Source organism: Camelus dromedarius, chromosome 27 (genome assembly GCF_036321535.1).
Source record: "Camelus dromedarius isolate mCamDro1 chromosome 27, mCamDro1.pat, whole genome shotgun sequence".
Lineage (NCBI taxonomy): Eukaryota > Metazoa > Chordata > Mammalia > Artiodactyla > Camelidae > Camelus > Camelus dromedarius.
In genome coordinates, this window is record NC_087462.1 from 4,770,677 (window position 1) to 4,908,258 (window position 137,582).

General features: G+C 54.1%; 6 protein-coding genes and 1 non-coding gene across 20 annotated transcripts in view; 5 read left to right on the forward strand and 2 right to left on the reverse strand.

The window, feature by feature from the left end:
• The first annotated feature begins 614 nt into the window (after positions 1-614).
• ARHGEF18 (Rho/Rac guanine nucleotide exchange factor 18) lies at positions 615-80,256 on the forward strand. Of its 3 annotated transcripts, XM_064479820.1 has the most exons (29): positions 617-1,017; positions 14,086-14,207; positions 18,638-18,897; positions 19,673-19,823; positions 20,485-20,599; positions 21,255-21,312; positions 21,655-21,699; positions 22,250-22,327; positions 23,260-23,362; positions 23,503-23,644; positions 61,000-61,138; positions 62,539-62,651; positions 62,808-62,948; positions 64,299-64,549; positions 65,209-65,334; positions 66,766-66,883; positions 67,773-68,021; positions 69,003-69,079; positions 70,520-70,698; positions 71,456-71,547; positions 73,569-73,751; positions 74,442-74,579; positions 74,841-74,965; positions 75,652-75,708; positions 75,801-75,848; positions 75,969-76,439; positions 76,789-77,122; positions 77,898-78,014; positions 78,103-80,256. In XM_064479820.1, the coding sequence occupies exons 2-29, from the start codon at positions 14,193-14,195 to the stop codon at positions 78,252-78,254; spliced, it is 4,077 nt and encodes a 1,358-aa protein (XP_064335890.1). In that variant the 5' UTR covers positions 617-1,017; positions 14,086-14,192; the 3' UTR covers positions 78,255-80,256. The 3 variants fall into 3 exon arrangements, with proteins under 3 accessions (XP_064335888.1, XP_064335890.1, XP_064335889.1); XM_064479818.1 differs by lacking the exons at positions 77,898-78,014; positions 78,103-80,256 and adding an exon at positions 77,253-77,890 and having other exon boundaries at positions 615-1,017; XM_064479819.1 differs by lacking the exons at positions 617-1,017; positions 77,898-78,014; positions 78,103-80,256 and adding an exon at positions 77,253-77,890 and having other exon boundaries at positions 14,108-14,256.
• TRNAS-AGA (transfer RNA serine (anticodon AGA)) lies at positions 59,889-59,965 on the reverse strand. The gene has a single exon. It is a non-coding gene; the product is annotated as a tRNA-Ser (tRNA).
• A 1,874-nt stretch (positions 80,257-82,130) lies between the features above and the next one.
• On the reverse strand, positions 82,131-89,104 carry PEX11G (peroxisomal biogenesis factor 11 gamma). The gene is made up of 5 exons (XM_010978238.3): positions 89,004-89,104; positions 87,495-87,680; positions 86,013-86,191; positions 83,329-83,391; positions 82,131-82,707 (listed from the first exon to the last, which is right to left on the reverse strand). Exons 1-5 carry the CDS (start codon positions 89,061-89,063, stop codon positions 82,476-82,478), a joined length of 720 nt encoding a protein of 239 aa, XP_010976540.1. The 5' UTR covers positions 89,064-89,104; the 3' UTR covers positions 82,131-82,475.
• Positions 89,105-95,642: 6,538 nt separating this feature from the next.
• SAXO5 (stabilizer of axonemal microtubules 5) lies at positions 95,643-100,089 on the forward strand. Its single transcript, XM_031438192.2, has 8 exons — positions 95,643-96,195; positions 97,312-97,418; positions 97,511-97,611; positions 97,854-97,966; positions 98,048-98,157; positions 98,504-98,705; positions 99,268-99,353; positions 99,862-100,089. Exons 1-8 carry the CDS (start codon positions 95,643-95,645, stop codon positions 100,087-100,089), a joined length of 1,500 nt encoding a protein of 499 aa, XP_031294052.1.
• A 4,773-nt stretch (positions 100,090-104,862) lies between these two features.
• On the forward strand, positions 104,863-109,336 carry ZNF358 (zinc finger protein 358). 5 transcript variants are annotated; one of them, XM_064479821.1, is made up of 3 exons: positions 104,863-105,216; positions 107,176-107,281; positions 107,519-109,336. In XM_064479821.1, the coding sequence occupies exons 2-3, from the start codon at positions 107,209-107,211 to the stop codon at positions 109,258-109,260; spliced, it is 1,815 nt and encodes a 604-aa protein (XP_064335891.1). In that variant the 5' UTR covers positions 104,863-105,216; positions 107,176-107,208; the 3' UTR covers positions 109,261-109,336. The 5 variants fall into 5 exon arrangements, with proteins under 5 accessions (XP_064335891.1, XP_031292947.1, XP_031292944.1 ...); XM_031437084.2 differs by lacking the exon at positions 104,863-105,216 and adding an exon at positions 105,404-105,469; XM_064479822.1 differs by lacking the exon at positions 104,863-105,216 and adding an exon at positions 105,714-105,731.
• Positions 109,337-111,083: 1,747 nt separating this feature from the next.
• Positions 111,084-118,908, forward strand: MCOLN1 (mucolipin TRP cation channel 1). The gene is made up of 14 exons (XM_064479828.1): positions 111,084-111,278; positions 112,603-112,808; positions 113,551-113,718; positions 113,807-113,972; positions 114,364-114,472; positions 114,717-114,813; positions 115,018-115,117; positions 115,275-115,381; positions 115,486-115,635; positions 115,786-115,887; positions 116,274-116,396; positions 116,732-116,947; positions 118,454-118,584; positions 118,683-118,908. The coding sequence occupies exons 1-14, from the start codon at positions 111,248-111,250 to the stop codon at positions 118,717-118,719; spliced, it is 1,743 nt and encodes a 580-aa protein (XP_064335898.1). The 5' UTR covers positions 111,084-111,247; the 3' UTR covers positions 118,720-118,908.
• Positions 118,909-119,050: 142 nt separating this feature from the next.
• The window catches only part of PNPLA6 (patatin like phospholipase domain containing 6), a 22,518-nt gene continuing 3,986 nt past the window's right edge, over positions 119,051-137,582 (forward strand). Inside the window, exons 1-29 of one of the 8 annotated variants that reach the window (XM_064479827.1) lie at positions 119,051-119,126; positions 120,356-120,424; positions 120,760-120,847; positions 120,981-121,063; positions 121,246-121,343; positions 123,212-123,352; positions 123,440-123,599; positions 123,922-124,002; positions 124,192-124,320; positions 124,685-124,765; positions 124,841-125,021; positions 125,377-125,460; positions 125,768-125,877; positions 125,996-126,163; positions 126,246-126,323; positions 131,176-131,381; positions 131,597-131,728; positions 131,808-131,931; positions 132,370-132,483; positions 132,756-132,831; positions 134,528-134,671; positions 134,901-134,964; positions 135,270-135,438; positions 135,607-135,789; positions 135,915-136,033; positions 136,216-136,372; positions 136,656-136,772; positions 136,856-136,925; positions 137,372-137,488. In XM_064479827.1, the coding sequence (XP_064335897.1) occupies positions 120,398-120,424; positions 120,760-120,847; positions 120,981-121,063; positions 121,246-121,343; positions 123,212-123,352; positions 123,440-123,599; positions 123,922-124,002; positions 124,192-124,320; positions 124,685-124,765; positions 124,841-125,021; positions 125,377-125,460; positions 125,768-125,877; positions 125,996-126,163; positions 126,246-126,323; positions 131,176-131,381; positions 131,597-131,728; positions 131,808-131,931; positions 132,370-132,483; positions 132,756-132,831; positions 134,528-134,671; positions 134,901-134,964; positions 135,270-135,438; positions 135,607-135,789; positions 135,915-136,033; positions 136,216-136,372; positions 136,656-136,772; positions 136,856-136,925; positions 137,372-137,488 (3,301 nt within the window). In that variant the 5' untranslated portion in view covers positions 119,051-119,126; positions 120,356-120,397. Of the gene's footprint in view, positions 119,127-120,355; positions 120,425-120,489; positions 120,848-120,980; positions 121,064-121,245; positions 121,344-123,211; positions 123,353-123,439; positions 123,600-123,921; positions 124,003-124,191; positions 124,321-124,684; positions 124,766-124,840; positions 125,022-125,376; positions 125,461-125,767; positions 125,878-125,995; positions 126,164-126,245; positions 126,324-131,175; positions 131,382-131,596; positions 131,729-131,807; positions 131,932-132,369; positions 132,484-132,755; positions 132,832-134,527; positions 134,672-134,900; positions 134,965-135,269; positions 135,439-135,606; positions 135,790-135,914; positions 136,034-136,215; positions 136,373-136,655; positions 136,773-136,855; positions 136,926-137,168; positions 137,286-137,371; positions 137,489-137,582 lie in introns of those variants that run through there. The other 7 variants (XM_031437094.2, XM_031437092.2, XM_064479824.1 and 4 more) reach the window with 7 other exon arrangements.

The window sequence follows — 137,582 nt, forward strand, 5'->3', positions numbered from 1 at the left end:
TAGGTGTGCCTTGCACACACGCAGACGTGTCCGCGGGGCAGACCGCCCTGTCCTCACACCCCTGTGTCTTCTGGACCCACAGGTATCTCGGCACCTGCAGGCTAGGGAGCCCGTGTCTCTCTGCAGGGACCCACGTGCCCGAGTCCCCCCTGCAGCGGCCCTGCTGGAGCCAAGCCTGAGCACTTCTTCCTGACCCCACCCTGACCGACTTCAGGTCAGCAGTTGCAATCAGCCGTGATGGGAGTATTTCCATCACAGCAATCAGCAAATACTCCACATCTGGGGTTTCTGGGGTTTTTTCGGTCACTAGAGGTGGTTGTTGGGGGGAGGGTGGAGCTCAGGGGTGGGCATGTGCTCAGCAAGCACGAGGTCCTGCGTTCCATCCCCAGGACGGCCACTGTTTTCAAAAAGTTAAATATAACTAATTACCTCCCCCGCAAAAAAATTTAAATGTAATTAAAAAAAAAAAAAAAAAGAAGAAGTGCCTGTTACACCTTTAGCAGCTCAGCACGCGGCCCCGGGCGTGTGAGCGCCCGTGTGCTGCGGGCGCACGTGACGGCGTCTCCGCGCAGCTGTGCGTACCGTGTGCTCGGGTGAGGCCCTAGCGCCCGGTTCCTCCTCGGCAGTTGGTTCCACAGGAAGCTGCCGGGGTGGGGGGTGGGTGCTGAGGCTCCCCCACCCCTGCGCCCGGTGCCCTGCCCCGCCTCCTCAAGACACCCACACGGCCCCGGCGCCGGGCCGAGGGGGCGGGCTCCCCCCCTCTAAAGCCGGTCCTGCGGGGGGGCGCAGGCCCCTGCCTCCGCCGCAGCCTGGGGGTGCAGGCGCCAGCCAGGCGGGCACGCAGCTGAGGAAGAGGAAGCCGGGGCAGAGTTGGGTCATCCTGCGGTTACCCCGGGCCCTGGCCCACAGATGCTCCCCAGCCCTGGGCGGGTCAAAGCCCTGACCCTGGGTCGTGGGGGCTACAGGAGCCCGTAGCCGGGCTGGGAACCCACAGCAGCGAGGACAAGGCTCCGTCTGGTGAGTGACCATCGCCGGGGAGTGGGGGACAGGTGCACCAACAGAGACAGGGCGGCAGTGGAGCCTGGGGGACAGCAGACAGGCCATCCAGAAGGTTCTTCTCCACCTTCTTCTGGTCGGCCTGCTTCCCAAGTGAGGGGGGGAGGCTCTTTGACCAGCGTGTTTGTTCTGCAAAGGTCTGTGGTCGTAAGAGGTCCTCCCAGGGGGGTGGGGTCCATGATGGACGACAAAGCAAGACAGGAGGATGGAGTCCCTTGCGGCCAGCGTTTGCATGGGGGACAAGAGCCAGGGATGGATGCGGAGGGCGAGGGGATGAGGCTCCTGGTGGCAGAGTCGCCAGGAATGCTTTGCTTCTTAAACCAGAGATTTGGGGTGAAGAGAAAGGCCACGGCCCTCCCTGAAGCCAAATCCGAAAAGTGGGGCCAGGGAGTCTGACCTTCAAAGCAAACTCCCCTCCAGGCTGATGTCTGAGAGCCAGTCCTGAGCAGGGCTCCACCCAGGTCTTCCGAGGTCATCTGAGGAGGAGGACCCTCTGCCCAGGCAGCCCTCCAGATGGGAGTCTTCCCCGAGGGGAGGCGCCCCCGGGGGCTGCCGTAGCCTCACACAGCCGGCTGCTGCGGTGGGGCGAGGTCGGGGAGGAAGGCTGTGGTTTCTGCAGGGCACACCCAGGCCTGCTGCTTCTGCCCAGCCCCTGGTGCCAGCGCGGCCACCAGGTGGGTTTCAGGCACCCTGGGGCCTGGGAAAGGGGTCCGGAGCAGCCAGGAGGGGGTGGATTTGGAGTGCACAGCTGGGGCCAGAGAGGATGGAGCTGGTGAGTTAGGCTGGGGGTATGTCGGGGGAGGCCTTGAATGCTGCCCTCAGAAGCCTGACTCTCCACGGAGAGCTCCGCTGGCCTGGCCGCCTGTGGTTTGTGGGGAAGGGCCTGACAACCAGTGGCGGCCGAGGAAGCGCTGCCCCTGCTCTCAGCCACCTCTGAGCTAGCTGAGCCCCACCGTGCGTGAGTCCCTCTGGGGGGCTTCCTGGCAGAGGCAGGCTTTTCGCTGGACCTCGAAGCGCCGGTGGAATGTCAACTGCAGACCCATCAGAGTGTCTGGTCTGGGCCATTTCCCACATGCCCCCCGGGCCCCCCACCCCTGCCCAGGGCTAGACACCTGCCAGTACTCCGTGCTGTTACTGTGACGACAGGATGTCTGTCGGCCAGTCATGGGCTCACACCCCGGCTCCCCTGCCTCTGTGTGGCTGTAGGCAAGTGACCTCACCACTGGCTTTTTGCTTGCTCCTCCGTAGAAGGGTTGTCGGAGACCTTGCATGTGAAATCATGACCCGGTGCCCAGCGTGCAGTGGGCGCTTCGAAAACATGGTCAGCTGTGCTCATTCTCTCGTATTCTGTCCCTGTCCCGAAGGCTGGCTTCCCTGAGCAGCCCCTCTCCAGGCCACATGTGTGCATCCTTGGAGACTTTCTGTGGCACCCCAAGGAAGAGGGGTGAATGGTGGGTCTCAGCCTCTATCCAGCATGCGGGGTGGGGCTTTGGAAGAGTGCCAAACAGAGATGGCCACCACCTCCTTGGACTCTGCTTGAGGTTGGCTCTTCCTCAAGAGGGGTGGGGTTTCAGCATCCACAGGAGGGTGGGAACACAGCAATGGGGTTCACTTTGGAAGATCCCTTGGGACCCCCCATGGAGAAGCAGCTGGATTGAAGGGGAGAGACTGGGGACTGGGAGACTGTCTCAGGAGGAGGTGGTGGCCAGACCAGGTCAGGGCAAGGAGGGCACAGACTGAGGGGAGGACCGGGGACAGGACCTGGGGACTCTGGTGGCTCTAGAGAGGGTCTGGGTCGTTAGGGAGTCCAGGACAAGGTGCTGATTCCTACTTGAATGATGGGCTAGAGATGGGGGCTGATTGGTTGATTTCAGAAGAGGCTGTGTTTGAGATGATGGTTATTTAACTGCCTTGTGTCTCAGTTTCCTCATCTGGACTATGGGGGTGAGGGAAGCGCCACTACCGTCATCCTGCTGCGGCTGTGAAGGCTGAATGAGCTACTGCTGTAAAACCTTTGGACCAGTGCCCGGCGCACTCGGAGGCTCTGGTCAGATGTGAGCTTGTGTTGCTATTACTTCATCCCTGGGCTTCAGGCTGGCATGACCCCACCCCTGGCCTCCTAGTTGGCATCCCTCCCAATGCCTATCTTCTTACCTGTTCCCACACCTGCCCACCTGGACTCCAGGCTCACACAGTCTTCCAGGATCCTGCCTCTCCCCACCAAGAGGCGGGTCAGGGTGGAGCCCCTTCTGCCTGGACCTGGGCTGCTTCCACCTGGATCTCTCTCTCCTTCTCTCTTTCTCTCTCTCTTTCTCTCTCTCTCTCTCCCTCTCTCTTGACATGCACCTTGGGAGCCCTGAGCCTCTAGGAGAGGATTCCTTGAGGATGACATACAGGGGAGACAATAACAAAAGACCACATAGAGACCTATAAAGAGAAAACTGAGGAACCCCAGTTGTTGGAGCCTTCCCAACCATGTGAGCAAAGATGCCTTGTAGATGGCCCAGCCCCGACCCATGCCTGGCTAGGATCTCATGAGCAGTCCTATGCCAGAACCACCCAGTCAGGCCATTTGCAAATTCCTGTCCCATGGAAACCTTGAGAAGTAATGAAAGATGGCTGCTGTTTTAATCCACTAGGTGTTGGGGTGATTTGCGATACAGCAGTAGACAACCAAAACACCCTGCACTGCACCCCAAAACGTAGTCGCCTAAAGCCACAGCCACACATTTAGCTCACGGTTTTTCTCCTTCCAGGTTTATTGAGATACAACTAACGTGTGGCACCGCGTAAGTTTAAGGTGTGCAGCGTAACGATCCGTCCTGCGTACAGCACGAAATGATCCTCACACTGTTTCGTGAACATTCATCATTTCATAACAGATACAAAGTTAAAGGAATAGAAAAAAATTTTGTGCGTGGTGAGAACTCTTAGAATTTACTCTTTTAACAAGAGTAAGGTGAGGAATGCAGGAGGTGAGGAATGCAAACTTAGAGCACAACAGAGGAGGTGATATTTTTAAACCTCCCTGAGCTGTTCTCTGGATTTCTGCATATGCGTCTGGCTGTTTGTATATAACTGCCTGTTTGCGCATGTGTGCGTGTGAACGTATGTCCATCTGTTTGCGTGTTTGTGTCTGCCATTGTCTCCACGCACTGGAGAGTGTGTTTGGTGGATGTTGGTTGAATCGAGTGTGTGTCTTTCTGTGAGTGAAAGGTTTGGGGTCACCTACTCATAATAAGATAGCGGAGGTGGTAAAGGGGGAGCAGATGGGATCCCTAGGGCTACTGGAGAGAGCATGGAGTGGCCGAGGACAGAGCCCTGGGGACACAGAGTTTAAAGGTCACGCAGAGAAAGGAAGAGGAGCCAAGTCAGGAAAGGAGACTGAGAAGGAGCGGACAGAGGAAGAAGCAGTGTGGGAGAAATAGATTTCAAGAGAGTGTCCAGTAAGGGTGAGACTGAAAAATGCCCATTAGATTTAGCCCCGGCGAGAGCTAGAAGACTTGAGGAGATGGAAATAAGACTTCAGTGAGTGGTGGAGTCGAGTAGGTGTGTGCAGGTGAAGACAGAAGTGTGGGTAACTCTTTGAGAAGGGAGGGTGGAGGCTGAGAATTCCCTGAGGAGAGAAGGGACAGTCAGGAATCTTTCAGACACTAATGGAAATGCAAGAAAGGAGGCTTCCACCACCAGGGGGCAGCACTTGTATGGACAGGCGCTGGCTGGCAGGCACACAGAGACACAGACGTAAAGACAGAAACACGCAGACACAAAGAAACCCAGGCAGACACCAAAACCTCCTCACAGATACCAGAAGCAGGTCTCCCCAAGTCGCAGATGGGTGTGTAGATCCAGCCCCCCAGAGACTGTACACACACACACACACACACACACACACACACACAGAGGATCACAGAGATTTTTAAAACCACTGAAATCGTATCATTCAGCCATTTAAAAAAGGAAAGCTTGCCATTTGCCACAACATGGATGGACTTAGAAGGCATTATGCTAAGTGAAATAAGTCAGACAGAGAAAGTCAAATTCTATGTGATCTCATTTATCTGTGGAATCTTAAAAAATAGCAACAACTAGACTCATAGAAAAAGAGACCAGATATGCGGTTACCAGAGGCAGAAAGGTGGGGCCGGGGGCACTGGATGCAGGTGGCCAGAAGGGGCAAACCTCCGGTTTATAAGATGAGTAAGTCCTGTAGGTAACACCTGCTGTGTCGTGTGTTTGAAAGTTGCTAAGAGAGTAAATCCTAAGAGTTCTCACAAGAACAACAAGAAACCTTTTCGTCTTTTTTCTTTTTTCATATCTATACGAGATGATGGATGCTGACCAAACTCACTGGGCTGGTCATTTCACAGTACCTGTCAGTCTGGTCATTATGCTGCACGCTTTAAAGTGATACAGGGCTGAATGTCAATGATGGCTCAATACACTGGAGAAGAAACACTTAAATGCTTATTTATAGCCCCCCTCCATAGACAAGTTGACACTCAAGACTTGAAAACACACACTTGTGCTGGCACACAAATGCACGCCCAAGCATAGAGACAATGACACACACACACACACAAGCACTCAGACACTCACGCGTACCCGGGCCCACCTAGGATTCAGTCTATGCTTGTTTTCTGAGGACCCCTCACACTGTGCCCTTCGGCTCCTCCTGGGAATGTCTTGTCCAGCCGGGGTGAGAGCCCCGGAGGGCCAGGGAGGTGGGGATAGTGCTAAGGGCTTGGCCCCCCCCCAAAGCTGGAGTCCCCGGGGCCCCTCTGCCCCGGCCCCAAGTTCCCGTCAGCTGATGCAGCTGGCAGGCCCTGCCAGCAATCTCCGCCCCTCTTGCTGGCAGCCTGGCCTGGCAGGGATTCCCAGCCGATTGCCTTCTTCATCCCGCTGTTCACTCACTCACACTCTCACACACTCGGCCCCCATGGCTAGCTCGGCACTCAACCACTCCTGGCCAGCCCTCTCCAAGCTCTGGCTGAAGCGATGGGCCTTCAAGAGAGGTAAGGGGGCAGGCAGTGAGCCGCGGGCACCAGCCACCCGGGTAGGGCTCCCTGGACAGCCTGCCCACCGTCCCATCTCGCGCCTTCCCTAAACCTCGGGCACAGGCTCTGCCTGAGCCAGCCCCAAATCCCATGATCTCTGGCTCCTCAGGGCCCCCACAGAACATCACGGACTTGTGGGGTTCCTCTTATCTCAAGGAAACATCTCTCCAGGCTCAGCCAGGAACTGGTCTCAGGAGGTAAATTTGCTGCCCTGGGGCAGCCTGGTGGCCTCCTGCGGGGCTCCCACTGCTGTTCGCTCCCGGATGGCTGCCGGACAGAGGCGCAGGGAGGCAGCAAGAGGAAGGGGTTCTAGCAGACAACTCTCTTGAACACACACACGTCGGCTAGTAGCCCTCCTGCGTCCTGGGGCCTCAGTTTACCTCTGTGGGGGCTGGAGAGGCCCTTTTATTATATCCCCCAAGGCCTGGGTGAATTGCTTTCAGTAAAAGATACTTCTTAAATCTCAGCAGGAGTCTTTGAAGACAACAAGATGGTGCCCAAGGCTACAGGGCATGGGGGATAGTGTGATAAGAGCCCCTAGTACCCCCTGCAGAAGCTGAGTATGTGTCCATGAGTGAGTTTCCACGCAGGAGGGGAGCCGATGAGAAGATTCATTCGCTTGTTCATTACACACACTCTGGCTGAGACCCTACTGTGTGCCAGGCACCGTGCTAGAGGAGACAGGAATACAGGGGACCTGGAGGCTGGGGCTGGGGAGACAGAGGGCGACCTGGGGGTTGGGATGCAATGGAAGAGCGGTCATAATGGTGAAAGTTGCTGCCAGTTGCTAAGCCCTTGGGAAGCTGGGCTCAGAGAGGATGCATGATGAGCTCAAGGTCACACAGCAAGCACACACTGAAGGATGCGGGATTTGAAACCGGCTCTGTTCCAAGGTCACCTTTGTGGTGTGTTCTAACCAGAACAAAGCTGCCAGGGTGGGCAGCTGGAGGGCTTAGGGAGGCTTTTTGACCCACCAGTGGATGGCAATGCTAGAGAATTAGTGCATCGACCTTGGATAACCAAGGTGCCCACCTGGGACCCAGGTCCTTAGGAAGGTCTGCGCACTCCTGCCTGCCCAGCCCACCCCGCCTCCCTGCCCAGGCAGGTTGAGGCTTTGATTTATAGACTGGCAGGTAGGGAGAGTGAGTTGTGGGAACCAGTGGTGACTCTTAAACCCTTTTATGGCTGGTGCTGCGGGGGCTGCTGGTGGAAGAGGCTGCCTGGAACCTGAATGCAGGCTGATAGGCGGCTCCTTAGAGAGAAGCAATGAGGTGGGGAGCAGAGAGTGACTTCATAACAGCGTCCTTACAATCTTGAGCACTGGGGGAAGAAGGGCCTTTTTGTGCCCCTTTTAAGCAACTGTCTCCTGGGCTCCTGATGGGACCTCCTGGGGAAAAGAATGGAGTGGCTCTGGGGAGGCAGACAAGGCTGGGGAAGAGGGACTGGGACCTGCAGTGAAGTCCCTGGTCAGGGCCCCACTGCCCCTTCCCCTCAGTTATTCCAACTACCATTCTGGCTATACTTTTTCACTCATTCCCTAGGATGTAACAAGTGTGTGTATACTGAGTGCCTTCTGTGTCTCAACTTGGTTTCCTTCTTGTCTGGCTTCTCTGCCACAATTCTGTCTCCTTTCATCTACATTTCTCCCCTCCTCATTTCCTCAGAATGCCATCTCCCAAATGTAATGGCTCACTGCCACTAGGTCACTGCCACTCCACTTATCCCAACTACCCATCCATTCATCCATCCATGCATCTCCATATCCATCCATCCATTCATCCATCCAACCAGCCAGCCAGCCAACTATCCATCCATGTATCCATGTATCCATGTATCTATGCAGGCATGCATCCATCCATCCATCCACCCATCTAACCATCCACCCATCTAACCATCCAACTATTCATCCATCTAAACATCTACTTGTCCACCCATCTAACTAGCTGGTCAGCCAACTATCCTGGGAATTCATTGCAGGTCCCAATCCCCCTTCCCCGGCCTTGTCTGCCTCCCAAATCCACTCCATTGTTTTCCCATAGATCAATGCATTTGTGTATCCATCCATGCAGCTATGTATCCATCCATGCATCTAACCATCCATCCATCCATTCATTTAACTATCTACCCATCTAAACATCCATCCATCCAATCATCCACCCATTTATCCATCCAACCAGTCAACCAGACAACTCTCCCTTCAGCTAGCCAGCCAGCTAACCAACTATCCAACCACCTATCCATCTACCCAACAATCCATGCATTCATCCATCCAACCATCCACCCTTCTATCCAACCGTGTATTTACCCATCTACCCCTTCATCAGCTCATCACAGGGTAGCTTTGTGGTTATGAGTCCTTGCTTTGGAGTAAGAAACACCTGGGTTCACATCCCAACTCTGCCTCTTGCCAGTCTGCTGCGACCTTGGGCAAGACAGTACGTCTCTCTGAGCCTCAGTTCCCCTTCCATAATGTGGGAACTCAGAAGGATAGAGTACGCGAAGTGCTTGACAGGTTTAGCACGAGGCAAGGCATACTGGAATTGATCAACACACGTAAGATTTTACCACTTGGAACCTGGGATGTAAAAGTGGGTTGGATACAGTACCTGCCTTCGTGGACCTCATAGTCTGGAGCGGCGGTCAGGAAACTTTTTCTGTAAAGGGCCAGAGAGTAAATATCTTCAACTTTTCAGGTCATTTGATCTCTGATGCAACTACTGAACTCTGCTACTGGAGCACGGGTAACCGCCGTAGACAAGACGCACACGCGTGGGCATGGCTGTGTGTTACTAAAACTTTATTTACAAAATCAGGTGTTAAGCCAGACTGGCCTGTGAAATCCCAGTCTGTAAGTGAACAAGTAAGCCAGTGGAAGTACAGCAGGCAGTAGGAAGTGGTTGCAGATCAGCCCAGTGTCCTCTGGTTGAGACTGTCTGCAGAGGATCAGAGCCTTTGGGAAAGGATGGTGGGAACAGCCAGAGGCACGCAGGAGAATGGTGAGCTGGGGCTCATGTGTGAGGGGGCTTTGAGAGGGTAGACTGAAAAGGGTTCAGCATGTTGTTCTAAGGGAACTGGGGTCTACGGGGTGGGGAGCAGAGGAAGGGGAGTGACTCTCTGAGATGTTGTGCCAGGAGGACACACCAACCACTGGGGCAGAAGATGGCAACTGGGGAGCACTGATGCTTGTGGTCGGCAATTCTGCAGGAAAACCTCAACAAGAGCTGCCATTGTGTAGAGAGAGCAATAATGGAGGCTGACATTAAGACGGTGGCAGAGGCCAAAAGAAGAGAGGATGGAATAGAGAAATTTCATGGGGGTGAAGTTGACAGGGCTTGGTGTCCTGAGGGGCGGTGAGGAAGTGAGGCTCGTCTCCAGGTTTCTAGTGGGGTCACTGGGAAGACAGTATGGCCACACTGATGTGGGGGCACAGAAGGAGGATGGAAAACAATGAGTTTGTTCTTAGCAGCTTGAAGTTGGCGTATGGGTGGGAATATCAGGCAGGGATGACCAGAGGCCACTGGAGACAAAGTCTCGAGCTTTGGAGAGAGAATCTGTCACCAGAATCAGAGCTCAGTGTGCAACAGCAGAGTCAGGGCCTGGGGTCAGGGTTCAGTGCATGACCAGGGTTGGGGTTCAGCTTGTGGCACTAGGATGGATCCATGTCACCAGGATCAGGGCTCAGTCAATGACACCAGGATCAGGGCTCAGTCTATGACACCAGGATCAGGGCTCAATCTGTGACACCAGAATCAAGCTTCAGCCTATGACCCTGGGATACGGCCTCAGTCTGTGACACAAAGATTGGGCCTCAACATGGGACACGGGGATCAGGTTTGAGTGTGTCATCAGAGTCACACTCAGCCTGTTCCTGGGTCAGGAGCTTCCAGGTAAAGAATAAACTCAGCCCTGGTCTTCCACCTTTAGCCTTTCTATTCCAGACCTGCAGGGTGGCAGGTGTAAGGCATGAGGTTCTGCCTTTGGCCTCTACAGGCTGTGGGAGGCCTCAGGCCTCCATACAACCCCTGCCTAGGAAAGCAGGGAGACCCTGCAGCCTCTCCTGAGGCCCCCTGGGGACTTGGCTGAGGGATGGGACTGTCTATCCAGGTGGCTTCCCCTCCCCTTCCCAGCTCCCATCAGCCTCCAGGACCCACCCCCACGTCTGGTTTTTCTCCTCCTTCACAGCCTGCTTGTTTTGCTCCTACATTTCCCTGAGTCATAGATGCTGCCTTGGCTTCCGGGTGGGGAAGACGGGAGATGCGAGGCTTAGTGAGGGCAGCAGAACAGGGTCACTCAACCAGCCTGTGAAAGCAGTGATGGTGGAAACCACGGCACTGTCATGCACTGTGGCAGGCCAAGGGTGTTAAGGCTCACTTAGCTTTTTTTTTCTTAATCGAACTATAGTTGGTTTACAATATTGTGTTAGTTTCAGGTGTACAGCAAAATGATTCAGTTAGATACATATTCTTTTTCATTATAGGTTATTACAAGATATTGAATATAATTCCCTGTGCTGTACAGTAAGTCCTTGTTGTTCATCTATTTTATATACAGTGGTGTGTATCTGCTAATTCTATACGCTTTTTTTTTAATTGAAGGGTAGACGGTTTACAATGCTGTGTTAATTTCTGGTGTACAGCATAGCGATTCAGTTATACATATATGTATATATATATATTCCTTTTTCGTATTCTTTTCCATTATAGGCTATTACAAGGTACTGAATATATCTCCCTGTGCTGTACAGTAGGACCATGTTGTTCATCTATTTTATATGTAGTAGTCAGTACCTGCAGATCCCAAACTCCCAATTTATCCTTCCACCCCTCTCTTTCCCTTCTGGCAACCGTAAGTTTGTTTTCTATGTCTGTGAGTCTGTTTCTGTTTTGTAAATAAGTTCATTTGTGTTCTTTTTTTAGATTCCACATGTAAGTGATATCCTAGAATAGTTGTCTTTCTCTCTCTGACTCAGTCCACTTAGTATGATGCTCTCTTGGCCCATCCACGTTGCTGCAAATGGCATTGTTTCATTCTTTTTTAAGGAACCTCCAAACTGTTTTCCATAGAAGGCTCACTTATCTTGAAGTAAATGGAGCTGAAGCCTCATGTGCATCTGCCCCATCAAAGCTCAGTAAGGGGCCCCAGCATACAATTCACACATCAGACAATTCAGCCATTCAAAGTATCCAGTTCAATGGTTTTTAGAATATTTGCAGCCTTGTGCAACCATCACCATAATCAATTTTAGAACATTGTCATCACTCACAAGAGAAATCTGTGTGACTGGATAAAGAAGTTGTGGTATATTTATACCACAAAAAAAGAATAAAATAATACCATTTGCAGTAACATGGATGGACCTGGAGGTCATCACTCTGAATGAAGTAATCCAGAAAGAGAAAGAAAAATACCAAAAGATATCACTCATATGTGGAACCTAAAAAGGAAAAAGAGGACAATAATGAACTCATCTACAAAATAGAAACAGACTTACAGACATAGTAAACAATCTTATGGTTACCAGGGGAAAGGGTTAGGATAAATCTGGGAGTTTGAGATTTACAGATGTTAACCACCATATAAAAAATAGACAAAAAACAAATCTCTTCTGTTTAGCACAGGGGACTGTATTTGGTATCTTGTAATAACCTTTAATGAAAAAGAATATGAAAATGAATATATGGATGTATGACTGGGGCGTGATGCTGCACACCAGAAATTGACATGTTGTAACTGACTATACTTCAATTAAAAAAAATAGAAATCTGTATCCTTCAGTTACCATCCCATAATTCCCCATTTCTCCCCAGCCATAGACCATCACTCACCTACTTTCTGCCTCTAGAGATTCATCTACTCTGGACATTTCTTATAGATGGAATCACATAACATGTGGTCTTTTGTGACCGACTTCTCCTACGTAATGTCTTCAAGATTCATTCATGTTGTAGCGGGTGTCAAAACTCCATTCCTTATTGTGATCGGATGATACTCTATTGTTGTACATTTTGCGTATACATTTATCCATTTATGGAAACCTGGGCTGTTTCCACTTTTAGGCTATTAAAAATAATGCTGCCAAAAACACTCACGTGTAAGTTTTCAGGTGGACCTAAGCTTTCCATTCTCTTGGGCAAAGACCTGGGAGTGGAACGGCTGGGTGGTGTGCCAACTTTTTAACTTTTTAAGGAAGTTCCAGAATGTTTTCCAATCTCCTTGTGTGTTTTATGCATGCACGCATGTGCACATGTAACATCTTTCCATTTGTCTACTTATCAAACGTGTTTATTTCTGCTTGGGCTATCTTCTGCTTGTTCTCGTGACTTCCCAAAGACACAATTTTCCATTCAGAATTTTGTATTCTTTTTCTTAAAGAAGGCCCCTAAATTATACAGGTGTCAGAATTGGGGGCAGGGTGTGTACATTCACGGCTGGGACGAGAGGGAACGTGAGTGGGTACAGACAGCTCGCCTGCCATAGGGATAAAAAGGGACATCATTAACACTTCTGTCCGCCAGCAGCAATGGTGACAGGCAGGGCGGCCACAAAAATGTGTCACCCCATCCACATTTTTTGGAGGGTGAAGGGTGCTGGGTGGGTACGGTTAATCGTTACTTGTCTCAGTAGCATAAACCAGGACTGTCCCCAGCATACCGGGACATGGGGTCACCCAGCCATAGGGGATTCAAGCTAAGGAGTGAATGAGGACCTACTGGCACTTTGTCCAAAGGCATCACTCTCCCGTCCCCACCCCAACCTCGGCCCCTCCTGGAGCTGCTATGGCTCTTACTGCGAACGTGCTGCTCAGTCTCTCCGTGTATCTCCCCACCAGTCTCCTCGCCTCCACCTTCAACCACCTCCTCTAGCCTCTCTCCTCACCCCCTGGTTTCAGCAGAGCCCAGGATGTCCTTGGAGGGGGCCGTGGTGTGAAGGAGTCTAGCTGTCAAGGCAATGCAACACGATGCGCACGATAGAGGCACCGAAAGTGGAGGGTGGGCGGAGATTTGTGGAGCCAATAGGATGAGTCTTCGGGGAGGCGGTCCTAGAACACAAATGGGGGCTCTTAGGCAGTGGGTCCTGCAGGAGCAAGGACAAGGTACAGAAGGAAGATCCTGCTGGACGTCAGTGGCTGGACCAAGACATTCGACCTTCTTCCTGCAGGCGGTGGGGAGTCTCCGAGGGGACTGGAATAGGCAGGGGTGACGTGCTCCAGCTGCAGTGTAAGGGGCAGAGGATGGGGCACTTGTTTCTCCCACAGGAAAGGGCTTAGCCCAAGACCTGAGGTCAAGCCAGGGCACCCTCCTGACCTGGATGGCAGGGAAGGTGGCCAGGTCTGGCCAAGCATCCCAGGATTGAGCGCCATACACCCTGGGTCCTGAAAGGTGGGCTCCATCATATCCACCTTCCAGGTGAGGAAACTGAGGCTCCGAGAGGTGCCTCCCCGAAGGTGTGCAGCCATTAGTGGCAGGTCCAGGCCAGGACACGGTCTGATTGACCCCAAAGCCCTTGTTTTCTCCTCTATGCTGTGCCACCCCGAGGTCCCTGGAACTCAAAGTACAATGTAGGGGCAGAGGCACCATCAGAGACCCTCTACAGGTGGACACTGGGTCCTTGCATTCGGCCTTAGGGGCCCATTCTGTCAAAGGAGGGCTTTTTACTACAGCAGACATGGCAAATCGATTTCAACTCCTGAGCCAACTGGGATCAGCAGGAGATAGCTGCCCGGAAATAGTGTGCTGGGGAGAACTCCGGCAGGAAAGAGCCTTGCGATTAAACAGAAAATTTGCTGCGGGCTCCGGATGAGCGGTGGGAAGTGGTGGCATGTATGTTGGCTTAGAGATCATTGAAACCATCCTCCTCCACCACCCCATTTTAGAGATGAGAAAACTGAGGCCAGGGGGAACAGTGGCAGATGCAGAATCAGGCCTCCCAGCTGAGCCCTGACATCTTGTCCCTCCTTCTCTCCCACCCGCAGGCTCCGAGCCCAAGCCATGTGTCCAGCCCTTTGACTCTGAAGCTGCGGACTCGGCCACTAAGAGCAGCAGGGGAGCCTGGAGGCCTGAGCACCCAGACTTCTCCGCCATGGGGGATGAGCAGGCAGGTGTCTGACTGCTGAGACGGGCAAGAGCTGATGTCGCCAATGGCAGCAAGTACACTTTATTTAGCACTTGCATTTTACCAGGCACTTTGTGTGCATTATTTCGGGGAACCCTCATTAAAACCTGGCGGAGCAGGTTACTATCTCATTTTACATTTGAGGAAATGAATCCTTCCTGGAACAAAAGAGGGAGGGTGGGATGAGTGGGGGAAGAGTTGGTGGATGGATGGAAGGAAGGACTGACAGAAGGGATGGATGGATGGATGGGTGAGTGGATGTAAGGAAGAAACAGTGAAGGGAAGGAAGTGAGGAATGGATGGATAGAAGGGTGGTTAAATGGGTGCATGGGTGGGTAGATGGATGAATGAAAAGGGAAGAAAAAGCTCTCATGGGGAGCTCTGAGCTAGAACAGCCCTGCGGGGTGGTCCCAGACCAGGCTGAGGTGGCCAGGTCATTACTTCCCCACATCAATCAGTTGTGGCCCATGGGCTGCCCAGGAAGGGATGTGACTTCCCAGAAGGGGGCTGACAGCTGACAGCCATCTGCTGACAGCCCTCCCAGCCTCTGGGACAGCATGTCCTCACTCATTTTACCTGCACAGCAATCCTACAAGAAGGCAGCATTACACCCATTTTAGAGATGAGAAAACTGAGGCTCAGGGTTAGGAACTTGCCTGGGGTCACAGTAAGCTGATAAAAGCTATGCAGAGACACAAACCTTAATTAAGGCCTTTCTATCATTCAAGCCAAACCATCTGCCCCCCGTTATTTATTTGCTGTTTTATTTGAAACCAATTCCCTTTTTACATGATGAAGTGGAATCAATATGCTTGAAGTTGCTTTGGTGTGCTGTTTTTTTCCCAATATACAATGAGATAAATAGCTATTTAGATTTTTTTTTTAATGTTTATCCCTGTACTATCTAAATCTGCACGTGGTAAGCCTTTCTGCAGAGTGGAAATTCCTGGGGCGTCTCGCCTCTGGGTCTGCCAGGTGGGGGTTGGGGGGAAACCCATCCCCTAGGTTTCCCCAGGGTCCAGGCAGCAGGATTCTGGATTCATTGCATACTCTCTGGGGTGTCGGGGCCAGCGTAAGATGTTTAGTCAGATGCCTGGAAAGGCCCCCAATGGGCAGGCTCCCATTTCTCACCCAGGAGCTGTTGGAGGAAAGGGACGAGCTCGCCAGCAAAGGATGAAGCCACGGCCCCACCCCCTCCCCGTGCCTGCTGCAGGGAGCTGGGACAGCCTGTACCGCAGCTGCCCACCACCCCTCCGCTCAAAGCCCTGGCCGGGTTCCCACTTCTGCCTCCTGTGAGGGAGGCCAGATACGGGAGAAGGGGGTGGGGACGGCCAGCCCAGGCCAAGAGGCTGTCCTGACGTGTTTATATTTACAGGCAGATAAAAACCAGAGACACGAGGGAACCTTTGGGGCCGTGGCAGAGGAGACAGGAGTCGGTAGAGGTTGTCCAGGCACCAGTGATGGGTTGGAGTGATGTGGGGGAGGCTGCCACTGAAGTCACAGGAGGGCCAGGGGAACCGGGGCCAGAGGTGTGGGTATTTGGACAGAGACTGAAGAAGAGAGATCCTTGTATATGAAAGACACAGGACGCAGCAGCAGGCAGAGAGGGAGCAGCCAGGGACCTGGGAGGGAAACAAGATTAGAGGATGCAAAGGTGGGATGCAAGAAGGGGGCAGTGGAAAACAGTGGGCAGAGGCTCCAAAACTCAATCAGAGAATTGCAGTAAGATCCAGCAACCCAGCTGCTGGGGATCTACCCAAAAGAGGTGAAGGCAGGGACTCAGACATACGTCTTTCCGTGTTCACAGCAGCATTCTCCATGAGAGCCAAAAGGTGAAGGCAGCTCAAGTGTCCATCAGAGAGTGAATGGATAAACAAAATGTGGTTTTGTTTATAGCCATGCCATGTGGTCCATCCATACGATGGAATGTTACCCAGCCTTCAAAAGGAAGGCAGTTCTGACACCTGCTAGAATTCGGATGAACTTGAAAACATTATGCTAAGCGAAATAAACTAGACACAAAAGGACAAATGTGGTACAATTCCACTTACATGGGGTCCCTAGAACAGGCACATTCAGTGAGACAGTAGATTTGAGGGTACCAGGAGCTGGCAGAGGAGAGAACGGAGTGTGTGGGTAAGGACCTTCTTTGGGGGATGATAAAAAAAAAAAGTTCTGGAGATGGATGGTGGTGATGTTTGCATCACAGTGTGAATGTCCTTAATGCCACTGGATTGTACACTTAAGAATGGTTAAAATGGTGGATTTTGTGTTAGGTATATTTTACTATAATAAAAAACGCAGGAGTCAAAACTATGGAGAACTCCAAGGCGGAGACCCTGCATAGCCCTTATAACGCCCCTCCTCACCAAGCCTTAGCAGGGACCTCCCTCCCCTTAGAAAGACTGGCCATGACCAGCCAAATGGTCCCGGGGGACGCTTGCAAAATTGAGCAAATAAAATTCCAGGACACACAGTCAGACTTGAATGTCAAATATTGCAATGTTTGGAATATGCTTATACTAGACAAAAAATATTAGTTGTTTACCTGAAACTCAAATTTAACTTGGAATCCTGCATTTTCTCTGGCAACGGTATCCTGGAGCAGGAAGGTGGGGGTCTTTTGTAGAGTTTATGAAAGGGGTCAGGTCCGTTTCATGGGCCCTTCAGGCCACCAATTGGGACAGTCCATCAAAGGCTGCCTGAGAGCACATAGATGCATGGGGCCACATCTCAGGGTTGGTTTTGCATGGACCAGTAGGAGAGGCCCAGACACCTACCGACCGAACCCTATCTGAGGACACTGCTAACAAAGACCAGGAAAGGGACAGTCCCTGTCCTGCAGATCCTGACAGCCCAAAGTAGGGACACCTTATCTAGACTGAAGGAGTCAGGAAGGCAGCTTGGAGGGCACACCCAAGCTGGGTTTTGAAGGATGAATAGGAGTTCACCAGGCCACCTCTGGGTGGCCAGGGAGAAGAAGTTCTCCAAGGAGAGGAAGAGGCAGGTGGAGGGGGGGGAAGAGACAAATAGAATGGGAGGGAGAGAGAAGGGAAAGGTGAAGGAAGCAGAGGGAAAAGAAACAGAGGAGGAAGAGAGTGAAAAAGAGCATAAAGCTGGGAACCAGACAGATCTGAGCTTGAGGCTGGCTGCCTGTGTGGCCTAGACAGGTCCTTTTTCTTCCCTGAGCCTCAGTCTCCTGATCTGGAAAGTGGGATAACAACGCCCCCTGGTGGAGCTGCCGTGCAATTAGGGATACCGCCCGTGTGGTCCTGGGTGGCGATTTGCCGATGCGCTCTGGCATCGGATGCTGCATCATGGACCGCCTCTGTGTATCCCGCGTGTCTGACAGCGCCTGGCACGTGGCTGCCCCGCGGGTGGGTGGGAGCAGGAGACCGCAGGGGGCCAGAAGCAGGAGGCGGCCGGCCCTGGGGCCCTCTGGGCTGTGCTGACAAGCTGCGGCTTCTGTTGCCGGGGAGGGGAAGGTACTGGAGGGGATTTAGGAGCTCAGAGGTTCCAGGCTACATCGGATAGGACTGAGCCGGGGTAGGTGAGCAAGGTTCAGGGTCCAATGCTGTTGGGTCTTACCTAACATTTTGATAATTTGTTTCATGGTGAATCTCCTTGCATTACTTTGAGATTTTCTTTTCTTTTCTTTTCTTTTTTGATATTGCATTAAAGTATGATTTTCTTGATTCCTGAGTTTAGGGACAACCCCTTCAATTTTGTGCCTGGGACACTCACCTCCCCTCCCCTAGTCCCGGGCTGGGAGGGAGACTTAGGGTCCAGAAGTCCCGTGAGGAGACACCCCCAGCAGCCCAGGGGAAAGACCGGAGGCCCTGGCATTGCCTGAAATTCCACCAGGAACGTCAAGGATTGCCTCGCTCCGCGGAGCGTTTTCACCTACTGCTTCACAGATAACGATTTTTTCTTTAATTATTATTATTATTTATTTATTTTGCACGGGGAGGTAGTTAAGTTTATTTTTATTTTTATTTTTTTTTTTGGACGGAGGTACTGGGGATTGAACCCAGGACCTTGTGCGTGCTACGCATGCTCCCTGCCCCGAGCTAATGCTACCTCCGCCCCCCCACCCCACACACAGATACGACATTAAGTGAGCCTTAAAACAAGGTGCGCGAGCCGCCAGGACAGGCTATCGTGGCCGTTTCATAAGATGATCAGACAGAAAATCAGCGAGGGAGGTGGAAGCCCAGATTTCCGGTCCCTGTTTGGGGGTGAGGCCTTGAAGGCCTAGGTTAGGCCCTGCGTTGAGGGGACGACCCCCCATTCTCCCCCGCCTGTCGGGAGATGGGCTCTGAGCCCAGGCTGGACGGGAGGGGGTGGGCAGGGTCTGAGTGCGGAGGGCCTCTGCTGCCCGCGTCAGTGCCTTCTCCCCCGCCTGCCTGCAGGAGGCGGCTGCTCCGGGGCTGCTCGGCGAGAGCGCGGAGGACCTCAGCCTGGACCTGGGAGCCCTTCAGGGCAGCGAGTATCTCCAGGACCTGGGCCTCGGGGTCCTTCCACTCAGCCAGCCTGGGGAGGCCAAGGCCAGTGGCCCCCCCAGCAAAGAAGCCAGAGGAGACTCGCCCTTGTCCAGCTCGGCAGGGTCCCACAGCCTGTCTCGGAGACGCAGCTGGGAGAGGCCGCGGAGCTGCTCAGAGAGCTGGCGGAGGTCAGCCCCCAGCGCGGCCGCCTTCAGCGCACCTTCCCTCGCGCCCCCAACGCCAGGGCCCCAGGCCATGCCGCCCCCCCGCCTCTGTGTCATCTAGCTTAAGGACACCAAGGCCGAGTGCTTTATCTGAGGCAACCCAAAAGGCCTTCTCCCGAGACACACGCACATCCGCACACAGAGCCCGTGTGAACATACGGATCCGGGTGCACGGATGAGCGCGCACACGCTGAATGAGCTTGCACCCCCCCAAACTGAAGACTCTGCGAGCATCCCGCAGGCACACTCGAACACGGATGTGCACACTGGGTGTACACGCGCATGCTGCGCCCGCAGGCATGCACCCTGCCCTGTGCAAATCCACACGGAGAAGTCTAAGCATGTGACTTGCACGTGTGCATGAAGCCCCAGATGAACTTGCGATCAAAACGCAGCTGCAAGCTAGGCACCACACACCCTCCAGTGGCCACCCCAAACAGGGGAGCAGGGTGCTTTAACTGCACCTCCCCATCACTCCCTCCACCCCTCCCAGTCTCCCCAAACAGAAATCCAGTCTAGGTAAAAATAGTGGGAGTGCCATCCACCTGGAACTTCCACAGCGGATCCCCCAACCGGGGTCCCCACGGACCCCTCTGAGACTGGGAGATCTGGACCCCTGTCTGTGCCCCACCCCCAGAGGGCCACCTGCGGGTTAACCCCAGCCCCCGGGCCGGTCACACCAGAGCTGGGGCGCCCCGACCAGGCGGAAGAGACTTGACCTCCTCCCTTCCACCACCAGGCTCAGCCTTGATGCCTCAGCTGTGAATGAGGGGCCCTGTCTCCCCCGGACGCTGGCCAGCCTTGCGCTGAACCTGCCAGGAGGGGGCCTGCAGGCCTGGACCCAAGAATGTCTGTCTGGGGGTGGAACCCCCACAGAGCAGCCAAGCAAGGTGGGTGCAACCCACAGCCACCCAGGACGATAAGACACCTCTGGGCCCAGGGCCCTGCGTGCAGGTGGGAAGGCGTGCCTCACCCACACCTGGTGGGGCTGACGCATCACAGCAGGGTTGTCCATGGCGGAGCCCATGACTGAGGGGTCACTGATTCCTGAGATTCCAGCCTAGGCCTGGGGGTCCTTCGCTGGGGTAAGGTCTGCAGGAAGGGACCGTTGGCCACCAGTGCAACCCCTGGGCTGTGGAGCAAGGGGATGTCTCTGCATCTTGGCAGCTGGAAGGAAGCCCTGTCTGAGTCTGGAGTTTGCAACTGGGGACAGCTTATTTCAGGTCTGGGATTCTAGCCCATAGCTGGGGACTGTGGCCCATGCCTGGGGCTCCTCTGCCCATGACCATGACTTGAGGGGAAATTCCTAGCCATGGCTGGAATTTGTGGCTCAGAATTCCAAAACTCTGGTCCACAGCTGGGGGTGGTCCTTGGCAGGACTGCAGCCCAGGGCTGGGGCGGGCATGGCTCTAGCCCTCAGCTGCTATGAGGACTATGCCCCGTAGGTGGGGGCAGCTCCCGTCTGCAGCTGGAGGCTGGGGACCCTCGATCTGCAGAGCCTGCCTGCAGCCCCAGCTGCCTCTGGCCTAGCGAGATGCTTATTCTCTGCAGGAATGTGACAGCCCCGAGAAAAGAGTGAGGTCACGGTCGGTTCCCTCGTCCTTTGATGAGATCAGCTCCCTGGAAATCTTTCCGGCTTTGGAAGTGCCCACTCCAGCTGTTCAAGGTAGCTCAACCTGGGGATTTCTTTCATTCAAACCAAGGAGGGTAGGAGGTTTCTGCTGCAGGGCCCCCTGGATGGGGCTGGTGGAGGGGGCTTAGGGCAGGAATGGACAGACTATGGGCAGGGGAGTCGGGGGCGGTCCTCCAGCACCTGCCCCTCCCCCTCCCCCAAGGCCTAGAGCCAGGGTGGACATACCACTGCAATGACCCCCCCAGGGCTCTCTCTTCTCTCTCTCATTCTCTTTCTTTATCTCCTTCTTTGTCTCCGAATCTCTGTCTTAAGAGCTTGTGTCCCTCGGCCGTCAGACAGACCTACATGCCAAACCGGAATCTACCACTTTCTAGCAAGTCTCTGAGCCTCCCCAGCTTTCTCCATAAGAATGGGACCCTGTCTCCTTAGGGTCATTTGCAGGGTTCACTGAGTGCACACACGTGTAGAGTGCGTAGCACATCTTAAGCGCTCATGAGATGCTGGGGGCACTTCCATCCCTGGCTCTCCGGCCTCTTCACACCTCTCTTCCCCCAGAGTAACAAGCCCCACCCAGACAGTCTCCAGTTCTGCAGGGGTGGGGTGGGGTCAGGGTGGGGCACCATGCAGGGCTGGTCCTGCCTCAGGGTCCCCTCACACCTGTGCCTCTTGGGGTGGGCGCCGCTTCCAGGCTTGGATCCACCGGTGCTGGAATGCATGGAAAAGGACCACGTGGAGCCAGATCATGTGTGAGTGTCTGCCGCTTGGTTAGGGAGGGACCCCAGTGGATAGCTGAGGTGTCAAGGCTGAGGGAGGAGGGGCACAGGTTGGAGCATTGCTGATGTAAGTGACCAGGGCCCGCCATGGTCCCTCTAGGTCCCCCTCTAACCTAGATCTCTCCCACACCCTCCTTCTCCCAGGGGAGGGACCCAAGACCCTCAGAAAGGTTCTCTACAGCATCAGGAGAGGGGTTGGAGCCCCTGGTTAGGAGCTGCATCGGGACCTGGGGCCCGATGGGGCAATCGCAGCCCGTCTTGGGGAATGTCTGTAACCTGGGGCAACTGTGGGCTGTTTTTGTTCCCCAACCCCAGGTTGATTGTCCAGCAGGTCCTTCAAGAACTTCGACAGTACCATGGGTAAGTAGGGGAGGAGGATGGGTGTGAGGGAACAGGTGTGGGAGGACAGATGAGGAAGACAGGTAGAGGTGGGCAGGTATAGGAGTGGACAGGTATGGGGGACACGTGGGGAACAGATATGGGAAGACAGGTGGGGGACAGGTATGGAGAAGCTGGGGAGAAATGGGAGGAAAACGGTGACAGGAGAGGTGGGAGGAGGCATAGGTGCGGGAAAGGACAGGGTCCCTGAGTTGGGGAGCAGCGTGTCGCCACCAGTCCGTGTGGTACCTTTGTACAAATGGGGAAATTTGCTTCTTTCCCAAAATACTGCCATGTTAGAAAATCTCCCTGACATGCTGATTTTATTCGACCAAGGTGTGTTACCACCCTCTGCTGGAAAACCCACCACAGGGACCATGTACACAAGCCCAGGTGTGGAGGGATGTTCAGATGAGGCACGGGGTGCACACCTATCAGTGGAAGCCGCAGTGGCGGGAAGGCAGGAGAAGAGGCAGCTGGGGGAGGGAGGAAGGGCTGCTGACCCAGGTATTGGGCCCCTCTGATCCTGCAGGGCCCGGCAGAGGGCTCGCTTGTCAGTCAGCCCTGGAGGAGCCCATTCGAACCTCACCTGGTTTGAGTTCCTGTCTGAGTGAGTATGCAGAGCTGCAGGTGGGGAGCTCTGTGTGGGCTCTGATCTGGGGGTGGGAGCTGGGACCCCCATCCTCTCAATGGAACCACCAGGGCAATGGTGGAGGCGGCAGCTGGCTGGGGGTTCCCCATACACCATGGGAGGGCAGAGGAAGACTTCTTGGAGGAGGTGATGACTTGAGGTGGGTTCCAGTGGAGGAGTAGGAGTTCACCGACACAGGGAGATGAGGCTGAGGGAAGGAAATAGGTGCCTTTAGGGGAAGGCTATCAGGCTGAGGCTGGGAGGGGCCAAGAGAGGGAAGTCAGCAGACGCCACATCATCCCTGGGAAGCTGAGGAACACAGCTCTTTGGGGACTGATGGAGAGCGCTGTCAGGCTGGGGTGCAGAGTGGAGGTGCAGAATCTCCCTCCAGGGAACAGATTCTGCAGGGACTGGGTTTGTTTGTCAATGACTTAGTATGTATGTATTAAATGAGGCTGTGCCAGTCACCCAGGAGAGGAAGGACACTGACCTGGGGCTGGAGAATCTTCTGGGAAGAGGGGAGCAGGATTTGAGAGCCCACAGGATCCACAGGGAAGATGGACAGAATTTCTAGGCTGATTAGACATGGAGGGGGCATGAGTCAGAGAAAAGAGGCAGGGACAGACAAGGCCCATCTAAGGAGCTCAAACTCGAGACCATGTCACATTCCCCTCTGTAAACCCAGTCCCCAAGGTTCCCAGAGCTTTGTCAACATCAGTGAATGTTTGTTGAGTGAATAAGTGAGTGAGAGAAGGAGGGAGCAGTTAGGGACCACAGCAGGGATGAAACAGAACAAGGCGGGACCCCAGGGAGACAGATTCCACGTGGATCCCAGGAGAGACCCACAGGACTAGCTCAGAACAGCCCTCTGGGCCTGCTGCACCCTCCTCACTGAACTTTCCTCCCCGTAGGAGCGAGGACAGCACGAGCAAGATAGAGAGGTGTGACAGGAGCGCCAGGGTGAAACGCAGACTGAGCTCCCTCCGCAGTCGAGTCACCAGACAGAAGGAGAAGGTCAGGGGGCCGGGCCAGGGCTGGGGGGACGCCTCTCTGCCTTCTTCAGCTTGTCAAAGTGGCCCTGGCCCCAGAGCCCTGTGACTCGAGGTGGGACTGGATGCTCAGGGCATTCTAAAGCCCACTTCTGTCCCCAACAGGGGAAGAGCCCAGTACCTTTGAAGGACAAGGGTCAGGATGCTCGAGAAAGGAAGGAGTGTGTCAACGGGCACCAGCTGGCTCGGGGAACCTTCTCTGGCCACTCCAGCTGCCCCCTGTGTGGCAAACCCTTTCTGAGCTCTGGTAAGTCTGGTGGCCCAGCCTGTCCCTCTGGATGGCAGCCACTTTCTCTGCTTTACTTCCCATAAATCACCTTCATTGCCTCCTTCACTCTGTATCCTCATCCCATTTCACCCTCTCTAAGCTCTGGCTGACCCTGGCTACCTGGACAGCACCAGGGATCCAACCCTCAGAGGTGGGACCATTTGGTTAGCTCAAGGGTCCCCCAAATTCCCTTTAAGTCTCCACTTTTGTCCTTGCAAAGGTCCCTTTGCAAAATCCAGACTTGGGCAGTGTATTAGTTAGCTAGGGCTGCATAACAAAGTATCACCATCTGTTGGGCTTAAACCATGGAAAGGCGTTGTCTCACGGTTCTGGAGAAGTCTGAGATCAAGGTGTCGGCAAAGCTAGACTCCCTCTGAAGGTGCTAGGGAAGGGTCCATTCCAGGCATCTTTCCTGGCTTCTGGCAGTCTGGTGGCTTGTGGCAGCAGAACTGAAGTCTTCACGTGGCATCCTCCAAGTGTGTGTATCTATGTCTCAAATTCCCCTTTTCATAAGGATACCAGTCAAATCACATTAGGGCCCTTCCCTACTGCAGGATGCCCTCATTCTACTAAATACATCAGCAAAGACTCTGTTTCCAAATGAGGCCACCTTCTGATATACTGAGGGGGGTTAGGAATGCAACATACGAATGTGGGGTGCGGGGCTGGGGGCACAATTCAGCCCATAACAGGCGATTTCCTGCCTCCCAGTGCTCTCTTGGGAGGTAACAGTCCCTACTTGGGTAAGCACACTGGGTTCCAGAGTCCCTAGAGGGAGGTAACCCCAGTCTTTTCTGAGACTGAGAACTTTGCCTTTCTGAAAACCAGTGCCACTTTGTATGGGGTGGAGAGGAGGCGCTGGCAACGGCGTGTCGGAAGGATGCATGTGCAGTTTGCAGGCAGAATTCAGCAGTAGGCTGCGGCCAGCAAATTCAGGCAAGTGCAGGGTTCCTTGACCTTGACACTGTTGATATTTGAGGCTGGGTATTTCTTTGTTGTGGGGGTCGGTAGGGGGTTAGGTTTCCATGCATTGGAGGATGTTGAGCAGTGTTCGTGGCCTCTGCCCATTAGATGCAATTAACACCCCTCCCATGTGTCATGACAACCAAAAATGTCTCCGGATGTGGCCAGATGTCCCCCAGGGAGCCAGGATTGCCCCAGCGAGAATCAGTGGGCTACTGCGATAGAGAACTGGCCTCCAGGGCGGGCAGAGCATGGAGGGCTGCACCTCCCCCCACAGGGCAGGTGCCTCCAGGTGACCTGAGCTACAGGTTTAGCAATTCTTCCTTTCCTGGCCCCACACTTACGTGGGCATTTCCTTCTTCCTCATTCCTCCCTCTTTCCGGAGCACTGTTTTGCTGGGTGTCCTGCTGGTGGTTGCTGTTGGCAGGGGTGTCCCGTTTTTCTTCCATCGGCAGATCTCCAGCCAGCTTGCTGACACGTGAGCTGTCTTTCACCAAGGCTGATGCAGGCTTGGCAAAGTCCTCAGTGCACTGGCTTCAGCGTCTTGAAGTCCTTTTAAGCAGCAGGTGACTTCCTGTTTCTTTCTCTCTTCTTCTTTGGGACAGGGCTGAGATCTGCTGGCTACGGGGACCTTCCTGGAGAACCAGGATCAAGCCCCCAGAGCCTTATCTCAGGCATCAAATTCAAGGGGCAACTGGGAGGTTGGCAGAAGGAAGGAAAGATCCAGAACTGAGCCATGGACAGTGTGTAAATGAGTGGCTACATCCACATGACAGTGGCAGGGTTGAGAATGTTGTAGCATGACCGCAAAGCTGAAAATACTTACCCTGTGGCTCTTTATGGCCAACGTTTGCCCATCCCTGCGCTAGCTTTTCCAGCAGCAAGGAAGACCCGGGGAAGTGACTTACAGTAGCTGGCAGAGAAATAAGCCCCCTACACATCTGACCTTGAAGAACGAGGGTTCCCATAGGCACGAATTTCCTGAACACCACTTTACAATCACAGAAGACTTTGCACAAATAATGAGAGCCATGGGTAACATTACTGTACTAAGCACGTACAGTAACCCAAACCACCAAGTTCTTTAAGTGGATTTCCTCATTAGCACTCACGCCCACACTGTAAGGCAGACATTAGTGCCTCTGCTTTCTACAGATGAGGAAACCGAGGCCCAGAGGAGTTAAGTTCTGGCCCACAGGCACACAGTCAGGATTGGAACTCAAGCCTGAGCCTTTGGTGACTGATCCATCGCCACATCACACCATTTGATTTCTTTTAATAATATAAACTAATTGTTTTTAGTTGTACCAAAGGCAATATTTTATATCTTAAAAGAAAATTAAGTTACAGACAAATGGAGAGCAAAAGTTTCACATACCCAAGACACTTTGTTGTTTGATGCACTTTATATCACTATTTGGGACAATTTTTAAGGCCACCAAAAAAGATAATGATAGCTCTGTACAATAGTATTTAAAATAACAGAGTAGAGGGAGGGTATAGCTCAATGGTAGAGCACATGCTTAGCATGCATGAGGTCCTGGGTTCAATCCCCAGTACCTCCATTAAAAACATAAATAAATAAACTGAATTACCCCCCCCCAACAAAATTAAAATAACAAGAAGATGAAAACACTTTTATTTTGCATTTCTGCAAACTATTCTAAAGACAGCAAATACGTGCTCAGCTGTTTATTCCTTTGCTTCAAAATAAGCTACCAGTAATTCTAAACCAGGCAAAAATGTGTTGTTCCCAGATGAAATATAATTGGTCATACTTGTAAAAATGTTTTGCAGTGAGTCCTTGGCTTCTATGAAAACCCAAAAATAGCAAAGGAAAGACTAGAGTTTATTTTCAAATTCTATGACTAGTTTCCAATAATCTCTTATCAGTAGACTTCCAGGCAAAATACCAGATACTAAGGATCAGATTTAATTCTTGAGGATAAGTATGAAACTTGTGGATTGCTTTCTGTGGCTAGCATAAACCGATGAAAAACCAAATGTAGAATGCCACACAAGGCAGGCAGGAGCAATAACTTAATGTTTTGTTTTATTATATGAAAAGTCAATGCTAATACTCTAGAGAAATTAACACCTACCTAGGGAATTTTTTTTTAACTTAAGTATAGTCAGTTACAATGTGTCAATTTCTGGTGTACAGCATCATGTCCCAGTCATACAGATACATCCACATATTCATTTTCATATTCTTTTTCATTAAAGATTATGACAAGATACCCTGTGCTATACAGAAGAAATTCAGTTTTTTATCTATTTTTGTATCTAGTAGTTAATATTTGCACATCTTAAACTCTCAAATATATCCCTTCCCACCCTCTTTCACCCGGTAACCATAAGATGGTTTCTTATGTCTGTAAATCTGTTTCTGTTTTGTAGATGAGTTCATTTAGTGTCTTCTTTTTTCTTTTTTTAGATTCCACATATGAGTGATAGCGTATGGTATTTTTCTCTCTCTTTCTGGCTTACTTCACTTAGAATGATGATCTCCAGGTCCATCCATGTTGCTGCAAATGGCATTATTTTATTCCTTTTTATGGCTGAGTAGTATTCCATTGTATAAATATACCACAAGTTCTTTTTCCAGTCATCTGTCGATGGACATTTAGGTTGTTTCCATGCCTTGGCTATTGTACATAGTGCTGCTATGAACATTAGGGTGCTGGTGTCTTTTCAAATTTGAGTTCCCTCCAGACATATGCCCAGGCATAGGATTGCTGGATCATATGGTATGTCTACCTTTAGTTTTCTGAGGAATCTCCATACTGTTTTCCATAATGGTTGCACCAAACTACATTCCCACCAACAGTGTAGGAGGGTTCTACTTAGGGCATTTTAACATTGTAGCAAACCAAAAGATCAAACTTCAAAATGACCAGACCTGTAACTTGGAACTGAAATATTCTGCTGCATTTTGGCATCACACCCTAACTTAGAGTGTAGAACGATCTAAGGAATCTCAGCACCACCTTGGCACGATAGAATAGCTCCTCTTACCTCTCCAGTGGTGGGGAGACTCCTTTTCTCCCTGAAGCTTTTCATATTAGATTTACAAAAGTGCAAAAAAAGCAGAGAGAGCCCCCTCGTACTGTTTGCCTAGCTTCCCCTCCTGGTAACATCTTATATGACCACAATACATTTGTCACAACTTAGAAACCAACATTGGTTCAATACTATTAACCAAACTCCAGATTTTATTCCAATTTCACCTGTTTTTTTTTTTTCCATCAGTGTTCTTCTGTTACAGGATCCAATTCAGATACTACATTATCTTCAATTATCCTGTCTCCCCAGTCCCTCTGGTTTGTGAGGGTTTCTCAAAACTCTTCTTACTGTCCATGATCATGACAGTCTTGAAAGAAGTATTAGCCAGGCGTCTTGTGCAATGTCCCTTAATCTGGGTTTATCTGTTTTTCTATAATTAGAAAGGGGTTATGGGTTTGGTGAACCTTCTTGTCCCATCATATCAGGGGTAGGGGGTTAGTGCTATCAATATGACATCCCTGAGGATGTTAGCCTTTATCACCTGGTTAAGGTAAGGTCTGCCAGGTTACTAATTTTCCCCTTTCCTACTCGTCTTGGGAAGTGAGTCACTCAATCCAGCCTACTCTCAGGGTGGTAGGAATTAAGTTCCACCTCCTGGAGACACCATTTGACTTTCGGGACAGCCCTTTGAGATCAAGCAAGATTTGACTTTCTGTAAAAGAAATGATGTGGGTAGCACTCACCATGGTGCCTGGTACACGTGGGCAGTGGTAGCATCTGTCATCATCATCATCATCATCATCATCATCATTTCTTGCTATTGAGGCAAAGCCAGCATCTAAGTCACAGACCCCAACCCTGGGCTTTGACCACATCCCCCACACCTGTCTAAGAAAGCATGTGAGGCCAGAATGACTGGGTCTCACTCCCAGTGGCTAAGAGCAGGCACTGCCCAGGTGTAACTCATCACAAGCCTACTACCATTGAAAGTATTCAAAGCCAGATGTCACTGCCTGTCCCCTTAAAGAAACAGCCCCACAGTAACTTAAACAGAACAGGGAATGAGTCATGCTCCAGGTAATTGTGGAAGGTGGGTCTCCAGGGTAAAGCTGAGATGCTTTCCCTGAGACCAGCCCCACTGATGGAGCACCATTCCAGACAGTCTTGCTCCTGGCCTTGACCTCTGAGGCCCCTCCAAGGTCTGACCTTGCCTACCCCTCCACCCTTCTCTCCCACTACTCAGCCACCAGGCTCCATGACCCAGCCACCCCGAAGTCTCGTGGTTGTCCGTGCACATCACTGTGCCTTGCTCATTCAGGACTGTTCCTGGAACTGCCTCTGCCAGCTAATTCTTACTCACCCTTTAAGACAAAGCACAGGGCCACCTCCCCCAGGAAGCCTGCATTAGGTGACTATATATGTAAGTTCTGAGTGTCTCTAAGGCCAGTTGCTGTCAGTCAAGGGCCATTTTGCACCCCAAGGAATATTTGGCAATGTCTGGAGACACTTTTGGTTGTCAGGTTGGAGGCAGGTGCTATTGGCATCTAATGGGTAGACACCAGGAATGCTGTTCAACATCTTCCGATGCACAGGAGACCCGGAGACAGAGAATTATCCAGCCCCAACCGTCCATAGTGCCAAGATTGAGAAACACTGCTGTGGATGTGAGTTCCTTTGTCTCCTTAGCCTTTGGCAGAGTCCCTAGTCCACAGTAAGGACTCAGTAAATGCAGAATGATTGCATGGATAAAAGACAAGACATACCTCTCCTTTGTTAACAGGCCCCTTGGAAAAAAAATGGTTTCTACCTTTAGGGGAGAACTATGTCAACCTGAAGAGTTCTCTAACCAAGGTGGCTATAAAAATAAGGATCATGTCACTCCTCCTGCTTAAAATCTTCAATGGCTCCCCATTGCCTTGAGAATAAAGTCCAAAAGTCACAACAATTCAGAGAGTGAACATTTACAGATCCACTGAGACCTCAAAAGTACCTATGTCAGGGCTTCTGACCTCAGCTGGGGTGGGGTGTCTGATGAAGTATGTCCTTGCACTTCCGGAACCTCCAGTTCTCGGGACATGCTCCCTCTCCTCATCATGAAGACTGGACTTAAGCTGAAGGCAGGTCACCTAGGGACTCTGCCACCCCAGTTTCTGAACTGAGAGCTCTCAACCATAGATTGTGTGCGTTTTGAAGTGAGTTTCATTTGGGGCGCTTTTGGCCTGGTTGACCAACCAGCTTGGACCTAAGGTGAAAGGCTCCTCTCCTGGTTCCTGCCCACTCCCTCCACCTATGGGGAGCCTGGATCAGACAAGAAGCCTCAGGACTGGGATGTCTGATGGCACCTGTGTGGGAGTGTCTGGCGTATGTTTCAGACTCTGAACACCTGTTTGGGGGTATCTGAAAGCATCTGTGTTGGAAGTATGTGGTATGTGTTTTGGAGGTATCTGAGAGTTTCCATGTGGGATCTCTGCTACCTATCTGGGTGTCTGAAAGCCTGTTTAGGGGTAACTGATGGCTCCTGGATGAAGGCATCGGGTACTTTGGGGATATTTAGCATGTTTTTCAGATTCTGAATAGTCTGGGGTATTTAACAGACCTACGTGGGGTGTCTGACCTATTTTCGAGTACCTGAAACATGTTTTGAGTACCTGAAGGCATCTGCCTGGGGGTCTGGTATGTGTTTGGAGCATCTGGGGATGCCTATGTTGGGATGTCTATGATTCACTTTTCCCAGACTTGTACTCTGCACTCCTGTAACATACGCTGCCACTTCTTCGCAAGTGACAGACCTGTTCTCTCCATTTCTAGTACCTTCCCCTTTCAAACTTCTTGCTCCCGGATTCATCCCTTTTAGAAGCCTTCAGGCTCCCCGCTACTTGCCCGCCACCGCCTCCAGGCACCCCTAGTTCCCCAGGTCGCCCCTAGCCCCGCCAATCCTCCTTGGGTCCCCTCTAGGCGCCCCCCAGTCCCGCTGACACGCCCCTCAAGGATGGCCCTCAGCCTCCTCGCAAGCACCCTCCGACTTCAGTCTCCACGCCCCGCCTAAGGCCAAGCGAACAGCCCCAGGTTCGGCCTGAACCAGTCCTTGGTTCCCGGGACCCACGGATCCTCGAGGCCCCGCCCCCTTCCGGGCCTTCACTCTCGGATCCGCCCTCGGGGGCGGGGCGCGCGTGCGCAAATCGCCGGCGCGGCTTCCCGCTTCCGGCTCGCGCTGAGGGCGGCTGTGGATCCCGGGAGCCCGGGCAGCCCCGGCGGCGGAGGCACTAGCGGAGCTGCGGGCGGCGAGCATCCTGCGGGGTACCGAGGTGAGGGCGGCGGGGCGGGCCCGAGGAGGACGGGGCTCGGGAGAAGGCCTCAGGCCCGGGAAGGTGCCGTCGGGCCCCAGGGGCGGCCTGGGGCGCGGGACCCCCGGGCGGCCTCGGCCTTGGACCCAGCCCCCGGCCGTCTCCCCCAAGCTGGCGGGCGGGACCTGCAGGGTAGGCTGCCCCTTCGGTGCATGTGGGCTCCGTTTAGCTGATGCAGAGTGCAGACGATGCCCGCCGGCCCCGTCCCAGTCCCAGCCCTTGGGTGGTGCAACCTCCTTCGTTCAGAGGGAAAAGGGCACCGGTTCCAGGTTCTGGAGCGTCCGGGGCAGGACCGGGGATGCGGTGATAACCATAACAATACCCAACACCGGGGTACTTGAAGCCTTGGAGTGGCACTCACTCCACGGGGCAGACGTCCTCTTTGTCAGTTGAGCGTCAGAGCAACAAAGCCAGACGAAGTGTGTGCGCTTTGGGTCTTCCTTACTCCTCGCTCCGGTTTCTTGTGGAAGAATTTAGATGGTGCGCTGCAGCTCTCATTGGGGGCAGGACTGAGAGACCGTTGGTTCTTGCACGGTTTGTTGTAGCTGTCTTACCCTTGTCTGTTCTACCTGGTGCTCTGTTGTGATGGAAGCAGTAGAAGAGAGCGCTGGCCCAGGGGGGGTGAAAAGTATTCTAAAGTTTTACCTCGAAAATGAAGAACACTTTTCCCCCTTTGCCTCGTTCGGGGAGAGGGGAACTCCAGCCAGGAGCGTTGAAGGGCCGGTCTCTTGTTGACTAGAGAGAGTTCAGGACAGGTGAACAGCCTTATGGCCAAGGGCGATCTGGGGATGATTTTACAGGTATCCGGGTGAATGATTAATTCCGGAGCCGTATGGAGAAGTGTCAAGGCGCGGGCTTCAGTGTCGTATCAAACCTGGGTTCTGGTCCCAGCTTTCACCCCTAAGCCCCTGCCTCGCCACCTTTAAAACGGGAATAAGGTCTGGTTCGGGGTTTGATGAAATCAGATTGTGAGGTGCATAGTGGAGTGCCTGGCACATGGTGAATGCTTCCTCCGGAAATGTTATATATTATATGCGTATGCGTATATCTGCCCCCTCCCCCGCCTGTATTTTTAAGTTGATGTTCCAAGTAATAAGGACACTGGAAAATCTTGAGTATCTCGGTTGTTGTTTGGCCTGAGTCAGAGTTTACACCTTATCAATAGTTTGCTATCTACGGGTTAAGCCCTGTTGAGGGGGGAAAAAAGTTGTTCTAAAGTGAGTAAGAGCCTATAGCCGGTCAGCATAGCAAGTTTAATTCTTGTAAATATAACTTGTTTGGTTTTGTATAGCTTATTTCACTTTTTTTTAATTGAAGTACAGTTACAATGTGTCAAGTTCTAGTGTACAGAATCATGTCCCAGTCATGCATATATATACATATATTTGCTTGTTTCAGTTTTAAACTGCATACATGAGAGAAAGGGAGAAATGATTCTTTGATTGTTTTCTTTCGCTTTTTTTCCTTAAGTTGACTCGAGGATGCCCCCACTTTGAAAGTTGTAGCGGCGCGTACGTTGTTTCTGGCAGAAACTGTGGTGTGATTTTCCTTCTTGTCACACAGTAGTGATTTCAGCAGGGCCAGTTGCCCTTGTCACCAGCCTCTGGGACTAAGGCTGTGGCCACCAGCTGTGCCTCCCTGGGTGTTTACGTTCCACGTTTTTAGCATATTTTTGATCCTTGGGTCAAGGTCTCCTTCATTCTTCGTCTCTTATCCTGGGTCCTGTGTCCATTTCCTTCAAATTCCGCTGATGACTTTTGAAACATTTTCATCTCGGGCTCTCTGAAGTCATTTAAAGCCCGGAGACCTTTGTCACACCCAGCCAATCATCGTTTCTTTGTTACTTGTTAGTTAAACTTTACTTTCCCCCTGAAAGTGGCGAAGAGCTGCTGTGTTTTGAAAACTTCTCCAGGTGCAAAGCAATTCCAGTCAGCTCCTGGAGCTGCCTGTAGGAGTTTGTTGGAGGAGGAATGCGGCCAACCCGTAGGGGGAGAGGGGTGGGGGGGGTGCCAGCGACACTGATTAAAATAATGTTCTCTGGGAGGTCTCAGTGAGAGGACCCCTGCAGCCTGGCTCATTTTCCGTAGTTAAAACTGCCTGGATGTAAACTAAATTCTCCCTGCTTGCTTCTCTGCTTTTGTTCTTAGAGTCATAGTTTTCAGGGAGGAGAGAGTTGCAGGAGGTTATGTCCAAAGTAGCAAATGCAAGCTGACTTACCATCATGTCTTGAAATAAATACTCTAAAGGTTTAGCTAAGAGTATATACATTTAACACATTGTGGGCGGTTACATTTTAAACGCATGTAACTTTTTTTTTAAAAAATGTAACAGCTTTAGTAAGGTATAATTCATGTACCATAAAATCCACCCGTTTAAAGAGTTCCTTTATGAGGGTTTTAGTACATTCACAGGCTTAGGCAACTGTGACGACTATCTAAGGCCAGAGCATTTTATCAGCTGGTCATCCCTATGCATGGGTTTCTGGAGGCAAGAAAGGCAAAAGAGGGAGGTAATCTAAGCAGGTGCCCCCTCCAATGCAGTGTGGGACAGAGGGAGGGAAGGACCATGTCAAATTACTTGGCGGGAATCCAGCGTGATCCTGCCCACAAGGACAGTTACACACTGTTTATGGATAACTCTAATTTGCTGAGGTTAATTTTCAGAAGGAAATTGAATTGAGAAAGAAGACTAAATTGGGAAGTCACCCACAGAAGGGTTAGCATACTCACTAGTTCCCTCACAAGCGTGGAATGGGTACCAGACACAATGGAGAGCATCCCTGAGTATCAAAGTGCTAAAGGAGCAGCCTTGGGGAGCTCCCAGTGCCAGGATGTGGGGATTGATGGTGAGTCCTTGTGACCCTTGGCAGTGTCCACGTGGGGGCTCCTAATCAAGGACTTGATTGAAAGATGGGAAGATGACCAAGTGGAGACCCTCAGACACAGCAGGTGGGACTGTGGACTGGGGCCACCACTTTAGAAGACAGTCTGGTGATTCCTCAAAAAGTTGGATGCAGATTTCCCATAGGATCCAGCGATTCCACAACTAGGTATGCGCCAAAGGGAAATGAAAGCTGAGGTCTGCACAGAAACTGGCACAAAAATGTTCCTAGGTGCATTGTTCGCAGTAGCCAGAAAAGTGGAAACAATCCAAATGTCCATCAGCCAATGAATGGGCAAAGAAAATGTGGGCCATCCACACTGTGGAATATTATTCAGCCATAAAAAGGAGCAAGGCACTGACACATACCACAACAGGGGTGAGCCTTGAAAACATGATGCCGAGTGAAAGAAGCCAGTCCCAAAACACCACAGAGTGTATGGTTCCATTTATGTGAAATGTCTAGAACAGGCAAATCCATAGAGACAAAAAGTTGGTTAATGGTTGCCTTGGGTGGAGGGAGGGGGAAGTGGAGAGTGGCAGCTAAGTGGTGCAGATTTTCTTTTGGGGTGATGCAAAACGTCCTGAAATTGTTTGTGGCGATGGAGGTACCACTCTGAATAGACTAAAAGCCATCGGATTGTACACTTGGGTGAATCACATAGGATGTGAATTTCATCTCAAGAAAGCTGTTAAGGGCTGGGGTGGGGGTGGCAGAGAGAGGCTGCATGAGAGTGGAAATGGCGTGGGGATGGGACAGAATTGTTAGAGGTGGTTTGAGACTAGGTAGCTGGAAGGCTGAGGGGTAAAGATAAGAGAACCCTAAAGAAAAGGGGAACCACTCAGCAAGACATAACAGGAGGCTGGATTACTGACCCTTAACAGATTCTCTTTCTCCTGAAGTTGATTATTGACTTGGGTCCCTGCCATGCGGGAGATGGTTGCAAATACTCTGTTCCATCCATTGTGGCAGACGTTGAGGCAGAGATGTGGGGCTGGAATGTCACCACAGATGTATCTCAAGGATGGGCGGGAGAGCCCTCCATCTCCTGTAGGAGTGGTTGCGCTGAGCGTCTGCAGCAACTGGCAGAGAGGGAACAGCATGTACGAAGGCTCAGAGTCAGGAAGCAATGTGCTGTTGATCAGGTAGAGCTGAAATGGACATTTTATAGGCTGGGGTGTTACCATAGAGGACTCTATGGCCATTTGCATCCGTAGGTGGAGGATGGCTTGGAAGAGGCGGCAGCTGGAGACAGGGAGGCTGGCTGGGGGATGATTTGGGCCCAAACAAGGACAGCTTGGAAAGAGGATAGACTTCAGAGTCTAGTCAAAGGTAGATGTGTCTGGACTTAGTTGATAGTGTGGTGGGGGAGTGTGACGCAGGTGACGTAGGTGACTGTGCAGATGATCGGCCCTGAAGTCATCAGCTGGTAGAACTCTCCCTTACCTGGGCACCTGCAGCAAGCCAATGGCAACACTCATCAGCGTGACTAGTTTGGATCCCTCTGGAAATTCATCTTGCATTGGAGAGATGGAAAGCTGTGTTCCCTGCCCTCAGATCAAGGGTCTCTTCCTCCCACCTTCACCCGACCCCGAGATCTTTTGGGGCTCAGAAACAATGAAAGGGACCTGGAGGTTGTAGCTCTTTGGGATGGAGTGAGAGCAGGGCAGAAGGACAGCAGTTTATTGAGAAAGCAGTCATCACCAACCCTGGCTTGTGGTAGAGGAAGGAAGGAAGGAGAGATGCAGAGAACCCAGCAGCTAAGTGATGCAAAACCCATCAGCAATGAAATCTGACAGTAGAACGGCCATCTGGTTGATGCGCTTATGTAGTCACAAGTGGGAGCCTGGGGAGTTTGACTGCCATCAGCCCAGTGGCTTCCACTTCCGGGGCTTTTCTGGCCATTCCCAGCAGCATCAGCCCCCACCCCACCCCCTCCGTGTGTTAAGTACGGAGAGTTGTAGCTTCAGAGACTGGAGGGACATCTGTGTCTCTCCTCTGTTCTGTGATCTGTAGCTGGCCTCTCCCACCACACTGATCTTGTGAAAACATCACCCAAAGAGGCCCACACCCTAACCCCCCAGAACTTCAAATATGTGCCCTTCCCATGACAACAAGGGACTTCGTGGGTGTGATGAAGTTAAGGCTCTGGCGCTGGGGAGGTGATGGTGGATTCTCCAGGTGGACCCCGTGTCATCGTGAGGGTCCCTATGTGAGGGAGGCAGGAGGGTCTGGGTTAGAGAAGGAGACGTGATGATGGAAGCAGAGGTCAGAGAGAGGTTAGAAGATGCTGGCTTTGAAGACGGAGGAAGGGGCCACTAGCCAAGGAGTGCAGGCAGCTGCTAGAAACTGAAAAGAGCCAGGAAACATTCTCCCCAAGAGTCTCCAGAAGAATCATAGCCCTGCCGACCCATTTTAGACTTCAGAACCAAAAGAGAAGAAACGTGTGTTGTTCCCAGCCACCGTTTGTGCGAATTTGTTACAGAAACGATAGGACACTTGTCCACCCAGTTTTTTAAAAATTAGACTTACTTATTTATTTTTAATTAGGTTTATTAATTTTATTTTCTTAAAGGAGGTACTGGAGATTGAACCCAGGACCTCGTGCATACTAAGCACACACTTTACCACTGAGCTCTACCCTCCCTCTTTGTCCATTCAGTTTTTGTCTCGTTTGCTTGGAAGCTCAGCCTTCCCATTTGAGTTGGGAGTGCCCCCCAACACGCACACACACACCGGCCCCACCTCACCGCCCTTTCCAGCCCTTCCTTCAACCACGGACTCTTCTAACACTCCAGGCTTTTCTCAGGATTCCAGCTGCCTCAAGCAGGCCCTTATCACCCACCTTCGCTGACCTGCCCCGCGGGCCCTTCTCCACACACACCCGGGAGCACCGGGAACCGAAGGGTGGTGGCAGGGAGCGCAGGTCTGCTTTTGTGGTGTTGGAGATGATACTTAAATACTCAAATCCTCAGTTCCCTGTCTGTCAAATTAGAAACATAATAACACTCCTTATTTCATAGGGTTGGAGTGTTTTTCTTTCTAATTGAAGTATAGTTGATTTACAGTGTTGTGTTAGTTTCTGGTGTACAGCATAGCGAGTCAGTTATACATATGTATGTATCATTGCAGGTTACTACAAGCTATTGAATATAGTTCCTTGGGCTCTACACTATGATCTTGTTCATATAGGGTTGTTGTTGCTTGTGGCATGGGCAGCAGTGTTTGGGTGTGTTCATTCATTCATTCATTCGTTCAGCAGATTATTCCTCGGCACCTGCTGTGAACCGGGTTGCAGCAGTAAACACAACTTTGCTCTTTTTAAAAAATTTATTTTAAAAAATAACTTCTTTCACAATGAAAATATATATATAAACAAGTATAATTTTTTTTTTAAATGAAGGGCAGCCACAGTGGTCTGCTTAGAAATTTGAGGAGCAATTGCAAGTCACATCCGGCAAGTCAGCACTTTTAAATTTGTCACTTGCCCCAACCGATTTATTAGCAGGAAGCTCAAACCTGCCTTGCGGTGTTTCCCCATCTTCTAGAATGTTCCAGAAGCTCCAATCAAAGGGGGGGGCCCCCGGTTCCCCCACTGGCGGGGGAGAGCTCTGCGCCTCAGAGGGTCGGCCACTCTGCCCCTGATTTTTTAAGTTGAGATGTTATAATTTCCTATGCCATAGCGTTCACCCTTTTAAAGTGACTCTGTGGTTTTCAATATATTCAGAGTTGTGCAGCCATCACCACTGTCTAATTCTAGAACATTCTCATCACCCCAAAAGGAAATTTCATTCCCAATAGCAGTCACTCCCTGTTTCCCCATCCCCAAGCCTTCGGCGACCACAAATCCACTTCCTGTCTCTATGTATTTGCCTATTGTGGACATTTCCTATAAATGAATTCCTACAAGGCATGGCCTTTTGCATCTGGCTTCTTTTATTTAGCATAGTATTTTCAAGGTTCAGCCATGTCGTAGCCCGAATCTAGCTATCTTTAATGTGTAATGACATAAGCCTTAAAGGAACAGTGACGTGGGCCATGCCTGACGTGTGTGCAGGCTGCCCCTGGGACAGCATCCCGTTTCACTCAGTTGACCTGACAGAGTGTCATCTCCTGGGTGTTGATTAGTTTCCTGTCCTGTCTGCAGAGAGGGGGTCGGTCCTCACTTGAGGGGCCCCTCAGCCGCTGCCTCTGCATCTGGGTCCTTGCCATGCTGGCCCATAAGTACCTAGTGAGCTGAGCAACTGGTCTACTGTCCAAATACACAGAAGCAGTTAAGGTGAAACCTGAAGGCTTCCTCGATGGTAAAGCTAAACACTATCCCTGGAGATTATAAAAACCAAAGTTGCTTTCCATTGGTCTGGAAGGTTCACTTCATAGATGAGCCTGAAGACAGGGGCTTCTGGGATTCTATTGTGTGTTTGGTTTTGACTGTGACCATTTTACACAGTGACCCCGTAAGCATGCATAAACATACACACACACACTCTCTCTCTCTCTCTCTGGATTCCAAAGTTTTACTCTGTTCTTTGTGTCTTTTACATTGAAGCATAGTTGATTTACAATATTGTGTTAGTTTCAGGTGTACAGCAAAGTAATTCGGTTCTACGTATCTATATGTATGTATGTCTTTTAAAAGTTCTTTTCCATTATAATTTATTACAAGATATTGAATATAGTTCCTTGTGCAACTCTGATGTTATTTATTCTATTTTATTATAAACTGTTTTCCCAACTCACAAATGGGCCATGGTCACAGGGTCAGAACCTCGGGACCCCAGTGCACCAGACAACAGGGAAATCTTTAGAAAAGAGTGAAACACTCGGCAGCACAGTTAATAGCTTTGACTTTTGAGGAACTACATTAGCTTCCTAAGGCCACTGTAACAAATTCCTACAAACCGGATGGCTTAAACTAACAGACATGCATTCTCTCGTGGTTCTGGAGGCCAGAAGTCTGAAATCGAGGTGTCTGCAGGGCCACCCCCCCTTGGAAGGCTCTCGGGGAGGACCTTCCTTGACTGTCGTCCAGCTTCTAGAAGGCGGCCCTAGGCTTGCCTTGGCCTTGGCTGTATGCCTCCTTTCCCTGCAGCAATATTCACTTGGTCTTTTCTTCTGTAGGTCTCTCTGTCTCTGTCTCTGTGTATCTCTGAGTCCAAATCTCCCCCTTCTTTCCCTTATAAAGACACCGTCACTTGGGCCGAGGGCCCACCCTAAATCCAGGATGATCTCATCTTGAGATCCCTCAGTTGATTACATAGGCAGAGACCCTGTTTCCAAATAAGGCCACGTTCTGAGTTGCTGGGTGGATGTGAATTGGGTGGGGGGACCCTATTCACCCCATCTCAGGACCGTTCTCGTTCCAGTGGCTTGCAAAGGAAAGCAAGTTTACAGTAGTTATTAGTACTCAATTCTTACATTCTTTAGAACGCATAGTAATTTTCAGATATTTTAAAGTTAAGATAAGTGTTGAACTTCTGGCTCACTCTTGGGAACCCAGTAAGTGAGGAGAGGAAATCTTAAGAACTAGTTTGTTTCTTAAAAATCTTCTAAATCTGAATCCTCTGTGACTATAGTTTACTACAAAGTATAAACAAACAGGTACCTAATATATTCCGATGGACCCAATGCTTGGCTGTTTGCCTGTACTCTATATAATCTATTCTTTCTTCATGCATTCAGATACCACCCTCATCAAATGCAAGTCTTGTCACTTTCAAGAGGAAAGCAGTGTTCCCTCTGCCTAGTCCTGCACCTCGCTTACATGAGTACACCGAAGTGTTTTCTTCCTGACCTTGAGACATGAGGTATATTAAAATATATTCATGCTCACACCATTGCAGTACTAAGAAGGAATACTGATGAAGGTCTTTGCAAGGTCCTGGAATTTTCCTAAAATAGAAGCTGGTTGCTGACTTACATGCATAGTTATAGCTGGCATTCTTAGGATCGTGGGGATCTTGGGAGGCTCCAAGACCCACCTCCTACCTGCTTGCTCCCAGCATGGGCTGTTTCAGGGCTCTGGAATTCAGTAATGACTCCACGCAGTTAATCCACTTCACTGCTCACCTTATTCTGTTCCCCTGTATGTGTCAGGGATTAAAAATGGGAGCTTCCCATGCCCCATGAGACCTGCTGCATGCATTTTGCTTGTTGGGGCTGGGCCCTACTTTTCAAAACAAACCAATTAGATACGGTAGACCAGGGAATGGCAGACTTTTCCTGTAAGGAGCCGGATAGTAAACGTTATAGACTTCCCAGGCCTCGCAGCCTCGGTCACAGCTACTCACAAAGCAGCCCCAGACAACAGGGAAGCACATGGCGGGGCTGTGTTCCAATAAAACTTTATTGACAAAAACCGGGTGGCCAGCCGAGGGCCAGAGTTTGCCAACCCCTACAATAGACTCCTGGTTTTCACTGTTCTCTTTCTAGGGCGGTGACTCCGATCTTGTAAATTTGGTGATAGACACAGGTCTGGGGCAGGAATTCCTCGCCTGATGAGAGCTTGCACTGGGAACTCCCTGCCAAGGGTCTTTCCAAGCCCCACTCACCCCTGCCAGCACTTCCATTGTCTTTTTACAGAAATGCAGTGCCCTGGAATAATTTCCCCACCCTCTGCAAGCAAACAGGTTGTTTTTTTTTTTCCTGGCATGTTTCTTTCGTGCGTTTTTCTTTCCTGCCTTCTGCCTTTAACAGAATGCATTTTTATCTGCTGAAAGAGAAACCCATTGGCCTCTGTCAAGTGTTTGATTTCCTCTGCCCTCCTTACAGCCACCTCCGCTAACATTTGCTCTTTATTTCCCGCATTCAAAGTTTCTTTAAAATAATAACAACAACAACAACAATAATAGTAATGCCCATTGGGGTTTTCTGGAAGATTTCAGATGTGTAGTGGCTACACCTGAATTAATCTTTTCAAAATCACTTGTTTTCATTGAAATGTTTTGTAGTCGCGTCATTTTGATTTCTGTGCAGTCATTAGAATTAACACAGTTGTTTAAAACAGGCCCGTGGAGAAGGTGGGGAAGGCGGGCTGCCCTTCCTGGTGAGGCCTGGGGCGGGGCGGGGGGTAGAATTGTTTCGCTGGGGCCCCTGCAGTCCGCATCTGGCCTCGAGCCCAGAGCAGGGAGAGGTACTTGTTCATAAGGCATGTGCTCGCTCATTGGTTTGTTTTGGAAAGGAGGGCCTAGCCCCAGCAACTACCCCTGGATGCTGCTGCAGGTGCCTCTTCCTGACCCCAGGATGGGGTGTGACATGGGGCAGAGGGAGCGGGTAAGCTCTGGGACAAGCCTGGACAGTGCAGGGCGTCTCTTCTCACGTTCTTTCCCAGCCGTGTTAATATCGCAGTGTCGAGGTCACACCTCAGGCCTCCTGGCCAGGTTTGCCTGTTTGCAATCTCACGTCGAAAGGCCGCCTCTCCTGGTGACCAATGACATCCTTCAGGGGTGACTTACTAGTTCACTCTTGGCAAAAAGTTCCGGGAACACCCCCACCTGGCCCCCATGCAGCAGTTAAACTTGTTCATTAGAATGACTCAAAACACCAAACAGAGTGGTTTTGTTCCATTACCCATCTTTGTCGAAGGCTTAGGGGATCTGAAGAGTTAGTGCTTAAGGGTGGGGGAGGGACCTTGCAGGCCACTTGTAGAGCCCCCCTGGGGTTCCCTGTGTGTTGTAATCAATCTCTTGATGAAGCTCTTGGGGTCCCGTCCGCAGGACAGCTGTCAGGGGCAAAAGCAAAAAGAGGTTCTTAAGCGCTGTCTGTGTCTGTCTTCTGACACAGGGGTGTCAGGTTCGTGGCAGAAAGTCTGAATCCGCGATTGTCAAAGGGCAGCTGCTCGGAAGGTCGAGTCTCCCACAGCACTAGTTGTGCCTTCCCTTAGAAAACATTTTAACCATTTTGAAGTATACATTGATGATACTGTGTATCCATCCCCGCCATCCATCTCCTGGGCTTTCTCCCCAGACAAATCTGTCCCCATGAAACACTCACTCCCCCTCCCCTGGCGCCTGCCATTCTACTTTCTACCTCCAAGAATCTGACTACACTAGGTCCCTTATATATGTAAAGTCGGGCAGTATTTGGCCTTTTGTGACTGGCTTATGTCACAGAGCATGGTGTCCTCAAGGTTCCTCCAGGTTGTAGCATGTGAATTTCCTCCCTTTTTAAGGCTGGGTGACATTCCATTTTACTGCCCTATGACATTTTGTTTATCCATTCAGCTGTCAATGGACACTTGGGTTGCTTCCACCCTTTGGCTGTTGGGAATCACGCTGCTGTGAACACAGGTGTGCAAATACCTGTCTGAGTCCCTGCATTCAATTCTTTGGGGTACACACCCAGAAGTGGAGTTGCTGGGTCCTGTGGAGCTCCACGTTTGACTTTTTGAGGAACCGCCAAACTTCTCCACAGCAGCTGTACCATTTTCCACCCCCTCAGCCATTTATGAGGATTCCAGTTTCTCCACATCCTCACCAATACTTGTTATTCTCCACTTTTAAAATGTGTACCATCCCCGTCGATGTGAAGAGGCATCTCATTGTGGTTTTGATTTGCATTTTCCTAAAATAGTGAAGTTGAGCATCTTGTCATGTGCTTATTAGCCATTTCTCTGTCTTCCTTGGAGACATGTCTACTCAAGTCCTTTGCCCATTTTTGAATGGGACTGTTGGTTTTTCAATCGTTGAGTCATAACTCCTCTACACTAGTGTCTGACGCTGTGGGGTGGCAAGAACTTAAAAGCAAGCCTCAGCTACCCGTGACCTTTGACGTCTCCAGGCATCCCACCAGAAAGCTGGGGGCTGATAAGTGTGACCCCCCAGCCTGGGAAGGAAGCGGAAGAATTGGCCCGGTGCAGCCTCCCAGCCAGAGACCAGCCAACCTGCAGTCACCCCCTGTCACCCAGAATCACCCCGGAGAGTGGGCTATGACAGAGCAGCTGCAGTCAGGAGCCTTGAAACCGGCGTGAATCATTAGGGAGAAATAGTGTCACATCAGCCTGACTTCCTCTCCTGGCAGATGGCTGTCGAGTCCAGCAGACCAGGAAAACGAGGTGGAACGTGGGGAGGTGGCAGGTGTCTGAATCGGATCCTGGACAGCATTCTTGGGGGCAGGATGAGAAGCACACCCAGATGGTAGGATAATCCTGAGCCAATCACCCTGTGGCCGTGTGTATAACTAGTGGAGGAAAGTTCCCAAAGGGCGCCACTTCGTGGGTGCACCAGTGTCAACGCAGCGGGAGCCTGCCCTCAGCTGCCAGCCTCTGCTCTGTCCTGACTGGTCATTTGCCACGGTATTTAGAAAGAGAAAGACGTGGAAAGTTTGCTAAGCAAAAGCTGGAGGGGTGGCCTTCATCTCTGTGTCAGCACATCAGGGTCCCAAAATCTCAGCGACTGAAACAGTTGGCTAAACCAGCCAGGTGGACTTCGGAGAGAGGAAGGCTGAAGTTCCCAAGCCGGGGTCTGAACCAGCCCTTCCTGGCCCGGGCGCCACGGACGTTTGGGGCCAGGTGATTGTCTGCGGTGGTAGGATGCCAGGCCACATCCTTGGTGGTGACCCGCTTGATGTCAGGAGCACCCCTCCCCCAGTGGTCATGATCAGAAATGTTCCCAGAGCTGCTGTATGTCCCCTGGGGGACAGAATCACTGCCACATAAGAACCACTGGTCTAATAAGCAACTGCTTAGGATGGGGACATAGGACCAGATAACAGCCTGTGAGAAAACAGCTTAGCGATTTCAGTTAATAATAACAGGTTAGCCCAGCGGTTGTGATCTGAGCTGCTCCTTTCCCACCCCCACCCCCACCCCCACAAACAGAAGGCTTTTCGGGTCCTGCTTGCAACAAAGCAGGGATTCTGTGGGTAGCTGGTTGCGAGTCTTGTCCCATTCAGTCCCCAGGCAACTCTGCAGAGCTGTCTCCCCAGCCCTGGAATCTCGTACACTCCTTGGCTTCAGGCACCGTCCTCTGCCCAAATTTCCATCCTTCGTCTAGTCCCCTCTCCTGAGCGCCACACTCCCGGGTAGCTGCTGCCTCCATCGCCTCAGGTCCTGAGTCCTGACTCCCACCCGCAGTCAGTCGCAGTCAGCCTCGCCACCTCTCCCCTCTCCTGGCCGCAAGCCTGCCCCTCCCTCTGCCTTCCCCTGTCAGGCCCTGGCACCCTGCACCCTCGGCCCCTTCCAGCCTACTCCCGGGTCGCATCCACTGCTCCCAGAGGCAAAGCTGATTTTGTAGCCTCCTGCATAAACCTTTCTGTGGTTTCCGTTTCCGGGATAAAGTGTTATCCCCAAGGCCCACGTCGGAACCTTCACACACAAAGGCGGCCCTCCACCCACTTCATTTATCCTCTGCCCACCCAGACCAGGTGCCTCCCAACCTCCCTGCCTCCCTCTCTCCCTCCCTTCAGCAAACACGTTTTGAGCATCCACCCTGCGCCAGGCCCCGTGCCAACAACTGACGACACAGAGCTCCCCGCCGCATGGTCTCCTCTCTAAGTAAAGGTGCAGATGCAGTTCACGCCTCGCTGCTTGTGGGTTCCGGGTTCATGTTTCCACCCACGAGTGAAAATTGATCTGTCACCCCCAGGTCAGCGCTCACAGCGTCTTCTCGGCCATTCCATGGCTCGCACAGAGCGGCAGGACGTTTGAGTTCTCAGCCAGGGTTGGGCCAGGCACACTCTGCCTTCTTGTCTCAGCTTGTTCTGTAAACAGGCATCCTTTTTGCAGTGTATCCAGTGCTGCGTTTTTCGCATTCTCATGCTTTCTGTTCCCGGTTCCAAGTGCTGCCTCATGTCCTCCGCGTGTCAGACCACTCTGTTGAGTGAGGCGAGAGTTACAGAGCTGTTGGCCACAAGTTTAATGTTAATGCATTGACAGTATTTATTAACTAAGGCACCTTTCAGCAGAAACACACATCACACAAGGTTGTGTATTAATGCTTCGACGAAGATAATGGCCCGAGGCTCTTGGAGCCTAACTCCAGATTTGCCCTAGAAGTCAGCGTTCACCGCAGCCTTGTGGACGTCACCACTGCCAAGCGGGTGGGGAGACCTCCCAGACTGGGCCTCCTGCCCCCTCCCCATCACTCCTGCGTTGCAGGTGTGTCTTCTCTCCAACCACATTTGTCCCCTGCGCCCCCGACACACCTGCAGCCCCTTCAGTGCAGCGCGGGGAGCCCCAGCCACTGTAAAGGGAACTCCTCATCCCTAGCCTGTCTTGGGAGCATGTCCTTACCCTTAATTGGAGGCCTGCCACCCTCCCGTGCCTGCTGCAGGGCAGGCATCCTGTCTCCCTGTCTGACTGATCCTCCTTCTCCTCCAGACCCCCTCTCTCTTGGGATTCATCATCCCAAGGAGTCACCCCAGTTTGTAACCACATCGCACGCAGTGCCTGCCCCTGGGGCATTCTGCCACATGCTCTGGGCCAGCCAGCTCGAGGACAGATAGGGTGTGAGTGAGTCACAGGAGAAATCCGGACAGAGTCCGCCCAGGCGACCCTTGCCTTTTCAGTCTTTATTTTCTGAACTCCACGCGCTGCACAGTTGGTGGCTGCCCACAGAAGGGCTGAGCCCAGGCTGAGGCCCCACCTCCAAGATGGTCAACTCATCAGAAAAGGGCCACAATTATTTCTAAAAGTCATATGCCTTAAATACTTTATTTAGCTTAAAGCAGATAAATGTACTTGGAGTGGCCAGTCTTTTGGTACCACCAGCCCCTCCTTTAATGGAAATGCTTCGTCTTTCTTGCTTTAAACTGACCCGTGATACAGACTCTGCTCTCTAATTTCCATTTAGTCAAAATTTCAAGAAACCTCAAGCCGTCCAAATGCTGCATCCTTTGAAATAATTTTGGATTTATGAAGAATTAAAGATTGCCTAGAGAGTTCCCATATACCCTGCACCCAGCTCCCTGCTAATGTTAACTTATTTTTTTAACTATAAAAGTCAACCACCATTGCGGACAATTTAGAAAATAGAAAAATGGAGGGAAACACCCATAGTCCCTTGCAGCTACACACAGTCATTTTGTTGGATGACCTCCCAGGGTTTTCTTTCTTTACACCCGTTTCCCCGCAAGGTTGGACCTGTTACTACAGTCCTTTAAGAGGCAGTTTGGTGATGTCCATCTAACATAGTAAAGCATTTCCAACTTTGCCTCCGCAATTCTGTCCCTTCACGACTCTGTGGAGACTATGTGATCGGAATGCATTCCCCGACAGCTGGGAAGTGATTGCAACAAGACTTGCAAGACCACAGCAGCATGAAAAAATGTGAAACGCTGGTATATTCGCTGTGCTGACAACCGTCACCACACACAGCCAGGCAAATACAGAGGGGGACACAGAGACATTGTAAATGACAGGAAGGTTACTGGTTGATTTTGATTTTAATTTTTCCTTCGAAAAAATTTTTACGTTCACTCTCATACTGCGAAGTGAGGGATCAAATTCAGGTTAACAGTGACATAGGTGACATTTTTTTCATGCATCCTTATCAGTGCTTCAAGAGGGCTGTTTCTTATCAGCCAGGAATCTTTGTAGGTGAAGAGTTTGTACCAGATTTGTTCTTCAGGACCATAACATGTGACTGGCTGGGTTTATGCCCAAGAATGTTTTGCTTTGTTCTTTTTTTTTTTTTTTCCTTTCCCCCTACGATGACTCGCCTATAGCAGTTTGCCTTAGTTAGTTCTTATCTTTATTGAAGAAGAATAATTTGGAGAAATGCCATCTAGCATTAGACTGATTTAGAGATATGCCTTATTTATCAGTGGAATAATTAAACCAGTGCCCCTCCCCCCAAAAAGCCTTTGAAGTTAAGTTTTATTAAGAATGACAAGAATTTACTCCTAGTCAGTGTACCAGCTACTTAATCGACAGCTAGTGATTTGGGCACTAAAATCTAGCTCTCTGTCTGATGGTCCCACCTCAACTTCGTTTTCCCCTTTATACAAAATCTGAGTAATATTTTTCTACACATCACGTTGCTGAAATGCCGCCACACTGCTTGGAGGAAGCATCGGGATGGACTGGCTGCTTCTGCCGGGATAAAGGTCTCACATTAGTGTTTCCAGTGAGCAGCATGTGCGTTTTATGCCATGAAACTTTCCTGACTCTTAGACATCCCCAAAGGCAAAGCCGCTTCCAGTGGTTGTCGTGGAGACTGGCTTCTCATCACGCTCCGAGTTTTTCCTCCGTGTGATCAGAACGTTTTGATCATGGGTCACCTCGCAGTGTTGAAGGATTCTGAAGAGCCTCCTGAATCTCTCAGAACTCTGGAGCTGGAGGAGCCTGGGGGAGATCGAGTCCTGGTCTTGGGGGTTAGAGATGAGTGCGCCAGTGGCCCTTCCCTCATTCATCCCCTGACGACTAGAGGTGGCATGACCTGTAACCCCGACTCCAGACAAGTCACGGGGTTCCGTCTGGCCTGCTGGCAGACACAGGACCTTAAAACCTGCCAGGAAAGCCCACCCCCTGGGGCCAAGGGCAGGCATGTCCACCCAGCTCCCAAGGGTGGGGAAGGCTGTGGGTACCATAGAGAGGAGGGGGCTGTCCTCATGAATAGGCCAGGGTAGCAGTCACAGCACAGAGACCCAAGGGGAAGAGTGGGCTTGGGCAAGGCGGGGGGTGGGGTCAGCTTCCAGGGCACACAGGACGGGGTGGGTCCTGTCGGTGCGGGAGCTGGGTCAGTAGGCAGCCTGTCTGGGATGAAGAAGGGCATAAAGTTCTGGGGGCGGGGAGTATCTTAAGACACAAGCTATGAGGGTTGGGAGACCCTCACCGTCATTTTCTGACCACATCCTTCCCCACCTTCAAGCAGAGCCCAGTCTGTTACATGGAGTTGTTTTTTGTTTTGTCTTTTTTTCTGTAAACAGAAAGGTGGCAAGTTACTATTTTTTAACTTTTTAACGGAGGTACTGGGGATTGAACCGAGGACCTCATACATGCTAAGCACACGCTCTACCACTGAGCTGTACCTACCCCTGGCAAATTGTCTTAAAGGTAAATCGCCAAGAACGGGCTGGCTCTCGGCCCCTGCAGGCCTCGCCTCCGAGTATTTGGCCTCGTCCTTCCTGGCAGGGCCGCGGTCTATCTGTGTCCCCATGTTGCAAGCTCAGAGAAGGACAGTGAAACCAGCACCCAGAATGGGTGACACCTGACCCTTGCCCTCAAGGAGGTGAGGGTTCCACGAGGGCAGAGGCGGTGCGATGGAAGCTGAGTGCACCGGGGTCAGGGAAGTGCACAGGAAGACCTCGGCCTCGAGGGTGGGGATCAGGGCGGGACAACCCAGAGGGACTCTGGCCTGGCCCCAAAGCTGGAGAGGCACCCAGGGGCTCCGAGTCTCCCCAGTGCTGCATGACTTGGGATACAGGCTGCAAATGGTGGCGAGAGGTGAGGCGGGGAGGGGCCCATGCCTCAGAGAGCCTGGCACAGCCAGGCCAGAGAGGTAGGACTTTACACCGAAGCCATGGGGATGCTAATCAGGTGCCTGGGGCGCCGATCAGGCAGCAGGTAGGACAGAGGGCCAGGGGTGGCAAGTCTGGGCAGGCAGCCACCCGAAGAAATCACAGCCTTGGCTAATGGCCAGGGCTCTGTCTTGCTCACCCAGGGGGAGGGCCCTACACAGATAAGAGGAGGTCCCAGTGACAATGGGGGAGAGAATGAGTGTGTGCGGAGGGGAGGCTGCCTCTCCCGGGAAGTGTGTTGAGTCCAGGTTTCTGGGTTGGGGGAGGCCATGTGGTCCCAACTCATCACAGTGCTCAGTGGAGATCTTCTGAGCGGACCTAAGACATCTGAGAATTCAGACCCTCGACCCTGCTTGCAGAGTGCAACCCAGTAAGCCCCCCAGCAGCTGAGGGTGCAGTGCTTGACCAGCCACCGGCCTGTTCTCAGGAAGCCTCTGGCCGGTGTGGGGGGAGGACTTGGCCAGCCTGAGCTGTGGTGGGGGGCAGTTGGACCACATGGGGCAGGGGACCCAGCTACTAATAGGAATTTCTCCCAAGAGAGTGAGTATCCACTGCGGACGAAGTACGCTACGCGGATGTCCATCCCGATTTAATTTATAACTTCGTGAGACACAGGAAGTACCCACGGAACACAAGGAGTGTTCGTGTTTAATAAGTGATTTGACAGCCGTTGCAAAAGAAAGAAATGGTAAGCACTTTCCGCAACATGTCTTAACAGTCCGTTTATGACACATCTTAAGCAGAAAGGCAGGATGTAAAATTGCAAGTTCAGTGGGCGCTCACCCATGTGTTAGGCCAGACCGTGCGGAGGGGTCGTTTTTGTTGGTCAGAAGTGGTGGGCGACCAGCAACAGTGTGAGCTCACTGCAGTGAACAGAAATAAGAGTGGAAAGGAATGTGCTAAACAAGGAGTCGTGGTTCCTTCTGGGTTTTGAAATACCGGGCGGTTGCCGTTTAATAGTTACTAGTAAAACCAGAACTTCCTCAGTTCCGGGAACGTCACCCCTGGCGTGGTAGATCCTCCCCGCTCCCCCGGGAGAGACCACGTCCAGGCCTGCGGGGGCCGGCCCTCCGTGGGGACCGCGCTGGCCTTCCTTTCTCCAAGCGTCATCCCCAGCCTTTAGCCCTTCTTCCCGAGTCCTGGCCAGGACCCCTCGGTGGTTCTGTCAGCTCTCTGGGCGTGCCCCACTCAGCCAGCCCAAGTTGGCCCTTGTTCTGGGATTCTGGGTCCCCTTGTATCCAACCCCCCACGGTACTTGTTAGAACACAGCTCTCTGGGTGCCACTCCGAGCCAGTGAACTCACTGAGCTTGGCCCAGGCCTGAGATAAACTCCTGGGCAGGCTCGGCCAGCCAGCAGCCTGGCCCTCCTGACTCTGGCTATCACACCGATGTTGACGAGACCTAAGATGACCCAGCCCTGCGTGTGCCAGGCCGTTGACTTCCTGAGGCCGCCAGCTTGGTCTTTCCCCTCCGTGCCGCTGCTGCGGGTGGGGGTCCACGACCCCGCCCGCCTCTGCTGAATGTCTTCGCACTTCCGTCACTGTAGCCCATCAAGACAGCTCTGTGTTGGTCCACCTCTCTGTCTGTCTTTCCAAACGTAATTCGAGGCAGCTCCTCTGTTCCACATCACTCGTGAATTTGGTAAGCAAGCCTCCTACGATCTCCTCTCAGGCGAGGCTGCGGACAGAGCCCTTCAGCCCTCCGATAGAGACCCTCCTTCCGTTACCGAGCTTAAGTGTGGATGCTCAGCCAGTTTTAAAGTCGCCCAACCTGCACTCATCAGTTCTCAATTCCCCATTAAATTTACAAGGGTGTCATGAAGGATTCAGCCAGCACCTTGCTGATACCCCAAGGGCCCGTATCTACCACCCCCCTGCTCTGCCCAGAGCCACCCAGGATCGGTGACCCATTCGCTGCAATGGCTGTAAACGCCTCCTGTCTGTCCGCTCCACTCCAGGGCTGCAAAGCACAGCTTTCAGAGCCTAGTCTTGGTTTGTTCAAGGAAACGAGGAAACCCAGGATTCATCGCCTGTTTCCCAGGCTCACAGCTCACAAGCCACTTTTTGCCACAGATTAACATCGAGTTTGTAAGATTAACTTCCTTCCTCCTTTCTCAAATCAGAATTGCTTCGCCCTTCTGTCGTCCTCCCCTCCCCGGCTCCCCAGAGTTGCCCCACATGGGTTCAGCCAGTCTCCCTGCCAGCTGTCTCCGTGTCTGAGGTGCGCGTCACCTGATCTGGCGACTTTAATTGGTGCAGCAGGTGTCCCGCGGCTGCCACGTGCTGGGCACTGAGAAGCCAAGGTTACCTGCATGTCCCTCATCCTGCCTGGAGCTTCAAGGCCCTTCCAAGGGCATTTTCTCCATTCCTTCCCAGTCAAAGTGCCATCTCACCATGAGGGGAGACAGAAGTAAACCACAGAGAGTCTCAGTTCTTCTCCATCAGATGGTATTATGTGGACACACTCTGGGTCCCTAAGTGCTTTTCTTTTTTTTCCTGTTTAAAGTGGTAAAATACACATAAAATTTACCATCTTAACCATTTTAAATGCACAGCTCAGTGGCATTCAGCACGTTCACACTGTTGGGCAGCCCTCCCCACCTCCATCTCCAGAGCTTTCTCATCTTCCCAAACTGAAACTCTGTCCCCGTGAAACACTGACTCCCCAGCCCCTGGCCCCACTATCTACTTCCTGTCTCCAGAGGAATCTGACTCCTCTGGGGACCTCCTATGAGTGGAATCAGACAGTATTTGTCCTGTGACTGAATTATTTCACTGAGCATCATGTCCTCAAGTTTCATCCATGTCGTAGCAGGTGTCAGAATTTCCTTTTTAGAGCTGAATAATATTCCATTGTGTGGCTGGACCCCATTTAGTTTATCCATTCATCCATCAGTGGTCACTTGGGTTACTTCTACCTGTTGGCTCTTGTGAATCACACTGCTGTTAACATGGGTGTCCCTAAATATTTTCGATTATCACCCCCTCCCTCTCCCCCCATAGGGGCCTGGCCCATTCTTGTTCTTTCTAAACATGACTTGGAGCACCCCACATGCACACAGACCTCTTAAAAAATTCTTCTTCTGTTTTTAACAGGGCTCAGTTCAGCCTAAACTTAACTTAAAAAAAATGAGCCTTTTGTTTGGGAATAGTTTTCAATTTATAAAAAAAGTTACAAAGTCAGTACAGAGTTTCCATATGTCCCACACTCAGTTTCCCCTGATGCTTACACTACTGTTGACTAAGTGCCACCCTTCATTCAGACTTCACTGGGTTTTCTGTTCCAGGATCCAGCCCAGGATCCCATGTGGCACTTAGTGGGTTTAACTTTTGAGATACTTCCCGCCATTACCATCATTTCAGTTACACATTGTCTGGTTCTAATAACCAGCCTTGGACAATCTGAACTTAGTGATCTCCCTGTGGCAGGCAGCCCGTCACCCTCATCCTTCACATCCTGCCCCCTTTTCTTACTCGTCATGATTCTCCTTGAAACATTTTCCAGATTTTTAAGACTCTCACTTTCCCCTTTACTCTCAAATATCAGGTCTTTGACATAAACCTCTCTTTTCTCTGAGCCTTTCTTCTTCCTCTCAGAAGTCAACTTTTAAACAACACAACACACAACAAAGGAGGGATTATCTATAATAACGGCAGGCAGTAACTGTTACAAAACATTAATGTGTTTTGGTACCAACATACTAATCAATACTGTTAGAGAAAAGGAAAATGCAGTTCAGGTGGGGAACCTCCAAGTTCTCTGCCAACCAATCCATTTCAGAGATAGGAAGATCCTTGGCCATTTATTTTTTGTTACTGTTTGTTTTTGTTTTAATTTTAAGGCGCACATGCTTCCTAAATTGTAACATTCAGTAATGTAACGTTAACAATGGCACATTCTTAACATTGGCCAGATACACGCACACAAAAGATCACACAGTTTCCTTTCGTCTAGACCCAGGCGAACAATTAATTGGGCACAGTTCTTTCGATAGGCAAGCAAGATACAGTCAGCCCTCGGTGTCTGTGTTCCACATCCTCCATTCAGCCAGCAAAGGATCAAAAATATTTGGGGGGGGGGAAATACTCCAGAAAGTTCCAAAAAGCAAAACTTGAGTTTGCTGCTTGCAGGCAACTATTTACATAGCATTTTCATTGTATTATGTATTGCAGGTAACCTAGAGATGATTGTTAAAGTATGCCTGAGGACATGCGTAGGTTACGTGCAAGTACAGTCAACCCCTGAACAATGTGGGAAGAAGCAGGGCACCAAACCTCTGTGCATCCCCAAAATCTGAGTGTGACTTTATAGTTGGCCCTTCGCATCTGCAGTTTCACCTCCTCAGATTCAACCAACTGTGGGCCGGATGGTCCTATGACACATGTATAGTGAAAGAAAGTCCACTGTGAGTGGGCCCTTGCAGTTCACACCCATGTTGTTCAAGGGTCACCTGTACAGTGCCATTTTATATAAGGGACTTGAGCATCCTTGGATTTGGGATTTGGGCATCCTCGGGTGTCCTGGAACCAATCCCTTGCAGATACTGAGGGCCTACTCTATTTAATATTTGTGCTAATAACAAAGCAAATTTTTCTATGCCTCTTGGTGATGTTGGGGAGTTGCTCACTAAGGGTAAATTCTGCCACGAGGCTGGGGAAGCTGAGGCCTTCAGTTTCAAGCCCGGGGCCAGCTGGCCACTCGTTCGGCCAGGTGTCATTTCCTACTCGCCACACTTCCGCCCATATCTGTTTCACTCGGTAGCCCCCCAGGAGGCTTCTACACAAAGTCCCCAGGTTTCTAGCCAGGAGAAGATCTTGCTCTCGGCCCGTTCTCAGTGGAGCAGCCTCACGTCCCACTGGGTTGCTCACTTTATCTTCCCTTCTCATTGCTTTTTATACTCATCACACTCTTGTCTGTCTCCCAGATTCAGGCATTTCTCATTTTCAATGGTAACCCTGTCTGAATGTCTTGAAGCCTGCTTTCTTACAAAGAAATCTTCCCAGACCCTCCTCTTTGGGCACCAGAACTGTCCACTTAGGTCTCGGTTACATGTCCATAACCTCCTCCAGGAGTCCTCCCTAAGGGGCCATGGGTGCCCTCTGGTCTCCCCTGAAAGGTGAAGGGATGGAGGAAAGAGGAAGGCTGCTTGTTCTTTCTGCCGACGTATCCGGGGAGTGATAAGAAAGGCTCTAGAATTAGATGAGTTCTCAGGAAACGCGGTTTTATTCATTGTGCTCTGGGTGGAATTGCTTGCCCCCAACCCCCATGTGAAGCCCTGACCCCCAGAGTGATGGTATTAGGAGGTGGGGCCTATGGGAGGTAACTGGATTAGATGAAGCCATGAGGGTGGGGCCCTCACCATGCAGTTAGTGCCCTTATATGGAAGAGACACCAGAGAGCTTGCTCGCTCGCTCTCTACCGTGTGAGGACACAGCGGGAAGGCAGCCATCTGCAAGCCAGAAAGACCTCAGCAAGGGCTGGATCTGATGGCACCTTGATCTTGGACTTGCCAGCCTCCAGGAACTAAGTTTCTATTGTTTAAAGCCACTCAATCTATGTTTTTTCATTATGGCAGCCCAAGCTGGCTACGACTCTGGGCACATGTCCTTTCTATTTTGTTGTTGTTGGTGGTGGTGGTGGTGGTGCTTTTGTTTGTTTCACACTTTTTCTTTTGAAATCCTTACAGACTCACAGTAAATTGCAAAGGTGATACAGAGAGGTCACATACTCTACCCCTCACCTGGTTTCCCCCACATCTTTGTGACTATAAAAGGATATCAAAACCAGGACATTGTCACTGAGGAAATTGTGTGAGTCTAGTCCATGCAGTTTCATTACATGTGCCGATTCCCACAGCTACCACCACCTTCAAGATCCAGGACTGTTCCATCACCACAGATCTCCCTTGAACTCCCACTTTATCATAGTCTCATCCACTCTTATGCCCCCCGCCACCACCGTCAACCCCAGCAACCACAGATCAGTTCTCCATCTCTATAATTTTGTCATTTCAAGAGCATTATGTAAATGGAATCATACAGTGACCTTTTGAGATTGGCTGTTTTAAAATCACAGTATAAAGCTTGTGAGCGCTTTTGTTGCGTGTTATCAGTAGTTCCTTTTCCTCACCGAGTAGTATTCCGTGGCACAGATGGACCACAGTTTGTCTTAACCATTTACTCAGAGAAGGGCATCTGGGCTGATTCCTGATTTGGGCCTGAAAGCTGCTGCAAACAGTCATGAACAGGTTTTTCTCCCAACCTAAGTTTTGTGTTTCTCTGAGATACATACCCAGGAATGCAATCATTTGGTTTTCTTTACAGACTGCCCAGCTGTTTTCCAGAGTGACTGCACCATTTTACATCCCCACCAGCAACACGTGAGCAATCCATTTTCTCCACATCCTCGCCGGCATTTATAGTCGTCAGCATTTTTTTATTTTAGCCATTTCAGTAGCGGTGGCTCATGTTGGTTTTAATTCGCAGTTCTCTGGTGGCTAAATGATGTTGAACACCCAGTCACGTGTGTTTTACCATCCATGTACCTTCTTCAGTGAAATGTGCCTTCGTCTGTTTTGCTCATTTTCTAAGTGGATTGTTGATATTTTTAGCACAGGGGTTTGAGAGCTCATTATATATTCCAAATGCTAGTCCTTGGCCAAGCAGTTTGCAAATGTTTCCTCCCACTGTGTAGCTTGTCTTTTCATCCACTGAACAGGGCCTTCCACGAGCAAATGATTTTAATTATGATGAAGTCAGTTTAAAGATTTTTTTTTTCTTTTGTGGATCAGGCTTCTGGTGCTGTAGAAAGAACTTTTCCCCATCCAAGCCCTAGTTCCTGAAGACTTTCTCCTACGTTATCTATGAGACGTTTTCTGGTTTCACATTTCCCGTCTACACCCGCAGCCCAGTTGGAGTCCTTATTTGTGGAAAGCATGAAGCTTAGGTTGAGGTTTGTGTCTATGCCCACTCCTGGAGGCACTCTTTCGATTTTAAGTTCCAGAATTATCCATAGAGTAATACAAAATATTTTGTAGAATCATGATTTGCAAGGATATTGCTTGTCAGGAAGATACTGCAACTTTTTTTAATGGTATTTGCTGAGTTTGACGTAATTTGGGGGTTGGGGGGCTTGTGTATTTCCTTTATTAGATCATTTCAAGTTTACAAAGAATATTCTTTCTCAATCACACTTTTCTTCTAAGCCCCAATATGCCTTTTTTTTTTTCTTTCCTTTGTCCTGTGAGGCATGGGGTTAAGATTTGGGTGTTTTTCCCCCTCCTATATTTTTATTCTCTTCTTGGCTTGTGTAACATCAAAATGAACCAGAGCAGAGAAATCAATGAGTTGTCTCGGCATTGATTTAATCTATTCTCAGGTGGCCAAAGAGCCGGGAACTGTGAACTGGAAACTTCATTTTGTATCAGATTTTCTTAATTGTCTCTCCAACACTTGCCTGCAGCTCGGGCTTGCTAGAACTCTCCAGAGACAGGCGGCCCGCTCAGCCTGAAAGAGAAGTCTTCACAGACACAAAGAATGGGGCAGGGGAGGGAGACCCAGGACCTCAACAAATATGAGAAAAGGGGCAGCTGTTTTGAAGCCAAGCCTTTGAAACTGCTGGGCGGCTGGGGAGGGCTGTTCCTGCCTAAAAGATTCTGTCAGTCGGTCCATCTGCATGGCCTTTTGCAGAAAACCACAGGGACTTCTGTGCCCGGCCCAGCTGCCTTCCGAAAATGTTTCTAGTTGCTCTCCCATCAAGCAGCAGGAAGAATCTGCCATTTAGAAAATAGAATTCTTGCGCAGAAGTCGATATTTCTAGAAGCCAGGGTGCTTCTGGATTCTAAAGGACAATTTAGGAGCAATCAAGAGCACCACTTGAGTGGGGAGGGTATATCTCAGTGGTGGAGAGCGTGCTTGGCATGCACAAGGTCCTAGGTTCAATCCTCAGTACCTCCATTAGAAAAATAATAAATGAATAAACAAACAAACAAATAAATAAATAAACCTAATTACCTACCCCCTCCAAAAAAAAAAAAAACCAGGATGGTCATTTGATATGTCATAATGTGTTTCCTTGAAAAATGACTTCGGCAGATTCATAACTATTAAGTCTTTTGTCGATGGTTTTTCCTTGCGAGTCCTTAGGACGCCTGTGGGAGCTGCTGGGGTCTTGCTTGTGTATCAGAGGATTTACAGGCTACAGGTCGCTTGGGAGCACAAGTACACTAGAAATTAGCCCCTCTTCACCTGAACTTGGTAGTGTGGGGTCTGTTCAAGTACAGTAATGTAGGCGGGTCGTATCTGTCATACAAGATTAATCATCTAATTTGCTCACTCTTCATTCAATTCAAGGAACAAAGGTCTAAAAAAAATCATCAGAACAGGCTGCTTGCCTGTGATTTTTGCTGGGAACGGGGTGTGTTTTTTCCTCTGGGTCAAGAAGTTTTTCCATTTTCACTGTTCCCTTCTCGTTTTCATCCCTGCCTCTCCTCTGGGTCCCCCATGTGCTGTCAGTCCCCGCCGTGGGCCAGGTGCTCGCCCGATCGATGGGCTGGCTCAGCGGTGGGCAGACGGTGCTAATGAGGCTCCGAAGCAGCCCCGATGGCTGTGCGGACAGTCCGCTCTGCAGCCCGGATCCCAGCGCCACCCTGCCGCCCACCTGCCCCACCATGGCCGTCTGGTTTAGGAAAACACAACAGCAGGATAAATATGTCTTCCTGGCCCTCTCAGAGCCAAGAGCAGCATGACTAGCTCCTACAGTGTGTGGAACGTACAAGCCCTTGTTTGTTCTCTTCCTTCAGAAAGATGGCTCTTCCTCAAGGGATTTTACCAGTTTGACAGCTTTACCCGGATCTAATTCACATACTATACAATTCGCCTATTTAAGTGGACAGGGCAGTGGCTTTTAGTGTATTTAGAGTCATCACAATCGCTTTCAGCATCCCCAAAAGAAACCCCAGACCCATTAGCCGTCCCCCTCCCATTTCCCCAGTCCTGGGCACCTGTTAATCTGCTGCCCGTCTTTATGGATTTGCCTGTACATTTCCAGCAGGTGGAACCCTGTGTGGTCTCCTGTGCCTGGCCACTTCCACTTAGCGTACTCCCCGGGTCCCCCCACGCAGCGCGTTTCAGCACCTCAGTCCTCCTGTGGCTGAATAGTATCCCGTCGTGTGGTTGGGCAGCGTTACTCTCGGAGGCTGTCTTTGCAGATTCACCGCCTCGCTAGAATGTACTTGTCATCCCAGATCAGTACTTGTGGGGTTTTCACAGTCACGTGCAGAGACGTGTGCGGTGAAACCTGTGAGTCGCTCAACACACACACACACCCGCAGCTGAGGCTGAACAGGCCACACCCTGCCTTCCTGCTTCACTTCCTACTGTAAACACGTGTCCTTTTTTGTGGTGTATTTGGTGCCTCATTTTTCACTTTTTGTTTTCGGCTTTTTGTTGGTGATTTGGCTGTTTAAAGGGGCCCCCAGGTAGAGCGCTGAAGTGCTGTCTAGTGTTTCTAAGTGCAAGGAGGCTGCTGTGCACCTTGCAGAGAAAATCTGTGTGTCATAGCAGGCTTCGTTCAGGCACGAATAAATACACAGTGCTGAAAACTGGCCACAGGTTCAATGTTAGTGAATCAACAGTATTAAATAAGACATCCTTCAGTAGAAACACACATAAAACAAGGTTACATGTTGACTGGTTGGCAAAAGTGTAGCCAGAACTCACCAGAACCTACACTTGTATCTCCTGTGGGAGCAGTGGTTCGGTGTTAGCGAATTCAGGGTTCACTGCAACTTTACTGAACGTCACCCCCGCGAATAATGAGAATCGACTGTAACTGTTTATTCTGGAATCGTTCAAGACTTACAGGGAGTTGTAAGAATAGACGGACTTCCTGTGTACCTTTCATTGAGCGTGTCCCCATCATGATAGCTGACAGAACTCTAGTCATCAAAACTAAGACACTGGCAGTGATACGATGTTCTCAATTCAGGGACAGATGGGATCTGGGTTTTCCTAGTTGTTACGTGCACTCTTGTGAGCACCAGTGTGTACAGATCTATGAAATTTTATCCCCGTGTGTTGATTTGAGTAATCAGCACCACAGTCGAGATGCAGAATTGTCCCATCACCCTAAATAAACAATGATTTCTTTTTCTTAAATTGTGGTAAAATATACATAAATGTAAAGTTGACTAGTTTGACCATTTTTAAAGAGTACAGTCCAGTGGCAGTAAGGACATTTGTATTGTTGTGCAGCTGTCCCCACCATCCCTCTCCAGAACTCTTGTCGCTTTCCCCAACTGAAACTGTTCGTGTTAAACAGACTTCTCCATCCCCTCCTCCCCGCCCCTGGGAACTGCCCCATCCTACTTTCTGTCTCTATGAACCTGACTCCTCTAGGGACCTCCTAGAAGTGGAATCTCAAAGTATTTGGCCTTTTGGGTCTGACTTATTCCTCTGAGCACAGTGTCCTCAAGTTTCATCCATGTTGTAGCAAGTGTCAGGATTTCATTCGTTTTTGTGGCTAAGTAAAATCTCATGAAAGTGATTTCTTGGTACCTGTTTTGTGGGAGGCACTGTCCTCCATTCTACTGGGGAGACACACAATGATCTGAACACCTAAGTAAATTGGATCCTGGGTTTGGGGGACCAGCTCATCATTCTTTCAGCTGGAGCTCTATCCCGTGTGCCCTTTTGAGTCCAGTGTTACCTGGTGTCCCTAATCATGACTCTGAGACATGAAAACCTCAGAGTGTCTCCTCAGTCATCAGAGGAAGATTTAATTCCACTTACCGTAGATTTACCATTACCGATCATTTTTAAAGGGTTCTTTGGAACCAGTGATTCTTAGAGAATATTTATGGTGACTTTTTCTTACATGGGCTGTTTGATTAAAGCAGAATCCACCCAACTTCAGGCAAGACCTTGCATCACAGGAACGAATCTATCAGCCAAGCCAGGATGCCAGGCAAGGGGTTCATTTCAGCATTTGTCCCATACTTGTACGTTCAGATCATAATTGCCTGGGTGGAGTTGAATGCGGTGTAGAAATGCCAGGAAATGACTGCCCTGGACCATAGAGGCCTCGATTTGTGATTTTCACCATTGTCAACGGGGGTTGGTGTATGAGCCACAGCCTTGTCACCTGTGTCTACCATGATCATGTTCATTGTTAGCCATTTATGATCATGATGTCAGGATGTCTGATGTCCCTGCCCAGACGGCATCACACCGCTCAGTGGTTGATCTCAATTTACAAGTTTTCTTCATCACTTCTCTCCCGGGAGTTTTCTCTGTGACACATATCTGCCCGCACACTTGCGACCGCCCCACATTTCCACCTGAGTTCAGACTCACTCAGCATGCTGAGTCCCACCCCCCAGAAAAGCTCCTGAGAGAGGCTTTCCTGGAGGGCTGGCCCTGCACCCACAAGGTTCACGGTCTCTGTGCTGCTCAGAACCAGAGTCCCAGCTACTTTAACGTAGAGAAACTGGTGTGTGGGTGCTTTGGGGACCCAGGAATCAGGTCGGGGGGCCACTGAGGGGAGGCAATTATGTTTGTTTATTTATTTATAATGGAGGTACTGGGGATTGAACCCAGGACCTCGTGCACTCTAAGCATGTGCTCTATCTACCACTGAGCTATACCCTCCCCCTGGACAGATTCCTTTCAATGCTGCTATATGTCTTAGAGCTGAGCTTTCAAATGTGATTTTCACCCTGAGAAGAAATTAGCCAAGCGGCTTGTCCCAACTAGGCTTGATTTAAATGGTCGGCTTGTCCAACAGGAGGTGAGAAAAAGCATCCCAATTAATGAGAGCTTGGCTTTCTGAGAGCTGCGTCTCGCCACCAGTGGAGAAGGTATCGGTGGCTACAATGCATCCTGACATCGCAAACTCTTAATCAGCACATGCGTGTGAACAACCCTTCGGAGCCCCTGTCATGTGTTAGGTTGGCTTACAATCACTGTGTAAAATAGGATCAGAGCCTCCCATCTACCTTAGGGGTCAGATTCGATCAGAGCAATTAACCAACAGTGGCGCAGGCAGCTAACATCAGGGACCCCGCACTCTCTGTGTCTCAGAACCATCCTGACAGTCAGCCTTAGATTAATTACAATCACACGCGTGATGTCGGCACGGGCTGCTCCCAGCACAGAGCCCCCTACTCTGTGATCTTCAGACTGGTGAGGGGAATGTGAACCCCTCTCTGCTTTTCACCCACCGCTCAGACTAGAGGAGTTGTTGTATTACTGTTATTTTACCAGAGGAGGAAAATACTTTGCAATTTCCCCCCCAAACGGTCACAGTGAAGACCAATTTCCTGCCCTCCGGACCCGCTGCTTCAGCCAATACAGTAAGAGAAGCAGCTTTACATTTCTAGAAGGATCCCCAGGAGGTATAAAAAGGGCAGAGCCCGGCCTCGCGCCGAGACCCAGCCGTGACCATGGGGAACGCACATTCCAAAAGCGGCGGCAGAGACAGCGCACACCACGGCCGCCCCGACCTCTCGGTCTACGGCTCTTTTCCCAGGAAGTGGAACGAGACCGTCTTCCTAGATAACGAGCTGTTGACCTCCAAGATCCTGTCGGCGCTGCGGCCTCAGTCGGAGCGGGGCCTCCGGCCGGGCCACCTCCACTACCCCGCCCACTTCCTCAGCACCAACTCTGTCTTTGCCTCCGTCGCAGCATCCCTGAAGGAGCACCCAAGGGCCACCCTCTTGTCCGATGGCAGCCCGGGCCTGTCCAGGAATGTCGGCATGACGGTCTCGCAGAAGGGGAGCCCGCAGCCTGCACCCAGCCCGGCGGGTACGGGGCTGAGACTCGGGTAAGCCGCCGGGGGCCGGCGACAGCAGGGGGCAGAAGTGGCGTTCCTCCCCGGGGACCCCCGCGGGCAGCCTCTCCGAAAGGAGACCCTCGGGACCCCCAGCCAGCGGCGAGACTCTCGTTAACACCTGCTCCGGAGGGTCAGTCCTTGTGCTTCTTCACAACTGGTGTGTCTTGCGTGTCCTCGGTCATCCAGAGCCAGTTCGCTTCACGCTCCTGAGGGACGTGGCCAGGGCTCCTTTCTGTCCTCCAGACGATGCTAGAAGTCCGCTGGGGTTGCCGTGGGGTTTGCATTTGTGCCGTAACCCGGTTTTCCTAGGATTTTGAGGTGGTTCCCTTAATACGGCATTCAGCAGCTTGTAGGTAGAAAACCTCATGTGAAAACAAGAGAAAAAAGGAAAGTCATTGCAGTGATCCTTGCATGAGATGGTGGGGAAAGGAGTTGATTTTCTTTTTCTTCTAGGAAAGATTTCCCCTCCATCCCCGACTGGGAGTGGGGCTGTGTCCACCTTATTCTGAAAGAAATCGAGGGGCTCCGGTGGATGCACATAATTAACACACCCTTAGAATATATTTGAACATTAAATTCAAGTTAGTTTTGATGGCAGATACAGAGAACAAACTAGTGGTTACCAGTGGGGAGGGGGGAGGGGTGCAGGACAAGATGGGGTAGGAGATTAAGAGGTACAAACTACTATGTATAGAATCAGTTAGCTGCAAGGATATCCTGCACGACACGGGGAATATATTATAGCCAATAGCCTATAATAACTATAAATAGAATATAACCTTTAAAAATTGTGAATCACTGTGTGGTATACCTGAAGCTTATGTAATCACCTATACCTCAATTTAAAAAAAGAAGTTAGTTTTTATTAACCATTTTTTAATTGAAGTTTAGTCAGTTTACAATGTTGTGTCAGTTTCTGGTGTCCAGCATCATGTTTCAGTCATTCGTGTACATACATACGTGCGTTTTCATACTCTTTTCCATTATAGGTTACTATAAGATATTGGTTATAGTTCCCTGTGCTGTACAGTAGAGACTTGTTGTTTACCTGTTTTATATATAGTAGTCAGTATCTGCAAGTCTCCAACTCCCAGTTTATCCCTTCCCACCCCCTTTGCCCACTGGTAGCCATAAGTTTGTTCTCTATGTCGTGGTGATCCGTTTCTGTTTTGCAAATAAGTTCATTTGTGTCAAAAAGAAGTTCATTTTGATGGGAGAAGTCTTGATGTCACGTTGACAGACAAGTTAAGGCTTACACTTACACCCAGAAAGCTCTCACATCGTATCTAATTGGACTGAGCAACAGCCTGATTGTCTCTGTAGAATGTGTGTGTAGGTCTGTGTGTCGGATTCAGCTTTTGAAAATAATTGGGTTTATGATTTCCGTCTAGACCGGTCACAGGAGAGATGGATGAGTCCGACTCTGTATTTCTGAAACTTAAGCAGGCAGCCGACGACTCCCTATCGCTCACGTCTTCGAATGCTGAGGCTATTTTTATAGAAGGTACAGTCACCCTGGTTCTGTCCCATGTGTCCCATGGCCTTCATTCACCAGGAAGTGCTGGGACCCACATCTGTGGGTGCACGGGACGGGCTGGGGCTGCCCAGTGCCAGCCAGACCCCGGGCCTGTGAGCAGCGGCCTCTTGACCTTCCCCCCAGACCCCTACACTGCCTCACTAAGGAGTGAGATCGAATCAGACGCCCATGAGTTCGAAGCTGAGTCCTGGAGCCTTTCTGTGGACGCAGCGTATGCAAAGAAACAGAAGCGCGAGGTGGTGAAGAGACAGGATGTGCTTTATGGTAAGTGGTCCCGGGCCGCCGCACTGTCCCAGCACTGATTCCTGCCTTTTTCTTCTTCTTTCTCTTCTTGTTTTCCTTTTCACTTCATCTGGGAGCCTGGGCTCCATTGCCAGCCCTCCCTGAGACCGCGTCACCCACTCCACCTGTTCTCCCAGGGCAGCCCTGACTTCCGGGTGGGGTGGAGGTGACCGGGGAGCACTTTGTGAGCGCCGGTCCCCGAGGACGAGGGTGGCCGAATGCCCAGTCCTGACTCAGCCTCACCTTGCTGGTGACCCTGAGGGAGGAGGCTGCCGGGCCCTCCCTGCCGCCCCTGGTGACCACAGACAAGCCCGGGCGTGGCTGGGCTGGGGGTTTGGGAGGAACGTCCCTCTCTCCCGCCTGTGACTGTAGCACCAGGTCCAGGATGGGCGCCCCTTCCCTCTGGCCGTTGGAGAACCTGGCTGAGGGCGGCTGCTGTCATGAGAGAGGACGTTGCAGTCACTGTGGAAACCGCAGCTCCCAGATACCGCCTGTCCCCAGGCCAGGTGCCTCTCTGGATGCCGCACTTGGGTCCCTCCAGGCGCCCCCGCACTGCTCAGCGGTGTCCACTCATCCATGGACACCCGCTTCCTTCCACATTTCACACACTGAGCTCCCTGCCCAGGCCAGAGCTGGTTGGGATATGGGCGGGGAGGAGAGCCCGAGGCCAGGCAGGGGTCCTGCAGGGAGGGCCAGAGGGGACCAGTCCTCTGCTTGCATCCCGGCAGCCCTTGATCACGTTGTCTCCACTGCTGGGTAAACACAGACCGCTCCCAGCCCTGTGGCTGGTGGCCTGGGGCCTGGCTGGTGCTGTTGACTTGTTTCATCTCTGACAGTTTCAAAGGCTTGACTTAAACGACAGAAAAACTCCCATCACAAAGGCTGATCCTTCTTTGCCTTTAACAGTGAATTAAAATCCTCACTTGAGCTCCGTTTTTTCCATCACAGTCTGGGGCTGGTCCCTGACATGCACAAACGTGTGAGTTTCCCATCCTAGGGAGGGGTGTTCATCAAAATAATTTTCTTGCTTAAAACAGCCTGCAAACATCCTCAGCTGACTTTAGACAAGAAACCCCCCTGTGAATTTGAGGTCCCAGTGGACATCCCGGGTCCTCTCTTTCCTGATGTCCCTGAACCCCTTGCTGCCTCCTTGAGGTGGGACCCTGGCAATGCTGGGCCAGGGAGGATGGGAGGCCTGGCCCCTGGGTGGCAAGCCCACCAAGCCAGCCTGGCCCATGACAGGCAGGCAGCACACAGAATGCCATTGCAGGATGAGGGAGGGAAGCCAGGGTGTCCTCCCCATGGGTAAGTCCTACGTCCATGTCCCCACAGAGCTGATGCAGACGGAGGCACACCACGTGCGGACACTCAAGATCATGCTGAAGGTCTACTCCAGGGCCCTGCGGGAGGAGCTGCAGTTCAGCCCCAAGGCCATCGGCCGCCTCTTCCCGGGCGCAGATGACCTGCTCGAGGTGCATGGCCACTTCCTGTCTCGGCTGAAGGAGCGCCGCCAGGAGTCCCTGGAGTCGGGCAGCGACCGGAACTACATCGTCCAGAAAATCGGGGACCTGCTGGTACAGCAGGTGGGCGCGGCCGGGCAGCACAGATGTGCCCCCGGCCTATCGCTTTCCTTCCAATAAAAAAAGAACCAGCTGCCCGAGAGGACGGCAGTCCCGGCCCCTTACAGCCGCGCACGCAGCCCACAGGCTAGGAACGCGGACGCCCAGATAGCAAACACGCTTGTCCAGACACTGCCCGGTGTGGGTTCTGGGCTTTTATTTGTTTGGTTGGCTGGTTTTTATTTTTCGGTCCTGACGGCTGTGTTTTTGGACCAAAGCCATCCGTGGCAGGGGTGTCGACCCCGAGCTGACCTCCGAGTCGACTTCTGTGCCAAGGCCGAGATTGACAGGTGCTCGAAGCGCCCCCAAATCAGCTTGTTAGGATCGATTAGAATAAGACTGCTTTTGCTCTTGAATTTTTCTGACAGTCTTCAGCTTAAATTTATTTGTCCTGCTCAGATTTCAGGAAGTTTTACAGGCACCTGTCACGGATAAAAATTTTCTTCTTTTCCCTCTTTGTCCCTCACGATGGGACAGCCTGTACCAAATCATTTCTCTGTCAGAACGTGAGCTTGAGAAGTCAAGTTAGTCCGCGTTCTGGCAGAGTCAGGAAAGCCAGAGGGACACGTGCCCTGGCCGTCCCCGGGGTTCAGCCCAGTAACATCTCCACCATCTCTCTTCAGTTTTCAGGTGAAAACGGGGAGAGAATGAAAGAAAAATACAGTGTCTTTTGTAGTGGCCACAACGAAGCTGTCAGTCATTACAAGTTGTTGCTGCAGCAAAACAAGAAATTTCAAAACTTGATCAAGGTAAAAAGGAAACAAAATACAGATTAAAAATGCGTTTTCTTCGCGGTGGGTTTTTCCCCCACAGAACTGAAGACTTTGGGAGAGCTTGGGATTATAAACGACTTGTTGTGAAGCTTCAAGTTTCTGTTTCGTTTTCAACCACGAACTCATTCAGAACATGGCAGTGAAGTCTCCGGGAAATCCCAAGGTGTAAACAAATCAAAGCAAAGCAGACCTAGGGCTTTGTTCCTGCCGCTGAGGGTGGCCCCTGAGATGCCCCTCGGTGGATGACCTTCATCCCTCGGGCTGTTGAGGTGACACACATGATTGCAGGGGGCCACACCGCCCTGGGAACTGCCCCTCCAGAGCCACACACTCTGCCTTGGGTGCCACGGCAGATGCAAAACCCACCTCAATCTAAGCCTTTGCCCCTCCCTCACCTCCTCCCCATCTGGTCCCCATGTGTCCCCCGCAGCCCATGGAATGAGCCACACCTGTCTCCTGCCCAGCAGTGTGCAGGTGCTCACAGCCCAGAACCGAGTCAGAGGGTCAGACAAGGCCCCACCTCCCATGTCCCAGGAGGTCCTCCCAAGTCAGGACCCTTGGGCGCTGTCAGCAGCCCCACACAGCCTTACCACCTGTGGCCTTTGCCCCAAGAACTTTACCCTGGAGTGATGTCCAACAGCTGCCGGTCAAGACTTAAGGATGACGGGTTTTTAAACTTCACTCCATTATCCTTGCAGTGGATAGACGTGAGCAGGGGAGCGTCATGTGGGGGCCTGGATTCATCTGGTGATGGGCGGTGGGAGAGGCCACCCGACATCGTGAGCCGGTAGGACCGCGAAGTGGGAGAGGGTCCAAATGAGGCAGAGGGAAATGGAGACAGCCCTCCGTCCCCGGCATCTCACCAGCCCCGGTGACTCCTCTGGTCCTCCTGAGAAGTGGCTCTCTGCGATCGCTGGCACTCCTGACACGCACGGGAGAGCAGTGGGAGCAGAAAAGCAGAATATGTGATGTGCCCCAGAGAGCACAGGAAGCTGCCCTCGGCCCCTGCCAAGGAGTGGCTTCAGTGACCGCATCATGGGCGCTCAGCCAGCGGCGTATGCCAGCAGCCACCAGGGAGCAGGCCCACCCGGTTCTGGAAGGTCCCGACAGCCGTCATCGGGGTTAGGGTCTGCACGCGTGCACGTGTGCGTGCGCGTTAGACAACCCTGTCTTCCTGACAGGTTTTAGAGGGCCCCTCATTTTGCAGCAGGTGAGGCTGCCTTTGCCTTTGTGGCCCTTCTGTGTGCAGTGGGCGGTCCCTGCTTTCAAGTATCTGGTGAAGCGGCAAAGAAAAGGTCCCCGTGAGCCGGAAAAGGAAGGACTCTCGGCCCCAGTATCCAGCCGCTGACTGATTTGGCAGGAGATAGGATGTCAGTACAGCATGGCCTTGTCTTCTCCATTTCGTAGAAAATCGGCAACTTCAGCATCGTGAGGCGGCTCGGCGTGCAGGAGTGCATTCTTCTGGTCACTCAGCGCATAACCAAGTACCCCGTGCTGGTGGAGCGCATTATTCAGAACACGGAAGGTACAGTAGCTCCCCTACTGCCTGGCCCGTCGGGGCTTGGGGGGCAGGGGAGAGTGCGGATCTCTGTCTCCCTGCCCCTGACCTAACAATGGGTGGATAAACGCTCCTCTGTGATCTGTCCCTGGATCTCCAGGTTCAGCTGGACTCAGTGATCACAAACTGAGCTGCCACCTTGCAGAATCCACCATGCTGGGTGCTAGGGTCCCCAGCTCAAGAAAGATGGGGTGCTGGTCTCATTTGCCAGCCCTTTCCCCCAGTCCCTGCACAGGCAGGGCTGGAGCTGTCCTCAGTCAGCACTGGAGAGGGGATGAGGATGGAAGTAGTGTCCTGGCTAAGGTCACTCCTAGGTAAGCCAGGCAGGCCCAAAGGTGACCTCTGTGTCACATGCCTGGAGCCACAGAGGGCAGAGAGGAGGGCCCACAGCTTGGCCAGGGCAGTGCTGACCACACCTTCCTCATCTCCAGGGGATTTGGGCCATGCGAGAATGCGCAAAGATCCCCTGCCACAAAAGCCCATGTCCTTGGCGTGGGAGGAGCCAGCTCTCGGTAATGGCAGGAGGTGGAGGGAGTCTTATGAAGAGCTGGCAGGCACGGGGGGGTCTGCCTGCCAGGGCGTGGCCCTCGGAGCTGTGCAGGGCCGTGCCTGTCACTCGGTTTGCGCCTCAACCTCTATGTTCAGCAGAAGCCTTGTCTTGGTGAAACCCAAATGCAGGGCTGTTGCATTTATTTTGGAGAAGAATTTACATCTTAGGAGATTCAAGCTGGAAGGTGATTCTTGACAAGGTCCTTGGAGCAGTGGCCTCAGGGCACACCTCCTAGACCCCATAGCGTGCCCGCCCCCGCCATGTTAGCACAGACAAGGGACCCGCTAACTCTGCTTTGTGTGGCAGCTGGCTCCGAGGACTACAGAGACCTGACCCAGGCCCTGAACCTCATCAAAGACATCATCTCACAAGTGGACGCTAAGGTCAGCGAGTGTGAGAAAGGCCAGCGCCTCAAGGAGATCGCAGGGAAGATGGACCTGAAGTCCTCCAGCAAACTCAAGAACGGGCTGACCTTCCGCAAGGAGGACATGCTGCAGCGGCAGCTCCACCTGGAGGGCCCGCTGTGCTGGAAGAGCACGTCCGGGCGCTTGAAAGGTAAAGCCCTGCCCCCGGCCACCTCTGGCGGGCGCTGTCTGGAGTTGGCGGGCACCATCTTGGAGTAGCGGGCGCCATCCTGGGTTGGTGGGCGCCATCCCGGGTTGGTGGGCATCACCTTGGAGTCCCAGGTGCCTTCTTGCCTTGATGAGCGCCATTTTGAACTGCTGGTACCGGCTGACACAGAGCCACTGCAGCCTGGCTGCTCCCTGCCTGATGGGAGGTTACATGCTGAGTCCGGATGGATACAGGCAGCCAGAAGTATAGCAAGGACGAGGTAGTCGTACCAACACCCCCATTCTCCAGTGATTAAGATGGTGAGGCGCTCACAGGGAGGGTCACGAGGAAGAGAGCATACTGAATCACTGACTTTCAGACAGAAACCCAAGGCTTCACAACACCCCAAATTTGGCAGAGGCCCCAGGGTTCTAAACAACAGTAATGGGCCCACCTGCTGAAGGTCCCTGGGGTGGGTGGGAGATGCCACCTGGGCTGCCAGCCCCAGTGCCCCCCGCACCCCACTTACCGCTCAGGGTGAGCTCTAAGTGTTACTTTCAAGATCGGTCATGCGGTTCCAGACCAGAGAGCGCTCAGGACTCATCCCTGAGTTTCCTGTCCATTTCATGAGCTTCCAGAAACATCCTGATCTGTCCGTAGGCATCAGGGTCTTTAAAGCTCTTTAGGGGCGTGTTGCAGGTGGCTGAACGACAGAATGTGTGTGTTCTTATTAAGCCTGCAGCCCCCAGGAAGCTCGGGCGGGAAGGGACAAGAGTGTTGCTGCAGCAGGAAGCAGGAGGCGAGCATCCTGTGGCTCAGGTCCCAGGGGACCTGGGAGCAGGAAGAACAGAGGGGTTCCTTCCCGGTCGGGAACTCAGAGTGGGAGAGGGCGGGGCCGAGCCTCCCTGGGCTTCCCGTCCGCCTGGCGGGACCCGCGGGGTCGCGGGGCCGTGTGAGCCGTTTCCTTCTGTGTTTTCCCCGTAGATGTCCTTGCCGTCCTGCTGACTGACGTGCTCTTACTGCTACAAGAAAAGGATCAAAAATACGTCTTTGCTTCTGTGGTACGTGTCCTGCCTCTCCACACAAAAGGCCGCCCGCGGGCGGCGGCTGCCTGGAGGGCGGGGTGTCTGGGAGAGCACAGCCGCAAGCACCCGCCCCCCCACGGGCCAGGAGGTCGCAGGGAGGCAGGAGCAGGGTTAGCCGAGAGGGGGTCCTGTCTAGCGCCCTGCGGAGGCTGCAGGGCTCTGGGCCACCATCCTGTCCAGTTCCGCCTGGCTCTGTGTCTCCGTGGCTCTTCCCCTCCCAAGTGCTGGGGGAGAGCCTCCTGTCTCTCACAGGCCCGCATCCCTTCCAGGAGAGCCCGTCCCTCCTCCCCAGGGATCTAGCTTGTCACTGAGTTTGCTTGTCACGCAAACTCAGGCAGCCACGGCCCTGTGAGTCCACAGCACGCTGGTCCCCGAACACCCTCATCACAGGGGCCAGGCCGGCCATGAGCTCCTTGAGGGCAGCCGACTTGGAGTCGGGCTGGGTTCCATCTGTCCTGCCTGCTCGCCTGGACGCCACCGCCGCCCGGTCCTTCAGACCCCGCTGCAGGGTGGGGTGTGTGTCAGGCACTGCCCCCCAGGAAGGAGCTCAGGGGACCTGTTTGCCTCCAGGTTTACCCAGAGAGGGAGGTGGCCTTTGTCACTAAACTCTAGAATCTTGTACCTTTTCCCAGAAGTGCCCACTGGCTTCTCAAGGAGTTCCCACGAGCTCGGTCAAGCTGTCTTGCCAGCTGTCTGTCACTCCGGAACTCCGCACACCCCGTGTGTGTTGTCTGTTCACTCTCACGGGGGCGATGTGACCGCTGATCCACGGAGTCCCCCTCCCCGCTTCCTCACCTGGTCGTCCCCCTGTGTGTGTCTGTGGCCTGGTCACCTCTTCTCATGAGGACACCAGTCACTTGGACTAGGGCCATCCTAATGACTTCATTTTAACTTAATTACCTCTTTAAGACCCTGTCTCCGGATACCATCATGTTCTGAGGTTAAAACCTCAGTATATGAATGGGGGGCAGGGGCAGACACAAGTCAGCCCATAACAACCAGTTAAAAGCACACATTTCACTGGCCTATCAGAGCATTCCCCTGGTGGAATACACTGCAGGTTGGGAGAGCTGGTGGTTGGCTGCGGGCGTTTGGGGCACAGGGTTGGGAGGAGGGTTTATTTATCATCACAGACTACACACCCGTATATCTTCTGAGTGTTGCACAGTGTGCGTGCGTTACTGATTATAAAACATTTTTTAAGCACATTAAACAGGCACGTCCAAGGGGTATGAGGCAGTCATTGCAATAGTGTCTTTTCCCCAGATGGCAAAATATTTCTGCTTTGAATCGTCCAAGGATAAGCGGGGTGCACAGCCCCCAACCTAGTCCCCTCCTCCTCCAACTCGCAACCCCTGGGCTGTGGGGGTACAGCTGGCACAAGATGACCCCCCGCAACCCGTCCCGCCCCTGCAGGACTCGAAGCGCCCCGTCGTCTCGCTGCAGAAGCTCATCGTGAGGGAAGTGGCCAACGAGGAGAAAGCCATGTTCCTGATCAGCGTGTCCCAGCAAGGGCCCGAGATGTATGAGATTCACACCGGCTCCAGGGAGGAGAGGAACACCTGGATGGGCCACATCCGAAGGGCTGTGGAGAGGTGAGGGGCCCGCGTGTGCCTCCCTCCACTTCCAGCTTTTCCCTTGGCCTTGACTGCTGGCTCGTCGGCTGTGCCCTTGGAGCACCTGTGAGGGTTCAAGGGGCCGCAGGCAGCCAGGAGACCCCTCTGCTTTCCGCCCCCTCCTGCCCCCTCAGTGCTCTGCCCATCCCCTTGTCTGAAAGGGATAGGTGGTGCCATTCCGGCTCCTTCTGACAACGGCTAAAAAGGCCCTATGTCCCTGGCCTGGGGTCGTGGGCCGGCAGTGCCGACCTTCTGCACTGGTGGGCTGGTCTTCCTTGCCGGGCCAGGACCCCTCTGGACCCCGGCCCTGTGCCTCTGGGATGCCTGACTCCCGGCCTGCTGACAGACGTCCAGCCAGCCTGCTGCTCCCTCTGTTTATGCTAGAAACTTCCCAAAGCCTTAGTCTGCTCAGAGCTCACTGGATGCTCAACTCCAGCTCTGCTGGGCTTGCAGCCTCCCGTACCCGGGAGGCCCCCAGGGAATGAACTGCCCCGAGTCTCCCCTCTCCAAGTTACAGCCAAGCCTGTAGAAGCCGTGGCCGGTGACGCCTGACACTTGGAGACTAGATGAACGCCGACAGCTGTGTTTCTCTCCTGCACCATTAACAAGCTAAATCTCTCACCACATCAGAGATGTTCTTTGCAGCCGGTTCCACAGATGATGAATGTCTCAGTGCCCATTTCAGAGGAAGCCTGTCCGTGGGGCACTCTTGCCCACCTGTCCCCTCTCCCTGCAGCTGTCCAGACGAGGAGGAGGGGCCCTTCAGCGAGGCCGAAGAGGAGCGGAAGATGGTCGAGGCCCGCGCCATGAGGCTGAGGGACTTCCAAGGTAAAGGTCAGGGGTGGTCCATCCGACCTCTAAGCCCATGACGTGTCCCTGGTCTGGTGACAAGGCCCACCAGTGGCGTTTCTGTTCTGTCTCATCGGGACTGGCCATGGAGCAAATCACCACCCAAGTGACCAGGACTTTGGCTGTGGTCTTTCGGTGTCCTGCAGCCCTGTGGGCTGTCCCGTGGGGCAGTGATCTTCCGGGGAGCATGTGGGTAAGGGAGAGTGGGGTGCTAGGGTTCCTGAGCCCCTTCCCGACACACACACTGCCCCTCCCTCCGTCTTCACCCAGGGGCACACTCGGCATGGGTGTCCCAGGTCACATGCGTCAGACCCCACAGGGCCCAGTAATAGCCTGGAACCCCCCTGGCTCCTTCTGGAGCCAAGCAGAACCAGCCCATCCCAGCTTTGTGACGAGCGACACCGGCTTCCTCTTCCACTTCGATTTTTTTTTTTCCAACTACATTATGGAGGTACAGTTCACATACCATACAGGTCACCCCGTTAAAGTGTGCCGTGCTGTGGCTGTAGCGTATATCACAAGGTTGCACAACCATCACCACAATCAGTTTTAGGCCTTTTGCATCACCCCCAATGAAACCCCATCCCTATTATCAGTCACTCCCGCGGCCTCCTCCCCCAGCCCCTGGGAAGCTCTGTTCCATAGTCTGTCCGTGAATTTACCTCTGACAGATATTGTGTATAAATGGGCTCGTTTGTCCTTTTGTGACTGGCTTATTTCACTGAGCATGATGTTGTAGCAGGTGTCAGGATCTCCTTCCTTTTTAAGGCTGCGTAATATTCCAGTGTGTGGATGGACCACATCATGCTTATCCATTCTCCTCCCCAGTTTTAACAGATAACTCTGAGACTTCAGCGAGGTCGTTGTCAAGAATAAGTCTCAGCACTTCGTGGTCTCAGTCAGCTTCCCTCTTCCCTCCCACTCAGTGTGATATTTATTTTTAAGTGAGGTAACATTTAAGCAATACATACATAAAAGTAGGTAGCATGTGTTTTATTTCTCTCTGTGAGACAGGAGGCAAGTTTAAGGAATAAAAATATTCAAAAGAAACCGGGGAGAACCCCACAGACCCTTGAAAGTATAATGCTAACGTAGCATTCGTTTCCTTCCATTCTAACTCTTTTATTTCTGCCAGCTGGTAATAAAATGATGTGCCCTGCATAGACAGCATCTCCATGGATGCCACAGAGTCATGCTGTCATATCTCTTCATCATCCATTCTCGACAAGATTCTTAGTGAATTAGAAAGAGATGTTTTCTTTATTGAGCTATCCCTTCCCATCTTGGATTAAAAGCCAGTCTCATATGTCACAATGGAATGTCAGGGACACTCCCACCAAAATCAGGAGCGAGGCAGGCCCCCCCGCCCCACCTTTATCATCTTCATCCTGGAAGTTCCAGCCAGAGTAATAATGGGATGTAAGACACCGTGATCGGGAAGGGGGATGGCAGAATTATGTTTTGCATGTGACATGATTATTCGCCTAGAAAATCCAGTCAAAGCAACTGGAGAACGATTAGAAGCAGCAAGAGAGTGCAGTCATTAAGCTGGACGTGGTGTACATATACTGCCATCATGGGAACTGGGGATTTGTGACAAAGTCTAGTAACACAAGTCACAGTCATGGCAGTGGGGGAAAAAATAAGGTGCAAAACCCAGAGACTTGTGAGAAAGAAGACTTTCAAGACTGGAAAAGTAAGTCTGAAAAGGCTCTCAATTTGTCCCAGACTAATAAAAACCAGCCTGTCATGGTCCTCCCCCACCCCCCTACCAATTATAAAAATTGATTTTTATAATTAAGGGAAACTGTGAGGAGACAGGGCCACACCCTCACCTGCCTCCTGGGAACATTGGACTAAGGGAACGGTCCACCTCGGGACGCGGCGTGGGCCAGCGGGGCCCCCGGAGGCCAGCCCTGCCCTGCGAGGCATCCTTACGCCAGCTCTGGGGGAGCCCATCCCAGAGAAGGCCGACCACCACCTTGGCCATCACTTTGCAGAGCGACTGAATGCGAAAGACCAGCAGATTGCCCAGAGCCTCGGCGAGAAGCAGCAGATCTACCTGGAGATGGCTGAGATGAGCAGCCTGGAGGACCTCGCCCCGTCGCGGCTCCTCTTTCGGGGAGGGGACCCCCCTGAGAACCTGAATGGAGAGAAGATTCTCAAGTCAGCCATGAGCCAGAGTAAGTCGGCCCGCCGGCCCCCGTGCTTCTGTTCTGCCTGGTGGGCTCCTCGGGGCGCCCCAGGCCGGGCACACGGCCCAGTGTGGCCCACACGCCACCCTGCCCAGCGCGCTTCTCTCTGGCTCTTTTCTGCTCAAGCGGAAGGTCCTTGTACACGGTCGGGTACGAGCCGTCACTGCAGACTTAAAGGTCCTTTCACATCACTCAGCCAGCACTCCCAGTGCCTGCCAAGTGCTGGGCCCGGGGTCTCACTTACTGAGATGGTTTCTCTTCTGTCTGAATAGTGGGTCTCTGATGCTACTACCCCCAGAAAAGCGTGCACACACACGTTTGGTGGGTCATTTCAGGGGCTCCCGGAGCCCGCAGCCACAGGAGGGCGCTGGCCTGTAAGCAGCTGGCTTCCCGAAGCAGCCAGGGTCCCCGTGGCGCACCAGGGAGCTTCCCCGCAGCTGCCAAAGGCCTGGAGCACCCCATCCACACGTGCTCAGCCTCTCCCGCAGCCGGGGTTGCTGGGCCCTGGGTGCAGCAAATGTGCGGGGAGACAGCAGTCAGGGGGGCCGAAGCCACACCAGGAGACTGTGAGGGGTGACTGGCACCTGGCACGGCCATGGCCCTGTGTCCTGGCACTGCCCTCTAAGGCTCACAGCAGGTCCACTGGGTCACTCAGCTCCCCTCTGTACCCTTTCGCAGTCGAGGACATCCAGAGCCTGATCTGCAGGCGGCTGGGCAGTGCCAACGGCCAGACAGAAGAGGTGGGCAGCTCCGCGGCCCCACCCTGGAGAGTTGAGACCTCTGGGGGCCATGACAGCACGAGCAGCCTGGGCAGGGGTGAGTGGGGCCACCCCTGATCGGCGCTGGGGCTTTGGGGACCAGTGGAAGGTTGGCAGCAGCAGGAGGGCATGCAGATTCGCAGAATGTCACCTCCGCTCAGCATCCTTGACAAAGGCCTGGGCATCTGCTGCTCAGTGTCCCTGTTGCTGCTACCCCTTGATCTCCTATAAACTCCTACCTGGGCTGGGCCAGGGTTGGGAGCAAGGACTCCGGCCCCACGGGGCTCGCAGCATCTCACACCCCTGACCTGGGTTTCAGATGGCAGTTTTAAGAAGAAGGTCTGCAGCAGCGACCCCGGCCCCCGAGACTGGCAGGGCCCCGTGCGCAGCCCGGACCCGAGGCTCAGCGACACCCCGGGGGCCCCCGAGGAGGCACCGCAGGCGGTACGCTGCCTCCTTGGCTACTCCTGAGCTCGGCACGGAGTAGGCCTGAGCCCTCTCAGTTACTGCTAGTGAGGGGGTGCAGCCTGTGCTCGGCTTGTCTCGTTTCTTTCTGTCTTGGGGCAAATAGCGACGGGCGCCACCCCGTTTTATGGTGAATGGTAGTTAATGTGCAGATCGACCTCCTGGCAGGTGACCCTTCCCTCCAGGCCCCGGGAAGGGCAGGGACGGGCCGGGAGGGGCGGGGCAGGAGGGGCCCAGGAGAGAGGCAGGGAGGGGTGGGCTCAGGGCAGCGGCTGTGGCCTCAGCAACAGATGAGAGGCCCTGTATGGGGGCCACCAGCTCTCGGTCTGCACAGGCGTCCTAGCGCCCACAGTGGCGACATCACGAGCTGCTCCCTCCCCTTGGACTCAGGAGGCCCGCTCTGACCAAGTGTCAGGGTCAGGGTCTGGCCACCTCTGAGGCCTGGGTCCCTCTAAGCCTCCTACACAGTGGGCCCACGCCAGCCCTGCTGCACCTCCCAGGGGCCACCCTGTGCCCTCATCTTCCAGACACCCAGACTGGCACAAGTCAGGTCACCAAGCAGGGCCTGTCCCATGCTAAGGGGACGTCTTACCGATAAGAAGCGGGCCCGACTCCAGCTGGATGGGTCCTTAGAAGCCCTTTGTGCATTGATGCTGTCTCCACAGGCGGAGGGACCTGGGACAGAGCCTGGCCCCCGGCTGCCTGCAGTCCTGGAGTCGGAGGTAAGCTCGGGCTGTGTGTCTGCCCAGGGCCGGCACGCCCACCCCACAGGGCTTCGTGCAGGGAGCCGGCGTCCCTCTCCCTCTCTCCACAGCTTGTCCAGCGGATCCAGACGCTGTCCCAGCTGCTCCTCGACCTCCAGGTACTGGGCCTCCGGGGAGCGTGATGAGCTGCACGTGCCCTTTTCCGGGTGGAGGTTGGGATCTGGGGACCACCAGGCTCTTCCCAAAGCCAGCCCCTCGCCGGTCCTCCCTTGCCCCAGGCGGTCATCGCCCAGCAGGACAGCTACGTGGAGATGCAGAGGGCCGCCATGCAGGAGCGCGAGAAGCAGTTCCGGCTGCAGTCCACGCGTGGGAACCTGCTGCTGGAGCAGGAGCGGCAGCGCAACTTCGAGAAGCAACGCGAGGAGCTGGCGGGCGTGCAGAAGCTGCAGGGCCAGCTGCGGCTGGAGCAGCAGCGCTGGGAGCGTGAGCGGGAGCGCCAGCGGCAGGAGCTGGACCTGGCCTCAGCCCGGCTGCAGCGGCGCGAGAGCGAGTCGCAGCAGCTGCAGGAGCGGCTGAGCCAGGAGCGCGACGAGCTGGAGCGGCAGCGCCAGGCCTACCAGCATGACCTGGAGCGGCTGCGCGAGGCCCAGCGCGCCGTGGAGCGGGAGCGCGAGCGCCTGGAGCTGCTGCGGCGGCTCAAGAAGCAGAACACGGTGCCCGGGGCGCTGCCGCCCGAGGCGCTGCCAGAGGTGAGCGCCAGCCCGCGTCCTGGGCAGGTGCGTACGCGCACGCGGGTGTGAGTTGTATGTGCATGTGAACGTGAATGTGACCGTGTACCTGTAAAAGCACATAAGAACATGTGTGCGTGCAGGTGCGAGTGTGTGTGTATTCGTCTGCATTTTGGGGACAAGCAGTTTGAGTGGCGGCTCCGTGCCAGATCAGACCCTCCCAGCTAAGCGGCAGGCCAGGTCCATCCATCTCCATCTACAAAGGCCCCACCCCAGCAAGGACCCCTGCAGGGCAAGGTTCCTTGTGGGGACCAGGCCGGCCTCCAGCAGGAACAACGGCACTGGAATGTGTCTTCTGTCACTCTTTCAGGCCCTGCCCCCAAGCCACACCCCCAGCTTCAACGGGGAGGGGCTGGAAGGGCCCGCAGCCCCGACCAAAGCTCCAGGGCCCCGCGTTAGCACCCTGCTGTCAGGCGCCGGGCCCGAGTTCGCTGAGCGCCCCGAGGTGGCCCGCAGGGACAGCGCCCCAGCCGAGGGCCGGCCGGCCAAGAGCGACGTGCCCATCCAGCTGCTCAGCGCCACCAACCAGATCCAGAGGCAGGCGGCTGTGCAGCAGCAGATCCCCACCAAGCTGGCCGCCTCCACCAAGGGCGGCAAGGACAAGGGCAGCAAGAGCCGGGGCTCCCAGCGCTGGGAGAGCTCAGGTGAGTCAGGGCCTCCTGCAGCGCCCCCCCCCCTTGGTGGGTGTCCGCCCGGCCCGGAGCCTCTGGAGGGACACCGGAAGGAGACCTGGAGGCAAGGCTGGTGATGGAGCTGAGGCTGCCTTCCACACAGGCCACGCCCCACGTGGACGTCTCTCATCTCAAGAAGGAAAACTGAAATATCAAACCCTGGCTCCTTTTCCTGCCTTGGCCCTCAAACCAGGATCAGGGACGAGGGAGCATCTTAGTGATTCAGGAAGGGCCCTTGGAAACCCCTGGGGAGTCCAGCACCACGGGCGGGAAGTGCATCACCACGGGCGGGAAGTCACAGCGACCCACGCCAGTGCTCCCCCGCTGAGCCCGCCCTGCGCCGGTCCAGCTGCCGCGGTTCTGCCAGTGTCCTCACTCCACGGAGGTACACTCGGCCCTCGCCCCAAAGCACCCTGCAGCACGTGGTGCCCCATAGGGAAGGCCCTGGGGAGCCTCCCTGGGATGCTCTGGGGAGCAGGGCCTGTGTCCCAGGACGCCTGGGCTGCAGGGTCAAGAGACCTCCCATCTAAAGGTTGAATGACCCCAGCAGCCTCTGTGGTCGGACAGGGGCTGTTCTCCCTGTTTTTGGTCACTGAATTTGGGGCTTAGTGTCTGAGTGGGACCCATCCCTGGGAACGGGCCCTGGGGGTGTGTTGAGGAGTGAGGGAAGTCCCTCGCCAAGGTGGTGGCCCCTCCTGGGCCAGGAGCCAGGCCCAGCACCCCAGGCTGCACTTCCTCCCTCCACCAGCCTCGTTTGACCTGAAGCAGCCGCTGCTTCTCAACAAGCTCATGGGCAGAGAGGAGAACACCTCTCGGAGCCGCCGCTCGCTGAGTCCCGTCCTGGCCTGTGCCACGCCCCCCCCAGGTGAGCCAGCACTCCCCCTCCCCCGCAGCAGGGCCACCCACAGGTCCTGGCAGCTGCTGACACCCATAGCCCCCTCTCTTTCTTGCAGACCCCTGCCTCCCAGCCCCAAGCCCGGCCCCTGCTGAGGTCCCCGCTGAGTACTCCCCCAAGGCCTGGGCGGCATCCCTGCCACCCGTAGCCCTGCCCTCCACACCACTTGACAAGGAAGAAGCCAGCAAGGAGGACGTCATCTTCTTCTAGGGGGCGTGGCCCGAGGTGCAGGCCCCTCCCTGTGCTGCCCTCCCACCGTGTTCTCTGGGACCCGCCCCACTGTCTCTCTCCCCTTCCCAAACAGGCCTCCATCCACGACCACCTGGCCAGGGCGTGGCAGGGCTGGTCTGAGTCTCTCTCTGTAGGATTAGCAGTGGTGCCTGGGCAACTTTGTAAACCTATTTTTTTTATACAAAAAGGAAAGTTTTTAATCGAAGATTGAACCAGAGCTAACCCAAGAGCTGTGAGTGCAGCACCCCGTTTGGGTAGGGGGGAGATCAACTGCAGGCTGTCCTTCCACGGGAGTGACCGGCGGTGGTGGGTCCGCGAGGAGCACGGTGACAGGCCAGGCCCGTGGCCTGAGGAGGTGCTGGCTCCGGGCTAGGCTCCACAGCTACCAGAAGGCACTGCTGGCGCCAGAAGGGCCTAGTGGTATCAGCTCTGTCCACAGAATCAGGCAGAGCTGCTTCCAAAGCAGAGGTCTGCATGTGTTCATGGTGGGCCTCCAGGCCAGGACGGGAGCCCGGACAAGGGGTGGCACACAGCGCCCCCAGGACGGAGGGCCACAGGGCAGGGCAGCTGGAGAGGTTGGCGGCGGTGTGCTCGGCAGGCTCTGTAGGTGCACAAGGTCGTCCTGGAAGGGCCTGACCGTCACTCATTTTTATTTGGTGGAGGTTTTTAAGACCTGCTGTTGTCAAACTTGGTGCTTTCCAGAGGCACCGCACCAAGGCGGCATGGTTCTGTGGGCGTCTTGGACACCAGGCACCCAGGAAGCCAAGACCAGAGCTTCAGCCAGGGCTGGCACACACCCAAGGGTCCCAGCCCAGGCGGAGGGGCCTGAGTCCCTGTGAGACAGGCCAGTTGTCCCAGGGCTGCCAGGGGGAGCCCCCAGGCTCATATCCCCAGCCAAGGGGCAGGTGCTGGGACCATGCAGAGCAGTGGGGTGAAACGCTAGAGCGATCACACGTGGCCTAGTCGGTGACTTTTGCCAGCGAGCGGACAGATGGCCACCTGGCAGGCACCTCCACGTCTAGTGAGCTGTCACAGCTCATGGTCAACTTCCCCTGGAGGAGGGCGAGGGCCACCAGTCCAGCCTCTCGGCCATAGGTGTTGGAGATGTTGTCACATGTCCAGGAACAGTCCAGCGGTGGCAAGAGGTCAGATTCCTGTTCCAGCTCTGGCCACACTCAAGCTTGGGTGCCGGGGGTGGGGGGTGTCCCAGCCTTCTCCTCTACCCCTGACTCCCCCATGGAACCCAGAGTCTTCTGAAGCCACGGAACTTCCCAAAGCACTGGTGGAAGACTGGGTCCTCGGTGGAGCAGGAGCCTGGGCCCAGCAGGGGTGAGGCGACACGGCCAGCTGGTGACAAGGAACTGGCAGCAGGTCCGGACCTCTCCCGAGCCCGGTAACTGCCCTGGCGTCTTCAGCTCCTCTGAGAACCTCCCCAGCCTCACCCTTGCCTGCGGGCCCGCAGCACCAGCAAGGAGCCAGGAGCAGCGTCGTCCCCCACGACACGAGCGAGCTCCTCCGTGCCACACCGACAGTCAGTGTTTGTGTTTTGTACTGAGACGCATTGGAGCACTTTAAAAAGTTGACTTTTAGTTCCCGTCCTATTGTGAAGAGGACATTCCTGGGCCATGCGGCCCCACCCACGGGCTCCATCTGACCCTCCGAGAGGATTCCTTGGGCGATAAGGAGTTCAAGGAGGTTTCTGACCAGTGCCAGCGGCTGGGCAGCACCGTGGGCACATCCCTCCCCGAACCGCAAGGTCACTCCTGGGTCGAGCCCAGTGTTATCTGTAAAGTTGGTGGTTGAGCAAATGTTCTGATTTCTGTGGGATCTGTGCACGTCTTTGTTAATTGTGACCACGATCTTAGTCCACCAGACAATTATTTCTACAATGATCGCAGCGTTTCCTCACTGCAGGGTATTTCAGAACCACTCTAGAACTTAAGACCTGATTCTAGCAATAAAAGTGTCTGAGATGAGCTGACCGGGGTGGCTGTTCTTTGGGGTTTAGTTTTAGGATAATCTGTCCAAACGTTGGTGCTGTAGTGGTGCATTCTGGCAGGGGCCCCCTCAGGCCCTCTGCTGCAGGAGGCCCCTGGGAAGGCCTGGTCACCAGGCTGGGATGTCCCGTCCCTCCTGGCTGGCCCCAGGACACCACAGCAGCCGCCTCAGCTGCTGTCACCTCTCCTGCTGAGGGCAGGCATCAGCCCCGTGCACCACTCCCCCTGCCTGGAGGCTGGGACACATACCAGGCAAGTGACACAGCCCCCCCAGCCCTGCTTGGCACCAGCTCAGACCAGTGATTAGATCAGCCGCACAGAGAGCCTAGGCCAGGCCGCCCCCTCTGGTTCTCTGCAAAGCCCCAGACAGTGATGGCATCTGGACATTCAAGGTTGGAGGCAGTGGCAGTGCCAAGGTGGCCTCGGTAGCCCCTAGCAGCCTCCCACATGAGGCCAAGGTGCAGAGAATGCCGCCGAGTCCTCCTGCCCTGGCTGGGTTCCCTCCCATTTAGGCCCATCCCTGTCGTCTTGGGATGTCAGCCTCCTCACAAGGTGCGGCCCTGCTGGCTTCCGGGCGCTCCGGGGCCGCCAGCTTCCCTGCTCATTGACGGAGCTGTTTGCCACAGGTGCGCTCCCCGCGTCCTGCTTAACAGCTGGAGATCCTTCACGGCCCAGTCCCTCGAACTGGCTTGCTTGCTTCACCCCAACCTGACGGCCAGCCCCGGGAAGGGCCCTGGGCAGGGGATGTGGCGCACTCCAGGCAGAGCCAGCCCCGGCTCCACCGCCCAGCCCTCCCGGCTGTGCCCAAGGCTGCGCCCGGCCCTACTGCCCAGGCCCGTGGGGACGCCAGCCTTTGGGGGTACCTGTGACACACCCAGCTGTTCACGTGGCTCCCTGATAAACACGCTGTCTTACAGGTGTTAACTCACTCAGTCTCCAGACAGGCAGGCAGGTGCTGCTCCGACCCCTACGCTAATCTTGCAGGTGCCCCTGGGCGCTGGGAGGGGGTCTCTGCTGAGGCAAAGCATGCCCCCCTTACAGGAGGGGAGAGGGAGGCTCGCCGGGCCCGGCGCCTCCAGAGGGCCCCCAGGTGGAAGGGCAGGGGGCTTCGGCCAGGGGTGTCTCCTGCACCCCGTGCCACCTGAGCAGCCCTCCATCCCAGCCATTCCGAGCCACGTCCCTTTATGAAAGAACAAAATGTGGCTGACACCACAGGAGACTTCGGGGGCTGTAAACGCTGCCATTGGTTGGCTCTTCGGGCGCCTGTGAGATGAGGGGGGGAGCCCAACGCCCCCGCCTTCCCGCCGGGGCCCAGACGCGGAGGTCACAGGAGTGAGGGGCGGGTGCGGGCCAGCCACCAGCCACCACCGCCGCCCGAGGCCACACACACGCAGCCTCCCAAACGTCAGACTGGAAAAGCAGCTTGTCCCGTCCCCGGGCGCTCCCCACGGGCAGGGAGACGGAGCCTCGGGCATCTCCACAGGCGCTGGGAGCCCACGAGATGCTCAGACCGGCCCCAAATGGCCACGGCAACCCTGGCAACTACCCTGACCCTGTAGCTGAGTGGGCGATGCTTCAGCCACGACACGCATTCCGAGATGCCCAGGGGCACAGACGGGGGCCTGGCCCGGCCCGGCAGAGGCGACATCCACGGCCGGGGTGCCTGAGCCCGCGAAGTGGGAGAGCTGCCCTCGGTGGGGTCAGCAGCGAGAGAATGTTCCAGAAGGTGGGCAAGGAGGTATGGCTTCCCACTGTAGCTCCATGAGGCACAGGGTTGCCCCACCGGGCCAGGGAGAAGTGTGAAGGACAGGCCGCAGGCGGCGGGGTGGGAGTTTAGGAATAAGCTCTGACACCTGGCTGGGCACCAGCACCACAGCATTTCATTGATTCTCATTTCAGCTTTCCTCACGCTGTCCCGGCCCCCCTGCTCGCCTCAGTTAGAATACAGGCCTCTGGCCTGCAGCAGCCTTTTCCCCTGCACGCCAGTCTCGGGGCCTTACCACTCTGCTCAGGAGAAGCCTCCCCCGCAGAGCTGGGTCTGGGGGACCTCGCCGGCACACCCTGCGCATCCTCGGCTGCATCTCCCCGCACCTGGCCTTGATTTGCTTGATTAGAGAACCGGCCCCCTCCCGGGTGATCACTGCTCCGCGGGGAGGGGCCCCCATCAGGGTTCTGGTTGTGTCTGAGGACTCCCCAGGCCGTGTCAGGAGGCGGCGTCAGCCTGGCCACTGGCCTGGACTGCCTGGTACACGCTGAGGAGGGAGGAGACGGTGCCCAGGAGGCCCACCAGCCACGGGGGGAAGCGGCCGGCCCACAGGACGCCCGGGGGCAGCCAGTGCACCGCGTTCGCCAGGTCAGCCAGGTTGCTCAGAAGAGCCAGCGCCTCCGACCGGATCTGGGCCTCCACGGTCCTCCGCTTGCCCCGAGGCCGCTGGCTGCGGGAGCAAAGAGGGGGGCTCAGGGAAGGCCAGGAGGCACCCAAGCCTAGCCGCAGGGGCAGGGTTGAGGAGTGCTGGGGAGTCGGGAGGGCTGGTGGGGTCTCTCAGGGGGACCATGTCGTGGTCACACCCGCCAGAGGGAGCCCACGGCGTGAACAGAGCACAGCCCGGCGTGGGGTCTCAGGTCTACACCTCCGTCCTCCCAAACCTCCAGAGTTGGGCAGGGAAGTGGGCAAGTTCTGGGCATACGCCAGGCTGGGACCTACCCCATGTTCCTTCCTGACCCTGGTCCTCAGGAAACTGGCTCCATCCCCCATCTTCCTCCCTGATGGGGGGGTGGCTGGGAAGGCTCAGCCCTGGAGTCCTGGCTCTGCCACCTCCTGTCTACGGGGCCTCAAGTAAGCCTCAGTTTCCCCAGCTGTAAAAGTGCCACCATCCACCTGGAGGCTGCAGGGAGGCCCCATGACCTGGCCCACATCACACCCCAGCACGGGGCCTGTGCAGGGCAGGGCTGACCACTGGTGACTGAGCACCTCCCTGGCTGGGGAAAGCCAGGGGGGACCCCAGACTGCGGGAGGAAGTCAGCCTTTCTCCTGGGCGAAACCCCGGGCATCGTACCTGGTGAAGGCCGCCGGGGGGCTCCTCAGCCTCTGTCTCAGCTTCAGGACCATCCACAAGGACCTGCAACACCACAGAGGCTGGGGCAGGAGCGGCAGGGGAGGCTCGTCCCTAACGCAGACCCCCACCTGCCCACGTCGTAGGTTCGGGAGTGTCCAGTGCTTCTGACACGGCCAACCAGGCCCCAGCCCACCTCTGCGAACTACTGGCCCGGGACCACGGCTCAAAGGAACATCGTGCCACACGGGGTGTCTACGGCCCTGCTGGGAGGCCGCCCCTCTAGACGAGGCTGATTCCCCTCCCTGCACCCTGGCTGGCTCACCTGGTAAATGTGGACCAGAGGAGCACCGTGGCTGTCCCCTCCCCCTGACACAACCAACCTGTCTGAGGTGAGTCGGAACAACCTTCTGGACCCTGAGGGCTGGTGTGTGAGACTGAGGAAGTGGCCGCCAGGAGGGCGTCCTCCAGTGCTCCCTGGGGACTCTGGCCCTGCACGATGTCCACCCAGGCTGCTCCGCCCCGCCCTTGCACCCTGCACCATGGGCTGTGGGGAGTGTCGGTGAGGGAACATGCCCAGTCCTGCCCAGTGGAGGGCTGACCCCAGCCAGACTTCCTGACTGGGAGGTCCAGGACCTGGTCCCATCTCCCCAGCCACTGTGTGCCCATCCAGGTGACATGTCCTGAGGGCAGGGGACACAGGGCAGCACCACTTGGGGAACTTAGAGCAAAATGCTGACTCCCAGGCCCCCAGGCCCAAAGAATCAGAACCTCTGGGTGCCTGAGCCTGGTATCTGCCTGTCAACACCCTCCCAGGTGACCGACTCTCTAGCACCCTGGGGTCTTAAGGACCCCTGGTCGTTGGTGAGTACACACCAAATGCTCCCCAACCCCCACACCCGTGGCCGTGCCACACACAGAGAAATGATGGGAAAACTAGATGCTCTAAAAATGAACGGAAGAATAGAGCACAGAGGATTTCAGGGCGGTGAAAATACTCTGTGTGGCACTTGTCCGGTGGGTATGTGTCATTATACACTTGTCCAAACCCAGAGAATGTACAACACCAAGACTGAACTCGAACGTCAGCCACGGACCTGGGCTGATTATGCTGTAATAAATGTAGCCCTCCGGTGCCAGGTTGACAGTGGGGGAGGCCGTGCAGGGCTGGGGGTATGTGGGAACTCTTACTTTCCACTCAGTTTTGCTGGGAACCTAAAACTGCTCTAGAAAAACAAAGTCCATTTGAGAAAAAAAATGAATGGAACTAAGGCTGCCCCTAAAGCAGGAACGGGAAGTCTCTTGGAGCCGAGGGCACAAGGCGCACGGAGGAGAGGCCCTGAGCCGGGGCCCCCAGGGAGCTGAGCCCCAGGGCGTCCGGAGCACGGCCCACGGACCACCGGAGGCCCCGAGCATGCACATGGACACCGTGACTGTGAGGGGAGCGGGCCTCAAGGGGGAGCCGTGTCAGGGAAGCAAGGAGAGCAGAGGTAAGTAAAACTGAGTCAGCAGTGTGAGCTCAAAGGCTTGGAGGACTCACTGAAGCGTAAAGAGTGGGCAGCTCTGGGCTGGATGACGGGGTGAGCTGAACAAAACCCAAAGTGAAAGATTCATTGGCATTCAAGTAGCAGCAGACACAGGCACTGCCAAGCACCCCAGGGTCCGAGGCCGCCCCTCTTCCCCTCACGGATATGAGAGCCCTTTACTGCCCTGAACTCGGGCCCTGGAGGCACTGCTTCGCCTCTGCTTTCTGGGGCAGGAGACTCTGAACAAAGCCACCCAGAAAATCTGTCGAGGGGAAGATGTTTGGGAGGAAACCATTATTAGAAACCTTATGGGGTTTTTGGAAGCACAGAGCCAGTTTAGAAACTCCTGGCTGTTTTATCTGAGGTTTGCTGATGACAACGCAAGCAGGACTTGGGGACCCGGGTGAAGGCAGCTACGTGAGCTACTTCTGTCCAGGCTCCAGAGTTCTTTTTCCTGGGTCCTGTGGGCACAGTCACGCCCCGGCCCCCAAAAGATGTACGGACTTCCTAGTCCCTGGCACCGGTGATCTGTTCCCTGGCACGGCAAAAAGGACTCTTTGCAGATGGGACTGAGCTCAGGGGCTGGAGATGGGAGATGATAACGGGGGGGCCCAATCTAGTGTCACCTCAAGGGTCCTCATAAAAGGGAGGCAGGAGGCTCAAAGTCAGAGATGTGGCAACAGAAGCAGAGGCTGCACCAGAAACTGACACAACATTGTAAACTGACTATACTGCAATTAAAAGAAAAAAGATTTTTTTAAAGTAAAAAAAAAAAATAAGCAGCAGCAGAGGCTGGAGCAGTGCACTTCAAGAATGGAGGAACGGGCCACCAGCCGAGGAATGCGGGCCGCCTCTAGAAGCTGGAAAAGGCCAGGGACAGAGGTCCCTGGGAACCTCCAGAAGGAACACAGCCCTGCCGACACCTTGATTTTTAGCCCAGCGAGACCCATGTAGGACTTCTGACCTTCAGAACTGTTAGGATGATCTGTTTGTGTTGCTTAAAGCCACCAAGTTTGCGGTAATCTGTTTCAGCAGCAACAGGGGACAGATACAGCGAGGTGGTGACAGAAAGAGGAGAGGCAGGAGAGGAGAGACCCCTCCGCCTCCAGCCTGTCTGCCCGGCTGCCCAGGGGCCTGCCTGCGGGCAGCGACACCACTTACCTAGCAATCCCCAGGAGCAGGGAGAGGCCCCAGAAGGCTGTGCTCAGTGTCCACCACCAGGCAGAGTCCACGTGGAGGATTTTGGCATCAGAAGCCCAGGCGATGTGCTCACAGGGGTAGTAGAGCTGGTCAGCCAGGTTTCCCAGGACAGACACACAGCGCACAAAGATGTCCTCTTCCTGCAGGACCGGGAGAGAAGGGGCGGGGGGGTGGGCCTGGGGTCAGACCTACCCACTGCCCATTTTAGGGGCCCAGGCCATGCCAGGTGGCAGTCACAGGGCACTGTCCAAGCCTGGCAGGCCGGCCCATGGCTGGCCCTGCAGGAGAAGGCTCGATTTCTGCCTCCCAGCTGTATGGTCAACACTGCCCAGTGGAGCAGTGGGTCTCAATTCAGCCACACAGTGGAATCCCTGGGGGGCTTCAAAAATCCCACACCACAATTTTTTTAAGTTCCCAGACGATTCCCACGTAGGACAACTTGGGATGCCCTGCATCAGAGCCTTCCTACCCCGAAGGCTGCCAGTTCTTGTTCTTGTTCTGGTGAGGGATATCCCAGATGCAAAGGGCCCTCCACCCACTGCCTGGAGACTCAGGGGAGCCCTCACAGAGGAGGTGGGGGGCAGTCCTCCGGGGATTCACCACAAGCACACTCTAATCAAAGAGGAGGCTGGAGAGATGGGCGTCAAAACAGGTCCAGGGAAACACATGAGACTTGGGATGATCAGGCCACAGGCTCTGGGGCTGGATAGGGGAGCATCTGAGTAAGGGGCTCAGAGCGGAGACCCAGGAGAGCAGGGGGAACAGGCAGGGCAGCCCAGGAATGGGCATGACTTGGCCAGGCTGGCCCTGGGCAGCTTCTCAGCCCACCCCCTGGGGGGAACAAGCTTGTCCCCAGGGGAGGAGCACTGCTCTAGACCTACCAGAACTCCTGTGGAAGGATGCGGTGCAGTTGTAACAGCAAAATATTGTAATCTCCCAAGTCAACAGGGAGCGGTTAAATACATCACCATCTGGCCATATGGCAGAGTACTATGTGGTCATAAAGAAGAAAAAAGCTCCTTTTGGACTGACGTGGGATGACCTCCAAGTCGTAGTGTTAAGTGAAAAAAGCGAGTGGCAGAACAGTGTAAATGACACACAACTATTTACGTCAACAATGTGTATTTGCCCGTGAAGTTACAGATCTCATGAAAAAAACACGGGAAGCTGACAACAGTGGCTGCCTCTGAGGAGGAAAACTGAGGGCTGGGGGATCAGGAAAGAGAGAGATTTTTTAAGTACACAGTTTTTTGGAATGTGCAAACCTACTAGCTATTTTTTTTAATTTAAATTGAAATGAGAACATTTGATTGTCTCAAAAAACAAGTGAAACTGAAAACAATAATAAACCGCCCCTGCAGTTGCTTTTATAAAGACAAGTCCATAAGGCACTGGCTTCCCGGGGTCTGCACCCCCTCCCTACGGCCCCACGCACCCCATTACCTCTGTCCCCAGGCCGTACTGCTTAGTGTAGACAAACATGGCCGCATCATCAAAGAGTCGCAGGATGGTCCTGCAATGGCTGAATTGGGAAGACAGTGCCAGCAGGCGCGTCCCCACTTCTGACCTGGCAGATTGTTCCACCAGGATCCCGCCCACCAGCTGGCAGCAGTACCCCAGCGTTCGGATCTGTGGGAAACCAGAGGCAGTCAGTGTGGCCCTGATCACCCCTGACCTGGCCGTGGGCCCCGTGGGATCGAGTGGGAGGAAGAGTCTAAATCAACAAACTTCCAGTAAAAGCCAAAAGTTTCAAAAGATATTTGTAGGTGGGACAAGTGGAGAAACATATCATTGTCCAAAAGGCATTGCGGAGACTAATGGGACTGCTGGCTCATGTCACCAAGGGGCACAGCCTTTGGAGACCAAGGTAATGGGGACAAGAAAAAGAAAACCCCATTTGCCACCTCCTGGATCTTTTTCCCAACAGTCAGGAGGACTAGGTGGAAATGTATATTTGCATCTATCTGGCTGGACCAAAGCCCGTGGCTGGGCTGGGGGGTGGGGAAGTGAGTGGGCATCAACCAAGTGGACAAAAGGATAATCTGCTTGTATTACTTTTGTGAGAAGGAACTCACTACTCACTGGGGGGTTAGGGGCACTGTGAACTACGTTTATTTATTTCATCTGCTTTTCAGAAGCTGCTCTTCCCTGTTGTTTTATATATTATTTTTACTTGTAATTGCTCTCCAGAGCCTTTGGAATAGCAAAATGCTGCAACTTAAATGTCCGGCTTGGGGGGATTTGTTAAAACCTGAATGCCCAATCACAGTGGATTTGGTTGGATCTAAATGCCCAGCCACTGATACGTTCCCTGATACAGCCTGAATGCCTACCTGTAAGAGACCGATTGGGACAAGCCCACAGTCTGACCTCAGAAGCCTGGAAGGAACAACCTAAATGCCCAGCCAGTGGAGATGGTGGTCAGAACTTAAACATCCAGCTGTAGGGGAAGCCCTGCAAAATCTTAAATCCCCATATGATAACTGTTTCAGATAACCCAGGGACTAACTACAGAGGCCCAGTCAGATCTTAAATATCCAACCATGAAGCTGTTTGGCATGGAAACAGCTTGAAGTGGTTGAAGTGGCCGGAACAACCTAAGTGCCCAGTTTGGTCAGAACCCAAATGTCCAGCCATAGGGGGAGCCCTGCAGCACCCTAAGTCCTCCCATGACATTGTTTGGAACTCCCAACGGCCAATTTCAGTGATCCAGTCGGATCCCAAATGTGCAAACATGAGGATCTGGTTGTACGGTAAACGTTCAGTCGCACTGGGTTGGCCGGAACAATCTAAATGTCCACCGCTCGGGGACAGGGTTGGAGCCCAGCTCGGTCAGGGCCTCTGCCAGGGGGGGATCCTGAGTGACCCCGCTCCCTCTCTGGCCTCAGTTTCCCGGTCTCTGAGCTCCGGCCCGACTCCGGGACCTCTGGCCGCGCTGCACCCCAGCCTCACCAGGCGGTCCCGGCCCCTGTACGACTCCAGCGCCGACGCCAGACCGCTCAGGGCTGCCATGGCGACTCCGCCGTGACGTCCCCGCGACTTCGGCGCGCCGCGCCAGGGGGAGGGCCCCGCGAGAGGCCACGCCCCCCCCCGGGAACGTTGTGCGCAGGCGCGGCCGCGACCCTTTGTCCCGCAACCAGCCCTTTGTCTGCCGCATGGAGGGACAGGGTGTGCAGCTGTGGCGCCGCCACGTGTGCGCACCCCCGCTCCTTTGCACCCAGGAGGGCCCCGGGAGCTCGCAGCCTTCTGCCCCGCACTGGCTCGTCCTTTCAGAGTTAACCAGCTATCCACCAAAAAAATACATATTCCAAGCAAAAGCGCACCAGCCTGTTTACTGCGGTCCAAGAAGGGAAGCTTCTTTGTAATTTTTTTTCATCACCTTTCTGTATTGTCTGCTTGTCAATAGTGAGCACGTATGGCTGCTGTGATACCGTGTAAGGCATTATTAGAAAATTAAGGAAACGCATAGAATCCTTCTAGAAGAATAGGCAACAATCTGGTAACTGGAATTGCACCGGAAAGGATAACTGGGTGGCTGGTGTCGACTAGAATAAGAACGCACACCGTGAGCTGTGAGTTTCCCCTTTATTTGGGGGCTTTCTGAGGACTGTAACCGAGACTGCCCCTGGGGTAGTTCTGCCCGGAAGAAGTGGAGGGAAGGGATACATGGGATTTGGTACGAGGGTATGTGTAATCAAGCACACATCTCAATAGAAGGTTGCTGCTAGTCAGGAGGAGCAGATATCATAGTTAATGATTTTAGTGCTTTTCTTCAGTATGGAAAGATGTAAGAATCCAGGCTCATAGAAAATTTTTCCTGAAAGTATCTAACTGAAAGGCCTGTTCTGCCAGTTTTCCCAGAGCACAGAGAGCCTCATGCCTGATCTCCACCCTGAACTCCTTTCAGGGTGTGCTGAAGACCGGCGACTGCAGTGGCCAGTGACTCAATCCTTGTTGAGGCGGATGGCGGGCGACATTCTTTAGCTGTCACTGGGCAGAGATTAAAGTTCACCTTCGTACCATTTTGTAGCTCTTGAATTTTATGCACTGCAGATTACATATGCTGTCCTATTTTTCCTGAGGTTAAAATGATAAATAGGGGTCAGGGAAAGATAAGCAGGTTTACCAATAGGCAGACACAAAAATGCATATTTTACAAGGTGTGAAGTTGTACCTGACCGTGGTTTTGTTCTGCATTTCCCTAATGGCTAATGATGTTGACTGATTCCCTTTTATTAAACATTTTCTCTTTATTTCAATTCCTATTACTCTGCCAGCCTCACTCACTCCTTTCCAACCACATTGCCTTCCTCCTGTTTCTTGAACTTACAGCCCGCACCTGCCTCAGGACCTTTGCATATGCTGCTGTTCCCTCTGCCTGGAAGGCTGTCCCTCACCTCCTCCTCGTGTTTACTCAAATGTCCTCTTCTCATAGGACCTCCGCATCACACCCTCCTCAGCAATTCCTACCCACATTTCTTGCTGCTTTATTTTTTTTTTTTTAGCTTGTTACACTAACGTAACTGTATATTTTGCTTCTTTACCTAGTCGTCTGGTTATTTGTCTAGTTACCTGGTTATTTGTCTCTCCTTGACAGAATGTGAACTCCACTAGGGCATGGATTTTGATCTGTCTCGGTCACAGCTACATCCCCACAGCCTAGCACAAAATAGGTTCTCAGTAAGTGGTGTTGCTTGTGGGGCTCAGCATCCTGTCCAAAGCTCTCTGTTCATGCTCCATCCACACTGTCCTGGGAGACCTGGTCCTTGCTCACGATTTCCCTAGCCACCTCTTTGCTGGCCTCTTCCCACTCTCTCTCCAGTCCTTCCCTGTGTCCTGCTGCCACCTGTCCCCTGGACATTTCCCCTGCGAATCCCACAAGCCCCCTCGCACTCAGCAAGCCCCAGACTGATGTCAGCATCACTCCCCAAACGTCTGGCTCTTCCATGCCCCCATCTCAGGGCTGCCCCACCTATCACCCAGCACCATCATGCTCACCTCTTTCCCTCCACAAGCCCCTCCCATGTCCCAACAGTCACCAAAACACCCCTTGAACCCAGCCACTTCTTCCCAGCCCACAGCTCCCTCCATAGGCAACCCCCATTCTCTCTCTCTCCTAGACCCCAAGCCCTCCATCCCAAGGCCTGCCTTCCCCATTATATCCCAAGAGACTCTTTAACCCTCACATCGGTTGGAGGGTAATAGCTCAGAGGTAGAGTGAATGCTTAGCATGCAGGAGGTCCTGGGTTCCATCCCCAGTACCTCCATTAAAAATCAATCAATTAATTAAAATAAACCTAATTACCTCCTCCCAAAAATAAGGAAAACCCTCACATCTGACCACAGCCCTCCTTGCTTAAGACCTGGGTGCAGGGGTCTGTGCGCCCCCCCCCCACCCCTACCAATTGGAGATACTGTTTCATCAGCAGAAAAATGTCCGAGCCCAGCCTGAGGCCTGCAGAGGGAAGGGAGCCTCAGGCTGCAGAGCTGCCGCTGCACAAGTGCCTGGATCCCTTCTTGAGCCTGTGCTGTCCCCATTGGTCTTGTAACAGCACGATGCATTTCTCTGCGTGCCTGTGGTGTGCCAGGCCCCATGCTAGGCACCAGGGAGACAGCAGTGAGCCTGGCGGGCCCGGCCCGGCCCTCCAAGCACCCTCCAGCGTCTGGTTAGGGCCGAGCTTGACCTTTGAGAAAGAGACAGGAGCTGGCCCGGCATCCACAGCTAGGCGCTGGTGTTCTCCCGCTGGACAGAAATAATTTCACAAAACGCCAGAGTCAGACAAGGTCGCTCTGTGACCGTGGTGGACTAAGACAAAACAAGCCCACTCCGTCATCCCGTCTGAACGCAGACAAAACACAAATGTTTTCCACACCACAACAGCGACCAGACATGGCCTGTCCTGGCTGATCGGAGTGACTCCTATGTCATCACCAATCAGCACTTTCGTCTTGCTTCATTCCTTAGACCTCTGTATCAAATAATTCAGCTTCTCTGTAACAGCGTTACCTACCCCTCCGTGCTTCCTGACAGCATCTGGGAGCCCCCAGATCCTCCTTTCCCCAACAGGCAGGGAAAATATCTATTTGCCTCAACCTGGCTGGGCTGAAGCCCTCAGCTGGGCCCTGGGCTGGGGAGCAGGTGATGGAACCTCAACCCAGCAGACAAAACAACAGTTGACTTGAATTTAGTAAAAAGGAATCCACTCAGTACCTAAGTCCTGGGGCTCCAATTCAAAGTGCAGGGACCACCCCAATGCTCACAGCAGCACTACTTACAACAGCCAGGACATGGAAGCAACCTAAATGTCCACTGACAGATGACTGGATAAAGAAGATGTGGTGTACATATATACAGTGGAATACTCAGCCATAAAAAAGAATAAAATAATGCCATTTGCTGCAACATGGATGAAACTGGAGATCGTCATTCCAAGTGAAGTCAGCCAGAAAGAGAAAGACAAATAACATATGATATCACTCATACGTGGAATCTAAAAAAAAATGACACAAATGAACTTACTTATAAAACACAGGCTCACAGGCAAGGAAAACAAACTTATGGTTACCAGGGGGGAAAGTGGGCGGGAAGCGATATACTGGAAGTTCTAGATTTGCAGATACTACTCTATATAAAATACATAAACAAGAAGTTTCTACTGTATAGCACAGGGAACTATAACCAATATCTTGTAATAACCTATAAGGAAAGAATATGAAAACGAATCTATGTATGTCTATGTATGACTGAAACATTATGCTGTACACCAGAAATTGGCATAACACTGTAACTGAATATATACGTCAATAAATATATATATATAACAAGGTAAAGAAATTGCTTTTTCCTTTAAATTTTTTTTTTGTATTGTAAAATACACATAACATAAAACTGACCATTTTAATCACCTTTAAGTGTTCGGTTTAGTGGCATTAAGTACATCTCCATTTTTAAAAAATGTTTATTTTTTATTGAATTATAGTTGGTTTACAAGGATGTGCTAATTTCTGATGTACAGCATAGTGATTGTTATACATATATATATATATATATATATATTCCTTTTCATATTCTTTTTCCTTATAGGTTATTACAAGGTGTTGTATATAGTTCCCCGTGCTATACAGAAGAACCTTGTTGTTTATCTATTTTATATACAGTAGTGTGTGTCTAAAAATCCCGAGCTCCCAATTAAGTGCATTCCCATTGCTGTGCAACCATCACCACCATCCACCTCCAGAACTTTTTCATCTTCCCAAACTGAAACTCTGTCCCCATTAAATATCACCTTCCCATTCCCCCATCCTGATATATTTTATGAATTATTTTTATTTGTCAAAACACCTCAAAAAAAGAAAGACAAGGTGGAGAGGGTATAGCTCAGTGGTAAAGCGCAATCTTAGCATAATCAAGGTCCTGGGTTCAATCCTAAATAAATATATAAATAAACCTAACTACCTCCCTGACAAAAATAAAATGAATTTAATTTTTTAAAAAAAGTCACATTTCCAACCAGTAAAAGCATCCAACACAGAGCAAAACCCCGCTTTTTTTTTTTTGTAATTGAAGGAAAGTTGATTTACAATGTTGTGTTAGTTTCTGGTGTACAGCAAAGTGATTCAGTTTTACATATATATACACATATATTCTTTTTCATTATAATTTATTACAAGATATTGAATGTAGTTCCCTGTGCTATATAATGGTCCTTGTTGTTTATCTATTTCATATATATTAGTGTGTATCTGTTAATCCCAAACTCCTAATTTATCCCTCTCCCTCCTTTCCCCTTTGGTAACCACAAGTTTGTTTTCTATGTCTGTGAGTCTATTTCTGTTTTGTAAATAATTTCATTTGTATCATTTTTTAAAGATTCCACATACGAGTGATACCATGTGATATTTGTCTTTTTCTGTCTGTGTGGGAGCCCATGATTGGGTTAACAAATTTTAACAGACCCCAGCCGCTTGTCTCCTTTAAGAAGAACAAATGTGCTTAGTAACTGCTTTGCAAGCAGGCTCCTGTGCGTCCGTCCACACTCCTGTCTCCTTGCCCTAAAAAGCAGAGACAATGCTTTGCTTGCATAGTTGAGGTTTTAGATAGCACTCTGTCGGCCAGAATCCACATGTCTGACTTACTTCACTCTAGGTCCATCTGTGTTGCTGCAAATAGCATTATTTCATTCTTTTTATGGCTGAGTAGTATTCCATATAATACATATATATCTATATATCCCACCTTCTTTATCCATTCATCTGTCGATAGACACTTGCAAAGCCTTGCTTTCTTAAACCTCCCTAGAAGTACCTAAGACAAGCCCAAGTCTGATATGTCAGTGGAGTAAACTCTCCCCACTGCAATGAGTAAGAAGCCCTATGTGTTCAACACATGTGTGTTCCTGGTGGAGCTGGGGCTGGCAGTGGGGAGCATGGATGTCTTTAAGGCTACCTTGGAGGTCTGTGAGCCCTGGGGTGGCATTAAGTGATGCAGTGTGACTCAGAGAGGTTGGCCTATCCTGTGGGAGGAGCATTAGGAAGCAGATGAGAAGGAAAACCTGGGGAAATCATGACAATGGACACCAGTGGCCTCTTGCGTCAAATCCTCACCACTGAAGTTGTTGCCATTGCCAACCCGATTCTCCAGATGACAAAACTGAGACTGCAATAAGTCAAGTTACTGGTCAGGCAGCTCTCCAGCTCTCAGGAGGCAGGATCCCCTGGCCTTGCTCCTGATTTTCCTCCCAGCTGTTTCCAGAGTTGCTGGGGGACCATTGTGACAGCATCGTCTGGGGCAGCTCTTCGGGTCACAATGGGCAAAGCTGGACCACCACAGAATGCAGCATTGTATGGAATATCTGAGCATTCTCTGGAAGACTGGAGGCAGAGGGAGTCTTGAGGGTCAGGCCTATGTAAAGCTCATTTTCTAAGACTCAGTCCCCATGCCCCTTCTTGAGGTAGGTACCCCACCCTCATCCCTGATGAAGCAACTGAAACTCACAGGAGCCCAATGACTTATTCCAAGGTGACCTGGCTAGTAATTTCACCTGTCAAATTTTCCTGTAACCTATTTGAAATCTTCTTGACTTTCGACTATTTCAGGTGATAAAAGGATTGAAAAAGCAACAAAATATACACTGAAAAACTGTGGTTTCGTTAAAACTCTCGGTGCACGTTTTCTAAAAAGATCGACATGAGCAAATAGCTGTGGGCTGAAGTGGTCTGGGAGGGCTTCCTGCAGGAGGTGAGCCTGAGTCAGGGGAGCAGGTGACATCTGAGGGTCTAGTCACTGAAGGGCAGAGAAGAGGGTGAGAGAGACACCTCAGCTCTGAACAAAGGCCAGAGAGTCCCAGTGGGTTAAGCGGGATGCTGGGAGCCTGGAGGAGTGGGAGGCGGGTAGACTCAGACAGCTTGAGGACAGGTGATGGTTGCACAACAATGGGAATTGCACAGGGGCTGCACCTGTTTCTTATAATGTCCCCAACCCCGAGCCCAGTGCCTGGCACACAGAAAGGAGTAAAAGGGAGCACTGTCCTCAGCGGACACTTGCTCAGGCCCGTCTCCTCCCCCGCGCAGGTGGCGCCACGTCGTCCCGCGATGGCCGCGGGCGCCCTCCTGCCGTGCCCCATGTCCCGGCTGGACTTCCTCAAGGCCTCGCACTTCGCGCTGGGGCCCGACGCGCGGCTGCACGTGGGCGCCACGCAATCCACGTCGCATCGGGACTTCCCCGCCTACTCCGGCGTGACCCGTCGGCCTCCGTGCCAGCCACCGCCCCGAGGGTCCCTCTTCCAACAGGACGCGCGCGGGGCGGGCGGGGAGCGCGTGTCGGAGACGCACTGCGTGTACCGGCCCCCGTCGCCGCCGGCGTGGAGGGAGCGGGCGCGCACGCCGGCCATGCAGGCCCGCCACCTGCACGTGCACGCGGACGCGCGCGCCCGCACCGGCCTCTCCACCGTGCGCGCCGACTTCGGCTGGCCCGAGCTGCCGGCGCGCGCCAGAGAGCAGCTCCGCGGCGCGCGCTTCAACTTCGACCGCGACTCGGTGCCATCCGGCGACCCAGCCAAGCTGCGCATCCCGCCCACCACGCACAGGGAGTTCTTCCCGGCCCACGACGTTTGCCCGAAGCCTCAGGAGCCCTGCTGCCACCTCGGTGAGCGCGCGCCCGGGCGACCTAGGCAATTTGCCCAACTTACTGATTCTCAAGGCGGACAGGGATTCTGCGACCTCCCCCAGCGGAAGGTGTCTGGGGATCACTTTGGTCTTCAGAACCCAGAGGGTGCTACTGTCCAGGAGTGGAAGGAGGCCAGGGATGCTACTAAACATCTGACCACGCACAGTACAGCTCCCTACTGTCAACAGGAAATAACTATCCAGCCCCAAATGTCTACTGTGCAGAGGCTGAGAAACCCTGGAGCCTCCCTGAGCCTCAGTTTCTGCATCCACAGAATGGGCATGTCTCCTGAATCACTCCAGGGTCCCGTGCAGTGGGCAGGAGTCATGAATGCTGTTCTGGGGTCAGACATCTGCTAAGTCACCACCACCACCACTACCACAGCCCTAGCCCTGCCGCCTTAGTAGTTGTGTGACTCTGAGCAAGTCGACCTCTCCAAGACTCAGTTTCTTCATCTGCAATGTGGGTGCAACAACGGGGCCCCACTTTATTGTTACTGGTGAAGCCAAAAAAGCCCAGAGTGTACGATGCACCTGTCATATCGTAAGCACTCAGCAAAGAGTACTCTCATTTTCCCAGTTCTGAGGCTCCATAGGAGTCCTGGGGGACGTCACCAATCAGACACCCTCCAAGTTGGGCTCTGGATTGTCAGAACTGGATTTGACTCCATTCTGACTCTGAATTTCTGTGATTTCTGGCAAGTTATTCGACCTCTCTGAGCCTCAGAGAGGCTAAAAGTTGTGGGAATAATACGAGTAAGCCCCCCCCCCATGGGGTGCAAAGCACTTAACCTCAGTGCCTAACTCAATACTTGGTGACTATTCTTTTTTGTTGTTGTTAATGGAGGTACTGGAGATTGAACCCAGGGCCATGTGCATGCTAAGCATGTGCTCTACAACAGAGCTATGCCCGCCCCACCTTCCTGGCTGTTCTTGTTCTCATTATTTTTATTATTTTTGGTGTTTTCCAGACAGGCGTTAGGCCAAGCTAGTCGGGACTGCCCACTTCCCCGTCCCAGGCAAGGAATCAGATCCCAGTGGTCCAGAGGCTGCAGGAAATTGATCTCATTCTTCTTCTCCTCTTGCTCATCCTCAGGGGGTCCCAGTCCCCTCAAGTGGGACTACAGGAGACAGGACGACTGGACCTCTTACCAGAGACAGTTCCAGGCCGAGCCAGGCCCACCTGCCTTGATGTGTAAGAGGGTGTGTTGAGGCTGGGCTGGTGCTGCTGGCAGTGGGTGGGGGCGGCAATGGGGGCTGGGTGGTCTTGACCTTCCCACCCCGTCCACCCATAGGCCTCCTCCAGCGTGGAACTGGGAGACATCAAGATTGGCTATGGGCCCATGAGTCCGGAGCAGAAACAAGCCTACAGGCCCCAGGTCCTGCCCCCAGACAGGTACAAAGGGACCATGGCCTCCTACCAAGATGGGGCAAGGGCAGCTTGTGGGCTGTGCCACCTAAGGCTCTGGGGCCAATTCTGTGCCCTTGGGCCTCCATCACCCACAGGCAAGGTCCAGATCTCCCACCACTAACATCCCCTCTCTTGGCCATTGAGAAGCCTGCCTCTCTCCCTTTTCCTGGGAGGTGTAGGGGCCCTGATCAGACAGCTCCTCACTGCCCATCCCCCCTTATCTGCAGGTATGACAAGGCCCAGGCCTCAGCCCACATCCACTATGTGAATATTCGTCCTGGAGATGGCCTCTTCCATGACAGGACCACCAAGGGTGAACATTTCTATGCCCAGGAGCCAGGTGAGAGCTGGCTGCCTGCCCTGCCCCTCACACCCGCAGCAGCCTCCCAGAGCTGCTCAAGACCTACTCTGTCTCTGGCAGAACCTTTTGTTCTTCACCACGACCAGACTCCGGAGTCACACATTCTGGAAGGAAACAGGTACCCTGGTCCTGGCAACCTGACCACCTCCACGCACTTCTTCCACGGCCAGGTCAGCAGGAAGAAGCAGAATGCAGCAGGGCTCATGAGGGAAAAGGGCTTCCCAAGCAGAGTGAATAATAGCAAGTGCAAAGGCCCTGAGATGGGGGTGAGATTGACACGTGTGCAGAGATCTCCTGGATCTACCTGCATGATGTAGCGTAAGCCACTTAACTACTCCAAACCCCAGTGGCTCTCTCTGTAAAGTGAGATAACAGTACCAACTCCCAGCACCATCACGCGGGACCCAGAGAGGGTGTAAGCCGTCCAAGGTCACGCAGCACCCACTTCTTCCCTCCATCATGATCTTGGGACATCCCTGACTCGGGGAACTTCCCAGATGCCATGTGGTCCTACAGCCGCTGCCTGCGACCAAGCCACCCAGACGCCACGTGCCTCATGAGAAGCTGCAGAGTCACATAACCCTAGGGGAGCCGTCGCTGTTCGGACAGTTCTTCCAGACCTCCATGGGTACGGACTATTCCCCACCTGGGATACCAAAGCCGCCGAAAGCGCCCAGCCTCCACTTGCAGCGGAGCAACCTGCCTTGGGACACCGGAGGTGAGCGCAGCCACTCCCCACCCGGAAAGCCCCGCCCTTGACACAACCGTGGCTCCGCCCCTGGCCAACCCCGCCCCGCCCACTGCCTGACTCTGGCTCCGCCTCCTGAAGAGCTAGATCCCACCCCATGGACCAGGATCCCAACTCTGTCCCTGAACAACGCTGCTCCCGTGTGATCCCACCCGCACTCTGCGATGGCCCCATCCCCTGCATGACTCCGACCCTCTGGTCTGGCCCCGCCCCTCTCCATATCCACCCTCTCCTGAGTCTAACCCTTCATCCTCTGCGAGACTCTGGCTCCGCCCCCTGACCCGCTAGCCTACTCTTCTGGCCCCCTCTCAGTCCCCAACCTCGGCTCGTCTGCCCTAGCCCCGTCCCTGGCCTCCTCAGCCCACCCTGGCTCCCCCCTCCTCCCTGACTCCTAATCCGTCCCCCTCCCCTGACAACGTCAGCGTTAGCCCAGGAACCTTTACCCTATGCTCAGTCTCCCACGACCCTTTCCCCTGGACCCTGCCTATCCTCCCTCAGCCCCTCATCTCAGCCACCCCACTGAAATCTCCAGAACCAGATTTTTTAACCATGAACCAGAAGATGCTGATGCCGCACAGAACAGCTCCAGCCTCCGTGACTGAGGAGATGCTACAGCGGGTGAGGGAGGGGGAGAGGGTATCTCTCTGACCAGGTAGCCCCTCCCCCAAGTCAGTGTAGCGTTATCTCAGGAAGATTATACCATCACTTCAGGCACAGAATTAGTGTCAAGTCCGCTCAGGGTCACTCTAGGGTCACCCCTGGCTCAGGGTCATCTTAATGTCATCCCAGCACCAGGTCATCTCCAGCTCAGCCGAAGGCTCATGTCAGGGTCAACTCATCAGCCACGGTTGAGGGTTAGGGCAAAGTCACCTAGGGTCAACCCAGCCCTGGGGTCATTCCAGGGACCCACCCGGGTTTCTCTCCAGCGTCTTATCCAGCTCCTGGGTCAGCCCAATCTAGGGCCCCCTTTTGCCCCCCTCCCCAGGACCCAATCATCAGCCAAACTGGGCTGAGCCTCTCCCCACTCTCTGCTGTCCCCAGGGTGGTGCGGGGACTACAGGGTGGCCTGGGTGGGCCAGCCACCCTCCAGGCTGCCCTGCTGAGCTCCCCCATCCTGACTCCACAGTGCAAGTATAGCCACTGGGAGCCCCCGCTGGGTGAACAGCGCTTCTTCTCAACCCAAAACAGTGATGAGTTTCCCTTCAAGTACAAGGGCCCAGCAGTGCTGAGACGGGAAAGCCTCCAGGAGAGTCATGTGCCACTGGGCTCTCCTCACCAGTGGGGCTGTGGTGCTGGGAAGGTAGACCCTCAGGCCCCCCAGATCCCTACCTACCCATGCCCTAGCCAGCAATAAACACTGCTTTGGCAACATCCCACCACTTGCCATCAATTAGCCATGGAAGAGGATGGGGTGTTTGTGGGAGCAGGGGCAGTACAGGAGAGAATGACTCCGTGGAGAAGCCCTGAGCAGATACTTCTGCAGACCCTGGGTCTGGGGACCACTCTGGGCAGGGAGACCATCCCAGCTTGTGCAAAGACTGGGTGGTTGGACTCCGTGTAAGGTGTTCAGGTGCAGCAACAAGTTCTGAATGATGTGGGAGGATGGACTTAACCATGCTGGACAGAGGCAGTGTGGTGATGGGTTGAGAATGTAAGCTCTTGGTGCTGAATGGACAGAGTCCAAATCTTGACTCCTCCGTGTACTGGAAACAAGTCTTGGGCAAGTCATTTAACCCCTCTGAGCCTCTATTTGCTCCTCTGTAAAATGGAGATAAATAATAGCTCTCACTATCATTAGATTGTTATAAATAAGAAATGTTCACACTGGTCAGTGTGGGTGGCTGGGGGTCAAGAAGGGACAGTGCACCTTCTGAAGATGAAGGTAAGGAGGAGGGAGGAAGACAAGGATGTAGGAAGGAGCTTTTGATTATTGAGAGACTAGATGGCACTCAGAAGGTGCATGGAAGGGTAGATATGCTGAGAATGGCCCAGTGATTTCCCCTATTGTGGTCAGAGGCTGTAAAGCTGAATGGTTGGTGCATTGGCTGGCTGGGCAATTAGCCTCCAGGTCACAGCTGGGTCCAGGGGCAAGTCAACAAGAGTCATTAGGATATGATCAGGTCCAAGGGGGTAGGTGTCCAGCCAGAGACAGAATGAAAAGGGTGGAAAAGAGAATGGGGTGGAGCCCTGGAGCCAGTGGATGACAGGGCTTAGAAAGCATGTCCTGGACCAGTACCTTGGACAGCACCCCATTTTGAAGGTTTTGGGGTATGGTGAGATCAGCACCAAGAAGCCAGCTCTATCTGGGATAAAATGAGCCTTGGTGGCCGTGCCTGGGGACTGCCTCTGTAGGCTGTTGAGAATGTGGTTTCAGGGAATGAACATAGCTCTCTAACCCTGTAGTCAGACCCTCAAAGACCAAAGCCCCCAATCCAATGGACCAGTGAGAGCCAATCTCAAGCCTGGCCAGGAGCCCTTTCCTCATGGGCATCAATTCTCTGAGGCCAGCTGGTCATTTCCTCTTCTCCTTGCTTCCACTAATGATATAGATTACACTCTTCTGAATTATCTCATTCTAAAACAGGATTTCTCAATCTTGGCTTTATTGGCAGTTTGGATAGGATCATTCTCCATTGTTGGAGGCTGTCTTGTGCATTGTTGGATGTTTAACATCATCCCTGACCTTTACCCATCACATTCCAGTAGCACACTCCCTCTCTTCCACCAGTTGTGACAACCAAAAACATCTCCAGACATTGCCAAATGTCTCCTAGGGGGGAAGAGTTGCCTCTGGTTGAGAACCACTGCAATAAACCCATCCTACAATGATTCCCAGGATAAAAATCAGGCTTTCCTGGTAAAGATGTTCTGCTTATTGACCAGACTATGTATACAAAAAGGCTTTTCCTTTTTACCTTGCCTGCCAGGAAGCTCAGAAAGCTTGCTTTGGTTCCATGTCGCTGTAGTTGCAGGATTATGTGTGCTTCTTCCCAGTTCTAGGGGTGGTTTAAAGCAACCCAGACACCAAATGAGAAAAATGGGTAGGAGTTATAAGGAGGAAGATTTCAGCACAACAGGAAGGATTTTCTAACAATAAGATTGATCAGCACTGGGATGGGTTGCCAAGAAAGAACAGAAACTTTGCTGGAAAGTTTCCAGTGCTGAGACACTACATCATGCTGTTTCTGGATGTATTTTATGGATTTATGTCTATCCTTCCTGTATCCCACTTACCCCACCTCCAAGAAAAGGCATTTCATAGGAACTACAAAAACCAAAAAGGCTTATGAAATAAGATGAATAAATAATAGCATTGAACATGGGAAAACAGATGAATTTTGAAAGGAAAATATTTTGTCAATGGTAAGCATCACCAAGCAGCAGCCTCATCTCTTTCTGTCCTTGAACAAGTGATGTCATGCTCTGACCCTCACTTTCCTCATCCATGAAATGGGGAGGGCAACAGTTCCTCCTTCATGGAGTGGTTACAAGGAGTAAATAAAATGTGCATGTACCATTCTTGGCACAGGGCCTAGCACTTGGCTGTAGCTCAATAAATAATGCCTAAATTTTGTTACTGTCTTAGGTCATTTTCTTTGCAAATAACAGAAACCAGCTCCAGCTGCTCAAGCAGAAAGGGATTTTGTTGACTTAGAAACAAGAAACTCCTTAATTAGGTCTAGCATCAAGCATGTGGTTCCCCATCAGACGCTTGCTCTCTTCCTTGCTGTCTCTCAGCCTCGTGTCCCTCCAAGCAGTGGCAAAAGAGAAAAACTAGAAGCCCAAATCCTTATCATTAAAGCCCCAAAGGAAGGGGTGGGGTGTTCCCCCCAACTCCTCACATTGGAATATATGAAACAGTCTGATTGGCTCATTTGAGTCCCCTGCCCAGCTGTGAACCAATCATGTGCCCAGAGGGATGGAATGCTGTGATTGGATGCCTGGGTGATTTGGTTCCTCCAACCTCACCAGGATCTTGGAGTCTGGAGCTCAATCTTAGTGAATCCTGTCTCCTAGCAACAGACCTGTGCCTGCCCATCCCCATAGCATCTGTATTGCCCCAGGTTACAATCTAGAGGGTGGAACAACTCAGCCAATAGGCTCTTCCTAATGAAGGTAATTGTATATTTATAGGCAGGAGTGTTCAGTGCTCAGTGTTTGAGAGTAGGCTGAAACATCAAATGCCCACCAGTTCTCTGATAATCCCAATCTTACCTCTCACCTCATTACTAACATCCTCTTTTCACTCAGGACAGAGAATTCAGCTCTGGCAATCTCACAAAACTGAGCAAGTGCTAGGCTCTGCTTTAAGAAGGAGTGTATAGAGGGAGCTTGTGCCTGTCTTGGAAGACCTTGCTGAAGGCTTCATGACAGCGTCCACATATCCCAGCATCCTGATATTTTTCTCCAAAGCTACTTAAGCCAGAGTCTCGGGAGACACAAGGTTAGCGTGCCAAGAGAAAATAGGCAACAATTTAATCAGCTATTTTTCTTCCACATAACAGAGTTCTGCTTTCCTGAGGATGCCTCTTCCATGATGCTGCCACATACACCTGGGGAGGTCGTGCACTGCACAAATCTTGAAGCCCTGTTCACTTTATAATGAAGATATGTGTATGTGGTGGCTATGACCCTCTACCTAACCTTGGCTCAATTTCAAATTTTAAGCTATTTCCTTCAATACCTTTCCCTTTCGAGGAACTAATTTCTAAATTAGTCAAGACTGTCATGGATGCAAGGGACAGAATCCCACTAGCTCAAATACCCAGGAAATTTGTTGGCTCCTGGTATTGGAAAGACAGAGCTTCTGGCTTCAGGTGTGGCTATATCCAGGAGCTCAACCAATATAGCCAGGGTTGTCTCTCCAACTCTCACCTCTGCATCCTGTTATAGATTGGCTTCAGTCTGCAGACTGTTCTTCCAGACAACCAGGGAAGGTGGCTGCAGGCTGAATGAGGCCCTGTGTACAGCTCATGATCCCAGAGGAAGAATGAGACCCTCCAGCATCATGGCTTCATCCCAGACCTCATTATTGTTCAGGGGGCGGGGTTCTCTGATTGGTAAGTTTAGATCTCATGGTGCTGGGGGCTGTGTTAGACACAGGTCCATCTGGAGTAGTGAAGGGGGCTCCACAGAGGGAAGACAAGGTGCTGACAGAGATACTGGGCAGACAGAAACGACAGCTGTCATTACAAGTATTATTTGTAATGGGATCAGCCAGGAGGCGGCAGGATGAGGAACCAGCGGCATAATCCAATTGCGATCTCAAGTCTCTCAGAGCTGCTGAGAGCTTTTCCACAGAGAGGTGGCAAGCAGGTCCCAGGCCAGAAGTCCAGCACAGATCTAGAAGGTTCGGGAAGGAAGAGCAAAGACTCCTGGAGGCCTCATTTGCTTGAGGCTGCATTCAAGGTTAGGTGGTTTGAAAACTCACCAGCCAAAGACCATCGGACACTAAACTGTAGTCAAAAAAAAAAATTTTTTTTTGCTTGCTCCAGCAAGGAAGATCCCACAGGGGAAAGAGTAATTGGGGGACAGGAGGGCATCTTATAAGATTCAGGCTTGAGCTGGGTAGTTTTAAGGAGAGTTGAGGCGAGTACAAGCAACCCTAGCCTAGTGCTGGCAGGAAGCAGGGGGCAGGTCTGTGACGGGGTATTGGTGCTTTTTATCTCAGAGGTGGGAGGATGGACCCGGGGCTGTCATTGGGAAGAAGCAGCAGTCATCATCAGAGAAGGATGTGTATTCATTTTTGTGGCCGCAAAGTGTCCTTGTCTCTATCTCGGCTCAGACGCGGTCACAGAGTGGCCTTGTGTGATGATTGTTTATATTTTGTGACCGTTGTTTATGTTCAGTGAAGAACATCCCGGCCCAGCTGCCAGCTGCGGGGGCTGCGTTTCACTCCCTCTTGACAGGGATCTGTGTCTCCAGGTAAAGTCCGCCCAGAGTGCTTCCCAGGCCTGGCCCTGGCCTCTCCAGAGGGAGTACCAGGCACGGGGAGTCTGCTGGCGACAGCACTGCGCCACTGGGTAGGAGGAGGGAAATATTCGGTGTCCCCAGCTCTTTTCCTTGGAGGAGGAGTCTTACGGGGAAACAAAGGCTGGACTGGGCAAAGATACACAAGTCTGAAAATTCTGCGTCTTGGCTTTGCCGATGTGCACTGCCAATCTACAAGAGAGAGATAGAACGTTTGGTGTTTCTGGAACAGAGATGGAGTCACAGACATGGGCGGGAGGCAGAGACGAGGGGAGAGAGAGGAAAACAGACAAGACAGAGACAGAGGGACAGAGGCAGAAAAGGGGACAGGAAGAGAGGCAAAGATTGAAACGGAGGGAAACACACTAACAGAGGGATAAAGGGACAGACAGAGAGAGGCAGGGGCGCAGAGGGACGGAGAGGGGCTGAGAGAGTCGCAGAGCAGGAGAGGCCGCGGCGGGGACAGCGCGGGCGGCGCGCGGCGCAGACAAAGGCGCGGCCGCGCGGCCAGGTGGCCGGGCCGGGACAAAGGCTAGCCCGGGGGGCGGGGGCAGCGATGGCGACGGCCGAGGCGGGCCCGGGCGAACTACAAGTCCCAGCAGCTCCCGCTGCGGCCCGCGGCCGGCCCCTCTCGCTCCCCGGGAGCGCCTGGCGGGGCCGCTGGGCCGAGGGGGCCGCCGGCGGGGCTGGCGGGCGGGGGGCTTCCTGCGGGCCCCGGGGGCGCCGGCGGGCGCGGCGGGCCGGGCAGGGGCGAGGGGCGCCGGGTGAGTGTCCCCGCGAGCGGGCCGGGCGGGCGGGGGCCGCGATGGGGGGCGGGCGGGTGGGGATACCCCTGCGGCGCGGGGCGCGGCCCGGAGCGACCTCGGTCCATACCCCCTCGCCCCGCGCCGCGCCCGCCCCGGCCCAGGAGAGCGGGGCCGCGGGCGCAATGCGGGGCGCCGCGCGACCCGCGGGCCTAGCGCGCCCGTTCCGCCTCTGCGGACCCAGGGGAGGGCCCGGCCCGAGCTGGGCGCCGTCCATCGGGAGGTATGGGGGGCACCCCTCAGCTGGGCGGGTGGGAGTTCAGGAGCCCCCTCCTCTGGAGGCGATCCGGGCCCCCGCCCCGTCAGGAACCCAGGAAGGGCCCCAAGTATTGTTCTCCCCACTCTCCAGCCTGGGGTCGGGAGTTCAGGAGGCTCTTCCTCAAAAGGGGCATCCAGGGGTTCCCTCTGACCCCCAGGATCCCAGGTCTTGTTCCCCTCACTCTCCAGTCTTGGAGTCTAGAGTTCTGGAAGCCCTCTTACCCGTGAGGTGATCCAGGCATCCACCTTCCCCCCAGAAATTCAGGAAGGACCCCAGTTATTTCTCCTTCTGGCTTCCAGCTCAGAGATGGAAATTCAGGAGCCAATTTAAGGGACCCTCTGTCCCCCAACCCCTGGGAAATCCAGTAGGGGAGCCAACATCACCCCACCACCCTTCAAAGTGGGATCTGGGTTGAGGAGGTGATCTAGGAACTCAGCCCTCTCTGTTTGCATCCCCCTACCCGGCTCTGGGGTTGTGGCTCAGGATGTCCCCCTCCCCAGAAGGAAAACCAGAAGTCCCCCTGCCTCCCAGGAACAGATCTGTTGTTTGCCCCCCAACCCCCTGCCAGTGTCTAGTCAGGGGGTGAGTAGCTCTAGACATCACCCTACTACAGGGAATTCTCCCCCTGCTCCCCAGAAGGGGTCCCAGCTATTGTTTGTCCATCCCCCTCCCTACCACCAGCCATGGAGCTGGAATTCAGGATCTAGAATTCTCCCACGAAGTTACCAAAGTCTCCTGACACCCATCCCCATACCTCAGCCATGGGGTCAATCATCCAGGAATACTCTCTTCCTAGGAGATGGCCCAGGTGTCCCCCCAGTAACCCAAGAGAAGCCAGAGGTATTTTTTGCCAACCTCCCAGTTAGGAGTCAGAATTCAGACTCTTCTATCTAGTTGGGCAAACATGTATATGGACACCTGTCCTTACCCTCCTGGCTAATGAGTCCATGGGTCTCCCTGCTCCCTCCAGAGGTCCCACGTTTTACATCACCATCCTCACTCTAGTTGTAGAACTCAGCGGTCAGCGTCTTCCATCTAAGACAGAACCCAGGTGTTTGGACACTTAGTCCTATCGCAGAACTGTGAGGCTCGGGATTCAGGTTGTATCCTCCCTGGGAAGCGAGCCAAGGTCTCCCTCCCCTCCCCCAGTGACCCAGGAGGAGGACCAGATGTTGTTTGCCACCCCCCCACCCCCACCCAGATCAAGGCTTCAGAGGTCAGGATGTTTCCACTCTAGGAAGTGAGCCAGAGGTCACCCTCCCTACCAGGGACCCCCAGATACGTCACCCTCAACCATGGGATTCAGGCCATGTACTTAGTGACAAGCACATGATCCCAGATACCCACACTCTTCCCGTGAAGGGGCCATGGTCCAGGGGATAGGCATCCAGGACTCTCTCCTCCACAGGACCCAAGCTTCCCAGGAGAGGAGGAACCCAGGATGGAGAGAGGGGCAGAGCCATGGAGCTGGGTACTGGGGACCTCTAGTGCTGGGACCCATGACTTCCATCCAGGTGTGGGGCTGAGTAAGGAGGGGCCCCTCATGTCCCACTAGGGTTCCTCTTCTCCCTGCCCTGGTAGGGGCAAATGGAAAGTCTCCCTCAGTACAAGACAAGAGAAGAAATCGTGTGTGTGTCCTGGAGTGGGATCTGGGGTGTGGCCTGGTCCCCTCTCCCTTCCCTGCCCAGGCTCCAAAAGAACCCCTATTCCGCAGAACCTACCTCCACCCACCCTCTGTCCTCATCCTGCAGACCCTGCTCCCGAAGCGGCTGGCACTTCCACACCAGGGATGCGGCGCTCCGTCCTGGTCAGGAACCCAGGCCACAAAGGACTGAGGCCCTCTTACGAAGAGCTTGACTCCGACTCAGAAGACCTAGACCCCAACCCAGAAGAGCTAGACCCAGTTTCTGAAAAGCCAGAGCCTGACCCGGAAGACCTCAACACTGTCTCTGAAGATGTGGACCCCAGCTATGAAGATCTGGAGCCTGTCTCCGAGGATCTGGACCCGGATGTGGAAGCTCCGAGCTCCATCTCGGGGACCCGTGACTTGGATCCCCAAGATCTTGACCCCATGTCTTCAAGTTTTGACGACCCAGACGTCATCGGCCCCGTTCCCCTGGTTCTTGACCCTAACAGTGACACCCTCAGTCCGGCTGCTGCTCCAGACCTGGATCCCCTCTCGTCCGACCTCACTGCCACCCCCGAGGTCCTGGCCACCAGCCCAGCGGTGCTCCCCGCACCTGCCAGCCCGCCCCGGCCCTTCTCCTGCCCCGATTGCGGGCGAGCTTTCCGCCGCAGCTCGGGGCTGAGCCAGCACCGCCGCACCCACAGTGGCGAGAAGCCGTACCGCTGCCCCGACTGCGGCAAGTCGTTCAGCCACGGCGCCACGCTGGCCCAGCACCGCGGTATCCACACGGGCGCACGGCCCTACCAGTGCGCGGCGTGCGGCAAGGCCTTCGGCTGGCGCTCCACGCTGCTGAAGCACCGCAGCAGCCACAGCGGCGAGAAGCCGCACCACTGCCCGGTGTGCGGCAAAGCCTTCGGGCACGGCTCGCTGCTGGCGCAGCACCTGCGCACGCACGGCGGCCCGCGGCCCCACAAGTGCCCGGTGTGCGCCAAGGGCTTCGGGCAGGGATCGGCTCTCCTGAAGCACCTGCGCACGCACACGGGCGAGCGGCCCTACCCGTGCCCGCAGTGCGGCAAGGCCTTTGGCCAGAGCTCGGCGCTGCTACAGCACCAGCGCACGCACACGGCTGAGCGCCCGTACCGCTGTCCCCACTGCGGCAAGGCCTTCGGCCAGAGCTCCAACCTGCAGCACCACCTGCGCATCCACACGGGCGAGCGGCCCTACGCCTGTCCCCATTGCTCCAAGGCCTTTGGGCAGAGCTCGGCGCTCCTGCAGCATCTGCATGTGCATTCGGGCGAGCGCCCCTACCGCTGCCAGCTCTGCGGCAAGGCGTTCGGCCAAGCCTCCAGCCTCACCAAGCACAAGCGGGTGCATGAGGGCGCGGCCGCTGCCGCGGCTGCAGCTGCGGCTGCTGCCGCCGGCCTGGGCCTCAGCCCTGCTTCCATGTTGAGGCCGGGGCAGGTCTCGCTCCTGGGTCCTGATGCAGTCTCTGTGCTCGGCTCTGGCCTGAGCCTCAGCCCCGGCCCCAGCTCTGGCCTTGGCCCTGACCCTGGCTCTGTACTGGGCTCCCTCCCCAATCCCAACCCCCAAACCATCCCTGGCTCTAGATCTACCCCCACCCCTGATTCTGTCAAATCTTCTAACCCTGAGCCTGGGCACGAAACCAATTCTGACCTTGCGGCCAGCCCTGACCACAGATCTGGTCCCAGCCCCGACCCGGATACTGTGCCCAGCCCTGACCCCAACTCTGAGTCCCACCCTGAGCCTGGCTTTCCCACCCGTGACACCGTCAGCCCAGTCCTCCCTACTGGCGATAGTCCCAAGTGGGTGCAGGAGCAAGGGGCACTGCTGGGACCGGATGGCTGACGAGCAGGCTGGCACCCACAGGCGCCTGGGAAACTTGTATGTTGTGCAGTTAGTAAAATCCTCCCACTGCCTCCTGGCTCTGTGTCGTGGTTCTCCTGTTCTTTTTTCTCCAATGCACAGCCTCTTCCTCGGGAGATGGGAAGGTATGGCCTGAGCCAGCCATCCCTCTGGAACCTCAGTGTCCTCGCTTCCCCCATGACCTCCTCCAGACTTCCCAGCTTCCCCGACTGGGTCTCACTCCAGTCGATTCCAGCAGTCACCACTCTTTGCTCCCCCAGACCTGGTCACCCGTCAAGGTCAGACTCACCCTGCAGGTGGTCTAAGCAGAATCCTTTCCTTTTGGACTTGGCTTTTCCATGAATGTTGGAACGTCTGGCATGTTCACAGTCTAGTGGGCTGATAATGGAGGCTGATACAAAACCATGTGGGCTGTCCTGCCCCATCTGCTCCCCTAACTTACCCCTAGCCCTTCAAAGCCTACATTATAGGTACCCCATGGGACAAAGGAGGTGGCTCATTTATGCATTCAGCAAACATCTGTTGATGGCTCAGTCTCAGCAGGGAGCAAGGTAAGCATGGCCTTGGCCTTCACGGAGTTCAGAAACATTTGTGGGGAGGGTCTAGCTCAGTGGTAGAGCACATTCTAAGCACGCACAAGGTCCTGGCTTCAATTTCCAGTACCTCCATTAAAAAATAAAATTAAACAAATAAACAAACAAACCTAATTACCCTTCCCCCCCAAATTAAAAAAAAAATTTAAAAAGTAATTACATGGTACATTCGAGAAGCACAAGACTTCTGATTTAGATAGGGGACAGCTTTCCCGAGAAAGGGCTTTATAATTCCCTATAACCAATAATTTAATCATCAGTACTGTTTGCCCAGAACTGTGTTATGGTCTTGCATTTTCTCATTTAATTCTCTCAACAGTCCCATGAGGAAGGTAACTATGACTGAGCATCCCATTTTGCACAGGAGGAAACCGAGGCACATGGCATTCAAAGGACTTTTTGGAAGACACAGAAGTGATTGGGAGCGTCTAGATTTAAACCCCAATTTTCTGCACTCCAAAGACTGTATTGTTAATGTTTATGCTCTAGGGTAAGAAAATGCAAAGGCCCTGGGGCCACTGAGAGATGAGTTGGGGAGGAGGTGAGGGGGAGGCCTGAACAGAAGGCCTTAGTAGACTGAAGTAGGGAGTTTGCTTGTCATCCCAGAGAAATGGGAAGCTGCTGGTAGGTTCTGACAGAGAACTGATATGAATTATTTTTTGAAAACACTTCTGGCTGCTGGGTGGAGAGTGGGATGGGGGCGGGGAGACCAGGCATGGAAGCCTGAGTTCAGGGAGGTTGTTGCAGTGGTCCAAGCCAGGAATGTTGGGGGACGCCGGGCTGATAGCCATAGGACTAAGAGCGTTCCTACTTAGGAGATAATTAGGAAATGAAGTAAAATTTGATGATAGTTCAGATGAGACGCAGAAGCGGAAGGGGTTGAGAGTAACGCAGGGTTTCTGGGAGGATGGAGCCGGCAGATAGAATTTGAGATACAATGTAGGATCATCACCTGATCCCCCAGAGGGTAAGGAGTCAAGTACTGGACATAGAAGTCAAGAGGTTGGCACTGGATGCGGGCATGACAGAGCCATGACCGAGCCAGGCCTACGTTGGCACGCTCACAGCCTGCCCATCCCCCAGCAAATTCCCACCCGTCGGCACTAGGACCTCGCGACCGCCTGGGGGCTGCAAGGCGCCAGTTAAGGCACGCATGCGCGCTGCTCCAGCAGGGGTCGTCGTGGCGCAGAGGGCGGGACCGGATCCCGTCACCTGGCTCTCTGGCCGCCCTGGTCACATGACTGGGGCGCGAGTCAGCTGATACGGGAGGGTTTGAAGCTGCACCGCGAGGGAGAGAGGCCGCAGTGACAGCGGCGGGCGTTCGGACCCCGGCTGCCCCGCAGCGCCCGCCGGCGTCCGGCGCTCCCCGCCCCGGCATGGCAGGCCCCGTAGGCCCGCGCGGCTCAGGTGAGGGCGCGGGCGGCCCCGCGGGTCCCCGAACGCTGGCGGCGGTCTGCCGGCCGGCTTTTCCGACCTGGGGCTGCGGAGCTCCCGATTTCCCTTTCCTCAACTCCCGTGCTGACCTCCCCGCTTCTCCGTGGCGGCGATATGGGCAGACAGCCCCTAGAACCTGGGCGGCAGGTGGGCACCAGCTTCTCCGATCTCAGAGTGGCGGGACTCCAGACTGCCCTTCCCGAACTGGCCCTGCTCAGAGTACCTAATCTCAGGTAGCTGGCGGAACGCCAGCTTCTCCGACTCGCGGCGGCGAGGGTCCCAAGATTTGCATTCTGAGCCTAAATTCGGATTGCTTAGCTTTGCTGGAACTCAGACAGCGGGCCCCAAGCTTCTCTACCCGTCACGTGTGACTTCCAGGCCCTTCTTCCCCAAACCAGGAGGCAAACGTCAGCTTCTCTAAACTCAGGGGGAGTACTGGAGGAATTGAGCCCTTGAACCCAGGCGCCTAACTCAATTTCAGACCTCCACACCCAGCTCAACCTTCCTGAACTCAGTCGCCTCCTGCAGGGGAGCCTGGAGGAAGACACTTTGTGTTGATCTTCCCTTCTTAAGCCAACTGGAGACACCTGAAAGGTGTCCTGGCTGGTAGAGTCTGGGGTGGGTTAGCTTGGGAGGTGGTCCAGCCTCCAGTTTCCCATCCGACTGTCTGGTAAGCAACCACTACAGCATCTGAGCTCCAGAGGGACCAGCCAAGAGCTGGCCCTTCCTGCAGGACAGGTTCTGACAGTGCCCACATTCATCCTGGTGGCTGCTCCAGGCAGGGGACCAGCCAGGCCCTGGAAAGAAGCAGGGTTCTCCCAGTGGAGGTGTGTGTGTGTGTCAGGGACAGTTCTGGACTGCTGTGATCAGCTTTGACCCCAGCAGTTGCTGAAAACTTGGACTTCCCTCTTAGTCTGGTCGGAATGGAAGGGAGTAAGCAATGCTTAAAATAGCCTCTATTCACTGTGGAATTATTGAGACTCAGAGACTCAGTGCTTTGTAAGTATCAAGTCCTCAGCGTCCTGGTGAGAGATTTTATTGCCCCATTTTGCAGAGGAGGAAGCTGAGGCTCAGGGCGGCTGAGTGCCCTGCAGCAGGGTCAGGAATCAACTCAGGCCCTTTTAAGTAACTTGTAACTTCTGAGCAGCACTGCTGCACGTATCCATAGAACGCTGCGGATTTTCCTGTTTTCCTTAGATCTCTCAGATCTCTCTTGGCTGGAGGATAGGACCTGCCTCCCCAGTTGGCAGGTGAACCTGCCTAGGCCTGGTCCCCACTGCCCTCTCCCATCCCACAGAGACAGAGCGCCTCCTGACCCCCAGCCCTGGGTATGGGACCCGGGCGGAGGCTTCTCCGGCCCCTACCACCCCTCCGGAAGAGGAGGACCTCCGCCGCCGTCTCAAGTACTTTTTCATGAGTCCTTGTGACAAATTTCGGGCCAAGGGCCGTAAGCCCTTCAAGCTCATGCTGCAAGTGGTGAAGATCTTGGTGGTCACTGTGCAGGTGAGACCCTTAGGGGCCCCAGCAGGATGGTCCTTGTGGCCGCTGTTTTCCTTGAAGGAGAGTCTTGGAGCCGGAACCTAGTCCTGACTCCACAGCAGTGTACTGATAGTGACAGTGACACTGATCAATCAGGAAGACCTCTGAGATCTGCATGGGAGCAGCTCATTTTAACCTCACAGATGCCCTCTGAGGTCCTGGCAACTGCTGTCGCCCCATTTTATAGATGAGACAACTGAGATCGAGAGAGTTTAAGGGACTCATCCAAAGTCACACAGCAAATGAGCACTGGGAGCTGGCCCTTGGACCCTGGCGGTCTGATGTTGTGCTGACTCCCAAGGGAACTGATTCAGTGGCTGAAGAGATAGTTGTCCCTCCTTCCCTTGCCAGGCCTTGCGCTGGGCTCTCAGGACTCCAGTGTGAATCAGACCCAGCCCCTGCCGTAAGGAGCTCTGGTCTAGTGCTGTGGCTTCGGGCGTGTTACCACGCTTATTTCCCCTTGGTAACATGGCCCAATAGTGGTACTTACCCTGGAAGTTTGGGTTTAGCACAGAACCCAGCATCCAGTAAACACAGAATGAATGTTAGCTGTTGCTGGGAGTTATATATGCAGCCACTGTGTGCAGCACCTTGGGGACGTAAGGTGTGCATGCCTTTATGGGGTGGGCCCTCTCCTCTTCCTCTACTCGTGCACCATGGGAGGCCCCATCCCAGCCATACCAGTCCTCCCTGTCCCTCCCACCAGCTCATCCTGTTTGGACTCAGCAACCAGCTGGCAGTGACCTTCCGGGAGGAGAACACCATTGCTTTCCGGCACCTCTTCCTGCTGGGCTACTCGGACGGGGTGGACGATACCTTTGCAGCCTACACGCGGGAGCAGCTCTACCAGGCCATCTTCCATGCCGTGAACCAGGTGCGGGTGGCCAGGAGCAAGTGGGTGCGGGTGGGCCCACGGGGGAGAGCGGCCAGGGCTGATGGACCCTCCCTTTCTTGGCCCACAGTACCTGATGCTCCCCGATGTGTCCCTGGGCCAGTACGCCTACGTGCGGGGCGGGGGCGGCCCCTGGGCCAACGGCTCAGCCCTGGCCCTCTGCCAGCGGTACTACCGCTGGGGCCACGTGGACCCAGCCAATGACACCTTTGACATCGACCCGATGGTCATCACTGGTGAGTAGGCAGGGTAGGGCTCAGCTGTTGGGAGCCCCGGCTGCTGGGACTCAAATCCCAGTCTGCCTCCTGCTCATCTGGGAGGTGGGGTTCTCGTGATCGTTAATAATTTGATGATTAGTAGAATGCTTGGCAAACAGAAAGAGCTATTATATCTCAGTGTCATTAATTCACTAAACATTTGGGAGCCCACTGAATGCCAGGCACTGGGGTACGTGTAGCTAATGAGACAGACTGGGCCCTACCCTCAGGGGAGACAGCAGGAGCAAACAGCAAATATTCAACTACAAACAGGGAAGTGATGTAGGGAAGGGGGCTGTCGGGGACTCTGGGGAGACCTGCTTGTGCCTCCCCCACCCCCGGTGTCCCTTCCCTGACTCCCTGTCCTCAGACTGTATCCGGGTGGACCCCCCTGAGAGACCCCCTGTGCCGCCCACTGATGATTTCTCCCACTCGGATGGCATCACCAGTTACAAGAACCTCACGCTCAAATTCCACAAGTACTGCCTGATGAAGGGGGCTGTCCCAGGGCTGGGCCGAGGGTGGGGGAGGCAGGACTCCAGGCATCCTGGGGTGGGGGGGTAGTTCCCCACAGCCACTTCCCCCAGGTGGAGGATGCCTGCCACGTGACACTTCCTCTGCCAGCTGCAGAGTCAGGGTGGGGCAGGAGCGCTGGCCCCGGCGGGGGGGGGGGTGAGAGGGACAGGCAGAGCCCCCTCCCCCTCACCCAAGCCTCCCCCCCAGGCTGATCAACGTCACCATCCACTTCCAGCTAAAGACCATTAACCTCCAGAGCCTGATCAACAATGAAATCCCAGACTGCTACACCTTCAGCATCCTGGTGAGCCCACGGTGCCTGAGGTGTGCCAGTGATGGGGTTGGCAGGTGGGAGGCATAGGGCTCCTGAGCTCTGAAGCTAGGGACCCTTGGCCATGGGCAGCATGGGGGTGATAGAGGAAGCAGGGGCTACAGAGACCATCTATCGTCTGGGAGCTGGGTCTACCAAGGTTTACCCTCCCCCTCCTGTCCTGCCGCACCCCTGCAGATCACATTTGACAATAAGGCACACAGTGGGCGTATCCCCATCAGCCTGGAGACCCAGGCCCACATCCAGGAGTGTAAGCACCCCAGCGTCTTTGGCCACGGTGAGCCCCTGAGCCCCAGACCAGCACGGACCAAGCTCCCTACTCACCCAGAGAAACTCATGAACCCGCTGACCAGCCAAAACCAGCCCCTTAGCCCCCTAGGCCTGGCCCAGCTGCCTTGCCCACCACAGCCTAGCCCTTGGCCCCCTCCCCACAGGAGACAACAGCTTCCGGCTCCTGTTTGACGTGGTGGTGATCCTCACCTGCGCCTTCTCCTTCCTGCTCTGCGCCCGCTCGCTGCTCCGAGGGTTCCTGCTGCAGAACGTGAGAGCCGCCCCCTGCCCCGCCGGGCTCTGGGAAGGTCAGGGCCTCAGTGGTGAGCATCCTGTGCCTGGATCAGTCCCCACCCCGCCCGCCTCTTCCTGCAGGAGTTCGTCAGGTTCATGAGGCGGCAGCGGGGGCGGGTCATCAGCCTGTGGGAGCGGCTGGAGTTTGTCAATGGCTGGTACATCCTGCTGGTCACCAGCGATGTGCTCACCATCTCCGGCACCATCATGAAGATTGGCATCGAAGCCAAGGTGGGTCCTGCCCACACCCTGCCCGGAGCCCCATCATCTGCTCCCGGAGACCTTGGTCCCCTTCTCCCCCATCCCTGCTGATGCCTGCGCGGGGCCACATCCCCAGGGAAGGGCCAGGCCTGATGGGGGTGACACTGCTCCTGCCCCTAGAACCTGGCAAGCTACGACGTCTGCAGCATCCTCCTGGGCACCTCAACGCTGCTCGTCTGGGTCGGCGTCATCCGCTACCTGACCTTCTTCCATAAGTACAATGTAAGCCTCAGACTCACAGCCAGGGCCTCTGAGACGCACGGCCACCTCCCCCTTAATTCCAACCCACAGCCCCAGATCAATTCACTCACAGATGACAGTCACCAGCCCCTGCAGAGGACCTGCCATGAGCCTCTTCCCCATACCTGGCCACCCCAGGCAGACCTGTCACTGCACCCAGGCAGGGGCACAAGCCTGCTCGTTCATACCCACCCCGCTGGGTCCAGCCATGGGGCCCCCTCAGCTCCAGCTGGCCCCTTCTTAGCTCCCCTCGCTTCTGTGGTCACCCCAGTGTGCCCTCGGACAGGCCCTGCCTTCTTCGTCCCATCCGCACGCCCACCTGGGTTGTGGCTATGCCCTCACGGCTGTCCCCTACTTGCTGCCCACAGATCCTCATTGCCACACTGCGAGTGGCCCTGCCCAGCGTCATGCGCTTCTGCTGCTGCGTGGCTGTCATCTACCTGGGCTATTGCTTCTGTGGCTGGATCGTGTTGGGTCCCTACCACGTGAAGGTAGGGGTTGGCCAGGACCAGGGGGTGGTGCTTGTGACCCAGTCCCTGGCACCCCTTCTCACTTTAAGCCCTCTGACTCCTGGTTTATCTGTTGTTGACCTGGTGACACTGAATGACCTATGTCGACCTGTGTTATCTGACCAGCAGGTCAGCAACAGTTCTGCCCACTGTCCCTCTGACCCCTGCTGATCCTGCCCTTGACCCTGTGACCTTGTCATTATTCAGTGACACCCCCCCAGGTGGCCCCGTCGTGCCTGCTGGTCCTCTGTCCACCGTCCCCTCTGACAGCCATGCCCTCAGCCCCCTGTGACCCCATAACTCCCTGTCCCCGGCAGTTCCGCTCACTGTCCATGGTGTCAGAGTGCCTGTTCTCGCTTATCAACGGGGATGACATGTTCGTGACCTTCGCGGCGATGCAGGCGCAGCAGGGCCGCAGCAGCCTGGTCTGGCTGTTCTCCCAGCTCTACCTGTACTCCTTCATCAGCCTCTTCATCTACATGGTGCTCAGCCTCTTCATCGCGCTTATCACCGGGGCCTATGACACCATCAAGGTCAGCCGCCGGCCTGTGCGCCCCCTCCCGGCCGGCCTCCCCATGGACCAACCCACCCACACACACAGGCCCCGACTGGGGCTCCAAGCCCTTGCAGTTGTATTGGGAAGACATGGTGGGGTGAGGAGAGGACACAGGAAGAGAATGAGGGAGACTCCATGAAGCCAAAGGAGAGGGCGACTCAGAATCAGGGGCCAGGCAGGGTTCCTGCGTCTGCTTTGACCAACAGGGAGACCAAGTCACAGAGTTTCAGGGATTTGCCAAAGGTCAGCTTCTATGCAAGCAGTGAAGTCTGGCTTAGCCCAGGACTATCTGATTCCAAAAGCCCTGCTTCCAGCCACTCTGTTCTGTGGGGGCTGTTTGGGTCTGGGGAATGGTGGTGGTCCTGCAGGTTGTGGGGGTCAGAGCAGAAATGGGGTGGCAGGTAGGCAGAATCTTTTGGCAAACATATTTGAGGACCTATCTCATGCCAAACCTTGTGCTGGGTGCTGGGCATCCTGGAAAGCAGGTGTACATGGTCTGTCCAAGCCCACTGCGCAGGCAGTCTGGTGCACAAACGGAAGTATGATGACCGACCAACGACGGGTGTAATGGAAGTATGGAAAGTTACAGAGGACCCCTGCTTTAGACTGGTATTGAGGTGAGCCCAGGAAAGTTTCTAGAATGTGCTGTCCAGTACTAATGTCTAGCCACATGTCACTATTTGAATTTTGACTTTAACTAAAATGAAATACAGTTCTGAATTCAGTTCCTCACTCATACCATGCACATGGCAAGTGCCCAAAAGCCAGTGTAGCTAGTAGCTACCAGATGTGGACAGCAGAGAGATCAAACATTTCCATCATCTCATAAAGTTCTGGATTGGTGAGACAGGAACCCCAAGAGAGAGGGAGCACCAGGAGAAGGTGCCAAAGCAAAAACCTAGAGCCAAAAAGGATTTGGAGAAGAGAGAGTGGCCCCATGAGGTTGAGAGGGGTGAAGGCTCAGCTGAAAGCTAGAACGTTCACTCCAGCTGGCAATGCAGGTGTGCACCCCGCTGTGCCCGGGCACGGATACAGCCATCCCACAGGCATGCTTCTGTCACTGAGGAGGCCTGGCGGTCCTGCTCTAGCACTGAAAGATCACACACGTGTGTCAGCCTTGGGTGTACAAGCTTAGACCTTGCTCCCACTGTGTGTACTCAAGTCAGTAGATGGTTGTCAAGCATCCAGATTGTGTCAGGCAAGGCTCCAGGCGCTGGAGCCACAGCAGAGGGCAGCAACTGACCGATATGCAGGGTGTGCACACATTCAGTGGTCAAGGATCGTCTCCGTGTGAAGCGAACCGTGAGGAACAACAGGTGGAGGGCACGGCAAGTCAGAGGCCCACAGGTGGGAGCCTGGTTGGTCCACGAGGAACAGCGAGGAGATGCAGATGGCTGGAGAGGAGGGGGAGGGGAGGGCACAGCTCAAGGGCTTTGGGAGGCGGAGGCCACTTTCATGTCGGTGTCTGGGCATCTCTCCCCAGCACCCAGGCGGGGCGGGCGCCGAGGAGAGCGAGCTCCAGGCCTACATCGCGCAGTGCCAGGACAGCCCCACCTCGGGCAAATTCCGCCGCGGGAGCGGCTCCGCCTGCAGCCTCCTCTGCTGCTGCGGCAGGTTCGGTTCGAGGCCGGGTTGGAGATTGGCTGGGGGAAGGGAAGCGGGCCGGAGGGAACTGATGCCTTCTGCCTCCGCTGACACTGCCCTTCCTCCAGGGATGCCTCGGAGGAGGATTCGCTGCTAGTGAATTGACTCGGACCTGGATAGCCACCGGACGTCAGCCCCCGGACTGCGGAGACCCATGCTTATTTATTTTTAGGGTTTGCTTTGAAGGACCGGCTCCCTGCTGCGCCCTGTGCGGGCCTGGGCCAGTCGGGTTGGACACGAGTGGGACAGGGGTAGGGTGGGTGTTAAATAAACGGGAAAATAAATGTGTTCTCATTTCTAGCGGGAGGGGTAGTCCCTGCGCCAACTGGCTTTCGGTCCCTTTAAAGCGTCGCCACACTTAGCGTGGCGGACTCCGCGAGACCTTCCAGTCATGGCGGGGGGCGGGGCTGTGGCGCGCCCTGCCGGGAATAATTTAAAGGGGCCGCGCCTGCGGCAATGGGCTGAACGCTAGCGGAGTTGGCGCAGTGTGGACCCCGGCTGCGGGCCCCTGGGTGAGTCTGGGTTTCCTTCGCCCCCGCAGAGGCGGTCGTTCAAGGGTCATTAGCGAGCCCTTGGCTTTACCAAGATCTGTCCTCCGCCGATTCCCGGTAGCTCTCGACTTTGACGCTTCCATCTCCCCAGCTCCCGGCAGGTGTTTTCGCACCGGTATCCAGGTGTGCCCGAAGGTAGAAGGGGACTAGTCCCCCGCGGGTAACTAGGTAACGTCTCAAAGGCCCAGTGACTCCCCCAAATTTCCATTAATACTCTAATGGCGAGAGAAACAGCCTCAGCCTCCCAGAAAAGTCTCAGTAATATTCCAGCATTCTTCAGTATCATGCTTGAAAGACTCTAGGGACATGCCCACCCAGCGCCTGGTTTTCCCAGTAATCGCCCTATATTCCTCAGAATCTCTTAACTTTACAGTGACACCCCCCCCCCCACCCCCGGGAATTACAGCGTCCCTGGTTGTCTCCCAGCAATGGCGGCAGCATGGTTCCCAGAGACCCAGTGATGCTCCGCACCATCCGAGACCCCATAACTTTACTATTACGTGACAGTAAATCTACAGCATCAACCAGTAACACCTTGAGGACCCACCCTACTCCGAGCGCCCCAGGGTCTTTCTGAGACCGTGGCATTGCCCTACGATCCCTTGTGCTGGAGCTCCCTGCAGCACTCTCGCGTGCCCCCGACCCTAGGTCTCTCCGGAGCCAGGCTTGGGCCGGGAGCCAGGCATCTCCTCGACCCCATGACTCGTGAGCCCAGTTTTCCTGGGGTGGGGCATCCAGTCATCGCAGGGGTTGCGGGGGTGTGGCCTAGGAGTCCGTGGTCCAGGACTGATGAATCCCGCAGAGGCTGGGGAGGCGGCCACGTGCTGGAGGGAGTCAAACCCTTCAGGGACTTGTTCGCTGTCTGGTGACAGTGGGTGTCCAGCCGCCTGCCCTTTGGTCCCAGGGTTGGGTAGGCAAGTGGAACATCTGGTCGGCCCGGTGCGTAGGTAGAGGAGCCTCGCGGGGAGCCCAGGACCCACCTCACTCCTTAGTCCGGGCCCCAGGTCAATCTACCCCACCCCTCTGGTCCAAAGAGCACCCCCAGCCGTCCCCCCACCCTGCAGAGAAGCTGCCCCCGCAGCCGGCACGAAGGGGGCAGGGCTTGTGCTAAGGGGCGGGGCTTGCAGCAGGGGAGGGGCGGGCCCAGGGAGATGACTCGCTACGGGGTCCTCCCGCTTCTTATTCTCCAGGACTCCGGACTACCAGAACTGTCGCTCAGCCTGAAGCAACTAATGGAGGCCCCGCTGCAAACAGGAATGGTAAGAGTTGGGGTTTGTGCGGAGCCGCGGGGACTACAACTCCCGACGTGCTCAGCGCGCATGAACACCGTCCCGCGCGAACCAGAATGCGTCTGTTCAGGCGGAACTACGTTTCCCGGCGTGCGCTGCGGGCCGCCGAGCCCTTAGAAAGAGTTGTGCCCCACCGGAGAGAGCAGCGCTGGCCCGTTTTGCAGATGCAGACATCGAGGCCCGAGCGGGCTGTGACTTCGGGGGCGGACTTGGCTCGGCGGGAAGGGGTCCAGGGCGTCCCGGCCCCCGAGGAAGGCTTGGCGGGACGAGGATGTGATGCTCAGCCAGTACCGTTCGTCCCGCAGGTGCTGGGCGTGATGATCGGGGCTGGAGTTGCGGTGCTGGTCACGGCCGTGCTCATCCTCCTGCTGGTGCGGAGGCTTCGAGTACCGAGTGAGGACCCGGAGGGCCTTCTGGGGAGGCTGAGGGGTGGGGATTTGCTGGAGACTGCGCGCAGCGTCCGGGTCTCTGGCCGTGCGGAGTGTGCGTAGAACTCAGAATACCCCTCTCTGCACTTACTCCCCAGAAACCCCAGCCCCGGATGGCCCGCGGTATCGGTTCCGGAAGAGAGACAAAGTGCTTTTCTATGGCCGGAAGATTATGCGGAAGGTAAGTCTGGGACCCCATGGGGCTCCCGCTGGCCACGCAGAGGCCCTGCCCTTTCCTTAGTTACACTTCTTAGTAAGCGCGCCCCCCTCCTTGATCAAGGGCCTTTGGATATGCACCCTCTCTTCCCTAGGGTCTGAACTGGCAGTTGACACATCTCCCCACCCCACCCTTAATCCTCCCAGGTGTCACAATCCACTTCTTCCCTGGTGGACGCCTCCGTCTCCACCACTTCGCGGCCACGCATGAAGAAGAAACTTAAGATGCTCAACATTGCCAAGAAGTAAGGATGTGCTGGGTGTACGTGGTGCTGGGGGCTATGTCTGGGGCTTTTTGAGTGATCAACCCACACCCCCACACTGAAGGGTGTATCTTCTTTGAACTCTACGGACTGTCTTAGGAGTCGTCCCACATTAGAGGGACTATTCCAGAGTTCTGCACCAGACAGGCTGCCTCTGTCCCCTGAGGGCTTTCTCAGAAAGTGATGTTCCCCTACCACTGGGTTATCTGTGAGTTATTTAATTCCTGATCACTATCTCGGATGTCTCTTTGGACACTTAGGAGTCAAATCTGGGGTCTCCCCATGTGAGAGGATTTATGCCAGGGTGTCTCACTGGGGCTATCTCAGGGTGTTTCTGTGACCTGCTCGAGGAGCTGTCCCTCGGGGTTATCTCAAGGATCTCTCTCCATCAGAAAGCATCTCTCTATGTCACCTCCCTTGGAGTTCTTCCCACACTAAGGAGGCTGTGTCTGGGGTTTCTGTTCCCCAGTAGTTATCTCAAGAATCTTTTTGCAGGGGAGGGTGTAGCTCAAGTGATAGAGTCCATGCTTAGCATGCACAAGGTCCTGGGTTCCATCCCCAGTACTTCCTCTAAAAATAAATAAACCCAATTACCTCCCCCCTTGCCAAAATTAAATAATTAAATAATACAATAATTAAACACACACACACACAAAAGAATCTCCTTGCAGACCTTTTTAAGTTGAGAGCTGACTCTGGGGTCTCCTGACGTCATAGGGTCTGCTTGAAGATCTGTCTCAAGTTCTCCTCACACTGAGGGGCCACGTCACAGCTGTCCACCACCAGCAGGTGTGTGCAGTCACACCGTTCTGTATGACTTGAGTAGAAAGAGGAGCTGGATTTTCTATGATCCATTGAGGGTCTACATCTCGTATCTCTCCACCTTGTGGGGACCATCTCCATGTCTGTACACCTTCGAGGAGCTACCCTGGTGTCGTCATGGCCTTGAGAGGGCTATCTCAGCTCTCTCTGACCTGGGCAAGGGGCTAGCCCAAGGACCTCCCTGATCAGAAGGGGAGCCATCTCTGGATTCCTCTATAACATGGAGTTTAACTCAGGGGTCTGCTCATACTGGACAGTCTCCCTCAGGCATCCTGTGACCAGTGGATGGACTGTCTCAATATTAACTGTGACTTGGGGGAGGAGCTCCCCCAGGCCCATGATTAGCTGAGGGGCTGTACCTGGATTCTCCACATGTACCAAGGGCTATCTCAGGCGTCTCTGTAACCATCAGAGGGGCTGTCTCAGGGTTGTCTGAGACTTGGAAGGAAAGGCCATCTGAGCAATCTTTGCAAAGAGCATAGAGGCTGTGTCTGGGGTCTCCTGATTGAATGGAAGCTCCCCCGGAGGTCTGCCTACATGAGGGAGGCTCTATCAGGAGCCTAGTCTATGATTGCTAGACAGGCTATCTTTAGGGTCCCATGGCAAAACAGAGGTGCTTTTTCTGGGATCTGCCCCTATCTTGGAAGCTATGTCAGGGTTCTGCCTAACTAGAGGGTCCAACTAAGGAACCTGTGACTAGTAAAGGGTGATCTCAGGGTTTTACATCAAGGGTCAGCGAGTTTTTTCTTTATAGGACCGCATCTTGGGCTTTGCAGGCTGCATACAATGCTGCTGCAACTACTCAGCGCTGATGTTGTAGCCACAGATGACATGTAAATGAATGAATGTAGCGGAGTGCCAATAAAACTTTATTTACAAAAAGAGGTTGCGGGCCTGATTTGACTGGCCGTCCAGAGTTTGCTGCTGACCCCTGTTCTAGAGACCCCGGGGGAGGGCTCTGTGGGGGTCTCATGTCTGCCTGAGCTCTCTCCCTGCTCCCCACCCCCGCACCCCTCTCCTCCCACCAGGATCCTGCGCATCCAGAAAGAGGCGCCAACGCTGCAGCGGAAGGAGCCGCCACCCTCCGTGCTGGAGGCTGACCTGACGGAGGGTGACCTGGCCAACTCCCACCTGCCCTCCGAGGTGCTCTACATGCTGAAGAACGTCCGGTCAGTGTCAGGGCGCAGGCGGGGGCAGGGGTGCTGCAGAGCTGGGGCTGTCCTGACCTGCATCTCTCCCCTCTCCCTGTCCGGCAGGGTGCTGGGCCACTTCGAGAAGCCGCTCTTCCTGGAGCTCTGCCGGCACATGGTCTTCCAGCGTCTCGGCCAGGGTGACTACGTCTTCCGGCCCGGCCAGCCCGACGCCAGCATCTACGTGGTGCAGGACGGGTTGCTGGAGCTCTGTCTGCCGGGACCTGTGAGTGGGCCGCCCCTGGGGACCCTGCGGGTGACGGGTGCTGGGGATGGGCACTGCTTTTGGTCAGCAGGGTTGGTGGTCTTTTGAGATGAGCCGGCAGGAGTCAGGATGGATGCCCAAGGGCGTGTGGGGTGGTGTACACAGTCAGTAGTTGGGGTTAGCGATGGCTAGGAAGTGAATGCTGGTCAGAAGGTTCCCTGGGGTCGGGGGGTCAGCCATCACTGGGGTGAGTGAGAATGAGGACCAGGGGCGTGATCAGGGGGTGGAAAGCGAGTTGGCAGGGCAGAGGTAGCGCTGATCAGTGGCCGCCCCCGTGTCTCAGGATGGGAAGGAGTGTGTGGTGAAGGAAGTGGTTCCTGGGGACAGTGTCAACAGCCTTCTAAGCATCCTGGATGTCATCACCGTGAGTGACCACTATGGAGGGGAGTGGGGAGGCAGGAGAGGAGGACACACTCTGAGGGCCCCAATCTCTGACGCATCCGTGATGCTGCCAGTGGTCCCTCAAGGCACTGGCATCAGGAAAGGTTGGGGGAGCCGTGAGGGGGCTCACAGCCCCTGACCTTCATTCTCGTCACAACCCCTGTGCCCCCAGGGCCACCAGCACCCCCAGCGTACTGTGTCCGCCCGAGCGGCCCGAGATTCCACGGTGCTGCGGCTGCCGGTGGAGGCCTTCTCAGCCGTCTTCACCAAGTACCCCGAGAGCTTGGTGCGAGTGGTGCAGGTCAGTGGCTGTCCACTTCCTTCCACCAACCCTTGCCCATCACAGCCTCCTGTGGGCTGGGACCCAGCCATCCATGGGCCCTCAAGCTGTGTTTATCGGCCCTGAGCAGCCAGCCCTCCCTGGCTCCCCTGACTCCTCCCATCAGCTCCCTCCGCCCTGTCTCCCCTGGCTTCTGCCACCTGATTGTGGCTTTCTCCCCAGCTCCTCGGGCCCTGCCCAGCCCCTTACTACTCCCCAACTTGACCTTCACTCCATCTCCTTCTCCCTCTCTGAGGCCCCACCCCGTTAATGCTAGGTCCCAACTTTCTCCTGAGGCTCACACTCTTTCTCCCCTGCCCCTCCTCTGCCAACCACGCCCCCGCAGATCATCATGGTGAGGTTGCAGCGGGTCACTTTCCTGGCGCTTCACAACTACCTGGGTCTGACCAACGAGCTCTTCAGCCATGTGAGTTGCGGGGAGGGCACCCGGGCTGGCATGGAGTGTGGTGCCTGGTGCCTGCCTCCCGGGACACGCTGCCAGGATCCTCTCTGCCTCCAGGAGATCCAGCCTCTGCGCCTCTTCCCCAGCCCGGGCCTCCCATCCCGCACCAGCCCAGTGCGTGGCTCCAAGCGGGTGGCCAGCACCTCAGCTACTGAGGAGCCAAGGGAGACCCCTGGCCGGCCACCTGACCCCACTGGTGCTCCACTGCCCGGACCTGCAGGTACCCAGGATGACCCCTCCCTGGCCCCCAGGAACCCTAGGCTGGCCCAGCCCACTGTCCCAGGAAGCCCAGCCTCTGCCCCCAGTCCCTTTCTTAGCTCCTCTGAGACTTGCACCTGACCTGCCCAGCCTCCCAGGGACCCCTTAGCTAGGTACCCAGGTCTGACTCCTGTCTGGTCCCCCAGGACCCCTGGCCTCAGTTCCATGGGTCCGTTGGAATCGCTTCTCCTAGTCCCCCACTCCCCAGGGATTCAGCTAACCCCTCCCCAGGCCCCCCTCAGCTCCGCAGCCCCTAATCCTAGCTCTAGACCTGAGGGCTCTGAGGGGAAGGAGCCTGAACACATGTCTCCCCCCAGGGGACCCAGTGAAGCCCACATCCCTGGAAGCCCCCTCAGCCCCCTTGCTGAGTCGCTGCATCTCCATGCCAGTGGACATCTCAGGTTTGGGGCACTGGGTCGAGAAGCGGGAGGCCATCGAGCTTCTGGGTTGAATGCGAAGGCTGCCAGCCTTCATTTTTCTTATCTGCAAAATGGGAACATTGGCAGCCCTTGTTCATGACTCTTTCTGCGGGTCCCCTTTGAGATGGTGCCCTCCCAACCATGGTGAGGAGGGTTCCGAGGGGGGCTGCAATGACTGAGCAGTCACGTCTGTACAGACATGGTCTGTGGTACGCAGGTAGTGGCTGCTGAGACTCCGGCCACGGTCACTCTCATCTTTATTGCATTTATTGCCTCCTGCCCACCGCAGGCTTGCAGGGTGGCCCCCGCTCAGACTTCGACATGGCATATGAACGTGGCCGGATCTCCGTGTCCCTGCAGGAAGAGGCCTCAGGGGCACCCCAGGCAACCCCTGCTCGGGTGAGGCCTTGCCCACTCCCCCACCCCACCCCCACCCCCTCCTAGGACCCTGGCTTGGCCAAAGGTGGAGGTCCCCGAGGAGGAAGTGGGTGGTGGTCACAGGCTGTGTCCCACACAGACACCTACTCAGGAGCTCCGGGAGCAGCCGGCTGGCGCCTGTGAGTACAGCTACTGTGAGGATGAGTCGGCCACTGGCGGGTGCCCCTTCGGGCCCTACCAGGGCCGCCAGACAAGCAGCATCTTTGAGGCAGCAAAGCGGGAGCTGGCCAAGCTGATGCGGATTGAGGTAGGCAGCCAAGCAGGTCTGGGGGACCAGATCGGGGTGGGGAGGCCTGGCTGGGCCGGTCTCAACCCCCTTTCTTCCCCAGGACCCCTCCCTCCTGAATAGCCGAGTCTTGCTGCATCATGCCAAAGCCGGCACCATCATTGCCCGCCAAGGGGACCAGGTGAGGCTGACCCCTGACCTCTGTTATTTTGGGCAGGGAGTGTAGTTAAGTTTATTTATTTATTTATTAATGCGGATTGAGCCCAGGACCTCATGCACACTAAGCAAGAGCTCTACCACTGAGCTACACCCTCCCCTGCCTCTCCCTCTAATTGTGCACCTCTGACCCAAGACCTGTCTGTCTGACCTCTGACCCTTGCCTTTTCACCCTACATGTAGACCTCTCGGTCTATGATTTCCAACCCCTTACCTTCGGATTCTGTGCCTCTGACCCCAGCCCTCCCACCCCATGTCCTCCGGGTCTATTGACCTTTCACCTCCAACTCCTGAACGCGTTACACTGGGACCTCCTCCCACCCCGTTTAACCCCTCTCACCTGCCCTGGCCTTTCCCGCAACCTCTGTTTTCTGCCCCTTCAACTCTGACAGACTCTGATGCTGTCTGTTTCTTGTCCTGGGTCCCTGCTGGGGTGGGTGCTCAGAAAATGGGTACAGATGAGAATCTGGACCTGGAGGCCATGAACCAGCCCCGCAAGCTGGATTTCAGTGCCTCCTGGCAGGACGCAGGAGGTGTAGGAGACTGAATCCCATGATCCCTCCATCCTCCATCCAGGGAAACTGAGGCCAGTCATGATGTCACAGTCCAGGAGCACAGAGGAGGAGGGCTAGGGAGGGAGCCAAGAGTTGAAATCCAGACTCTACCCCGACTCCCCATGTGACCTTGGGTGAATCATCTCGAAACTTCTCATCTTCCTCTCCTGGGGAATGGAGCTCATAGCAGTAACTACTCGCTAGAATTTGTGAGGATTAAAGAGGAAATAGTTCTGAGCTGCTAAGGTTTGCAAGGGTGACCAGCCAGCATAGGGCTGGGGCAGCGGCTCACAGCAGGGTGGGGTGGGTTTGGGGGACTCGGGGGTGACATGACTCAGGCATTGAGGCCGAAGCAGCTCCCCAGGCTTGGGGGAGGGAGGCCTGGGCTTGGAGGAGTGGGTAGGGATGTCCCCCTCTGTTAGCTGGCTGGGTCATTGTTTTATCACTTGATCGGTTGATTCAGTTGTCACCTCAAGCTACTTGTTGCAGTGGGGGCTCCTTTCTGCAGAGGAATTTTTGAGCTTTTTTTTTGGGGGGGGGTTATTAGGTTTATTTATTTATGTATTTATTTAATGGGGGTACTGAAGATTGAACCCAGGACCTGGTGCATGCTAAGCACGCACTCTCATCACTGAGCTCTACCTCCCCCACTGCAGAGGAAGTTTTGTGCCAGCCGTTTGAGGTTCTCGGAGGACTGGCTGAGGAAGTGTTGTCATGCCAGGGCTCTTAAAGGGGGCCCTGGGCCCTGCTTATCTGGGCGATTCTGCTGGGCTTAGCACATCCCAGCCCCAGCCCCAGCCCACTGCCAGACCAGGCTGCTCTGTGGCCGCTCGAGGCTCCTGGGGCCTTCAGGACTTTGTTAAGAACGTTCCTCTGCTGTGCCCCCTCTGAAACTTGACCCCAAGAGTTTCCAACCCTGGGCAGTTCTGCCCCCCAGGGGATGTTTGGCAAGGTCAAGACATTTTTGATTGACTTGGGAGGGTGGTACCAGCATCTCATGGGGCCAGGGATGCAAGAATGTAGAGGCCAGCCCCCCACAACAGAATTGTCCAGTCCTAAATGTCAACAGTGCCAAGGTTGAGGAACCCTACTCTACACAAACGTTTCCCAAAGTGTATTTCATGGAACGCCTACATCACAAGGGATTTGGGTCAAATAGGTTTGGGAAACGCTGGCTCTCTTAATCCCTTCTCAGAAGCTCGCAGTGAACATCATTAGCACATTCAAGGTTCTGAGAAGTCCTGCAGCAAAGAAACACTCTTCTCAATGTGAGGACAGCCTGATGTTAGTCACTCCTGTTCATGTCCCAGATGCAGTCTGGAAATTCTGTCTTAGGAGGTTCTAGCATGTTTATTTGTCTCTTGGGGCTGTACCCTCCCAGGGGGTCCTTGCAGTGTTCTGGCGCTCACTGGGGCCATGTAGGATATCAGACAGGTTTGTGTGATGGATGAGGAAGGAATCTGTCTGTCTCTGGGCAGTTTCAGTTCTTTATTTAAAAGTGTGGAACAGAGAGGTGTCCAGTGGGGCAGGCTAACCAGACGGGACAGGGGCACCCGCAAACTGAGCATCTGCTATGTCCCAGGCTCTGCTGGACAGATGTCCCGGACCCTGTGCTGCCTGTGGCACAGGCAGTAAACACCAGTGGGGTCCCTGCCTTAGGGAAGCTCACAGTTCTGACAGACATTACACTCAAAGGTTTACATAGATTGTTGTAAAATCACACTTGCTTCGTGCTACAAGGAGATGTTCTCAGCTCTACAAGACTGTTCTAGGCAGGGCAGTGTCTCTGAGGAAGTGGCCTCCAGCGAAGGAGGAAGAATGAGGAGTAATTAATTAGGTGCAAGGGGAAGGAAAGAGCATTCTAGGCAGAGGGTGCAGGTTGTGCAAATATCCTGTGGTAGAGATAGTCCATTTCTAGGAAACGAGGAAATCAACAGGGATGGAAGGGAACTGGGAGCAAAGGAGATTTTTTTTTTTTTTTTTTGGTGATAGTTCTATTGAGACACAATTCACGTATTTTATACAATTTACCCATTTAAGGAGTACAACTCAGTGGGGTTTTTTCTTGGGTTTTTTTTTTTTTTTTTTTTTTTTTGAGTAAAGGTAGATTTATTTAGAGAGATACATACTCCATAGGGAAAGTGCTGGCTGTTTCAGAAGGCAAGAGAAAGGCCACGGGGTTGGGTGTTTAAAGTAAAAGTAATTACACACTCCACAGATAGAGGGCAGTCCATCTCACTCAGAAGGGAGATCGGCCAACTCAGTGGCTTTTAGTATGTTCAGAGGTGCGCATCGACCACTGTCAATTTTAGAACAGCATCTTGAAAAGCAACCCTATACCCTTAAGCCATCAATCTCCTACCTCCTGACCAGCCCCAGCCCTAAGCAACTACTGCTCTTACACATTTCTATAGATTTGCCCATTCGGGACATTTCATATAAATAGAATCCTACAACATGGGGCCTTTTGTGGCTGGGCGTCTTTCACTTAGTATGATGTTTCCAGGGTTCCTCCACGTCGTCAGTGCCTCATTCTGTTACAGCTGAGTACTATTCCATTGTGTGGACGGACCGCATTTTGTTTCTCCGTTCATCAGTTGAATGGACATTGAGTTATGTCCACCTTTTGGCTATTCTGTGTAATGCAGCCATGAACGTTTACGTACAAAGATCTGTGTGGACACGTTTTCATTTCCATTGGGTAGATACCTAGGAGTTGTATTGCTGGGTCATATGGCAACTCTATTTTTATTCATTTATTTATTTTTTATTGAAGTGTAGTTGATTTACAATGTGTTAGTTTCTTGTGTACAGCAAAATGAATGAGTTACATATGTGTGTGTGTATATATATATATATATATACTTTTTCATTATAGGTTATTACAAGACTTTTAATATAGTGCCATGTGCTTATAGTAGGACCTTGTTGTTTATCTATATTGTATATAGTAGTTTGTATCTGCTAATCCCAATCTCCTAATTTCCCCCTCCCCCTTTCCCCTTTGGTAACCGTAAGTTTGTTTCCTATGTCTGTGAGTCTGTTTTTTGTTCTGTAAATAAGTTCATTTGTGTCATTTTTTAGATTCCACATACAAGTAATGTCATACAATATTTGTCTTTCTCTGCCTGCCTTACTTCACTTAGCGTGATCATCTCTAGATCCATCCATGTTGCTACAAATGGCATGATTTCATTCTTTTTTATGTCACAGTAATATTCCATTGTGTATATACCACATCTTTATCCAGTCATCTGCCAACGGACATTTAGGTTCCTTCCGTGTCTTGGCTATTACAACTCTATTTTTAATTCCTTGAGGACTGTTTTAAATTTTTGCCAGACTGTTTCCCAGTGACTGCACCATTTTACACTCCCACCGGCAGTGTATAAAGATTCCAATTTCTTATATCCTCTCTGACACTTTTTGATTCTAGCCATCCTAGTGGGTGTGAAGTGGCTTCTCATTGTGGTTTTGGTTTGCATTTCCCCAGTGAGTATTGATGTTGAGTATCCTTTCACATGCTCCCTGGCCATTCATAGACATTCTTTGGAGACATGTCTATTCAGAGCCTTTATCCATTTTTTACTTGAGTTATTTGTCTTTTTATTACTGAGTTGTAAGAATTCTTTACATATTCTGGATACCAGACCCTTAGCAGATATATGATTTGCAAATATTTTCTCCTAGACTCTGTGGGCTGTCCTTTCACTTTCTTGATAGAGTCCTTTGAAGCTCAAATTTTTTACTTTTGATGTAGTCTATAGTTTATCTATTTTTCAGCTTGTTGCTTGTGTTTTTAGGGTCATATCCAAGAACCCATTGCCAAATTCAGGGTGACCAAGATTGACCCCTGTATTTTCTTCTGAGAGTTTTATAGTTTAAGCTCTCACATTCACGTCTTTGATCCTTTTTGATATGGCGTAAGGTGCGGATCCACCTTTATTCTTTTCTATGTGGCTATGCAGTTGCCCGGCACAAGCAAAGAGGATTTAAGCTCAGCTACGCTCCTGTGAGCCAGTCTTCGCAGCCTCTTGCTGGCTGTGTGGAATCCATGGGCCTTAATCTGGGCTGAGTTGGGTGATTGATTAGCAATGCCTGCTCTGGGTGCCCAATGGGAATCACATACTGCTCAGCTCAGTGCTAGGGAAAAGCTTCACTTCCTCCAGCTTTTCCTTCCTTAACCTTTCCTATGAAGTGTATTGACCTGAACTGTGGGCGGGGTGTTGCCCCTGAGCCTACCTCCTGGCCCTTGCCCCGCAGGATGTGAGCCTGCACTTCGTGCTCTGGGGCTGCCTGCACGTCTACCAGCGCATGATAGACAAGGCCGAGGACGTCTGCCTGTTCGTGGCGCAGCCTGGAGAGCTGGTGGGCCAGCTGGCGGTACTCACCGGCGAGCCCCTCATCTTCACGCTGCGAGCCCAGCGCGACTGCACCTTTCTGCGGATCTCCAAGTCCGACTTCTATGAGTACGACTGGGCCCGATGTTGGGGTGGGAGTGATGCTCAGAGGGCCCTGACCAACTCCATCCTGCCTTGAGTGAGGCCATCCCTCTGAATACCCAACATCTAGGGCAGCTTTGAGCCCTTCCTGGCCCACCACCAGGCCATCACCGCCCTCTCCACTCCCTAAGGGCTGTTCCAGGGCGCTCCTGGCCCATGTACACCCACCTCTTCGCCTACAGGATCATGCGTGCCCAGCCCAGTGTGGTGCTGAGCGCCGCGCACACCGTAGCCGCGAGGATGTCGCCCTTTGTGCGCCAGATGGACTTTGCCATTGACTGGACGGCAGTGGAGGCGGGACGCGCACTATACAGGTGCAGCCCCCGCCTCCACCTCGCCCCTCGGGCCTCGCCTACCACGGCCCCTACTGTCTGACCCGCGCCCCCACCCCAGGCAGGGCGACCGCTCCGACTGCACTTACATCGTGCTCAATGGGCGGCTGCGCAGTGTTATCCAGCGTGGCAGCGGCAAGAAGGAGCTGGTGGGCGAGTATGGCCGCGGGGATCTCATAGGAGTGGTGAGCGCGGCCCCATTCACTAAGCTCTGACTTCTCCCAGTCCGGTTTCCCCCACCCTCAACTTACACGGCACCCCGAGTAATCTGATGGGGTAGTGAGCGAGCCCTCCCCTACCTCTGACCTTGCACCATCCACTTTCTCCAGCTCCTTTCCATGGGGCTGGGGTGGGAGTAGGGGTGGTGGGGACAACCTCATCAGGATGGTGAGTCTGATCTGACTCCGTTCCCAGACCTCTCTCCATCAGAAGAGGGACCTTGCTCGGTGCGGATCATTGCCCTCTCCCTTTCCCTAGAGCCCTGAGATGGGTAGTGAGGCTTAGTTCTCTCCACCCCCATCTCTGGGGACAGTACCGCCTCCTCTCTGCACCCACGGTCGTCCTCCCCCTTACCTATCAGCCTCCTGGCCCAAGCAGCCCTGATCATGCACGCAATCCCCTAGGTGGAGGCACTGACAAGGCAGCCACGCGCCACGACGGTGCACGCGGTGCGTGACACGGAGCTGGCCAAACTCCCCGAGGGCACCCTAGGCCACATCAAACGTCGGTACCCGCAGGTGCAGTTCACTGGGTTGTGGGCTGTTTTCCTAATTGGGGCGGGATAGATGGCAGTGGGGGCGGGGCCCCAGAGGAGGCAAGGCCTAAAGTGTAGAAAGGCGGTTCGGATGCGGGTGGAGACTTAGGGAGGTTGTGAAGCCTCTGAGTGAGAGCGAGGCTCGGGATGTGGCCCAGATAACGGGGACCCAGGCGACATGGTGGAGGAGGGAAAGGTGGCACTCGTCCAGTTGCTCCTCCAGTGTCACTGGACCACCGGCCTCCAACGCCGCAGGTCGTGACCCGCCTCATCCATCTGCTGAGCCAGAAAATTCTGGGGAATTTGCAGCAGCTGCAAGGACCCTTCCCAGGTGAGAGCCTGCTGGCGCCCGGGAATGCTGGGGGTTGTAGTCCAACAGCCTAGCTGGTGCTGAGAGAGGGAGCCATGAGCCTAGGGCATCCTGGGAAATGGAGTCCAGCGTGTATACTACGCCCTGGGCGGGGCTTGAAGCAGGAAGTAGGTGGGTGTCTGAGTTCCGGTGCATGCGCGCGGGTGGAGTTCGGGTTGGCTCCAAGTCCTAGCTCCAGGGCGTGCTTATTCTTGGAATCCAAAATATAAGTCGTGCTGAGAGGCCGAGTCTTTAGGGAAGAGCTTGGCTCTGGGTGTCAGGCCTTGCCGGGAGATGGAGTCCTAAAGTGCTTGGGGAAATATAGTCTATGGGATGATGTTTGGGGGCCCAGGGCATGTTGGGAAGTGGCTTCGTAGGTTACTGGCGTGTGGGAGTTGTGGTTCCCAGTTCCGGCGAGTAGGGCAGGTGTGGGTCCCTTCCCAGGGCATGCTAGTTTCCATCAGCTAGGATACACTGGGAAACAGATTCGAAGTGTACAGAAATATACGGACCTGAGGGTCCACATTATGGCGACCTGACCCTGGACCAGCCCAGCAACCTCTACTCCTTTTTTCCCATCGGCCCCGCCACCGGGATCCCCAGCGTAGGGGCGGGGGTGAGCCATGGCCAAGAACTGCCCCCACACCCAGGGTCTTCCCGGACAGATTTTCCCTCCAGTCCTGCGCCAGGCGCACAAATACCCATTCAACCCCACCTGGCTGCCAGGGCCAACCTTGGTGTGGTTCTGTGGCAGCTGTAGGGGCAGGGACTTTAAGATCTCAGACTCTAGAACTTTTCTGTAGATGCTCTACAGAAAAGGAAGTTTCCTGTGAGCACCTAGTCTGTCCATGCCTAGCGCTGTGCAGGACACAGGGATGGGAGAGTTTAGAGACAAACAAGGGCCCTAGGGAAGATTACAGCAAGCAAGACCTAGTTTTTAAAATACGAAGAAAGAGTACAATGTCTGATTAGTACTGTGAAGAAAACAAAAGAGGATCTTGATGGTATGTGACTTGCAGGCGGAGGGAGGCTTTTCTGAGGACAATGAGCTGAGACTTGATAAATGAGATGGGGCCAGACACTGAAGAGAACTCTGATGGCTCAGCCTACGGGGTTTGGTGGTATTGAAATGCTTCAAGGAGGAAAGTGAGTGAGGGGGAGGATGGGCGCAAGGGCTGGAGGCCAAAGGCATTTGAGCGTATTCATACTGTTATGGGAAGAGTTGGAGGGGAGGAAGCAGTGAGAGTCCAGTCAAGAGATGGGAGTGGGTGGCTTGGTTTGAGGTGTCAGTGGAGGAGCTGGGAAGCAGTAGATGGGTCAAAAACGTATTTATTTCTGTCTAGTTTTGCATTCAGATCCCTTCCATGGACAGAGGTACCAAGGTCAGAATGGGGTAAGGGCCCAGATGGGTCCGCAGAGGCAGAGTGGAAGACAGGAATGGTTGTAGAATTGTGTAAGGGAGCTCATTGAGGAGATTGGGCCAGAACCAAAGGTCAGATGGCCTGGTTTTATCAAGGATAGTGGTTGAGGCTGTGGGCCCAGGATTGAGGCCAGGACCTTCACTATGGCATCACTAAGCCTCAGCTGAGGGACCAGGGGCAGGGATTTCTGTGAAGATGGAGAGTCGACCTTTCCAGACACAGGACTGCCCAGCAAATACCATCCTTTGGGGTCTCAGCAGGCTCGGGACTGGGTGTCCCCCCTCACTCGGAACTCACCAACCCAGCCAGCAATCTGGCAACGGTGGCAGTGCTGCCCGTGTGTGCCGAGGTGCCCATGGTGGCCTTCATGCTGGAGCTGCAGCATGCTCTGCAAGCCATTGGTCAGTCTGGGACTGGGCGTGGGCAAAGACAGGACTTTGTGGTCTGTGTGTGGGAAGGTGCATGTTGGGGGAGAGTGTTGGCCAATGAATGGAGATGCCTGGGTGGCTTGGGTGGGGGTGAGGGGCTGGAACAGGGTCATGGGAGCAGAGTGGGTGGTATTCTTTTCTGGGAGAGGTCTCCAGCTCTGTTGACCTGGGTTCCTAAACCCCCTTCCTCCCCCATCCCCAGGCCCCACACTCCTCCTCAACAGTGACATCATCCGGGCACGCCTGGGAGCCTCTGCACTGGACAGGTGTGTGCTGGCAGTGCAAGAGGGTGCAGGGTGGCAGTGGGGGGGGGTGCGCTCATGAGGGATGAGCTTGAAGGCTAGAAGTCTTTCACCTTATTCCAGTCCACATTGTGAAACAAGGAGCATGTGCCTTAGCCATCTGGTCATTGGGGAGGCGGGGAGACCATGGGGTGAATCCAGGGTACAGACATATTAGGAGGGCTTGGATGTCTAAGTCCCCCTCCCCATAGCAATGGAGCTGCATGGTCTCTGGGGACATGGGATCCTTGATCAGCCCCTGGATGATACTCCCCACACCCCACCCCTAGCATCCAAGAATTCCGGCTGTCAGGGTGGCTGGCGCAGCAGGAGGACACGCACCGCATAGTGCTCTACCAGACCGACGCATCGCTGACACCCTGGACCGTGCGCTGCCTGCGCCAGGCCGACTGCATCCTCATCGTCGGCCTGGGCGACCAGGAGCCCACGCTGGGCCAGGTCTGGAGACCATGCACAGTGACCCCATCCCCAGGACGCCACTCCCTGCCTTCCCAGTGCCTGCTCCGGGCCACATGCACCCTCAGCCGGTGGGGCTAGGTGACCAGGTGTAGGGAGCAGGGAGGAAGCCACCAGCGTTGGTGACTTGCGTCCTCCGCTCCCTGGCAGCTGGAGCAGATGCTAGAGAACACGGCGGTACGTGCCCTCAAGCAGCTGGTCCTGCTGCACCGTGAGGAGGGCCTGGGCCCCACACGCACCGTGGAGTGGCTCAACATGCGCAGCTGGTGCTCGGGACACCTGCATCTGCGCTGTCCGCGCCGCCTCTTCTCTCGCCGCAGCCCGGCCAAGCTGGTGAGGGGCCCTCTACCCAAGGGGCGTGGCTGAGGGACCAGCGGGGTTGGGGCAGGGACAGGTCCTGATGCCGCCTGCTAAGCCCTCATCCTCATGGGCCGCGTCTCTGTCTCCTCTCAAACCAGCACGAGCTTTATGAGAAGGTTTTCTCCAGGCGCGCAGACAAACACAGCGACTTCTCCCGCCTGGCGCGGGTGCTCACAGGCAACACCATCGCTCTGGTGCTGGGCGGGGGCGGGGCCAGGTGAGGGGTGGAGTCAGCACTGGCTAGGGCGGGGCCAGGATACCTGAGGGGTGGAGCTTCCTCCCCGGGCATAGAGGTGGGGCTGGCACCAGGTCCATGCTTGAGGGGGAGATGGGAGAAGATCCCTGGAGGTGGGGCTTAGGATATCGCCAGTGAGTCATTGGGGCTCCTCCCCCTCGCAGGGGCTGCTCACACATCGGGGTGCTGAAGGCATTAGAGGAGGCGGGGGTCCCTGTTGACCTGGTGGGCGGCACGTCTATCGGCTCCTTCATAGGAGCCCTGTATGCCGAGGAGCGAAGCGCCAGCCGCACGAAGCAGCGGGCCCGGGAGTGGGCCAAGGTGTGTGTTGCAAGGAGGGGATCCCCCACCCCAGGAACACCCTGAAACTTGATCCCAGAGGGGCTGCTGGGCTTCTCCTGACCCTTCCTGACTTAAGCTGTGAACCCCACCTGGATTCAAATAAACAGAGATACCTCCAGGACCTTGGATGACCCTCTGTGACTTCCTGGCTAGTGATCCTGGTCCCTAGCTCCCATCTGGAACAATCAGGACCCTTAGGGACACCTAGGTCAGTGACCCCAAGGGACTCCTGTTTGACCCCAGCTGGCCCCCTTGCCCCTAGAGCATGACTTCAGTGCTGGAGCCCGTGCTGGACCTCACCTACCCTGTCACCTCCATGTTCACGGGGTCGGCCTTCAACCGCAGCGTCCACCGTGTCTTCCAGGACAAGCAGATTGAGGTGCACCCATCCCTCCCATGCCCCCCCACCCCTCCCCCACAGGAGTCCCCACTCCTCCTGGACCTTGGTCCCTGTCCCTGCAGGACCTGTGGCTGCCATACTTCAACGTGACCACGGACATCACTGCCTCGGCCATGCGTGTCCACAAAGATGGTGGGTGCCCCCCAGCCGAACCCACCACAACCACAGTGGCCGTGTGGGAAGTGGGTACGGGGGTGGGGGCAGCCGAGCACCTGGGACACTGTTAACATGAGTGACCCTCCGTCCTGGCCTGATTGATTGGCGAGCACTAACCACCACCCACTAATGCCCCAGAGGCCCCAGGTATGTCTGTCCTCGGGGGGGGGGGGCCAGGAGACTCGTCGGGTGCCTCACCCCCTCACACCGTCCCCGCAGGCTGCGTGTGGCGCTACGTCCGGGCCAGCGCCTCCTACTGCCCCTACCTGCCCCCACTCTGCGACCCCAGGGACGGGCACCTGCTGGTGGACGGGTGCTACGTCAACAACGTGCCAGGTCAGCGAGCCCACCGGGCTGGCAGGGCCTCCGAGTGTGTCTGAGTGTGCCTGTGCGTGTCTGTGTCTGTGTGTCCCGCCGGGCAGGCTCCCTGTGGCGATACGTGCGTGCCAGCATGACGCTCTCGGGCTACCTGCCGCCACTGTGCGACCCCAAGGACGGGCACCTCCTCATGGACGGCGGCTACATCAACAACCTGCCAGGCAAGTAGCCGCCCACTCGCCCCCGAGCCCGGACACCCGGGCGGACACGTAGTGGGCACGTGGGTGTGGGCACCCAAGGACAGGAAGGTGTGCA

Coding starts and splice junctions, on each gene's coding strand:
- PEX11G (XM_010978238.3), bottom strand. CDS start 89,063: ATGGCAGCCCTGAGCGGTCTGGCGTCGGCGCTGGAGTCGTACAGGGGC. Junction 83,392..86,012: donor CTGCTCCTGGGGATTGCTAG/GTAAGTGGTGTC, acceptor GTGGTGTTGCAG/GTCCTTGTGGATGGTCCTGA. Junction 82,708..83,328: donor CCCCCGGCGGCCTTCACCAG/GTACGATGCCCG, acceptor TTGCTCCCGCAG/CCAGCGGCCTCGGGGCAAGC.
- SAXO5 (XM_031438192.2), top strand. CDS start 95,643: ATGGCCGCGGGCGCCCTCCTGCCGTGCCCCATGTCCCGGCTGGACTTC. Junction 97,419..97,510: donor CTGCCTTGATGTGTAAGAGG/GTGTGTTGAGGC, acceptor GTCCACCCATAG/GCCTCCTCCAGCGTGGAACT. Junction 97,612..97,853: donor CAGGTCCTGCCCCCAGACAG/GTACAAAGGGAC, acceptor CCTTATCTGCAG/GTATGACAAGGCCCAGGCCT.
- ARHGEF18 (XM_064479818.1), top strand. Junction 18,898..19,672: donor TGCTCAGAGAGCTGGCGGAG/GTCAGCCCCCAG, acceptor TTCCACCACCAG/GCTCAGCCTTGATGCCTCAG. Junction 68,022..69,002: donor CACGTCCGGGCGCTTGAAAG/GTAAAGCCCTGC, acceptor TTTTCCCCGTAG/ATGTCCTTGCCGTCCTGCTG.
- ZNF358 (XM_064479821.1), top strand. CDS start 107,209: ATGGAGAGAGGGGCAGAGCCATGGAGCTGGGTACTGGGGACCTCTAGT. Junction 107,282..107,518: donor GACCCATGACTTCCATCCAG/GTGTGGGGCTGA, acceptor CTCATCCTGCAG/ACCCTGCTCCCGAAGCGGCT.
- MCOLN1 (XM_064479828.1), top strand. CDS start 111,248: ATGGCAGGCCCCGTAGGCCCGCGCGGCTCAG. Junction 114,814..115,017: donor GCTACACCTTCAGCATCCTG/GTGAGCCCACGG, acceptor GCACCCCTGCAG/ATCACATTTGACAATAAGGC. Junction 115,382..115,485: donor GAGGGTTCCTGCTGCAGAAC/GTGAGAGCCGCC, acceptor CTCTTCCTGCAG/GAGTTCGTCAGGTTCATGAG.